The following is a 144,179-nucleotide window of genomic DNA, read 5'->3' as shown; positions in this document are numbered from 1 at the left end:
CAGACCAGAAGCCCGAGCGTGAGCCTCCACCTCTGCTGGACTCCTCCTACACCAAACTCCTGTATCAGCAGCAGCTCTTCCTCCAGCTGCAGATCATCAACCAACAGCAGCAGAACTACAACTACCACACCATCCTGCCTGCTCCACCCAAGTAAGATAAGCCAGAGATCTGATGTATTGTTTACGTGTGTGTGTGTGTGTGTAAACAATACAATAGCATATAGAATGCATTACAAAAAAACTTATCTGACAAATTACTATGCATTTTGTTTATATAATGAATTATACAATTATGTTGCATTTTAAGTATTTTAGTATATTTTTATTAAAAATGTTATTCCTTTTGAACAAATAATGAATGAAATCTGTTTTGCTGCGTTTGATCAAAAATATTGTTAAAGCAGTCATATTGTGAAATATTATTACAGTTTTAAATAAATGTTTTCTGTTAATACATTTGAAAATGTACATTTTGAGCAGCCAGTCTTCAGTGTCACATGATCCTTCAGAAATCAGTCTAATATGCTGATTTGCTGCTCAAGACAAATTTCTGATTATTACCAATGTTGAAAACAGCTGTGCTGCTTCACATTTTTATAGAAACCATTTCATATTCACAAGTGACTTTACTGACACTTTTGATCAGTTGAATGCATCCTTACTGAATAAAGTAAAATATATTTAAAATATAAATTTATATTTATAATTTATAATATCATGTTGTTGAATGTTTACCTGTGTCTTTCATGTAATATCCAGTGAAGGTGACATGCAAAAAATGTAATGCAGTTAACATTATAATAAAATGTGTATACACTTTATTTAGGCCTCCTGCTGATCAGCAGCCTGCCTCAGCTAATTGCCCGTCACCATCCAAAAATGACACGCCCCCCCAATCAACATCCACTAATCTTACTGGTCAGAATCAGCAGACCCCTGCAATCGGAGGTGGAGTTAAATCAGGACCCCTGCCTTCCAACCTGGATGAGCTGAAGGTTGAATCCCCTGCTATGATAATATCTCTTAATATCAACACTGATCACTGACTGGGAGTCTTAATGAACTCCTGTCACATCCTGTCTTTCTCTTCACTTCCTGCAGGTGGCAGAGCTGAAGCAGGAGTTAAAAGTGCGGGGCTTAACCGTCTCAGGCACCAAAAATGACCTTATTGAGCGGCTGAAAAATTTTCACGAGCAGAATGGTGGCATCTACACACCAGCAACACCTAAAACCAACACACCAGCAGCCCCCGTAGTGGGAGGAGTCTCGTCCTCCATCCAGTCAGCAGACAGGAGTGTGGGGGTTGCTTCCTTCTCATTCATTGCTTCTGCAGAAAGGGGTGGAGCTCAGATGACAGCGCCTCAGATAATGCAGTTTGGAAGCACAAGCTCCTCCCCTCCAGTTTCCCCCGCCCACTCAGAGCTCTCATCGACTGGAATGAGCCCAGATGAAACCAGCTGTAATGGGGATGCTTTTGGGGAAATGGTAAATGTCTCCTATGCTTTTGTTCTGCTAGTCTAACGAATAAAAATGGGTAAAGTGTGCAAGTGTGTAAAAAGTGGCATTTACAGATAAGCTTAGCCTGTGTGTGCTGTGGAAGTGTTGCACCACAACAGCTAGAGGCTGGTGCATGTGTCAGAGCTACATGTCACCTCTGAGTGTTCACTCACCACAAACCACTCAATGTGAGCTTGAGGCAACACTTCAGCACAGTAAAAAGTTGCCTACTTCATTTTTTATACGATCTCTTGGTCTGATAATTGATGATTAAACAATTAGTTTAGACTTTAGGCAACAGTAAAATGGCATTAAAATCCTGCTGTAGTTTTGTTTAAAAATCTGTTGGTCTAATCATTTTTATTAAATATTTAAAACACAAAAAGTCAGCAGGTTGCATAATTATAATGAAATTGAAAAAATATTTAAATCGTGATTAATGAAATCAGTTATATCAAAATAATAGTTAAATTAGAATTCATTAGTTGAAATATGGTGGTTATAAAATTGATAACAATATTTATTAATTTATATTAGAATTTAAATACATGTAGTTTAAAAATAATATTTAATCTTGACTTCATCTATTTTTGTTTTTAAAGAAAATCTGTTAGTCTAAATATTGATAATGATATAATAAGTATTTTATCAATAAAAATAAAAGGAGTTTACTTTAAATTGATAAATAGGCTGAACTTCAGCAAAATAAAAGTAAAATTCCACTTCATTTTAAATGAAGATCTAATAATTCATAATTTAATTTATTAACAATGTTTAAAGAAAAACATCAAAATAATAATAATACAATTATATTATTTAGTAGTTCTTTACATCTGTGTATGATATGAATTTAAAATGGATTTTTATTTGTATTTGGTAGAATTTTTAAAAACCATTCCAGCTTTGCAGTAATTTTCAGTACATATTTAAAAAATACAATTTATAGCAATTAGGGATGTAATGATTCGTTAACTCGCGATTCAATTCACGTTTTTTATTATATATATAATATATGAGATTTAAGACAAATTATAAATTAAATGTGTCCTTTTATTATTGCTTGGACAAAATACTGCACATTTCTGGAGAAAACGAGCCCCATATCAAATAAATAAGTAGCACAAATAAAATAAATCCCCTCATATAAACAAAATAAGGCTTTGTCTGTGCTCTTTACATTTAAAATTAGAGGCAACCACTGGATTTTAATCAGGATCCAATCAAAGATGCTGCATACATGCAACATAAGCAGTTTTTAATCTAAATTAGATTGTCTAATTTCAACATTTTAAGCAAAACCAGTATGGTCTGACTTCAGTTTTGTGAGCTGAATGAGACGCAGATTTACTCTCTGCCAGCAGGTGGCGCTTAAAGCGTTTCCTTGGTTTCTGCTGTAAACAAAGCAGCGCTGCAGTTATGAACTTTAATATGCATTATACAGAAACAAGATGAAAAGAAAAAATACCATCTAAACTTTTCTAAAGACCATAAGTTCCCTTCAGACATGCATTCATATAAATCACATATTTGCCATTCCTGTCCCTTTCAGGTGACCTCTCCTCTTACCCAACTCTCCTTGCAACCTTCTCCTCCTCTCCCTTCCACGGTCTGCATTAAAGAGGAGCCCGGCAGCCGGACGTCTCCTTCCTCCTGCTGTCTGGTGTCCCAGTCTGCAGCGCCCCCTGTAGATAAGGACCAGATGCTGCAGGAGAAGGACCAGCGCATTCAGGAGCTCACACGCATGCTGCTGCAGAAACAGCAGCTGGTCGAATCTCTGCGCTCGCAGCTGAAGGGCAAACGTGTCGGCACTGCAGTCCGAGCGAATGAGGAACTTCCTGGTGTCACTATGGAGCTGATCAGAGCGGCCATTAAAGAGGAGGTCATAGAGGTGATCGAAGACAGTGAGATGGAGACAGAGCCGCAGGTGTTCCCGCAGACAGGAGCGATGCAGCAGCAAAGGACGGCGGCTGCAGTAGAGCTGGAGCAGGACCAGCAGCAGCAGCAGCAGCTCATAATGCAACAGAATCAGCGCAACCTGCAGCAGCAAGTACATCAGAGGAAGAGGAAAACCCAAAAACAGCAGCACAACCAACAAAAACAAGTCAGTACAATTTCCTTTTTGAGATTAATCATATGAACCATTATCACTGTCATCTAATTAGAGTAATTAAAAAAAAATGTTCCAAAACTAAATCCTGACCGGTTCCTGCTTTGAGTCATGATCCCTTCACGAAGGACCCAGTTTCTCAAAGTATAAACCAGGATAACTACTACTAACAATATTTCTTTTAATTAAATAAAGAATATTAGATGAAAAACTTGTTCAAAAATTGTGCCTTGGCAACTACATTTTTACACATTTAAATTACTGGAAATAAAATAAAACAAAATCATAAAAGTTGGTGCCAGTAGCCTTGTGGGCAGTTCAAATTCCTACTCAAGAAACTTTCCCGATCCCGCCACCCTCTCTGTCCCACTTCGCTTACTTTCTTCTCTGCACTGGCCTGTCATAATAAAGACTAAAATGCAAAAATAAATCTTAAAAAAAAGAAAAAAACCAACAAAAAACAAATGCGTAACAAAATTACAAAAACAATTAAATGTAAATATTTTAGAAAATTAAAAACACCAATGAGTTTACTTTTTCTGGTGGAATTGGACCACTCTTATACTGATGCCGCAGGTTTTTTATTTTATTTTAGGAGGTTTTGACTACCCGGAACATGATTTTTGAGTGAATTTGTTGCAATTTTTATGCCATTATCCCCAGGAATGCGAGTCGCCTAGTTTGGGGTGTGATTTAGTCAGTTTGGGCTGGTTTTGTTCTGGAGACCTGGCAACCCTGGTTGTCACTGTATTTTCAGAGTACTTTTAGGAGAAAAATGATCAGATCAGAACATCTCCCTTGACACCCTAGCACTACATCGCAGCCTCCTGAGGTTATATTTGTGGCACAGCAGTAGTCAGACGTTAAACTTTTATTGTAATGGAAAATCGCTAACCTTTCTTCTTTTCCATTTTTCCAGCAGTTGCCTCAAGCACTTACCAACCAGCAGTCAAGTCCTGTTTCTTCATTCCCAGTGGATGTACTGAACTCAAACTCCACCCCCAACATAGTGACCGACAGCAATGGCAACCAGTTCCTGCTAACTCTGTCGAATCAAAACACAGAGGCACCTGCCAGAGGCCGCCGCTCCCAGGGCAAAGTGAGCAACCAGATTAAACTTGTGCTCAGAGATGTCAAAATCTATACAATTATCATGTAATCATTGATGTTTATGTCATTTTCAGAGACTGCAGTCTACGCCCACCATGTTTACCAACCAATCTGTGACTGAATTCCTAAACAAAAACAACCAATCAGAACAGCCCATACAAACTGTCATTTTGAAACAGCCAATCAAAAAGGTTAGTACAAAAACACTTTATTACTGTGTTTTACACTTTTTTTGTGTGTGAAACAGATTACAATTTGAATGTGGAATACATACATGACCGTATTATTTTACGTAAAAATGTCTTAAATTCTGTCAGTCTGATCAAATAATGAAAGGAGAAAAAGATGTCTCAGCTGGTATTACTTCTGGTTCAATCGCCACATTCATTCTTCAAGCTGTTAATGTTAATTGAGACTCTATGATAGATAATAGTGAAGGACTTTTGCAGAAAACTGCCTTCATTCCTCCATATAAGTTAATGATATGTATAAAGCAACATCACTTATTTCTGACAAGACATTGAACACGTTTATGAGACTTTTAAACGCACTTATTAAAATGTTAATGACTAATCACTGTCACTGGTGTTCAAATGAGGGCTGCAGGCATGAGCTGTTAGCCCATTAACATTGGGACTAATTGAGATGCATGTTTTTACTTTGACAGGCACTAAAGCCAGACCTAAACGTGACGACCAATTACAAAGCATCAAGCTGCACATCCATCTCATCACCAGCCAATATCCATCCATTCCTCTCTCCAATGGATTCCATGAACAACACCGAAGCCGTCCCCTCATCTCCCAACAACAACACCGTAAGTGTTTGGTTTGAGTACACGCTAAAATTCTGTTCCAAACATCATTTACATTATTGTGCCTTGCAATGTACATTGTTGTAAAGACGTTTCAATGTGGAAAGAGTATGTGAAACTGAATTTTTGCATTAAACCAGCTGTTCGGCTTAATCACATAATTAACAAAATGCTACAAAGGTTTGGGGACCAGAAATAAGCGGCACAAGTGTTTTAAATATTGATAGTAATATGGACTGTTTCAGATTAAAATACTACAATGATTTCTGAAGGACCATGTGTCACTGAAAACTGGAGTGACTCGAAATTCAGCTTTGCATCACTGGAATACATTAGATTTTAAATTGTTCTTTTATATGGTCATTTTACTGTCTTTACTGTATTTATGATCAAATAAATGTAGCCTTGGTGAGCATAAGAGACTTAATAAAAAAAAATCTTACCAACCCCAAACTTTTAAACGGTAGTGTGATTTACGCGCAAACCTTGTAAACATTCACAGTGCAGACTAGAAAAAAAATGGATTCCCTTGTCTAACGTCTTCCCAAGAGGCTAACCAGAGTCATGAATAACCTGGAGTCCATTCAAAAACACTTACAAATGTGGAGTTTGCTCTCCGCAGGAAACACTGCCTGATGTGAAGCATGCCTCGAGCCAAAGAGATCTCCGAAACACCTAAGATTAAGAACTGTGGACTGTGTAAAGCTGAAAAGAGTTACAAAAAAGGGTTTTGGAGCAGAGCTTGTGTCTGTGTCTGTACTCTATGTAAAGACTGTCTTGGGGCCTGCAAGAATCTTTTCTATGTCATACGAGGCAGGAATTCTAATAAGAGGGGTGTCTAGACTGCTATATGGCACAGATTTCTGTTAGTGGAGTACGGATTTATAGGTCTGTGATATAAATAGAGCGCAGCTTGTGCTAACTCTTAAGACTTTTATTGAGACATGCATGTTAACCGTTTTGATAGTTTGGCACGGTAGCATGATCTTTACCAGTCCTGCTTAATCTGACTCTAAAACCTCTCCTCTTTTTTATTAACCACATTACATATCTTTTTATCCCCTTTTTTTTACACCTGTTTCTTCCCATCACGTTCTGTCATTTTATGCTGGCAGTTTCCATGTTGAGCACAAAAAAAGTACTTTCATGCAGTTTTTTTTCATATGGTTCAATGGTGACCATGTCTGTCCATCTCCAAAGACATCAAAAACATCAAATAATCACCACTAAAACAGCTCAAACGACTTCTTCTATTCAGGAGACTGTGAATATAGTCTATTAATAATATGGGATAATTTTATGGTGCATATGTTACGTTTTGATTTGTATGTAAACTCATGTAAATTCATTAGAAATCATCTGGTAGTGTTCCATGAAAATAATGACAGAACGAAACCTTTAATATGCACCCATATCTGTCTGTCAGGAGGAGATGTCTGTGAGTTTGGACCAGCATGCTTTGCTCTCTCCTTCCACCTTGTGTTCACCCATAGCTCTTTGTCATCAGGTACCGTCTCGTCCTCCATCTCTCTTCCGTCTTCTGTTGAACTTCTATTGTTGCCCTGCAAGATTAACTGGTTTTCTTTTCATATTAATGCTTCTGACCATTAAGTAGAGTTGAAATCCATGATTTGTCACCACTTGGGACTGATTTTGGATTTGTTTTCCCATTTCAATTGAGTCATTTCATGGATTTCGGTGAGCAGATCCCAGATCTGATTATTGAACGCGATCCCATTGTCTAATGATGTTGATGTTCTTGCAGGAGAATGGCTGCCATCAGCAGGTAGACGACCTGTTTGACATCCTAATTCAGCGTGGAGGTGATTTCTATTTTTTTATGATTTTTATTTGTATTAGATGAGAGAAGTGTATAGCTACTCACACTCTTTGTTTCCTGCATCCTACAGAAATCTCAGAGAATTTCAAAGCTGCACCTGATCCTGTTCTCGAAAGGCTTCGGCCGAACACGCCTCTTTCCTCAAGCTCCTCCTCTCTCAGTCTTTCCCGTCCTCCTGATATGCCCCTCAAAACTTTAATTTTAGAACCTCAGCCTTCTTCAGTTAAGACGCACAGCAGCTGTAACCCAGGAAGTGGGCGTCTTGAAGACTTCCTGGAAAGCACTACTGGCAAACCTTTGCTGGGAGTGGAGCCAGGAGGACCGACGACGCTAATTGTTGACCTTCACAACCAAATGCTCAGCACACCGAGTATCCTAGACCACCCACGTTCCCCAATGGATACATGTGACATGAGCTTTTCCACTCACTCGCCTTTAGATTTGATAGACTCCGCCCCCGATTCTATGGATTGGCTGGAGCTCGGAATGGGCGGGACTGGAGGGGAGGGGCCTGGGATGGTACATATGAATGGACACAGCTCCTCTAGCTTATTTTCCACAGACTTTTTGGACACTTCTGATATGAATTGGTCCAGTTTATAGCTCATGGGATATCGCAGACTGCAGTATTTTGGGAAGGGCCTATTGTGGATTAGCTTCCTTCACATAGTACAGTTTATATTTGTTTCCACTAGTGACTTTTCCCGTTTGGACGCAAGTATGGATTTTCAAAATACTAACTTAAATTAGATTATGTTACATATCGACAGACTTTATCCTTCCGCTTAGCTTGCATAAATGCTCACAGCCCTGACAGCACACATATGTCAAAGAGCCGTTTACACATCGTTTTTATCTGGGAGTCATTTGTTCATCTGAAACACTTCGATCTTCACATTTGGATATTAGAACAAGATATTTCTGTGTTTTTATCATTTCAAATACATGAACTGCTCTTTTATTAATGACCTTTTAAACGAGATCCGTTCCAGATGATGGAGTCCTTCAAATGTATCTGTGATGTTTGTGTGCTTATGGACATATCCATACTTTCAATCAATATACCCTGATTTTGCATCCGTTTGAGCAAATTAATTCACTAAGTGCAGCTTTTTGAGTTTCATTCACCTTGACATTTGATTATGCTGCAGGAATAGTTTTTCAGATTTTACCTGCTTTACCAAAGATATCTGGTAGACTTATACATAACTCAACAGCTTTGAAACATACACCTGGATTTTACCATTTATATTATTGAGCCAATGTTGCTAAAAAGTTCATAGCGTAAGCCAACAGATTTCGTAACTCTTTTCTTAGCATTGATATTCATATGTTACCATAAGTGTATCAATGTTAATATAGATAATAATTTGTTATTGTTATTATTATTGATCATTAGTACTTAACACTGTTTAAATTCAGTTAGATCTTTGTTAAACAAGAGACTCTCAACAGGTACATGTATCCACAGCTACTAATGTTCAACATTGTGCCAAAATATTATTTTATGGCTATATAGATAGCCTGTAAGCTATTCAATATTTAATTGAAATATAATACAATAACTGGACTATGCTACTTTTTTCCCATTATGGAAAGACAAGCCATTCACACCTTATTTTGTTGCATTTCCTAGCATTGCAACCTGATGAGAGCTCCTTGAGGAAGTTTTAATTGCTATGTTAATAGGACAATATTAAACAATTCCCAGAGTGCTTGATAGTTAAGTGAATGAATCCGAACTAATAGCAGTGTGTTACTACTCGTCCTTGCTAGGTTTACATTGCCAATCTTGACCTCAGTATGAGACATTTTTATCACATTTTGGCAAGCTTAAAAGAGGTATTACTGCTTCATATTTGTTAGACCCAGTAAATATTTTGACTAGTGCATGATATATACATGGAGAGTTCTGAGAAATTACTTTATTACAGTGTTTTAATTTAATGTTCTTAAAAATCAAACATGCCCTGTACCTTTCAAAAATGTTTATAAATCTGCATTTTGCATTGTATATACTTTTATGCATTTTGCGTTTTATATACAATTTTGCATTTGTATATGAACTGATGTTGTATATGCCAATCACAGTACACAGCGTACTGTATGGACTGCACTGTATTTTATCAATACTTCTGTCTGTGAGCTGTAAGCTAAGTTTTGATAAAGGAATATGCACCTATAAGAGATCATGTATGTGTCTAAGATGATGTGAATGTATAGTTTTAGTGTGTAAAAGATTAGATGATGTACACAAGACACAGTCACATTTAATCAATAAGGAACATTCAAATTTCAAAGACCCTCAAACACATTTGTATATTATTTCAGTTATTTTCTTTATGCATTGCTTTACTGTGCAGTTTTCGGTACTTCTGCATATTGTACATGAGCTCAGGAATGAATTGTGTTTTGTGTGTGTGTGTGTGTGTGTGTGTGTGTGGTAATTTGGGGGAACAGCATTACTGTCCGCAGTATTCACACTCTCCATCTGTTTGAATTTGGCTGGTGCTTCTTGTGGCCCAAATTGAACTTCATATCCACATGATCTCCATTCCACCTGCTGTACTCTGGAGAAGCAAACTCCTCAATGTTTCGTTGGCTGAATGTATTCATTTTTGGGGCTTCAGGGCCTCTCAGGGGTTAATGTCTTTAAGACTTTAATTTTTATTTTTGGAAAATAAATGAAATGCTACAAATAAAAAAAATAAATGGTCTGTGTGCTTTCCAGAAGGGAGATGCCAGTTTTGTTTAAAAAAAATATATATAAAGTGTGGGTTAGAATGTTTGACTAGTACATAACCCTAAACTAATGTATTTATAGTGGGCTTCATTAAAGGGACAGTTCATCCAAAAATGAGCAAGCAAATGATTACATTTCAGCACAAAGATATTTTATAGTTTCTGAAGATTTCAAATATATGGCATGTATTTTGGAGCTTGACAGCCTGACTTTCAGTAATATTTGTATAGCCTTAACTTTTTCTTTTAAGGTCACTTGGAAGAAAGAAAGTCATCAGGTTGGAAACATCATATGGGTGAACCATTCCTATAAGATTGATTTGAGGGGTTTTCGCAATAAAGGATCATTTTAATAGTTAATAATAACCACCTTTTGGTGTGTTTGCACCACAGAAACTACTGTAGGAACATAGCCTATTTAATTCTAACTCAGTTTGAGGGAACTAAATTAGCTCTTATAGGGGCTCAAACAGTTGTAACAGTGACATAAGTGTATGCTGACTGACCAAAAGCACACGAAACACTGGCTACCTGGCATTTAAAAAAAGCTGTGTAAAATTACTTACTCCATGAACATAGAAAACAGCGATAACGGCATTTACCTGTTGTCTTCAGCATTTTGTTCTTTTCTCACCACTGCAAGTTGTGATAGGATATTTAGTGCGATTTTCATTTTCAATTGCATAAATTGTGCGTTTACATCCCATCTCCGTTATCAAGAAACCCATGACGCAACAAAAACCGCTCCAATCATGGCGTACTACATTCAAATACAAAGACCATTCACTCATATTGGCAAAATAGTCTCCCCTTCTAAATAAAAGAGCCAATAACTGATCGGTAAATCATTGCATTACTGCAGCAGCCGTTAGAAGCTCCGGCTCCCATAGAAACCTGAGGCTAGACCAGCTAATGCACATGCACAGTTATAAGCACAATATAATTGTGCATGCACATTGGCTGGTCTAGCCTGAAAAATAAGCTGTTTTTAATGCTATTTGAGCATAAGATACAACATTCATGGGGACGTTCATTTCAGATTTTATTGATTTATATGAAATATGCAATTTAATTGCAACTAGTTTTTGATATTTCAGAAATCCCCCATTTCCTATCCTATTTCCTATCATTCCAATAGGACTTTGGTCTTTTTTGTGAGCTGCCCAGAGGCATTGCAAATACAGTATGTGAGCCAAGTGAACAGACTTTCCTTGAAAGGGACTTTGCCGGTTGTTGACATTAGTAAATGCCACAAATAATGATGTCGCGGTCTGAGTTTCTGTTGCCAGTGTGAATGCATGGAAAACGGCCCGAAGGGGAATTTGGTTCTCTATTTGGTTCTCAATTACTTGCCCCAAATTTGGCAATCTCTTCTACGAATTGAAATTGTCAATAATTGTTCTAGTGGTGTTAATGTTGAAAGCTGTTCTGTGAAAGCGTTGGTAGGTTGGTTATCTTGCTTGGGACTTGTGGCACAGAATGGTTTATGACTTCCTGTTGCCTTTCTGAGGAATTTGGCTCGTTTTTCAACCACTGTCCTGATCGACTCTTTAATTTGTCTGATTTGGGTCAGATCCACTACAAGCTTGAATCAGTCAGCCCATTCTCCTCTGACCTCTAGCATCAACAAGGCATTTTCTCCCACAGGACTGCCACATACTGGATGTTTTTCTCTTTTCACACCATTCTTTGTAAACCCTAGAAATGGTTGTGCGTTAAAATCGCATTAACTGAACAGATTGTAAAATACTCAGACCGGCCCGTCTGGCACCAACAACCATGCCACGCTTAAATCACCTTTCTTTCCCATTCTGACATTCAGTTTGGAGTTCAGGAGATTGTCTTGACCAGGACCACACCTCTAAATGCATTGAAGCAACTACCTTGTGATTGGTTGATTAGATAATTGCATTAAGGAGAAATTAAACAGGCGTTCCTAAGAATCCTTTAAGTGAGTGTGTGTGTGTGTGTGTGTGTGTGTGTGTATGTATGTATATATATATATATATATATGGCTCCATGAAGATCTTTTAACATCCATTGAACATTTTCATTGAAAAAAAAAAATGGTTCTTTACAGTGGAAAAGGTTCTTTTAACTGTGCCCTGAAAGATTCTTTGGGGAACCAAAAATGGTTCTCCTGTGGCATTGCTGTTAAAACTCTTTTGAAACCTTTAGAAGTCTAAATTCTGATTATTCAGCAGGAGGCTTCACAATGCAGTGTATTTGTTTTTAAACCAGACATGGTGCAATCAACTTTTTTTTCCTAATTTTATAATATATAAAATAAAACTATTATATATTTAGAGGTCAAGCACTGAAGATGCGATGGCACCTATTGTATCCATTGGCGTTCTTCTTCCGCTCTTGAGTCTATGGCAGCCCGTAGAATCGCTTGCGGGAAAGTTGTGAAATTTGGCACACTGATAGAGGACAGTCTCGTCATAAACCACATTAAGTTATTATTATTATTATTGACATATTTTATTATTTCATCATTTTTATGAGGGTTAAGTGTGAAAACATTCTCAACTGCAACAATTACTTGATTTTACCCATGTTCAATGTACTTTGCTCTCAGGCTGCCGGTTAGATTAGACGGCTTGTGCATGATAATAAATTCATAACTTTCCTCTGGCAAGATTGGTGTAATGCACCTCCTCTATCCGCCAAATACTAATTCACACCCCAGCGTCAAATGCAAACCCTACCTCACCCCTTGATGAACCCATTAGAGAGTATCTTGACCTAAGGATGAGCGATTGTAGAGAATAATTCACTGTGCGTCTGTTGCACCGTTTGACTGCAGCCTTCCAGGACTCTCCGATTCTAACAGAACAGTCTGTTCCCATGTTCCCCACCCTCCCTGATGACATCATTGCTCCTGTCCCATGTGTTTTCCTCCTGGCTGAGTGTTTCAGTGTCCATTCATCACATGGTTTAATCAATTTACCGAGATGCAGAAATCTATCAGCTGTAATGGACTGCTGACCCAACCTCTTTCCCAGACGGCCCCTCTCTTAACGATAGGAATTAATTAAATAATGGCTCTTTCAGACGGAAGGGCTTGTCATTGTATTGCTCAATTGATAGAGCATCATATGTTATTTATTCAGTGCAATAAGGTGATTCAGCTGAGCAGCTCAAAACCTGATGGACAAAAGGAAACATAGGGTTCTTGCTTCTCTTCATTATCAGCAATGCGGGTTTCTCCTCAGCAGTTATGGGCCATCTGGTGACCCATTTCATTGGCACTTCCTCATGATGTTTAAGCCTAAGGTCATTTATTAAGAGTGCTTGCAGACTAAAGAAAGCTTTTGATGCATATGAATGTTTTGAGGGTATAGAAATTCTTATTGGTGAATAGATTTCTGTGTGCACTGAATCAAATGATTTGAGTGGATGAATCATTTTCACTTTCTTACTTTAGTTTTATTTACATTCTTACAGCCCACCGTGCCAACTGATCTCTTTCTCCAAAGGCTGGTTGCACCAGCTGTGCATACAGTCAAACCAAAAATTGTTCAGACACCAGATATCATTTTTTTATATTTTTAAGTGAGTACAGGACATTATAGTTCATTTCTAGCAAAATAAAGTAAACTGTTAAACATATGGCACTTACTTACAATTTGCACATCAGTATTTGAATCATTTGAACCAACTTAATTTAGACAAAACTCTACACTGAAAAAAATTATTTGGTGTAGTCACATTTCAAATATTGTTAGTCAATTTAAAAAAAATAATGCTAAACATGACAAACAACACACTGAATTAAACACGATTTTCTTTTTTTAAGCAGATAAACTGAAATGGTTTTTATGTGAATGCATACTTAAAAAAATATAGATCTAAATACAATAATTTTAACATTATTTGCATAAATGTGCTAATTATTCATGAATTTTTATGTATTATATTTTTAATGGAAATATAATTTATCACCGTTGACATTTGTGAAGCAAAATAAGCGAGAACAGAATAAAGTCATGAAATGTATTCCAGTTCCTTACAATCAGTAACTGATTTATAGAAACAAGACTCCATCCTACATTTTCTTCCTTGCTAAATAATCGTATTTACTTGGATGTATGTCACAATACAGAAGAGAGGATCTGTCACTAATTCAGTTTCACCACCACTTGAACAAACGGTGCAATCAAATTAAGAGGAAAGTTAGTTAAAAATGAACTATTAGTCATTATGCTCCTAGTGTAAACTTTACATCACAATTTAGTAAAGCGCCTATGTAACCATACAGTCTTCCTTGTGGTGTCCCATGTAGTGATCGACAGGTCAAAGTTCTAGAACACATGCTGAAATACTGTCTGGAGCACATGTGTTTGCCCTGACCGTTGTAACGGTGTAGAGTCCAACATTCATCTTCAGTGTCATGTGTCCACCCTCTTTACGCTCTCACACAAATGATTGATGGAGCTGGAGCTGGCTCTGTATTATAATTGTGTGTAACAAAAAGGGTAGGGGGTTTGCAGGAATAAAGCGGCCTGCTTTCTGCAAAGACATGGCTATGATATAAAAGTGTGTGTGCTCTTTTTACAGGGTATCTTCAGCACCGTTTTTCTCCTTTTCTTTTGGCAATGCTTCCTGATTATTTCATCATCTCTGTTTCTCTCAGCGTGCTTAGGTCCCATCTGGCTGCAGTGTGAGAGAGTCAGGCCCTGTTTCAAACGTTCATTTATCACATAAACACACATCTAACACCTAAAGTCCCTTTTCCATTCAACAATTTTGGATTGGTAGGAATTGTTTTGTTTGTTTGTTTGTTTTGTTTACTGAGCAACTCTCTTATCCTCATCAAAGCTGCATTTCATCAAAAATGCAGTAACAGTAATGTTTTGAAATATACATTTTAAATAACTGTTTTCTGTTTCAATATTTTATCAAGCCTCTTTCAGAAGAAAGTTCAAACGACCATTTGGAATAGAAAATGTGGATAATTTATTGTGTCCTTGCTGAATTAAAGTATTGATTTCTTCAACAACAAAAAAACTGACTGATCCCCATATTTTGAAGAGTAGTGTATATATAGTGTATACAAACCATACATAAAATACAGATCTGTTCCAAAATTTGGTGAGCTACCTTGTTGTCTAATGTGTACATACTGTATGCAGCGAACTTCCAAGGGATCATCCTTACTGTATCAGAAAACACAAGCAATAACTGCATGCTGCACAAATAATCCTTTTTACCCCAGGTTCATAATAGACTTGAGTTTGATGATAATGTCTTGCAAAGCTACAGTAATGTGACATTCTAAAAATACTTAAGCTGCGTCCCAATTCAAAGGCTGAATGCATCACAGCGGAGCAACAAAGACTGTCCCAATTCAAAGACTCCTTTAAATGTGGCCTTGAAATGCGTCCATTGTTTCCCAGGCTATGAAGGATGCATTAAATTGATCATTTGCAGCACAGACTATCATTCAATAGATGCCAATAAAAACAGGATTTTTTTTTTGAGAGAGAGAGATACAAAATGTTGGATTACATTGTTAAATGTAGTGGATAACAAACAAATGTCATACATGCAGACCTGGAAGATTTTAAAACTAGCAGTTCATTCATAAATCCGTAAGATCATCATGTTGTGAAAATAAAAACCACAAGACAGAAGACAATGAACGGAGTGCTGCAAATGTTATAGATTTTTTTAAAGCCCAGTAGAAATGTTACTGCCGCACATCAATTTCAGCTGTCACAGTTGATAGATGACAAGAACAATCCTCCATACACTAGACCATCCCGTTTAACAATGATGGTCTCAACCTTTATGCACTTTGAATTGGGACAAAATGAGTGTACTGCATGCAAATGTTAGGAACTTTAGAATATTTTATTTAGAATTAACTATGTATACTTCTTGTTACTAAAATAACAAATAGGTTTTTTTATATATATTTTTTTTTATCAGCATGTGTGTTCCTGTGGCTCAGTGGCAGAGCATTGTGTTAGCAGCGCAAAAGGGTGTGGGTATAATTCCCACAGAACACACATGCTGGGAAAAACAAAAAAACTTATTGTCTAAATGCACTATAAAGCGCTTTGAATAAAAGTGTTTGCTAAATGTAAATAGGCTACAAATAAACAGGACCCTATCAGCCACCTTGTATGATTTTTTTGCAATGGATTCTGGGATTCCCTTCTTTGCAAAAAATACATGCAATGATGCCTCAGTATTTGGCTGAAAGAAGTAGCTTTTGGAAAAGCTTTTGCATGTCTGGATTGTTGTCTAGATGTGTAGCTCACTAGGTTTTATTACTGGTGTTGGTTTTGTTCTGCAGGTATTTTGTTGCAGATATTTCATGTGTATTTCTCCATCTACAGGCTCAGAGTGAGAGACAGATGTTCAGAAGTACGCCTACATCAAGCAAAGATGAGAGACATCTGACGCCACTAGAAAAACTTATCTTTTGGGATCTGCAGGTAGAGCTCTGTCAGTGGAAACACAGTGAGGTTTGATGCCATGTTTTGATGTGCTGATGCTGGTGTGAAATCATTCATGACAGGTTAAATCATTCATTTAGGCTGAAAATTCCTCAGCGCTAATGATGTTTTTGGAGTCTCTCAGCACGTAATTAAGTTGCTTAACTTCAGGAAAGACTGAACAAAACCACACCATCTCAGAGATGTCAACTGGCAGAAACATTACATTTTATTGGCAGCATTGAGGGGAAGTTTTAAGTACCCATAATGGATGGCACTGTTAGCTTATGAATATTAAATCATTGCTAAAAGAGAGTGTTGCAAGGATGATGTATATTTGTAGGCAAAAATCCATAATCGTGTTAGCATTTTAGGTTCCATTGTCCTGAAGTCAGTGGGTTCCCTTTTGAAAAAGCAGCATATTCTGGTTAGGTATGTTTTGAAGCATGGCAGCTGGTTTAAGCTATTTGGATGGGTTCTTGGTTAAATACCTGAAATAAGGTCTGTGGTTAACACAAACTCAAGATATTTACATTTTTCATGCAACTGCATTAACATCAGTAATAGCTCTTTGTGATTTTATAAGCTTTTACTTGTCTGGAATAAAGTGCTGGCTAACAAGTGGCTTATGGGACTACAGAGGTTGTCAGGAACATTATACATTAAAATCGTCCCAAGGTTACGAATGTAACCCTAGTTCCTTGAAGGAACGAGATGCTTTTGGGGAATGCCTTTGGCGAGTGCAACTTTGGTGTGCAATCTGTCCAATGGAAAGGCGTGACATCATGGTCGGGGTGGCGTAATGACCAGGAAGCTATAAAAGCACATGCCACACAGCTGGCTTCAGGTTTGAGTAGGGAAGCAAGTGCCGGCAGGGGTGCCGGGAATATGGTGATACAATGCACGTCTTGTTTCTTGGAGGAACTAGGGTTACATTCGTAACCTTGGGATGTTCCTCTTCAGGAACTCGAGCTGCATTGAATGCTTTGGAGAAATACTTCCAAATCCCTGCCTAGTGTGTATCTGAAGAGCACAGCTAAGGCGAGAGAAAGAAGAGCCAGGAGTGGCTCGCATATCTATATTGTAAAATCTGATGAAAGTGGAGGCTTGAACCATCCCGCAGCATTGCAGATGTCCAATAGGGACACACCTGCTAAGAAGGCCTTAAAGGCTGCCATACCCCATGTAAAGTGAGCCTTGGGTCCCAACGGCGGGGGAAGACTAGAGGACTCATGGGTAACTTTGATAGCCTCAACTATCCAACGACTAAGGTTCTGCTTAGTTGCAGAAAAAAAAATCCCACTTTGGGGGGACCATGGCACACAGGCCTGTCGGCCCATCTTTGTCCACAGGGCAGCTCTGTGGACGTATATGTCTAGCGCTCGAGCTGGACACATACAATTAGCTTCTTCTGGTCGAAATTCCAGAAGGGAGGAGGAGAGCTGAAGGCCTGCAGTACTATTGATTGTGGTGTGACAGAGGGAATTTTTTGTAACATAACCCACTCGAGGAAATAAGAATGCTTTGGCCATGCTGGGCACAAAGTCTAGGTAGGTAGGGTCCACCGAAGGGGCCTACAGTTTAAAGGGTCAGATGTATATCTGAAATATCTTGAATTTGCTCAAATAGAGCTTACACAGAGCCTCTAAAACCACAACCAAGTCCCAGGGGGGAAATGGGACTGTACTGGAAGCCTCAGCCTCAGTGCACCATGGAGGAAACTTGTCACTATGGGGTATCTACCCACTGATTGATCAACGGAAGGGACATGGTAAGCTGCATCAGCCGCCCCATAAGCTTTTAAGGTGGAGTGGGTTAACCCCGCAGGGGGCCTGGTTTGTAGAAACTCCAGAACTGTACCAACTGGGCAGTTTACAGGGTCAAGTACAGGTTCCCTGTTGAGGGAGCTCTGGATTGGAGGAGGGTCTCAACAACCTCGGTTGAGAGACTGGATGCTATGAGTTGTGCCCCCTCAGGGGCCACACCCGCAGTTTCCAAAACTCCGGGCGAAGGTGAATTATCATGCCCTGCACCTGAGAAAGTAGATCTGTGCTGGTCGGAAAATCCCAATCCCACGAAGCCTCAGCCAGGTCTGTACAATAGCATCAAGTCCCAGAGGAGAACCAGAGGGCACATTGCGATATCTCTTGGGTTGCAAAGAGGTCAAAAAACTCATATCTGCTTCACCACCTCGGGGTGAAAACCCCCCTCATCCCCCCCGCCCCCCAGGCCTCTGCCCCTGTCTCTACAGTATGTCTGCTTGCTCCCACAGTCAATTTCCCAGGAATATGTACTGCTCCGAACGAGAGGAGTTTGTCCTGGGACCACAGAAGGATCTGGTGTACCAGCTTGTACAGGGGGCGCGAACACAGATCTCCCTGGTGACTGATATAAGAGACCACTGATGTGTTGTTGATGCACACCAACACATGGTGAGCTTTCAGGTATGGGAGGAAATATTTCAATGTTTGATACATAGCTATCATTTCTAGACAATTGGTATGCCATGTCAGATGGCGACTGTCAGGGTGGCCACTCATGACCGCAACCCCAACCGGTGAGTGACGTGTCTGTTGCTAGTGTTACACAGTGACAAAGAGCTCCCAGCACCGGGCCCTGATTCAAGAACTAAGGTTTCTTCCACATGTCTAATGCACAAAGGCATCACCGCGTGACCTTGATAGTTCGAGGTGGGTTCCCCCTCAGGGAAAATACCTTGGTCTTAGCCACCATTGTAGGGGTCTCATGTGCAGCAGGCCAAAAAGGTATCATGTTGGACGCAGCTGCCATCAGACCTAGTAGTCTCTGAAACTGTTTGAGTGTGACTGGCCTTCTTTGACTCTCTTGACTGTTATGAGGATTCGACTTGATCCGAGCAGGAGACAGACGTGCCTGCATCGTGGTCGAATCCCACACAACGCCTAAATAGGTGGTTCTCTGAATTGGAGAAAGTACACACTTCTTGGCATTTAGTCTCAAACCCAGCTCCCCCATTTGAGCGAGAATGACATCTTGCTCTCGAACCGCCATGTGCTCTGATTGACCAATCATCCAATCGTCTATATAATTCAAAGGGAACCAGAACCACATCTACACATTTCGTGAACGTGCAGGGTGAGCGTGCAAGGCTGAAGGGAAGTACTCGATATTGGTAAGCTTTGCCCCCGAAAGCGAACCTCAGAAACTTCCTGTATTGTGGAAGGATGGAGATGTGGAGGTATGCATCTTTGAGATCTATTGTGACAAACCAGTCCTCGGATCTGATTTGAGCTACAACCTGCTTGATGGTGAGCATTTTGAACTTCAGTGACATAACTGAGCGGTTCAGCTGACGCAAGTCTAAGATTGGATGCACCCCCCATCCTTCTTTGGAACTATTAAATACCGGCTGTAAAACGCAGATTCCCTGTCTTGTGGAGGGACTACCTCAATGGCTTCCTTCCTTAATAGGGTATTCACTTCTTGTTCCATAAGACCCAGAGCCTGCTGGGGGCTGACTAGCGTCAGTGTAACCCCGTTGAATATCGGCGGTGGATAACCGAACTGAATGCAGTAGCCTTTGTCTAGTGTACGCAGGACCCCCAGATACATTTGGCAGTAGTTTCCATGCTGCTAAATAATCTACTAAAGGAATCAGTCTCTCGAGACTGACCTCTGGTGTAAGAGGTACGCTCATGGGCAGAAATAACTAAGAGCAGTGCTCGCTGGAAGGCGCTGCACCCTGAGACTCTGGCAGGGTTGGCAGACCGATCTCCCAAGGGCACTGAGGTGAGACGGCCACCATATAATAAGGTGGACCCCGGTCTACCCCAGTATGGGACGCCCTCTTCAGTCATGCATCGTTCAGCCCCCAGAGCCAGCTTAGGCTGGGAAGTCTCTGGCCCAGAGCGTTGCTTCAGTCTCCGGTCCCAATACGGGGAGCATGGGTGGTAACGCTCTGTTTGCACATGGAGGGGGCTGCTCCCTCCCAGCAGTCCCTCCAGCACATCTAACTTCTCAAAGTTAGATAAATGTAATTATATTCCTTAGAATGTAATGCAATCAAACAATCAGACAAGTTAACATGGTCTTGCTTGTGATACAATTTACATTGAAGTGATATATCTAACTCCTCACAGTCAGATAAATGCTGAACTTAATTCATCATTATTAAATGGAGCTTAAACAACCAGACCAATGGTCGAGTGTGGAAAGATTGACATCAAAACTGAAAATGATGTAATACATGCGTTGCTTTGGCAGCGCGCGAGCAGCTTAGTCACACAAACAATATTAATCTCCTCGGAGATTAAATAGCTACCGCAGCGAGTTCACAGTCAGAGGAGGAAGAACCACAGCACGGGCTTCCGAGCCTCGAGAGTGAGCTCTAGATGTAGGGAACACTGGTGGAGATTGGAAGAACCGTCTCCATCCCGTCCGCTATAAATGCGCACAAGCACACTGCTCATTAATGCTGCCCGTAAAATGTTAGGCATAATATTGTTTGTTGTATACTGGTGCTTATGCAACTTTATGTTTGTGCAATGCAACTTGTCAATCTCTTCAGAGAAAGAAAGGCAGAGCATCGATCGAGCACGATCCTCGGGGGGAAGAACCGCAGCTCGGGTTTCCGAACCCAGTGATCGGGCAGATCTGATGGGTGAGGTAGGAGATAGGGACCTGCCCGTCTCCATTCCCTCCAGCAGATCTATCTGCGAACCCAACGAATGCAGGCACCGCTCCGTCTCGGTGAAAGCGGGACCGGTATCGCGAGGAACGCTGGCGAAGGCTCACTTCTCAAAGAGAGCCCTTCAGGATCTAAGCGTCCGCATGTGATATCATACAAAGCGCGCTATGATCCTGGGCAGACCACATAAAGACTGTGTGGGTCCCTGTCTCTGATGTTTAGGTTTGAGAGCAGGGAAGAACACACCATTTGAATTCACCCTTCAGATGCCTAGTCTTAGCTTTGCTCTTTGACAAACTATAGCTACTTAAAGGAGCTAATAGTGACAAACGACAATAAATAAGACTGACAAGACAGAATGACATGCACACACGCCAGCTGCGTGGCATGTGCTTTTATAACTTCCTGGTTGTTACGTCACCCCGCCCATGACGTCACGCCCTTCCATTGGACAGATTGCACACGATATTCAGAGTCTGTCTCGCCAAATGTGTTCCCCAAAGCATTCAACGCAGCTCGAGTTCCTGAAGAGGAACACACTCTTGCAAACTATTTGAACTTTCAGATAATTTTTTTCTTAAATAAAGTCTGAAAGAGTTGTTGAAGGTTAATGGTGAAGCCATGCAACAGTGGTGCAGTTCATTTAAAGCCTACACTAGGATTTTTACTGCTGATTGTCATAGGCTTCAAAATTCATATTCATTTGTGAAAATTATCATGAATGTGAAATGTGTAAGAATCCTAAACTTTTGTGGTTCACAGATATTATTTTTGGATGGATTCATTTTAAAATCATTCGTCTAAACGTGGGCAAAAAGGGCAGTAGGTCACACTTCCCTATATTTACTAGCACCACTAATGTGAATATATGAGTGAAGCTGTCTTTGTACCTTGAGTTTCTCTCCAATTAAACTGTGATAGACAGCTTTGCGGTTACATCTTTGCTACCAAATCATTTCTCAGGATATTAAAAACAACAGGCCTGCCATTGGTGTAATGCTTATAGCAAACACATTGTAACTGGTGAGAGCTGGCTACAATCACCAGTTCCTGATTTTACACCATTTCCATAAGTCAGATTATTATCAAATGAATGAAAGCTGCATTCTACTTTATCTTTGAAGTGATATATTTAGTTACAACAGGATGTAAAACAATATTTTGATAGAAGTCTCTTATGTTCCCCAAGGTGCTGCATATATTTGATAATAAAACACAGTAAAATCAATAATGCTGTCAAATATTATTATATTTAAAATAATAAAAATGTTTAATTAGTTTATCAACTAGTACATTTTTAACATTCGATATCAGTGTATTATGATTACACATGATTTCAGTTATTAATAGCATGTTTACCAAATTAACATTAACTTTTAGTTTAATTATTAAAGATTAATAAATGATACTGAAATTGTTCATTGTAAGTTTATGATACTGAATATATAAACTAATGCTACAGAATTGATTAATTTCTAATTTAACATTTCTTTAAACCTTATGTAAAAACTTGTACATGACAGACAGACACCATTTTCCCTTAGTGAATGGTTTTTGAACCAAAAAGCTGTAAATTGGACAAGATTTTGTTCCCATAACTAAAAGTCAGGTTACATGAGACGAAACTGCTACAGGTTCCATTGCAGCATGTGAATAACATCACACCTTTACATAATATCTTAATGTTTTCTATATAGTTCAGTAACACCACTTTCTTTTATGCAGTATGTTGAATGTTGTTTTTTTTTTTAGTAGATTTCCTCAGAAATAGAGACAGCAGAGATCAGACTGACAGATCCCCATCTGACATCATTAATCAGACTCAGTCCAGTGGAGTGTTTCACTCTGCCTTTTATTTTTTAAACAAGATATACAAAGAACACTTATCAATGTTTCTGTTATAAACATATGCTTAAAAAGCCATTAAATCAGTTGGACAGTGTCCGTATTTTTCTTAGAAATTGCAACTAGTGTCGTAGAAACCATTGGCATTTTCTTTGCTGTTGTGTCAGCATGGTCATCATCAGCAGCATCATTTGTCTTGCCATCATGAACATCAAATTTGCTCTACCATATGTTAATTCATATCATTCCTTACAGTAAAAATTTGTTCCCTTCGGGAACTTCAAACTGCATCCTCTAAAGGTCGCTTTGAGGAATGCCTTCAGCGTGACTGGTGTCTGCAGCATACAAGTAAACATGGCTATAACATTGACATTACCTGGCACAATCACAGTATAAAAGGGTTCCTGGAGAACACGTCATCCTCTATGTCCCTGTCCCAAATCACACCCTAAACACTCGTGGACTCTCTATGTGAGTCCACACTTTCATGACGTAATGCCACTTTGACTGTTGGGTAGAAGTCTGCTGTGGAGCTCACCTCAGTGCGGGCTCGGCATAAATGTGCATCAAGTGTGCATAGCGACTGCAAAGGGGACATTGAGTTTGATCCATTTTATCTAGTCTATTGCTAATTTTAAGTGAATTCACTAAATAGCTTTATCCACAGTGCTACTAGGACCTGTCTCTGTTTTTCTGACTTTGTTTAAGGGTTAGGACCTCTGCAAGCACCTCCCCTGCTTAAGTCAGAACCTCTTGTTTTTGACCGATTGATAATTGTATTGCGTTTTTAGTCCCTTCCCTATCGGCTCCTTGGTCAGTTGTCCCTATGCTGGGACCCCCGTTGTTTTCCTATTTCCCATTTGCAGTCAATCTGCTCCCCGGACATCCGTGCTCCTCTCACTCTGGGGGATATTTTATGAGCTTGTCCGGTCCTGGGCAGATAATGTGAGTCCTCTTCTCTATTTGAGAGTTAGGTACTTCGCCCCTGGGCTATTGATCACTTCGGTTTAGCTGGGTTCCTCTCCCTTTGCCAAGGGTAGAGCCATCTGCTCTATGAGCTCTGTGACTGCGACATCAGGTTTTTGGCTGCTTGTTGCCTCCCTGATAAATTGCCTCCATTTGGTTGAGCTTAGCAGTGCTTTCATCACCCTAGAGGGTCACCTATGACCACGTCTCTCCTATTTTGAGAGTTGGGCCTTTGCTCCATGGAACTCCTTCGCTCCATTATGCTGCTTTTTGGTTGAGCCAAAATCTAGCACCTCCTTCTGGTTGAGCTGAGAAGTGCTCCCTTCACTGTGAGGGTTAGCTCCCAGTGTGTGCTCTAAGGGCCTGCCTCAGCTTGAGAGCCGAGATTCTGCTCCCGAAAACTTGAGATCTATCTGGAGGGTCCTGTGGGAACTTGACAGTCCTGAGCAAGGCTCTGTGTGTCCTTCTCTCTGCTTGAGAGCTAGGTACTATGACACAGAGCTATTGATTGCTTTGATAAAGCTGGGTTCTTCTGTCTCCTTGCTAGGATTTGAACCTGCACTGACATCAGGTAGTTGGGCTGCTTGCTGCCTCCCTGATAAGTTGCCTCTTTTTGGGTCCAGCCTAGCAGTGCTGAGCTGAGCAGTGCTCTCTTCACCCTAGACAGTCACCTATGAGCATCACTCCCAGATTGAGCATCTGAGACCCCCTCCTATTTTTGGAGTTGGGACTTCGCACCCTTTGAGCTCCGGTTAACAGTCATGCCAGGTTGCTTGGCCATCTTTTGCCTCCCTGGCGGGTTGCTTGTTGAGTTCCCTGTTCTCACCTTGGGCTCCACTCTAATTATGTATCTCAATTGAAACATTTCTGAGGAGGGTTACCAAAGATCAGTCAAATTAGTTATTTGAGCAGGTTCATTCAGAACTGGCGGTAGCCCCCGGGGTGGCAGGCTAGGTTTTTTTTAGACACCTGGCTGTATCCCCTTAAAGGAATCTCTGTCTTCTGATTCCAAGCCTAGGGCAGAGCTCAACCAGACTTTCCAGACCAGCCATTAAAAGGTAAGTTATTTTAGGGTATGCAGCTCAGGCCCTTGGCTAAAGGGTGAAATGTCACTGACAGCCAACAAGGCGTCCTTGGGGCAACTCCCATGGCTATGGTAGAGTTGGTACTAAGTGCTTGCTGTGGTTTATGGTATGCACTCCCCTCAGCATGGCTGCATGGGTATACCATTCCCCAAAGTGACCTCTAGAGGACGCAGTTTGAAGTTTCCTCGGAAGGGAACGTCTCAGGTACGTAACCATGGTTCCCTGAAAAGGGAACGAGACACTGCATCCTCTAGTTTCCTTGCCATGCTTCAGACGCAAGACAAAGAAGCGGATGACGTGTTCTCCCAATGCCCTTTTAAACTGTGATTATGCCAGGTTATGATGTTTTAAGCTGTTGCCGGACAATGTTATTGTCATGCTTCAGAAACCGGTCACAGTGAAGGCGTTCTCCAAAGTGACCTCTAAAGGATGCAGTGTCTCCTTCCCTTCTCAGGGAACCATGGTTACATACATAACCTGAGACGTTTCAAAGTAATACTTATAATTTATTGAATAAGGTTGCTCTCTTGCTGACCTAGCAGAAAACATTACAGATCTACATGACAGTTACAACAATTTTTGCATGGAAGCATAGGAATTGTAATTTTTATTATTAGATGATATGAATAGTTAATGTTATGTTAGTATTAAAAGGAATATTCCAGCTCCAGTTATAGATAAGGTTAGTAAAAGGAATGTTATTCAATAAGTGTCATGTTATCACACATAATCTGTAGCTTTGTTGTACTTTATACTTTTACATTGGTGAGTAGTTGGTGTTGTAATGTTCTCTTTTATATCGCTGTAAGTGCATAAAATATATATATTTTTTTTTTAATTGAAATTATGGCATTTTCTATGATTATCAGCTTACAAACAGGTGAAAAAAAAAAAAAAAAAAAAAAAACTTTTATTTGTCATTTTGCTTTTCAAACTATCTATTGGCTATGCAGGGCTGGTTTATTTAAAACAATTGCCAAATTATTTTCTGGTATATCAAAAAAAAAAAAAAAAAGGATGAGATTTTATTGTGACCAACCTCAACTTCCTGTTTCTAAAGAGAATATGTCAACACGTTTTAAACTTAGGATGCTCCTTTAGAGTCAAACCAAACCTTCCTAGACACTGACCTTTGTAACAATACATAAATGTCTTTTAAAACTTACAACTTAGACTGATACAGGACTGCAAACTGTGGTTCTTCTCAAACAGGTGCATTTCAGCTTTGCTTTTGCATCTCTAGTCTTTCACGTGCTCTCTACAGCTCTGTTTCCCTCACTGTCTCCATCTTTTACCATCCTGTAAATTTTATTTCTCTGAATTATTCAGCATCTCCACAAAGTGCAACCAGACTTAAGGGAAAAAAGCATGGCAGATATGGAAATGGGGCATTAGACAAGCAAAAAAGATGAAGTACAATGATACGAGAGGATAGGATGTCAGATCTCCTCTCTCCACCCACAGTTCTTCATCATCATACTATATTGTCCTCCATTTCTCTCTCTCTCCACAGCCTCAGGAGACCCATATTAACTTAGATATCAATGACAGCTAAGACTTACACCTCCCACTGTCCCGACGAGATATGAAATGGAGGAACAAACACAAACGAGACAGTGACAGAGAGAGAGAAAAGCAAGGAGAGAAAGAGAGAGACTACAGTAATATCGGGTCCACACTGTGAGCAAGTGATGCAACAAAACTAGTTTATAATCAATGAACCTGTCAGCCATGGTGCAGTAGTTGAGGTTCAAAAATCATTTTCTGCAAGGGTTCTTGTAGCCGAGTGTATAAAGAGTATTGAAATACTTTGTATGTTTTGTCACTTCAGTAGTGTTCTGGAAAATGTACTTGTTACAATTTCACTAAGGTGTTCAAACTACTAAGTATAAAGTATGTTTTAATTAGTCATCATCTTTATTTAAATGTCCTTTTATTGAGAATGCATAATTTCTTCGGCTTAATTGAACTAATAAAGGCATATCACAGTCAGAGAATCTCAATAGACAATCAATAAAATCTGTTTCAATGTAAAATGTACAGTAATTGGTCGAATCATGGTCATTTATACTTGTAAAGAGACGTTTCTTCAGTCACACAGAAACATGTGTCTATATTATAACTACTGATGAAGATTAATTTGATTCATTTCAATCTGCTCAGTTCGCGTTTCAGCATATTGAATTTAGTTTGGCATCTGATTTATCCAAGAGTCTTGTGTATTTGGGATATTGAGGACAACTGCAGATAAATAGGTTGCTTTGCATTGCATTTCTAAGTCTAATTTTAAAAGTCTAATTTGATCAATTTCAAAAGCTAAGAAAAGATCTTTTAAGCACAATTACTTACAAAGGTAAGATTTTTGTTGTTGTTTTAGTTACTTTTGCTCTTCAAGCCAGCCTTTATTTGATAAAAAATGTGGTAAAAACAGTAGTATTGTAAAATATATTTACAATTTAAAATTTTCTTTATTAATTTGATCAATTCTTTATTTATTTTTTCCCTGTGATGGCAAAGCTAATTTTTAGCATCATTACTACAGGCTTCAGTGTCACAAGATCTTTCAGAAGTCATTCTTATTGGTCCTTTGGTGCTCAAGAAACTTTTCTGTTTGTATGTTTGTTTTTATTACCAAAGTAAAAAAAAAAAAAACTGCATTTATGTGAAGGAATCAATTGTAACATATGTCTTTATTGTCACTTTTAAACAACTGAATGTGTCCTTGCTGTACAAAAGTAATATTGTTTATGGATTTGTTTATTTTAAATAAATGTTTAGACTCTAATGCAGATGCAGATCTTTTTTTTCTTTATATTTTTCCTTTTTTCCGTATACTTTAAAGTATATTTTTAGCTAATGAAGTAAAATGCTGTCAAAGTACCCATACTAAAGTATAATTTTCCAGTACTTCTTACACCGCTCTACAGGCCCTGTTTGCAAATGTATGCCAGTTTCAAGATAGCGAAGATGAAAAGTGTCTGGTTGTACACACTGACAGTGCCTTTTCCTTTTTATCAAGAGTTGCCAGTTTATGAGTGGCACAAGTGACAACAACTATTGATGCAACAAAGATAAGGTAAAGGTGAATTTTATGCAAATAAACAATGTAATATGGCCACTAGCATTAGGAATGCAGAAAGGGTACTCTGTGACATCCAACAGTTTAATCACAGTCAGTGTGAACATCCATCGAGGCTTGAAGAGTCAGAGGAGGAGGCTAGGATGAGTGGAAAAGACAGACTGATAGAGAACTGTGTATAAAAGGACTAACAAGAGTGCAGTGTGCTGTTTATTTCTTAAAGTGAACAACTCTGTCCTAACCAGGCAGGACTTCTGTTATAGGACTGTTTTGGGTAGCCAACAGCTTCTTGCTTACTGGTCCAAAATCCTGCTAGAGTGCCAAAGCCCTGCTAATGATGTACTTAAAGTTTTATGTATGCTGTTTACTGATTGGTCATTTTATTACAAAATTTGCGATGATTGTTTTTTTTTTTTTGTTTTTTTTTTGCTTGGGATTAAATTTTGATAGAATGATCTCTGAGACATGTGTTTAGTTCGACACTTACTTTAAGAACTATTGGGAAATAATACTTCCATGGACCAAGCTGTCACTTCTATGTTTGTATGGCATTTTGGACAAATAAATTACTTGGAAATGAGTTGCATCGCACCTAGTTAGGACATGGGGTAACGTGAGCTGGCTCTACCTAGAAAAAGTTCCACTAAACACTGTTTACAATGTCAAATCCTCAGCTTTAATTTGTGTTTCTAGTTGTGAAACGCTGTGAACTAATGCTACTTTATATTCACATCATATACATATATTTTTGCACAATATTTATATATTTAACTTTTTGCTCTTTTAACCCTGACGTATGTATAAACAGGCGATTATAATCAGTAAACATGTAAAACACAAGAAACATGACAGGAGATATTTCTCAATGCTAGTGATGTTGCAAAAAAAAACTGGCCTTCTTTAAGTCAACAGACAAGCCTAATTAGTCTTCCTGTCATTCTCTTTATCAATGATGCAACCAGTGGCTTTTAATTAGGATCAATCTGCATTTGCTGTAGCTGGCTTTGGATTTCCTTAAATGCTGGTATGGTTCAAACTTAGAGCAATTGTCTTTTTTCTCATATGTCCTTAACATGTTTTTGCATGTCTATTCAGGGTTTAAACAAGAAAAGTCCCTTTTTCTGCAAGAGGGAACATAATTTTTGCTTTGTGGTGGAGAGTAATACACAAACACACAGGCAAAAATAAATTCCCTAAAATTTTGATAGCAGGACAGAGCATCACTTTCACAACCTCTTGTTATAGTTTACCCTACACTCCGACACAAGCAACTGTACTCCCTGTCATAGCATTGGAAAAAATGAACCTTTTCCATTTTGAACACAGGCAACTCCTATCAATATCACATACATCCTTTAAAGCCCTTAGTAGAATTCATCCTAATTATACATACACAAAAGGTACAGTTTAGAATAGTGCATAAGATTAGATCGGTCAAACATACCACCAAACAAATGGGAACAATGTGATTCTCCAATATACATATTACATGTCTCTGGATTGGCAACTAACATGTCATTCAAGCATTGGTTATAATACGTCTTTTAAAAATTATAGGCTTTATACATATAGCGCAGGCTTCAAATATGGCAAGACATCTTTTAAGTTAGTAAGGAAGGTGAGAAGGGTGTTAAAATTCGGAAGCACTTCATCTCCGTCAAATGGTTGTCAACTGCGGCAGGCTCGACTTTGATTCCAATTACGCTTACGGTACAAAAAAGACGACATTGCAAATAGTACATAAACAGTAAAAAGTACATCATGTATTGCTAAAGATAAAATACTACCTGGTAGCATCCACATCACAGGTAGAACGCTTTCGTTTTAAGAAGAAATCAGAAACAACAGTCATTCAGCTTATTTGGGTGGTTTAAAATAACCACTGGAAATGATTCTTCACACCGAAGGAATTCGAAAGTAGATATTTACACCTTGTGTTTCTTTGTAACAGATGTGAACGCACACAGCCTCTTTTGATTTCACTTTATAGTCCTCAAACTGTGGAATTAAGTAGTTAATTGACCAATCCAGCGCTTTATTGAGTTAATATCAAAGTTTATACCTGGATGATAGTCCTCATCTGATTCAGGGTTCAAGCTGATCCAGCCAGAAATCTGTCACTGTGGTTATGTCAAAATCTAATTCTGCTCTAGTATTTTCTGGCTTTCCTCAAAGACAGACTTCATGACCTCCTGGCCGATAAAGTGGCTCCATTTCAGGCAGAGGGCTGTGTAGCTGGCTCACCTTGGCATCGCTTGACATCTCTGTGCTAGGAGAGTCTGACAGCCGTGTCTGTCCTCCAGGGTTTGCCCCTGAAACCCAATGACACCCTGGAGCCATTGCCACCGAAACTGAATGAAGCATCTCTGTAGCTCAGGATAGTTTAACTTGATGCTGACCCAAGAGAGCATGTTGATACATCCTCGCATCAATTCAAGGGTTGAAAATAGCCGTCCAGGAACATGCTGTAACTGTAATTGTTGTTATTTTTGGAACTGCTGTCCCTGGAGTTGGTCCACAAGTAGAAATTATCTCCAAAATGAAGCCAGTGGGAATATAAAGAGAGAGAGCTACTTGTTTCTTTCTTGTTTCGTCCTTTCTTTACAGTTCATTACAGACCCAACTGCTGTAACATGTACTGCAATGACTTTAATGCGATCTAATGTATTGAAAGGAAGGCTTTGTACCATTACGAGTGTGTTGCCTCCTGCTTCTGAGTTCAATAATCCTTTTCTGTCTCTCACAATACTGCCGTTTTATTTGCAAGCCATTCCAATGAACATTTCAAACTCTTTTTATATTCCCTATGTGGCTTGAGCATCAGATGTCATTGGCCTGTAAAATCTCACAAGGCTGTTCAAACAAAGTGTGCTACTTTTTAGACACAACCGTTTGCTTGGTAAACAGATGCGTTAATGTTACGTTATGTTATGTTATGTTATGTTATGTTATGTTATGTTATGTTATGTTATGTTATGTAAAGCAAGAGGTTACCATCAGATATCCGAGGGTCAATAACCATAACTCTCCATTCAGATCCATTGTCAATGAAAAAAAGATAAGACAGACAAGAAAGACGTGTCTACAGGCAGTATGGGAGAACATATTTAAGATCTGCTGTATTAGAAGCAAGCTGTCATCAATTACAGCGCCCCCTGCTGTTCTGTGGCAGTGTGGCAGCCAAACGCCTGCCAGGGAACAGCTTGGAACAGCAGAGAGAGAGTGAGTTTGACAGCTGTGTCCATCAGTCATGTGGCCCCAGGCAGGAGAGGACGGATAGGCCTAGTATTGCTACCATTTTCCTTGGTCTCTCGAGCAACTCTTAAGACACCTAAACTCTTCCCTTTAAAACTGATGCCCATCACCAGATTTTCCATGCCCATTAGGATGCTACAATAGGGTGTAGGTATTGCTGCTACATGCTTGATTTTGCCACGGTCTAAAAGGTTCTTGCTTTCACCAAAAGGATAATTATTTACATTCAGAATTATTCAAAGGAAGCATGCTGTTTGACATATATTGCCAAGAATACACATGGGTCAATTTAGCAAAGTTGTTCTGGCAGTGTTACTTATGACATTGCCGGATTTGTTCACCTCCTCCGTCACTATGGCACCTCATCTCTTCGGGCGACTGTTGTCCCCTGAAATGTCTCTCTTGAGTTCTGTCTGTAACAGAGACTGGCGTATCGACCTTGTCTTTACCTGTGCTGTGCCTCAAACAAGAGTTTGAAATAGAAACAGCCAGAATAGCTATGACTTGATGTTGGCAGTTCGCTCCCTGGACAAGTGCTTGAATGCGTCCTTTGATGATGGTGTTGAGAAAAAGAGACCGAGAGACATTGGACTTTGCCAAATTCACCTAGACCCTTATCCGTTGGCTGAAATAACAAACCCTTAGACATCACAACACCTGAAACTCTCTTTCCCTCTCACAGGGCACCTTGGTTTCTTCGCTGTCCCCTTCCGTATGCTTCCCCGCTGTTTCTTTGTCCTCAGTGGTTTAGAATTGTCAGAATAATATCTCACTGTGTGGCAGCTTTTGACTGATGGAAGCTGACAGCACAATGGCCTTGTCCAGAAGGGTGTGAAGGCTCCTGAGGTGCAAGGTTCCTGCCCTTTGCTATCGGACACATTGGTCTGGACCACAAGAGACATCTGAAGGCCAGAAGTACAAGAACAACAGGCCATAATTTTAGAGGGGAGCTAGGATCACTAGGGATTCAAGGCCCACCAAGAATCGGAATCAAGACCATGCAACGTTTTCCCATTCATTTCTTTGTATTATAGTACAATGAGTATAAATCTAGTCCAAAACAAACACTAGGAGGAAATATACTGTAAATATAACTGAAGCACATGTGTAGAAGCTTTCACATCCGGTTGTCTAATCGAAGTCATGCTTTCTTGTGTTTGTATCCTTCCCAGGCTTTCCCCTCAGACCGTCACCTCTGTTTTGCTGTTCGTGGGCAGTCCCTTGTGTTTTGGGTGGAGGTGTGGAGACTGTCCATACCCCAGAGGTTGAGTGAACAACTCTGGAAGAGTCTCAATGCTAAACTGACGCTTGTTGGAGAAGGCCTGGCGACGACTGTTTGGTTGGGACAGTGGTGGCTGTGGCTGCATCATGAGAGGGACCTGATGTTGGACATGGCTCTTGTTGGGGTCCCAAACCTTGAAGGCTGAGCTCGAGGTGAGTGGGTGGGTGTTAGTCTTGGAGATCTTGGGCTTGGGGACTTGAGCTGACGTAATGGTGATGGCCAATGGAGTATGGATGTCCGGAGGGGGAAGAAAGTGTTTGTCTTTTGGGTGGAAAGCAATAGGCTGGAAGGTTGCAGGCGAGGATTGGCGGTGTACGTAATCCATCATGGGGTAGCTCTTGGGGTAATAATCCCTTGCTGTAATATCTGCAGAGAGAAAGGGCAGGAAAAAACAAACAGTTAGAAATAAAGATGCGTTCATTAAATAGTGTTGCTTTTACACTCACATACCCTATGGTGTATTTTACTAAACCTAATGTATTTTACTATTTTTAGTGCTAAGAGGATCTTATGATTAAAACACCTGGAGCAGAGGGTCATCAAGCATGACATGAGGATGCCCTCAGCTCTTTTTTTACATCACGCCACACACATGCATGCATGAACGTACATACAATGAATTTAGGGAGCTATGGCTGTTCACATCACTGTCATGATGAAATATTAATTATATGTGTCCAGAAACAGGACTCTGTTTGAAAGGATCGGTGCAAGGAATGTCCAGTGAAGAGCAGATGCACATAGTTGAAAGGAGACAGTAGAGTGGTTTGCCGTTTGATCTGGGTTAGTTTGTGTAGTTAAAATGTGTTATAATGACACTTTGAGGTACAAGGACAACCTACAAACATTTTTAAAATGTTCCACTGCAACATTACTCAACTGAAACCAAAAGGCACTTGAAATGTTTTATACTTTACTATGGTAATCTCACTACAGAAGCTGCAGTTATAAACGTAGAACTATAATTATTATGCACTGTTTTGTGTAATATTTTGATTAGTGATATTTACAGTGGCTTGGTAAAGTTAGGTATATATGTATATATGCACCAGTACGGGTTATGAATGTTATGGAGTTATGATTGATGTTCAGCTGATTTTCTCAGACCACATTGCTAAAACTGTCCGATCCTGCAGATTTGCTTTATGCAATATCAAGAAGATCAAGCCCTTTTTTTCAGAACATGCTCCACATCTTCTTGTTCAAGCTCTTGTTCTGTCCAGGCTGGACTACTGCAATGCTCTCTTGGCAGGTCTTCCAGCCAATTCTATCAAACCTTTACAATTTATCCAGAACGCGGCAGCAAGATACATTTTTAATGAGCCAAAAATAATACACGTCACACCTTTATCAATTTGCACTGGCTACCAATAGCTGCTCGCATAAAATTCAAGGCATTGATGTTTGCCTACAAAACTACCACTGGCTCTTCACCCATTTACCTTAATTTGTTACTTCAGACTTGTGTGCCCTCTAGAAGCTTACATTCTGCAAGTGAACGTCGCTTGATTGTGCCATCCCAAAGAAGCACAAAGTCACTTTTACAGACTTTTAAATTAAATGTTCCCTTCTGGTGGAATGAACTCCCCAACTCAATCCGAGCAGCTGAGTCCTTGGCCATCTTCAAGAATCGGCTTAAAACCCATCTCTTCCATCTTTTTTTGACTCTCTAACTTTAGCACTCACTATTCTAATTATATTCTTAAAAGAAATCAAACTACCTTTCTAATCTTTTTGTATTTTCTTTTAATTTATTATGCAATTATGTGAGTGTGTGTGTGTATATGTATATGTATGTTCTCTAACACTGGCTTGCTCTATTCTTTTTCTATTCTATGTTTTCTTTTAATTTATTATATTATTTAAAAGCCCATGCTACGTGAACTGTGTTAACCTAACTGAGACTTGTTATAGCACTTATATATCGTTGCTCTTTTTGTTGTTTTTGATTGCTTCCACTGTCCTTATTTGTAAGTCGCTTTGGATAAAAGCGTCTGCTAAATGAATAAATGTAAATGTAAATGTATAATACATGGTGGTTATTTTATTCTTGCAGGTTAAAGTGGGTTAGCATGTTAGCATCGTTGACAGAGCGGAGTTAGCCTTTTAGCCTGTCCTGTCAAACTAGCCAATCTCCACTGAGTGCTGCAAGCTATAGACAGGCCACACGCTTCAATGCCCTCTGACATAAACCTTGTTTCACTGTTTTGTCATTTTTGTCTCCTTTTTTATGTTTTCCATCCTGACTTCCTATACTGTCCTTTCTCGCTATTGATTGAGTCACGGCTAATGCATGAGGTGAGTACCTGCTATCAAGGCACACAAGCATGTAGCATAATTTCATTTTATGTGTACGTGTGATTTCAAACTATATCCTAATGCGGGGGCAATCATTGTTTCTGCCAAAATACTGTAGTCACTAAAGTAAGATTGGGGAAACTTGGCAATAGCGGCTACTGTTATGATTCTTTTTGAGCGCATCAGTATGGACAAGCTCACTGTTTGGTTGCACATGAGTGAATGTCGGTTAGCATTACAATCAGCTTAGAAGGTCAGAATGAAACCTGAAGGGGTTTTAGGGATGTTGCAACATGCTGAGGGCCATAGCCATGTCTCAGCACAACACGTTGTTCGTGTCTGAAGAAGTGACAAAATCTGTATGTAGAAATATGACAAAATTTACCCAAATGAGGATGTTAATTTGTTTCTGTAGATATTGAATCAAGCGGTAATTTGCTAATGCGATTAGACGGGCAGATTAGCTCATATTATGTTTTTAAGTGTGCACATCCATTAGCACATTCATGTGCTTTTTAATTCAGGAGTGTTTTGATTTGAATTTGAAGGAGAAGAGAGGATCTAAAGAACCACAGTTCAGTCGACTTCCAGTGAAGGTCCAGTGAATATGTTATGTGGGCAGAGTGCGTTGAGTGGGCATGAATAATTTAAGGAGTGTGTTTAAAGAGAAGGACACCAAGATGTATTACCCTGATAATGAGCAAGAGAGGAACAGATTTAACACACACACACACACACACACGCACACACACACTTATGCCATATACACACAACCAGCCTAAAAAATATTGTATCTAGACAGAGATGTACAGTATTATCATTATTAAATATTTTTACTTTATCAATGTAAAAAAGTTTTATTTTAGTGCAAAGGTTAAGATTATGGTCTTTATTAATTATTTTATCATATGTGCATATGTGTCTGAGTCATTTTGCTTTCATTTTTGGGACTTTACAAGGAAAATGCATCTGTAGACATTAAAAATGTTTTGTTATAAAATTAAAAAATTGCAAAAAGGTTTAAGGGAGTATTAGGATTAGAATATTGATCACATTGTTACCTCCTTATTAATACAGTAGAAGTCAATGAAATGATAGAAAAACAATGTGTGTGTGTGTGTGTGTGCTCTTGTTTTTGACACACATCAGGACACAACTCTGTATAATGACACGGGTATGACACAGGTATTACAAGGAGAGGTTGACTTTGAGGACATAACCCATGTCCCCATTTTTCAAAACGTTTATAAATCATACAGAATGATTTTTATTTTTTATTTTTTATTTTATTTTATTTTTTGAGAAAGTAAAAATGCACAAAGTTTCCTGTGAGGGTAAGGGTGAGATGTAGGGTTGGTGAAGGGCCATAGAATATACATTTTGTACAGTATAAAAACCATCACGCCTATGGGATGTCCCCACTTTTCACAAAAACAAACGTGTGTGTGTGTGTATGTGTGTGTTTGGTCCTCAGGGGCATTCAGGCGCTGCAACAGGAGAGAATGTGACATAAAGGCCTGATGATGTCAGACACAGGAAGTGCTCAGAGAGTGAACATATGTATCTATGAACAGACGGTAAATGCACCAAGAGCCTCTCTGTCCATTTCTTCTCTTTCTTTCTTACCATCTCTTCCCCTCTTTACCACATACACTATTTCTCTCATCTTCCTTATGTCTCCTTCTTGGCTTTTCTCCCTTGCTTCTTTCTTCACAACTTTCTCTGTTTAATTTAGTTTGCCTCTCTCTGTATCGGTCTGTCTGTTTCTGATCGTTATTCTTTAATTAAGACTTTGATGGGACGCTGTCTTAGGCACCTGCCACAAGTTGGCTCCAACCCTATTCATTACACCCCCTCCCCATGTGCATGTTTCTCCTCCTTTTCTCCCGTCATCCTCTCATCTTTCTCTCCACTTGCTCTGCTGAACTCTCCCCATCCGCTCTCTTTGCCAGCGCAGTCAGGGCTGATCCACCTCAAGCTTTCCAAATGCACTAATCCAACAGAAGACACCATGCCAGAGACTGCATGCACCATAACTACACATTGTTTGAAGGGGCAAAAATAAATCCCTCTCCATCTTTGTGTGTTTTATCCACTCATTTCTCTTTGATGTGGGTTAAATATGTGCAACAGAAACAATATGTTTTACATTAGTAAGATCCCATAATAGAAATCTATTTTTTATTGATTTGTGAAATTGTATTTATGTATTATTTGAATAGTATTGAATTGTAAATGTATCCTTATCAACACTGTCCAGATTAGAAACAGCTTTCTCATCATGCATTATGTATTGACTAGAAGCTTTCTCTTAATACCATTTTTGAGCTAAAAAGATCAGAATTTGTCACAATTAAGCTTCCTGAGATGTTCAGCAGACTTCTAGGGTATATATTAATTCTTATATCAAGATTATATAGCAAGTTTTGAGGTAGAACATGATCTATACAGTATAAATCATGATGTATATCTAACTTTTAAACTTAATAGAGTAGGGAGTTAGTAAATACAGTTAGTCCCCTAATGAACTACTGTGAAGCTTTCAAGATGCAAAGTTGTTCTTTTAAGGCTACAGTCTCAGTGACAATCTTAATTTTGAGAGTGTATGCAAACAATCATATATAGTTTGGATAGTTAAGCAGAAATACACTTTAATGGTTTTTAAAATTATTTTTTTTTTTTTCACAAAAGACAAAAAGATGAGGAGGGTAAGTAAAAGATAATAGAATTGACATTGTAGGTTAACTATTCATTTATTTATTTGTACGCTGAAGCATAGCAAACTAGTTTCAAATTAGCTTCCTAACTGAACGTTATTAATTTTATTTTATGATTTTATAGTTATTTTTTTTTCTTTTTTTTCTTGGTACAACCAGGTAAATAAAATATAATATTTTAAAATATTCTATGAAAATAGAAGCTTTAGTGTCTTTGAATCTGTATGTATTCTGTTGTTCCAGGAGTGTATGATGTATATTTTCCCTTAATTTCATATAAAGAACACATTAGTACATTTCAACCGATTTCCCATCAGCCACTAGTTCTGAGCGAGTGTGTATTTATATGTGTCTCGGGGGTAATGCGTGTGACTGTTTAGTAAACAAGTCCCTCTGTGTTTGGAGTCATGCTGTGATCGATAAGGCCACACTACTTGGCGTGCGTTTGTGTCCATTATTATCATATCCGCATGTGTACAGTACACGCTCCCGAGAACGCCCTCCTGTGATTCTAATGACATGTCAGGGTTTTTTCCCTCTCGATATGAGAGGTGATATTTGCATAAGTGATTACATTGTGTATTCCCCCTGCAGTCAATGACACTGCGAATGATTTGCAATGGTAATCAGTGGTTGTGGGTAAAGTGACCTTGATGAACATGTGTGGCGTTTATGCTGTGCATTATAAGATGTGACAGCTGTTTGTGCGTGCGTCTTACCCATGGTCTTGAGAGAGGAGTATTTGTTGAAGCCCAGGTTGTTGTGAGGCTGGGACAGAGTCATTGCGGGACTCAAATGAGGAAGCGTGACGTTATTCAGGTGGTTATGCTCTGAAGGAAGAGAGAAAGCACAGGAGGAGAAGGAGGACAGAGAGGAACGAGGGAGCACATAAGAGAGAGAGGGACACAATGAGGAAGGGTGCGTTAGTAAAAGGGAAGTCAGCATATTTAGAGAGAGCTGAGTGCATGTGATTATACAGTAAAGGAGAAAGTCTGCCGTTAATTTCAGCGAGTTAAGAGGGATGAAGGACATGCATGAGTCTTACAGCTCAGGTTCTGTAGAGCGTCAAGGTCATGGCTTCAGTTCTCAGTCGACACATGAACTAATGCTATGCATAGCTTGGAATGACTTTGTGACTTTAAATGAAGTGTGTGTTGTATAAATGTGTGTAGGCCACAATCTTAATGGAGTTCTCAGTTGTGTTTTATTCAAGTACACTGGAAAAAGTTTTTTAATTAGTCTTTTTTGACTTTCTTCTCAGGAAAAATAGCCGTAACAATCCTTAAAGCAACATTCATTTACTTGAGAAGTGGTAATGCGTAAGATATTCAGTTTTTAGAGAAATAACAGTATCTTTAACCCTATAAAGCTTACTGTATCAAATTTGATATTCAGATTCGAAAAGGCCACTAAATGATCAACTTGATCAAAAAACCTGTTGAAACCTGTCGTACACAATTTGCTGTGTCTTCGGTCTAGTTTATACTTTTTTATTAGACAATGTCATTCTAAAACCACATCATGTGTATTTTTGTTGTGAAATCTTTAATGATTTTTGTAAAGAATAACTTTTATATTCTTAGTAACTTTTCAAGATGAACACTTACTGGACTGAAGCAACTTGATACGGTCCACATATCATTTTTAGAAAAATCATGTTTAAGTATGAATATCAAATATATGATGCATCTCATTTTTGAGGAACATTTATTTGTTCGTCTCTCAATCATTGTTTTATTGCATTGCATTATGTGTTTTGTCTCCACAGTAAAAAGTACTAAGTAACAAGTAAAAAAAAAGTAGTAACTTTGTAAATAAGTAACTTTGATCATAAAACTAAGCATTTCATTTTCATCTTACTAAGACATCTGACTAAGTAGTCTGATGTCTGATTGGTTTACATTAAACTGCATCTCATTTTCACAATAAAGCAACCAAAATTTCATTTTATTTCCTTTTTTGGTCATATACTGTAAATATCAGTAACTGCACCAAATGGCGTATTTTTGCTCAGTTTGAGCCTCTGTATAAAATTGAATATGAGCTTTATATTCTACTATATCGGATATAATGCAAAAACACATATGCATCCAGATTTTATATTTTGTCTAAAGATAAATAATAAAAAAAAAAACTCTTCAATTTCGAATAGTTTGATAAATCAGGTTTTTCAGGGTTGGTACATGTCTATTTTTTTGTTATTAATGCCCTTATTCCTTGTTTCAAGTGTAAACAAGTTAGAAAATGGGAAAACAAAATCTACAAAAATATATGACAAAATATACACACAATGATATCCATCTCTCTGAAATGCCACTGCTTGTTTAAAAGATTTTTCTAGATATTTTAAACAGGAAAACACTAATCCCTTTTGAGAAATAAAACAATTGGGACAGTTGTTGAAACGTAATACAAGCTGCAAAATTAATGTGACAGCAAAGCCTCAGATCAGTTGGTCTTGGAAGAATTCGGTGAGAAATGAGTTCATATAAAGGACAGTGAACACCCACCAACTTCCAGATGTTTTTTTTTTTGTTTGTTTTTCCAATTCATTTGCTTAACAGGTAATGCAGTTTAAAAACAAGTCTCAACCAAATCCAACCATCTTCAACATGAATCACCAGCAAAAATGTGTTTAAAGCTCAAAAATACATAGGTACGTGACTAAGTTCTAAGCATCATTGAATGTGAACTATTCGAATGGGCATCACTCTAGATTAATTAAACCAGAAATTCCATTATTTCCACTTCTAGTAAAATTGATTTCTTTGGTTTGTTAATCTTTCTTCAGACTGTGGGCCATGTAGATCTTTGAGACATTATTGAGATCTCATTTGAAACTCATTGGCATCATCTTTTCTCAGGAGAAAATGTAAGGCGACTGCTGTCTAGTAGAAACCCGAGATAAAGAGATCTCATTTTTTGTTTCATACGGGAATGCTTGTGCATGTGTGCCATTAATTACCATTTCTTAGGTGGATGCACGATATAGTGCTGTCTGTGCGCTGTGCAGAGGTCACTGAAGGTTATTTAGGACACACATCCTGTGTCCTCCCCTTTGGGCTGGGGTGTGTGGTCACTGACCTGATTCTGTCAGATCACTTTGTGCTGGTGTGTGTATGTGCACTTAACGTATATATGGTAGTGTTAGTGTTAGTGCATATGTGTGCTTTAGGGTGGCAGGACGGATCATTACGCCACACACCTGCAATTAAATGCTCAGGTTATATCACAGCAAATGGATGCAGATCATGAATTATGTCAGGTCCATATTGTGTCGACACACATATTGTGTTTACTGACACTGTCTGACACGTTTGAAAAGGGTTAATCAGGCGCACACAATCACACATAGCCTTAGAAAAAGAACGTTTCCACTTTGTTAGTTAGTTAAATAAATACTTTGTTAGATAAATAAATACTTTTTAAATGATGTGTATGGCAAATGTTGGTGGCTTTCTTTTGAGATTTATGGATAGTATTGCTCAACCCCTATAATTTGTCTTAAAAAGCAAAAACACACAAACAGAAGTTTGCTTCTTTTTTTTAAGTTGTAATTACACTCACTGATGACCTTAAGAGAAACATTTCCAGAACCTGACTGATGCTGTTGATTGTGAATAGATTAACGGCTAAAGAGCTGTTTCTCCATCGTATATGCAGCGGAGCTATGTGCATTAAAATATGTAAAATATTTGGTATATTTTATGTATGCCATGTTTTATTTAACTTAAAGACGTATTTCTTCATGTGCCTTGCACAGTGTGTGTCTTTGTAGTAAAGCCTGGCTGATTTAGACCCTGTCCTCCTGTCAAACTCTACACAACTCAATCTCACTCACAACGGGAGATCTCTCTGTTCCTCCAAATTAATTCTCTTTTATATATATATATATATATATATATATATATATATATATATACATATACACACACACACACACACACACACACACACTGTCTGTTTAATTCTTGCATCCACTCACAAGAAAAAGTTTGAAACTAAAATCAGACATTTTTTAAGTGACTTTTTTAATAAACAACATGCTCTTTTGACATAAAAGTCTTGGATTTACTTTGTACAGTAGAAATAGTCTCCATAACACCAAATATATAGCATTATAGCAAAGAGCATGTAAAACCTATGTTATACATTTTTTTTTTGGAGAAGGAAATTATATTTTCACCTCACATTTGAAGCTTTCTTCTTAATTTTTTCATTACAGTTATTTACATTTTGGGTATTGGGTTACAGTACATATGTTGTTAAATTAATGTTTATTGCATTTTTTTAGAGACGTGTGTTTTGTATTTGTGTATGAGAACGTTCTCCTTCTATATTGTAGCATTATATTAATATTCATCTCAGCTTGTGGCTGTGATGCTGTGATTAACTTTGAATCATTATGTGGATTTCTTTTCACCACTTGTGTTTTTAAGGGGATGACAATATACTATATTGTAAGGGTAAAAAACAAAAAAAGCCTATTTAGATATATTAACACTATTTCAGTTAATGAAATGTCCTTTTTAGGTAAATTTGAGTCAAACCTATACAACTTAAATTGCCATACTGTTGCAACCAGAGGTGTCATTTTTTAACTATGCACAGATTTTGTTTTACAGTGTTTATTTAAATCTATATATTTAGTATAGAACTGGTTTTTGTCATTCTGGGTCATGTCATCAGCTCTAACAGGATCATTCTTCCCCGGACAGACTGTTTTTAAGGACATATAGAGTAAGCGATCTGTAACACTCTATTTCAATCTACTGTAGGGTTTTCCTCTAGAGACTTGCTCTGGAATAGAAGCGTCAGACTTCCAATAAATAAAGATGTGACATCTTTTCTCAGTTTCTTCTGAGTTTTCTCTGTCTGTTATGTTGTGAAAGACTGTGGGTAAAATAGAGTTTGGTCGTGTTTGGAAATACGGGTAAGGCGTCAATCAAGCAGATTAATTAAAATCACAGATTTTCCACTCTTCCATTCAGTGGCTTAGTAACCAATGTCAGTTTGTAATTAAGATTGGGCAAAGGCTCTTGCATGTGAAGTGATTCTCCAATGCAAAGGGTGTCCATCCTTGTGGCGGCGGAGGCGTGGTTTAGCGAAGTCTGCAACGGGAGAGCGAATGAAGAGACGAGCGGTGGTAAGTGGTTCAGGTGAGAAACTGTTAACAGCTGGGTCTCACCTGAACCACTTACCACCGATCGTCTCTTCATTCGCTCTCCCGTTGCAGACTTCGCTAAACCACGCCTCCGCCGCCACAGTCCTGCTCTTGGGCACTCACTGGGCTCCAAAACGTCCATCTGGAAAGTCTTGAAAGTGATCCTTAAGAGCTTGATTCTGGTTCAGATGTTTACATTATTTTGTAAACTGCTTACACACAGTTTTATTCAAAACTTTTTTCCCAACTTTACACACAAATACAAGAATTGCACGCACAAAATGCAAAATGCAAAATAAAACAAAGGTGTTTAAGGTGAAAGTTGATACATGCATTTAATGCGGTTTGGGAAAAACGGCCTTTAAATAGGACAAAAATTACCTGAAAAAACATTTTTTAAAAAATGTATGCAGTATTAAGTCATATAATACAGAATTTCCCGACAATCTGAGCCTTTCACTTGTTTCATCTCAAACGCTAACTTTTGTAGACATGATGTTGAAGCTCTCAGAAAGCACATAAGAAAATATGCATTGCCCTGAAAGCCTTTACTGAACTTTGACCTTTATACAATGTATGTTTTACTTTATTGTCCTGGAGTTTGTTGATAACAGACTGGTCTGAAATCAGCTGAGAGGCTTATTTTCTGCCTGATCTGCAGTGCGCAATGCCTAGAAGTCCACACTGTTCCAAGTTCTGGCGCTGGTGGATTGACATTACGAGCACGAGGCTCTGAGCCATTTCCTGCGCTCACCCTGCAGTTGTAATCGAATCATCTAAAACTCTGATATCTATCAGACATGACCGTGTCTCACACTATATCGGCCCCTTACCCTCTCAGTCCTGTTCTGTTTGCTCACATCATTATTTCATTATATTCACTGATTCCTGTGAAATCAAATAATCAGCATCAGAAAGAATTAAAGGTCAGAGGTCAACTCAGCCCATCTGATACTACAAAGGTTTTTTAGCATGCCACTTTTTTTTATGATCGACATCATGTGGCATGTTGAAGGTTCAAAATATATCACTTGCCCCAATTCTCTCTGCTCTCCATTACTTTATTTTTTTCCATCGCTAGTTCATCATTGTAGAACAGAGAGTGATGGGTGGGTGGCCTGTGCTCCTCTCAGATTGGAGTTACATAACTTAATGAACTGCTAAATGGCTATTGAAATGTAGCTCCCCATGGGAGTCTGACGTTTGGGTCATAATTAATAATAACTGCATGACTGTAACTGTGCAGGGATCTGGTAACCTGGTGAGGTTGTGTCTTTGTGTGCTGTAGATTAATAATCTGATTTTGCTGTTTTATGGGGGTTTTGGTTTTTATGTTTTGTGGAGAGAGATATAGATCAATATCAGTCAGGGTGATGAAACCTATTTTATATTCTAGTGATCTTCTGATATTGCTTTTTGTAATTAATTCATTTTATATTTACTGTAAGTGACAAAGGATATGCAGAATCAACACGTTTTGAATTTTAACTTTAATAAAATATATATTTTTAAATATTATTATACGTAATATTCAGAATTATTTGTATTATTAGCATTAGCATTATTATTTGCAACAATGGAGCCCTTTGACCTTTTTTTTTATATGAGTAATCAGACTGAATGCCAGACTGAAACCATAGAAAACACAGATGAGCTTGTGGAGGCTAAAATCAGTTGTTTTCTCAGAAATAAAGGTCAGGTATCAATAGAGGATCACACTGAAGGGAATTTTTAAACCTTGCAGACTAAATCATTTCTGTTTTCTGTATATAGAGGGGATTTTCCTGCTGTTTTGACCATCCACAGGAGGTTCAGTTTAACTTTTGAAAACTTTTTGTAGAGCGATTCCTCACTGGAACAATGTGTAGGGCAGAAAAGGCGTTTGTTGTCCATCCGTGGATCTGCTCCACTGGAGCTGGAGATTTCTGTTCTCTGAGGGTAAAGGAGGTCCCTCAGGGGAAAATTCAATCAAACACACACGGCTCGCCACAGAAAACGCACTACTTCTCATTAATAATGCATCATCCCTCTCAGGAAGAAAGAGCAATCAACATGCATATTCATTTAGCTTTTTAAATATTACTGGCCAGCCCTGTAAGGCTTTGAAGAGCATTTCACGGCAAGGATGAGAGAGAAACAGAGGCTCAAACAGAAAAAGAGAGATAAAGAAACAGTAAAATAACCTAATATGCAAAAGAAATATTGACTGCCATGAGGGAAAGAGAAAGTAAGACAAGGCTATATTGCCTTGCTTTATCGCTTTAGAAGTGGAATTGAGTTTGTGCATCTGTGTGTGTGAGAGATCACCTACTTTGTCGCACTTCTCCAAGTACACACTTACGATTGACTTGAATTGGCTCTGATATACTTTGACGGATAATCAGTAGTGACAGTGATGGGTTGTAAGACTGTTTCTCTCCCACACACATACACACACCTTTTCCTGTCAAACAACTACAATAGGCCCTAGATATGTGCCACAACACACAATCTGACAGTTTACTGCTGTCAACATGAATTTAGTTACCTTACACACACACACACACACACACACACACACACACACACACACAGCTACCCATTGTGGTGTATCTAACTCTGGTGCCTCCCCAACCCACACAGTCACAATGCCATTAAATTCATAAAAATTCACAGGCTGTTCACATGGCCTTTGAAAGCATTTAAACTGTAAAAATAATATCAATAAAATGTGGAATTTCTTCAGGAAATGTAAAAGCCCAGGTTGGTTTAATTTCCCTTTTTTTATCATTAGTAGGTAATCATTAAGTGTTTGTATTGTTGGTGTGGGACAGTATTATGAGGAAAATGCTCAGTAGGGCAAGCCAGCTTAGAGAGCTTGAACAATATGGAACAGAATCAAGCAGGACAGATCGATTGGGATAAAGATGTACGCAGATGTTTGCATTAATTAGCATATTTCTAGCTGCTATTTCCCATATTCTTGAGCATCAGGCTTTCAGTGAGATGCTGTAATGCACATCTGGGTTTGTGTGTACCTGGTATTCCCCACGGTAAGAGAACCAAATGTCCCCCACAAGGATAGTAATACAAGTAAATATGGTCCCTTGTGGGGACATTTTTTGGTCCCCGTGTAGAAAACAGCTCAGAAATCATACAGATTTTTTATGTTTGTTTGTTTGTTTGTTTGAAAATCAAAAAATGCTGAATGTTTTGTGTGATGGGTAGGTTTAGGGGTAGGGTTAGAATATGGAAAATACAGTTTGTGCAGTATAAAAACCATTATGCCTATGGAATGTTCCAATAAAAAATGAAAACACAAAAGTACAACATTAATTCAGTAATATTACAAAACAGCGGTCCCCAGAGTTTGACCATTTAAAATACCTTTTTACTATGTTATTATATTTATTTGAAAATATCTCATTTATTTCTGTGCTGCAAAGCCGAATCATTACTCCAGTCTTCAGTGTCACAGGAGCTTTCAGAAGTCATTCTGACATGATGATGTGATGCTCAAGAGACATTTCGTATTTCTTACAAATGTTGAAAAGAGTTGAGTTATTCTTTGATAAATATAACGTTCAAAAGGACAGCATTTATTTGAAATGGAAATCTTTAACTTCTGATCAATTAATTGCATCCTTGCTGAATAAAAATATTAATTTCTTAAATAAATAAATAACGCTTACTACCCCCAAACTTTTGATTGGTAATTGCATGAATTTATATAATTTGTATTAAATCAATTTCTTGGTACATGTCTCAAAACCATGTTACTATAATCCCTTTACCATGGTACTTCTTTAAGAATACCCTGGTACCATGTTTTTTAAAAACAGTATGCAATACTTTAAAAACACAGTATTTCCAACCTGTCTAAAAGCCATGGTAGTACAATTAGTAGCCTATGTTTTTTTTTTTTATTAGTGTTAGTGTTGATGGATAGATAGATGGACACTTTATTGATCCCCAAGGGTAAATTTAGTAGACTGTCAAACACACACACAGCCACATGCAAGCTCACTGCCAGAGCCAGTACGGTTTTATTTTTCCGCTTCTCAATGGACTGTAACTAATTTAATGACACATATTCCACTACATCCATAAGCCGCATGCAGAAAACTAACATACACCAACACGTGCGCACAAGTACACACTTAAACCTTATTATCAGCGCAGGAAATTAGCGAGTCCTCCCAGACTTCATGCATATGTGTCATCAGATCCCAGCAATCGGCAGTAAGTACATCCCAGCCATCTATACCAATGATGGACCAACACAATTCATACTTACAGTGTGTGTGTGTGTGTGTGTGTGTAAGAGATTGGTGTGGATACAGTACAATGCAATTCATTCACTCAGCAGCACAGCCTGACCCAATCTCTACAAAGTGCTTGCGAAGCAATCGTGTGTGTGAACCTGCTCAGTTAAACCTGATTGATGCTCTCACACACACCAGCGGCTTTCTGACCTTCAAACCACCTCCAGTCGCCGTCCCCCCCTCTCTCTGCTCTTCAGATGGTACGACCCTTTTCAATCCCTATCTGAGCACAGTCAGACTGGGACAGTGCACCTCCAGAAGAGGGGTGTTCAGCAAAGCTCATGCAGCTCTCTAATAGGAGAACCAGAATGAAGGAGAATAAAAAAAGATAAAGAGCGGCAAATGTTGTGGAGTATGATTGTAAGACAAAGGGAAGATGAGAGGTTTTCAGAGGCACAGTTCAGTTATTCATGCAGTTACTTGTTTTTTGGGAGAAAGGCGATGAATGAAAGGGGAAAAAAGGATGAGAAAAGACAGGACGGAGAGTAAGATGAAGGCATGTATGATGTCTAACACAGAGACCAGCTGCTGTACTGTCACACTTAATAACCTTCACTCTTATTTCCGCTCTTCCTATGCCTCTCTGGCTCTCATGATGCTGTCAGTGTGAAAGCATGTTTCAAAAGAAGTGTGTGCACAGTATGTCATAGAGTTGCTTGTCGTGGTTATTTTGAGATAACCTGGTGTGTGTGTTTTGTATGAGAGATTGTGCATTAAAGGGATTGTTCAGCCAAAAAATGACAGTTGTGTCATTGTTTGCTCACCCTCATGTCATCCCAAACTGTAGGACTGACTTTCTTCTGTGGAACACTTCAGGAGAATTTTTCGAATATGTATTGCCTTGTCTTTTTCCATGTAATTACAATGAAAAAGTCTGTAGCTTTCAAGCATCAAAAAAAGACACAAATACCTCATGAAAGTAGACCACGTGGTTCATGAAAAAAAGATAGAGATGGGAGGAACCATTATATTTCAGTACCAGCATTCTCACTGCCCGATGAAACTCGGCATTCACTTGCAAAACTTTTGTGGTGAAAAAATAATTGTTTTATGATAAAGAGCGCAAAGGTTTCAAGGGCAAACGTGGAGTATCTCAGGGGAACGCAATACTTTTGCGAGGGAACGCAACAGTTTTGCGAGAGAATGCTGATATTTTGCAAGTAAATGTAAAGTTCTAAGGGAAACAGTAGTTTTGCAAGAGAATGTAAATATTTCACAAGCGGACGTACATAAAAAATAACTTCATTTGAAATTACTTTAAGCTCTGTAATTTATAGTGTTTTTCCCCTTAATCTGGTGTTGCTCTTCTTGATGCAGATGGAGCTTTTGCAGGACCTGACCCTCCGATTTCCACAGAGCAATGAGAAACAGCTGGATTTGAGGACATCTGAAAACATCTGTCACATGCACGAAGGGCAAACCAGATGAGTCTTACCCACACACATCCCGCCTACAGCTTGTCTACCTCAGTAGACATCATTTTTGGAAAGTCACATATAGCCGATTAGATTTAGATTTCAAACACACTCATTGCTTTGACCTCCAAAGGAAACACATGTACTGCAGAAACTAGGGGTATCCATACAAACCTTCCTAAATTTAGTAAACCTTAAAGGGATACTGTAGTTCACCCAAAAATGAGATTTGTCATCGTTAACTCAACCTCATGTTATATGCCATCAAGCTTCAAAAAGGATACAACATCACCATAAAATTAATCTTACACACTAAAGGATATTGTATAACTTCAAGAAGAAACTTTTTTATGGCATTTGTGTATCTTTTTTGAGACTTTAAAGGTCTCAGGATTCAGTTTCCCGTTCATTGCGCATGCACGGAAAACAGTGTCAAGCTTTTGTTCAGTAGATGAAACCAAACGCTATATGAAAGGACATGAGAGTGAATAAATCCTGATTTCTGAGCGACCTATATCCCTTATATTGTCTAATACTTGGAACATTTAAAGTGAAAAACAGAGCAAAAGACAAAATACTCGCCATGTATGCATTCTAGGGTTAAAGACATGTATTTACAGAAACACACATACATACGTCATCCTGCTATGCTTGACATTTCAGTGTCTCTGCTCAGACCACATGTACTATCTGCCTTGTGACATTTAAACCTCTTTCAGATGGAAGGAGAGAGGTTGAAAGGGCAGTATTTTCCACTGTTCTGAGTTTTTCGTATTTTCCGTCTTTCCACTCCATTTCCTAAAAAGCATATCTCAACCTGAGCTGTCTTTCTCTCTCACACTCATATAACTGCCATTCACCATTGCACTTTTCTCTTTCTACTTTAATCATACTCCTTTCACACAGGCATCAATGCATGTTTGATTGACATATTCTACTGCAGCTTTATGATTGGTGCATTTACAGGAAGGAAGCTTCCTGTTGCTAAATTGCCATGGCAGCATGCCGACTTCAGTCCCTCCAAAGTGCCTTGAAGTAACTTTAACTGAAATGCCTTTGCTAGATTGGACAAGGCTTGGAAAGAATTCACAAATCCCTTTTTTTTTTTATTATTGTTTATGCAAATAATTTCGTTTTTTTAAATATTAATATTACCATTATTTTATTATAACTGACTCATATTTGGACATTAAATTAAATGTTTATTTTTTATTACAATTGTATTAATTTTCAGTTTTTTTTAACTTATATTAATTCATATGAATATTTATTTTTATATCTACTATAAAAACAAGTGTTTTAATCAGTAAAAAAATCACTTTAAATAATGTAGGTTTTTGTGTGGTGGTGGTGTGAATGTATCAAGAGATGGGAACTTTCATGTTCCATGTCTGGTCTGGTGTGCAATGGCCTTTATCTAGAGCATCGATTTCAAATATTATCCTGTTACAACACGCAAACAGCTAATTCTGAATATTTCCCTTCCTTTCTGACCTTCAAGAGATCTTCAAACATTTTATTTCATCTTTTTCTTTCTGGAGTATCTGCTCCTCTTGAGATTCTACCTTTTCTAAGATGACCTTTCAGTGGTAACATGTTATATTCAGAAGGTCACGCTGTAATAATCCTATTAATTAGGAGAAATACAAAGGGCTTTAATAGCCTTGAGATCCTGCCAGGACAAAACATCACAGTGGAGAATTATTAACATCTTAACATCATAATTAGATTTTTCCTGTCACTGCGACATTGTAAGAGTCATGCATTTTATTGGGTGTTTTTGTAGCAGGATCCAATGGTGCTTTGTGTAATTCTTTATATTGTTTCTTTGCTCTGAAAATTCGTCTTAAAATCCTATGCAATATTGGTTCTCAAATGCAGTTATCTTGTTTTGATTTTTTTTTTATATTTTGAATAAGAAGACAAAAATAATTGTTAGAAATAGTAGTTTTGCAGAAATTTTCCACAACAGACCATGCCTCCCACTAACAGATCCTGATTACTGGTTCTGTAGCTTCAGGCTCAGTGCAGAAATCACCTCTGATCTGTGGCAACATCAAAAGAGCTCAGATCAGTGAGCATTACAACAGGCCTCAGATCAGTTTAACACTGTTACGAAGACGTGTCAGTGATGAAATGAATGCTCTGTCCTGCTGCGACTTCAGAATATTGAGGTAATGTCCTGCTGCTTGTCTGCTGTGTTTATACCAATCTGAGTCTGAAGAGTGCATACATGTGTGTGAGTGTGTGTGTGTGTGTGTGTGTGTGTGTGTGTGTGTGTGTGTGTGTGTGTGTGTGTGTGTGTGTGTGTGTGTGTGTGTGTGTGTGTGTGTGTGTGTGGTGCCCACAGCTGCTAGGGTCAGCCGAAGGGCGCTGGAAGCGGTTGGTAAGATGGGTGTGATCAAACTTCCACTTCATTACACTTTACACACTCGATGCAGCCACTGTAAATGTCTGGTCAGTCACACTGGTGCAGATTCTCAAGGGCAGAAGTGAAAAATATTAAATCTATATCTGCAATTATATATATATATATATATATATATATATATATATATATATATATATATATATATATATATGCACACAGACAGTTTTGTCCAAAAGATTGGAATACTTTTTTTTTTTTTACATATTTATTGAAAATAAGTTTTTTATGATCGTAAGGCTGCTCATAAGGCTGCAAAAATACAGTAAAAGCAGTTATATTGTAACATATTGCAATTTAAAATAATGTTTTTTTGTAAAATATTTATTCCTATAATGGCAACTTTCCATCAAATGCTACAGTAGAGACATTTATAATAATACAAATAAAAGCTGATTAATTGTTTGATTGTGTGTATACAGCTGCAGTCAAAATTATTCAAACACCTTGACCTGCAAGATATTGTGCTGCCATGAAATATTTTTATGAAAACAATTCAACCAAGGCACCAGTTAACTATTATTAGTTTTTTATTATTGTTAATTATTTTGAAATGTGCATGTGTGTGTTTGCTATAACACTATACGACTTTCATGGATGTACAGTATTATAACAAATATATAATAACACAATTTAAATTTTTAAATGTTAAAATAATTTAAATGATTTTGTTTATTTATATTTATTTTTCTTTCTTTCTTTGTATATTTATTTATCTATTTTAAATTATTTTATTTTTATTCTATTATTGTATTTTGGCAACAGAAATCATAATTTAGTGTTTTCATTTTTCATTTTTTCTTTTTCATTAAATAGCCTTTTATCCTGCGATTACAGTAACAACACTGATAAAAAATATATTCACAGACATATGGACAGTCACGTCATCCTCAACACACACACATTTTGATGTGATGGATGTGTTATTCATGGAGGGGTCTGTCATACTACAACCCGCCTTGACCACACACACACACACACACACACACACACACACACACACACACACACACACACACACACTGACAGACACTGTCTGCCAAGAACATGATTGGCACATATGGCACAGAGACTTTTTCTCTTACACGCACACAAACAACGCAATGTCTCATCATCAAATGCAAACAGTGTGACATCTCATGCTGTTGCACTCATTAGCTGCACATATGAAGCATTTTGCACTCAGCCAGACCCGTAAGATCTGCATCTTTAGAAATGCAGCGAAAACATCCTGATATCAGCAGTAAAATCGCCTGCGTAAGAAATGTGTCTCTCCAGAGCAGGTGAAAGAAACGGAAGAGTTTTTGCCTGAAGGCGATTCCAGAGGCGTTTGACTGCTTGGCCAGACAGTAAAGATGAACTGTAATATTTACTGTAAGAAGAACACCAACATCTCTCCCCCTGTCACAAGCAAGCTGTCAAACACACACGCTTGAAGTGTGTAGTTGAAAATGAACTCAATTCGCTGTGTTGTGTATTCGTCTGGATCTGACTAAAAAGAGAAATGGTGGCAACTGTTTAGAGATGTATGCATTTATTTCATTTCCCATGGTGTTAAAAATAAAGATTTGAATTAAACTGCAAAATCATTACTTTAGGAAGCTGACTTTTATCTGATTCGCTCACCTTTACTTGATAAAATTATTTTGCAAGCGTAAACATATTTCCAGTCTGATTAAAAATCAATAAAACGGATTAATGATGTTTTTAAGACTTATTTTTACCTTTATTATGATATGACAGATCAGAGCTGTAAGAGAGAGTGGGGGTGGGATCAGGAAAGGACCTCGAGTCAGGATTCGAACTCGGGACGCCTGTAGCTCACAAGGCTATTGCGCTGACATGAAGTACATTTGTAATGTAGCTTCTAGAGTGGACCAAAATGTGTCATTAACAGTGTTGGGGAATTTACTTTAAAAAAAGTAATGCATTACAATACTACATTACTCCCTAAAAAGTAATTACTTTTGAGTTACTTTTTAAATCTAGGCAGGGCTTGTTTGTTTGTTTTTATTATAAAAAAAAAATGCTTCTTTTACAAATGCAAAAGCCCTTTCACACTAGAAGTGAATCGAATAAACCTCAGGCTGAAGGAAGTGAATTCATGTCTGTACAGTAGAGGGCGCAGCTCAAACAAATTGCATGAAGAATATGACGCAGGAGAAGAAAGTTCAACACCATTCACCAATAACAAAAAAATTAAACACAAATGTGTCATTTTTGCTTAGCTGAATTGGATCATCGAAAGTTCAGTATCAAAGACATTGGCTAATAAAATCGGATTAAATACATAAAAAATATGTGTGTTATTTAACATTGAATTATTGCAGGTTTGTATAATATTTTGAGTTTGCACTTGGCTGTTTTTATTAATATTTGATGAATACTGAGTTTGTTTTTGTTCAGGTGAAGTAAGTAAATACATGTTTATATTTAGTCTAGAACATCAGTAACATCATGTTCACACAGCGCAGACACAACCTCTGCACTTATGACAACATGACAGCTGTCAATCAATACATGGGAAAACAAAGTAACTAGCATAACTTATTTGAAAAAGTAACTCAGATATCTCCTTCTAAATTACAAAGTAATTCGTTACTTTATCAGTTACGAAAAACGTAATCTTGCGTAACTTACGTTACTTGTAATGCATTACCCCTAACGCTGTTCATTAATAACTTGTTATTCTTTAGAAAACCTTTATTTTTAAGAGGGTAAAGTTGTTGTTTTGTTTTTGTTTTTTGCCTGTAAAACTTGCCACCATAATGCCAGGGTGTTTGTGGGTGATAATGACAATAAGCTGCATGATATTATTAATGTCCACGGCACAAACAGTGTGGAAGGATGGAAGGATGATGGTAGAAGGAGAGACAGTTCTCTCATTCAGTTCTCATTCTCCTCTCTAAACAACGCTCTAATTCTCCTTTCATTCGACAGCCTATCACACCCACACCATTCCTCTCCCACACTCATTCATCTTTCCTCTTGTCTCATTTGCTCTTTCTTTATTCCTCCCCTTAGGTCTTTTTCCTCCCCTTCCATCTCCCTCTTACTATTTATTCATTCAATCTCTGTCTCACTTTCCTTCTATTTTTCTCTGCCAGGTTCCCTCACCTGGCTTTCTTGATTCCTGAAATCTCATTTCTTTCCTCTGGAAAGTGCTCCTCAAACTTTTTCAGGTGCTGGACTCCTTCAACAAAGACTGCAGAACATTTTGCACTCCAGAAAAGAGGGGAAATCACCAACTACATCACAAATTAACAACGGTTTACCAACAAAAATCCCCTTAACTTTTATTTAGCCCTCTGGAGTCACACTGGTGGTCTTCACAGTCAAACTTGACTGGACTCCTGAAATGTAACCCAAATAGAGTCCCATATACCTCTAAATAAAATCCCTATAAATTCACTGTTTTTAGACATAAATATATATATATATATATATGTAAAGGTTATGTTTTTATGTTGATTTGAAGCATCAGTTTTTTTATTTTTTTATTATTATAAATACTATAGTCAACCCTGAACACAGAGAAAGCTATACAATTCTATAAAAATATAACAAAAATTAAATGTTTTAATCATTTTATCATAGTTTAATCCTTTTGGGTCTGATCTGATTTCAAACTCTTATTTCAGTTTACTGACTCGTTATGGCTATTTGGTTATAGCCATACCAATTCATCTGAATGTGTATTGTGTGCGCACGTGTGTTTGTGTGTGTGTGTGTTTGTGTGTGTGTATGCGTGCATGTGAGTAGATGTGTCTGTTTTGCACTATTGATGTTTTACTGCTTTGTAGTTGAACAGTCACACCTGTTCATAGGTTGTGTGTATAAAAAAAAGTGAAAGTCGTAACATTTGCCAAGTATGGTAACCCATACTCAGAATTGGTGCTCTGCATTTAACCCATCCAAGTGCACACACACAGCAGTGAGAAGTGAACACACACCCGGAGCAGTGGGCAGCTGTACTGTGGATCCAGCGCCGGGGGGGTTCAGTGCCTTGCTCAAGGGCACTTCAGTCATGGCTATTGAGGGTGGAAGAGAGTTGTTCATTCACTCCCTCCACCTACATTTCCTGCCAGCACCGAGACTCAAACCTGCGCCCTTCAGGTTACAGGTCCAACTCTCTAACCATTAGGCCACAGCTGTGTGTACACATGCGTGTGAATGGATGTGTTGGTTTTGCGCTATTGATGGTTTAAAATTTCACCCTATCATTGCTGTGTACTTTTTTCAAGCATTGTGACATATTTGCAGATTGCACACAATCTTGTTGATTGAAAAATCAATGTTTTTTGTCAATTTCCCATTCATTTAGTATGGTCAGCCATTTCTGACCGAAGACCACAGGTGTGACAATTTTTTTACGACCACTTAGCCTGCTCGAATCAAGCCCTCAATTTTTGTGTGTGTTCACATTCCAAATACCATAAACCTCAGCAAATTCATGCCATTACAATGAAGCTGTGATTTTTTTTAAACCGTAGAGCCGAAGAGCACCAGAGGGTTCAATTATTTTGAAAATCTGAAACCAGCATAATGTCGATCCTTTCAATACATTTTAGATTTTTTTTTTTTTCATTGTTATTTTGTATTCTTATATTTATAATTTTATATAGTTTATTTTATGAATACATAATTGTATAGATTTTATACACATTTTTTCATAAGTTAAGCTAATGAACTAAAATAATAATTTATCATGCATTAATGTCAACAAACTTATTTCATAGTAATCAATGAATCTAATAAATGTTTGTGCTTTCGGTAAATTATTATTTTATTTATTTACATCAATTTTTTTTCTACACACCCCTATTTAAAATTCCTATTCTCATCAAGTTCATCATCATACTTGACCTTTTTCTCCTCATTTCTATTTTCCTCCTTTCTAATCCATTCTTCCTGACCACCCGTGTCACCGTGGGTCTTTCTGTCACAACTTTTCAGCTGTGTTTGTGTGTGTATGTGCAGATGGATCATTCTAAGACCCTTGTGACCCTTAGTGTATTCAAGCTGGATTAATGAGCACTTAATTAGTTTCCTATTGAAGAGCTGGATTTAGAAGAGGAAGAAGATAAAAGAAGTACGAGCAGAAACACTGGCACAGTGGAAATTCTCACACTCCCAAGGAAAACTCACACCTGTGATGAAGTGCATGTGTGAGATGGAGAGATAAATGGGTCCCTAATTCTCAGACAGAAGGACAGTGTGTTCTTGATCAGCAGGTCTTGGCTGAAATGTCTTAATTATGCCTTAATTAGCACAGTTGCCTTGTTAAGCTACTTCCTCTTCCTAGGCTGAGAGGAGCAGCAGTAGGACCGCTCATATCCGTAAATGTAATTACTCCCTCATTCCAGTTCATTAGCCTCCCAGGGTCAAAAGGTGATGGCCTTTAAGCCTTATTGTGTTCAATAATGGTGCCGGCCGATGTGTATCTATGGAACATGGCTCGCTATCGCACAAGAACTTTATTTTTGACTGAAAAGTGAATGTTGATGAACTGAATGATGACATAGCTAAATAAATAATAATACAAATAAAATAAAATTAAATTAAAAAACATTAATTTAGCAGTTTACTCAAGCAAACCAAAGTCATCCCAAAGCTTCCACATGTAATGTAGTTGCTGCAACTCTAATGGCACCCAACAGGATTATAAAAATAAAAGTCATTGTCATGATTAAATGGTGTTGTTGTTTGATTATCAAGGTGCTCCGGGGAGACAAGCACTTAGGTTCTATTACAGGCAGTTCTCGCAGTCTTTTCTTCACCCTTTTTCTCCAAGGTGAATGTCTGATCGCATAAAAGTAAAAGTACACCTATTCTCATCAAGACTAAATTTGAGGTACAATCCGTGCCACATTTCAGACTAAGTCTTTATGCTTAAATACAATGAGGGAAATTAATGGGGGAAAAAAAATAAAAAAATAAAAAAAAAAATATATAAAAGTAGGGTTTACCCTGTCAGCAGACATTAAAAATATATATAATAATAATAATTATGTCACTGTGCCTCTCAAGTAAGTACAATAATTTGTACTGTAAAAAAAGAAAGAAATTCTAAGGATTTTATTTTCCTTCATTTTTATTTTTTTATTTAGTATACACTATTACAATATTTATTGAATCAGCTAATATTTTAGTTTTTTTATGTAATTTTGTAATTTATATATCTCTGTTAGGTTTAATTGTAATATTCATTTAATTAGGGTCCTTCAACGTGAATGCCAAGACATCTGACAACTAATGTTTATATAAAATTTTTATTTTCTTTCAGCCTTATTTCAATTACAGAAAATAATTTTAGCTTTAGTAAACAACAACATCAATGGCCAGGGGTTTTAATTTGTCAGTCAACTGGATAGACCCTCGCTGAAAATGACACCATTAGTTGAGCCAGTGATAGCATGCAAACAAACAACAATGTTTTGAAAGTGCCACAGTATCAAAATCAACTACAGTTGGGCTATAGAAAGTATTTGTAACATGCATATTTAAACAGTTATAATATCAATACTTCACATTTGTGTGCCAAAATCTCTAGGCCTCTCATATCGGCAATTGAAATACAAATGCAAGCAACCAGTCAAGGCTCCTTTTTACCTGAACGCTGAATGTTTTACATTCATTATATTTGATTTGAAATTCATTATATCCGTGAGCACCTGAGATTCAGCTCAGCAATGACTCTTGAGCTCTGACTCACCGTTGTTGGTGCGCATTGACCTGCCAGAGATGCCGTTGGATCCGATAGGGTGGTGGCCTCCTCCTCTGTCCACACCCCCGGGCTCGCCTGGCTGTTTTAGCAGTTCCGTCAGGGCCCTAAAAGGAGACAGGTTTGTACACCATCAGTTTCTCAGTAGGGCACTTGGCATATAACGCTGAGAAATACAAACCAGACATGAACCCAGTGTTTTGCATTCGGTCCAAGTCACGTCTCACTAATTCAAGTCATTTGTGTTCAAGTCTTAGATACCTGGGATAACATGTCTTTAGGAAATGAATGAACTTGAGATTTCAGCGAATAGTGCGATTTTTAGTCAAACATGCTCCTAAAGTGCAGAAGATCAATTTCTGGAAAGAATTAGGACATTGGGACATTAGGACATTAGGACACGTCCTCCTAAAACGCCCCCACATGTCTACATTACGATTTAAGGAAAATTTGCATAACACCACCCAAATGTTCATACAAAGAAAGAAGGCATAACTTTTATTCTTGCTGTTGTCGCCGTCGTCATGTTGTGGAGACGCTGTTTCATTGGGTTAAGCAAAATACTTTGTTTGGGTATATATATATATATATATATATATATATATATATATATATATATATATATATATATATATATATATATATATACCCAAATATTCAGATGTGTGCAGCACATTTTATGGAGGACTGTTTCCTGATCCTGGGAGAAAAAACTACAATGCCGGCTGTTCTGACTTACAGTCTGTAAGTACATACATATTTAAAGAATTTGCCACTGCCGATTCAAACGTGAGTTTTGAGCAGTGTAGAGTAGCTCTTGTTGTTTGTCATTGCTCCGATCAGAAATGCAAAAGTGGTTTTATGTTTATGTTTTATGTAGTGTGATGCAACGCAACGCACAAAAACACAGTATGAGTCACTCTAATATGTAATTTTGTTCCCACTTGGATGCAACAAAAGGCTCATTTGAAATGGGTTTCATTGGTTTTGTCTCGTCATGTCGGTGTTCTGACAGGACACACATCACAGTATGACAAGGGACATTACATTTCTGTCATACGCTTGAGGCATTTGGCCAATCACAATGCACTGGATAGCTGGCCAATCAGAGCACACCTCGTTTTTCAGACTGATGAGCTTTGTAAAAAACTAGGCATTTCAGAAGATGGGGCATAGAGGAGCAATAATAATGTAAATTTTTGTGGAAAATAATGTGTTTTTTTAACTTTAAACCGCATAAACACATTTCATTACACCAAATACACAAAATAATGTTCTTTATTAGAAATATGTTAAATATACCCCTTTAAACTTCCTTTGTTCACTAATCCCGGCTCTCACCTTCAGAATCTAACCAAAGCTCACACTGGGAGCTTCAGTGACCATAACCTTCACCAATTGTCCAGTAGTGAGCCATATCTGAACTCTCAAGGCAGCTATAATATCTAACTAACAACCAGCCCTCTCCATTCATCCATGCCCTACTGGCAAATGCTTTGATGGTTGCATGCATTAAAATTGTTTAGGTGCACAGGAAGTGCAAGTGTGAACTAATTCCAGTGCAAATCAAAATAATTCTGCTCTTCAAGGTTCCGTTATTTCCCTTGTGACATCATTGTCTCAACATTCTCTATTCCACAGGCTGAGATTCAGGGCAGGATGGAATCGTGGGACAGTTCTAAAGCAACAGTTGCCAGGATCGCTGGGCTAAGGCATAAGTGAAGGGTCTGTCTCTTTCATGATAACGACCAGGAGAACGAGGCACTCGGCTCCGGCCAGCTCTCTGCTGTATGCTCGACTGATGTCCTGCCCTGTGAAGCCAGTATGGGCCACACAGGACGATGGCTGTCTACAAACTTCCTGTCCCTCTAGTGAGTCGTATCATATCCTGGTAGCTTATATCATCAGATAGCTTATACACTCTTGCAATTATGAAGGTAAAGTATGTTAAAACAATCAGGTAATTTGTGCTAACAAAATCATATCTATATCGTAAATATATATATACAGAGAGAGAGAGAGAGAGAGAGTTATAAAGTCAGAATTGTGAGATATAAACTCGCAATTCTCACTTTTTAATCAGAGTTGTGCGATATAAACTCACAATTGCAACAAAAAACACAGAATTGTGAGATGAAAACTTGCAATAAACCTCCAATTCTGAAAAAAATATTTCCCCCCTCAGAACTGGACCATGTAACTTGCAACTGAAGGTTTATATCTTGCAATTCTGAGGAAAAAATTAAGTCAGAATTGTGAGATAAAAAGTTGTAATTACCTCAAAATAACACTCCAATTTATTTCCGAACTCAAATATGCAGCCATTTAAGTACACTGTTAAAATCGCTGTAAAAAAATCTGCCAAATGTTGACAGTAACATGCTGTTTTTCATTCATGAATCAGCAGCGATCAAAGTCGACATTCAGAGACTATGTCTCAAATCACACCCTACACCCTCATTCACTATTCCCTACATGAGTTTACTAATATAGTCTACCTGACAGGGAGAATGAAAACTAATGAGTGAATTCAGACACTGATGAACAGCTGCTATTAACAAGCAGAATCACTGAAGAAAAGAGAAACAAGACACACACAAGAACTACATCTGACTTCAACTGAAGATTTAAACAATCAACAAACAGCTTTACCAGCTTCACCTATTACTAACCAGACCGACTTTATTTCTGTCAGATGTCTACAGAAGATCTTATTGAGTTACAGCGATTTAGATGATGATGTTTAATTGTTTCGTTTGATGTTACCATTGCAGAGATCAGTGTTTGCTTTAGTTTGCTTTTGACTTTTGAACATTAGCTTCTGTTTTTTTTTTTTCAAGATGTATCTGTTAGAGCAAAATTATTGTGGATGGTAAAGCAATGGTGGTTGTGGTGTAGGTCATTTGTACAAATTCATACAAATTGTGCATCTCGTGAAATATGTATGATTTTGCAAAAATTATATGAATTTGTATGAGTGTGGTCATACGAATTTTGTATGAATAAGCCACCTCGTAAAATATGTACGAATTGCCATGAGATTGGGTTGGGTTAGATTGGGTTAAATTATGCTGCTGAATTGTCCACTTATTTTCTTGAATTCTTACTATGCTTGTATTTTTGCATTTGTCTTGAGTTTTAGTAGCATGTTTTGTGATGTTCAGAACTGATCTGTTTATTTATTTTGTGGATTGTCACCATTGTTCCGTGATCCGTACAATGATTTTTGATGTGTCAGTCTAAATTGCAATAAGTCCTATTTTTTTTTTTTTTTTTTTTTCTTTCTTTTGAAAGTCTTTCATAACTGATGGCTCAGCAGTGCTTGTTGTTTTGCTCTAGTATTGATATTCAGTGAGAGAAGAGACTAGATAAAATCAGTGAATCAGAAATAAGAGGATGATTGATATTATCTATTCATAAACAACAACACCATTTTTTTTCTTTGGCTCTTTTTTGCTATAACAAACAAGTTTCGAAAACACATTGTTACAGCAGATAAATAAATAAAACATTAATGTCACGCTTCAAGACCCCAACTAAAGTAAACACTGTAGACATATATATCTAAACCTCTGTAACTCTCAATAAGATCTTCTGTAGACGTCTGACAGAAATAAAGTCGGTCTGGTTAGTAATGCGTGAAGCTGTTTTAGGAATTGTTTAATCAGATCTTGAGAGATGTATTGTTTTTATCAATTTATCAGTTGGTTTCATCTAAGGCTTTTGCTGAAGTCAGTTGTAGTTCTTGTGTGTCTCTTTCCTTCATTGATTCTGCTTGTTAATAGCAGGTGTTTATTATTAATGCTCAATCATCAATTAATTACTCACAGAATTATCTCATGAACTTCACTAACTATTTACTTGCCAGCAAAAATATCTGTTTTTCTACAGATTGTTGCTGTTAAGTCAAGGAAAAAACAGCAATATACTGTAAAATATAAGAGTAAGATTCACCAAATGAAAAAAAATAATAATAATTTGACTGAAATATTTGTGAACATCCATAGAGAAAAAGTTATGCAAAGTCATACACTGATAATGAGCGTAAATACTGAACTCAACTGTATTAATGTGTGTTTGCACGAGAGATCTGCTAGTTTAAAGTACTGTGGTTTTTTGGTTCACCATTGCGCTGGAGAGTAGAGCCTGTGCTTCAGTCAATGATGAACCACAAATGCTGACCTTCTGCTGCTTTATTTAAAGACAGTAAATGTGGAGTTGCTGACATGGTGATGATCTCTGTACTTCAGCACATACATGTGTGCTATAGCTGACAATGAACTGCAGTGATTTGAGTAACAGTCATGATTTTAATTACTTTACTGTTACACGTGTTTGCAGTTTTATACTAAGAAATATTTCTTCTCAGTTGGATCAAATGAAATAAGTTGACAGTAACATCGTATGGATGCTAGTTTTTAAACTCGAACTGTTTGAAGCAATGGGAGCGGAGTTCATTTCCATGATACAATTACGGTAAAACACTGTAAAAAAGCTGTAAATTAACAGTACCTTACTGGCAACCGTGCTGCCAGTACTGTTATTTAATGGCACAATTTTTTACAGTGTTTGACTACAGGGAACAGTGTTTTTTTTTTATCGATTCCACATATTTAAGAAAAATTCCTCAAACTGCAAAGTAATTAAACATTAATATCAGTTTAGAAAGATTCTCTTTCAGCTACAGTTGTTCACAGGAGAATGTTTATTATGTCGTGAACACATGTAAGGATGCACAAAGCCCATGTACAGTAGATGCAATCTGAGAAACATCTACACATATGCTCCATTCATCTGCTCCCAGCTGTGTTCACCAAGAATATCTCCGTTCCCTTGCTGTTCTGTTTCGCAATTAAATATTTTAAATGACTCAATCTGTTTCACCTAAGGCCAGATTTTATACTTCAGAACAGAGCAGCAAATCAACATCATTCAGCTGTTTATTGTCAGAAAATGATCGTTAATCGTGCTGTGATGGTCTTAACTTCCGGGGGAAGTATGATTGGCCATACATATGCTGGATTGGATTGTATAAGAGTGTATTAGAAGAAATTATGTTAGAGATTTCCAATCTTGCTGATGTTCTCTCAGCATGTTCCCTTTTCATTACAGAAACATGTGGTCTTTAATTAAACTGTTACTTTTCAGCAAAAATCCCATTGAGGCACTCCAGTGGTAATCACAGGTGGAAAGACTAACTGCAGGCGTCCCAAATCAGTCTTAAGTGCCCCCAACTGGCTCCTAAACTCACTTTAAGACTCGGCTGCGAGCACTTTGACAAGAACTCATGGGCCTATACGCTAGACTCCTTCCTAATCAATGTAGTCACTGCCTTGATATATCAAAAACTCTCAGAGCAGTTTAGACCAGCTTATGTTTCAGTGACACATTTTATAGTTACAGTTTGACAAAAGTTTTGCTGTCAAATTTTTGTTTCACTTTTGTTTCACTGTCAAATTCATTATTTTTTAATTATATTATTGATAAATATAAATTATCATTATCATTTAGTCCAATTAACTATAGGAATGGGATATTATATGAAAAGCTGAAAATGTCAAACAGTAGCACACCAACATTTTCCCCTTTTTTCATATTTTTTTTTTTATAGATGTATTCTTTTATTGATTAAAATGTATTTTAAACATACTGTAAAAGCATACAATACAAAGTCAAAACTAAGCCTGTGATACTAATAGCCTATAATGGGTCTCAGTTACAGTGTTGTGAATTAATCTTTAGTTTTTTTTTTCTCGGTTTCAATATTTTATAGACTTTTTAGTTTTTGCATCATGTTGTTACTGCAGTGTGAGTGTGTGAACATTGTGAGCTATGCATTTAGACTCGCATGCAACTGTTCAAGTTTGAAGCAGATTGCTTCAGGGTGTAAGATTGATTATGTTGTATTATTAATCTCATAAAGGATGTGTAAGAGCATTCATTTTGTTATTTAATATTGGTTATTCATGGTTACATGGGCACAGGTGATCACTTCCGTTTTCTTTATTACTTCCTTATTATTGCCAGATTGTTTGTTAGGTTGGAAGGGGTGAGGAGCGGGAGCCAACTTTCTGTTGACCTTATTATATAGGTCTAATGTTTCATATGATTAAATAACATTCAAAAGCAAGTTAAGATCGTCTTCCTTTGATGAGATAATGACCGCGTGCGAATGAGTCACGAGCCCACTGCCTAGCTTCTGTGTGGCGATGGGATGCCGCTAATAGAATGCATTTCAGCTAATTAACCTGCTAGCAAAGCAGATCAGTGATCTTTATTTCTTTCAGCTCATGATAATTAAGATAATTTAGCTATGGTTATGATGCATCTTTTTATGGAACCCTCTTTCCACCACAGAATAAAAAAATAAGTAAAATAAAAAAGCTAATTGTAAAATTTGTCATATCTCAAACTTCGTTTCTCACAGCTCAGAGTTTACATCACACAATTCTGTTGTTTCTCAGAATTCTACATTCACACCTCGCAATTGTGTTTTTGTTTTTGTGTTTCTGCCATGGAATAAAAAATTACAATTGATAATGCTGTCTAACAATATATCGCATCCAAAATAAAAACCTCTGTTCACATAATATATGTTTTTATATATATAAAACATAAAATACATAAAAATATGCTATGTTTATATATTAAATATATTTATATATAATAATCGAAATATATATACATGTAAATATTTTCTAAATATATACTGTGTGTGTATTTATATGTACATAATAAATAAACACAGTACACACACATATATTATGTAAACAAAAACTTTTATTTTGAATGCGATTAATCGCGATTAATTGTTTGACATCACTATAATTACTTTTTTCTGGTTGCTGGTTGCATTTAAGTTAATAACCGCCACTCATTTTATTTATTTTCAGTAAAGTTTAAAGCATCCGTAACATTGAAATACATTTCAGCACAGAGATTAGTTTTTAATTTCATCATGCATTGGGGATCAGTTAGTTGAAACTTTGAGCTGGTGAGGCAGATGGTTCAGAGTGGCCCGGTTAGCCACAGGGCTAATGCTGCTCCAGTGAGAGACGCTGTATGTGTCTGTTTGTGTGTGTGGAAACATGTGTGCTTGTGTGTGTTTCTGGTGCATTAGCCATTAGCGATATCACAGTAGGGGAAATATTTGGCCCTGATGTGCCTGACACACTACAAAGAGCCTCAGATATAGTTAGCAGCAAAGCAGAGATTGTGTGTGTCTTTGCACACTAATCTGAGTAAAAGAGACCTCTTAGTCAACCCCCCCACCCCCTAGCCATTTCAGGAGAAATCATGTGGTCGTGTTCAAGGTTGTCTGCTCGGATATAAAATCATTCAGATGTCAGTGCATGTATCTGTTTTAGTAATCTATTGGCGGGAAGAGAAGATTTGCTGGGTAACGGAAAAGCAATGCAGTTTGACTTGACTTCCCTGACTTACTTTCTATAGAAACTCAATAACGCCTGACAGCAGCAGATTCTCTCTGCTGACTCCTGGAAATGTATAGACCTTATGCTTATTAACTAAACTTGAGACAAGAGCATTGTGGGGAAATTAAAAAAAATGTACAACCCTCACCATTTCAACCCTCAGATTCAAGAATTTAGCAAAGGGGAGATATGTAGAGTGGGTACTGTAGTAAGTAGCAGAGCTTGGTATTACAAGGATAACTTCAAACCTCTAGGTAATGAAATTTACACACACACAGTTCTGTCCCTTGGGATGTTTGTGTGTGTGTAGACATTTTGGTGGATGAACTTATATGGATCACGTATTGAAATTGGCACAGGCATCTCAAACACACATTCACACACTCACAGTTCAGCAAACAGCACAAGTCGCCCAAATGTCATGATCATAGGTCTGTTTTCCAGCAGCAGCCTGTACTCGTCTCTCTGTGTCTGTCTTTCTGCTGTTTTCTGCACATGAATGCAGTCATTTGTAGTCTCTTGTCATTCTTCTAAAAAATGGATCCCTTTCTATCTATGATCCCTCTCTCGAATTATAATGAATCTGACAGCTGCCAAGAACAGTCCCGAAACGCAGAAGGGGGTGTATTTATATGTGTGTGTGCATGCATGTGTGTCTGTCTGTCTGTCTGTGTGCGTCAGCAACCAGGGTTTATAAGCACTGCAAACACTATTCATCTTATTATAACAAAACACTATTCCTGTTTACCTGTTTATACAGGTTGAAGCTCTATTGCATTTATATTCCTATTTGCATAAAACACGATAAACCTGGAAAAGCAATGTGCTGAAAAAATTATTTTATATTTAATATTGAACAATTGTATGATTTTTTTTTAAATTAAATTATTCAGAAACACTTTATAGTAAGGTCCCATTATTTAACATTATTGGCTTTACTTTAAGAAACAATAAGCAATACATTTGTTACAGTATAATTTATTAAAATACAAGCAGACACAAATGTATGAAAGCTTAAAAATTAAATGGTAATTTGGGTTTTTTTCTTGCAAGTTTGAGAATTGCAAGATAATTTAGAACTGCGAGATATAAACTGACTATAAACAGTTGATAAAAATTCTGATGGAGATATGCTTGAATTGTGCGCCCTCAATTGAGAAAAAAATGTGAGAAACAAGTTATAATAAAAAAAAAATGTTTTAGTGAGGAAAAGAAAAGGCAAAATGTAAATTCAGATTTACAAGCAAGAAAAAGAGAGAGAAAAAAGAGAGAATGCAACAGTGTGTGATATCGAGAAGTTTGTGTTCACATGTAGTACTTATTCCAGGCCTTTGTCATCATAAACAGAGTGAGGTGTAAAAAAAAAAAAAGTGAATGTGATTAATTCAGTAATGCTTCTTCCATATATGACTTTTTCTATTCTATTCTATTTCTATGATAATGCTGCTTGCAGATTACTGCCTTACTGTGGTCAGATCTTCAGCCCATGTAAATCTATCCCTTGTATCAGATTCCTTTATCTCATCTCACATCATTATCTGAATGAAAACATCACAATAGGCTTCCCCCATTCTGCCACACACTCATGCAAATGTCACTGGGAATGCAAACACACACACACACACACACAGAGCACTTTCCAGAACAGATGAGGCTTCAGGGCAAAGCCAAATGACTGACGTCACTGTGATGCATCAAACACACACACACACACACACACACACACACGCACACACACACACACACACACACACACACACCCTTCTTGTGAACATATGCTACAAAGTAGAGTATGTGTGTAGAAATACAATTAAACATGGATGCTAAGTTATCACACACAGAAACACACAACTAAAGTAGGATGATTCAATAATGCTTTAGATTACAATCCGCAACGTACTGCATAAGTAAACAGAATTTACAGCATCAATTTTTTGGTAATAATAGTGTACCTATTCAGAAGCCTATCTCCGTGTGGGTATGAGGGAATAATATGCAACATTTGGGGAATAAAGGGGTAACAACCTGTGAAACTACACAATTATTTCTACTGTAAGCGTTTTGAAACTAAGGGACACCTACAATCTAACAACAATCTCATATTGGCAAACGATTTAGCAAAAACATACACTGTGCACTTTTTTATAGCCCACATATAAAACACGCCGGTAATTGTTTCAATCCAAATGCTCAGTTGAGACTGTTGGGTTAGGAAGCTGACTTGATTGAACCCCATTTGGGTTGAATAAGACCCAAACAAATAAGTAACCCGATGGTCAAACGCAAGCAGTTCTGTGTGCTTAACACCAAACACAAAAACATGAACAAATTGAACTTAATTTTTACATTTTTTCTTAAACAAGATTTGCTAAATAATTCGAATGATATGTACGACCTACTGCATAAACAATCGTTTCAGAGCAATTTGTTGTATGAGTGTACAGTGTTCCTGTGGCTCAGTGGTAGAGCATTGCCTTTGCAGCCCATGAGATCATGGGTTCAAGTCCCAGGAAACACACATACTGATCAAAAAAATATAGCCTGAATGCACTGTAAGTCGCTTTAGATAAAAGCATCTGATATATGTAATGAAAGTTATAAATCATAGCAGAAAATCATTAAATGATTTCACTGCATGTCTAGTTTTGTTGTTAAGTAATGTCCATCATGAATCATTTAATAATAGAATATATAGCCTACCCCATGCTTAAAAAATACCTATAATAAAATACCATTATAATTATAAAAAGTAGGCCTACCTATATTGCCTTTCTAAATCACTCCAGACATAAGATTGTTGTTAGATCATAAATACTGCCTAATATTAGAAAAGGTACCCCTTAGTTTCAAAATACTTATAAATAGTAATACATTATAAATAAAATACAGTATAAATAGTTAGTCATTTTACAGTTTGTTACCCCTTTATTCCCCAAACAGGCCATAATTCATTTATACCTAAACAGAGATACTGAATAGGTACACTATAATTTCAAAACACTTACTTTGTAAATTCTGTTTACTTACACTATAAATTGCGGGCTGTACTCTAAATTATAAAAGGCTTATGTAACCTATACAGGCTACACCAAACGTATGATTTTTCCTCGGCATAGTAATAGAATAGGTACCGGTTAAGTTTTAATGGAAATAATTCCATTATAAATAATTTGTAAATCTGTTTGCTACCCTCGTAACACATTGTTTCTTTTATACCCATGGGAACACTATAATTACTGAAACACAGACTTACAAAGTAACTTCAGGTTACTTACGCAGTTCTTTGCATGTTGCATATCCGGTTGTTACCTCCTTATTACCCAAACGTAACACATTGTTCCCTTACCTACACGTACATACTTTATAGGTACAAAATAATTATAGAAACATGCACTGTAAAAATCAAATCATACTTACGTTGTTCTTTGAGGGTTGTAAACTAATAGAGCATGGAGTGTAATATCAAAGACCCCCAGACCGCAGGGAACAAATGGAGTGCGTTTGTATTTGATGTGATTACACTCAAGACTCCCCGTCACACACTGCTGGAAGTCAAGCACATGTGGTCAGAACGGGCTTTTGGCAAAATACAGTCGGGTTTTCAGCAGATGTGGCTCACTATAAATAAAACGGTATTTGATATATGCGCGAGGCATGTTGTCATTCGAATGTTTTCTGGTTGAGTATGATAGAGCTAGACAAACTTTGATGTTGGTGTGATAAAGTTTGCCTTAAAGATGCTTTCAAGGCATGAAAAATTAAAGCATACAGTAGATGAAGATTTTCTTTGAATTAAAAAAGAAATGCTAAAAAGAATTTAGCTAAATCCTTTGTAACATGTATTTCATATATGTGTGTGTGTGTGTGTGTGTGTGTGCGTGCGTGCGTGCGTGCGTGCGTGTGTGTGTGTGCATGTGTGTGATATACTGTATGGTGTAGAAACAATTCATAAATAAAAAAAAAATAATAATTATGCATTTAGCAGATGCTTTTATCAAAAGCGACTTACAGTGCATTCAGGCTATCAATTTTTACATATCATGTGTTCCCGGGGAAATCGAACCCCCAACTTTGATAACGTTTGATAACGCAGTGCTCTACCAATTGAGCTACAGGAATATCTCTTTATTATTTATAGTTTTTAAATAATTATTTCATTTATTAATTGAAAAAAAGCTGTAAATACCTGCCTGGCACTACGTGGAAAGTCACTCTTGGAGTAATTTTGTTAGGCCGGACACTGCTGGGAAGATTCAGCAGTGGTTTGCTGGAGTCTCAAAGTCTTATAAATGGCTTTATTACCCTTTCCAGACTGACACATGTCAACTATTTTGTTTCTCAGCTCTGCACGACAAAGGCCAAAGACCTTAACTCGCTAGACTGTGAAACTGAGAAAAATTAGTTTAAAGTTTTTTACTTGTCCAGCCAAATTAATTATAGATAGGACACTGTAAATTTAACAATTAGATGTTTTACTAATGAAAATGATCTACATTCAAACACTGTAAGCTCAAACTTGATTTTTACCCCTATTTTGAAGTTAATCTAAGTACTCTGCCTTTGCATTGTCTGCAAAACGTGAGAAGTCATACCAAGGCAAAGGGCAGTAACTTCCACATTATCAATATTTGGTTGCTGATCACCATTTACAAAATCGTTATAGTAACTCCCGTATAAAATCTAGTGATCGTGGGCTGTCTAATATAAGCTATTGCACATAGTAATGTGACTGTATTGATTTATTATTATTATTATTATTATCATTATTATTATTTATTTTTTGACTGTAACAAGCAGACTAAAAGCTAAACATGTGAGTTGATACCAATTTACATGCTATGCTCAGTAATGTAAAACAATGCTAGACAAAGCATATTACTTTTGTATGAAATAGCTTAACCTAAAAAACTACTTGTGGATTGACATGAACGCCAGCAAACAGGAATAATCCTCAGAAATCTTGTGGATTAAACATCTCCAGTGATGCTCATCGCCGTGGATTGATTTTATCGGGTTACAAGAAAAGGAAGGATATGGATTTCATTGTGAACTGTTAGGCTACTGATTTTATGAATGATCATGCTAGCTACGGCATTCGAGTCCACATGCGTCCAACTAGAAGTGACAGCCTGTTTAATAATTTGCATTTACTTATTAAAGCAAAAAATATAATCTTTAAAAGTTATTCAATATTGCTGACAAGGTATCTAGTCTTTACAGTGCTTCTGTATGTGGAGCGGTTTGGTAGATCACAATCTATCGAATTCATTTGTCTACACCGTAATTAAAATGTGGCAGACTTTAATGGACGGTAAAACAAAGGCAGATTTAAGGGATTTATTGATTCAGCAGATGTGGTAGTAATCAGACCTGTGGCTATAAATTAAGATAAAAGCTCACACATTTATGTATCTAGGACTGATGGTCTATTTGGGGCTCACTTGACAATGGTAATGTAAGAAGATATTCTCAAAACTCACAATTTTTAATTCATGTAAACAATACACAGAATAAGCAAACATGCAAATGTTGTTCCTTGTTTGGGTGAGTAGATAAAACAAAAGCATAGTCCAAACAGCCTGAAGGACTGTGCCAAGTTTGGTGGATTGAAAGACCCAGGAGGAATAAAACACTAGATGCGTGTACAAATATATAATAAAGACATAAATGTATGGGATGGGGGGGGGGGGTCAATGTAATTTCTTATTTGTTTGTTTTTGGAAGTCAAGTATGACCAGGGCATCTGTATGAGATACTGTAGATGCACCTTCTCTGTACTCTGTAGTGAATGCTGATGGAGGGAGGCTGACGACCTACTAACAGTTCATTGCTATTGATTGGATCTCTGCTGTGAAATCCAGAATGTCTGAATCTACATCCCAGCATCACAACGACCTCCTGTGATCACATGACCACATGTCGCTAACATTTTATCACTGCTACTGAATAATGACTCGCGCACATACACTCCATATATCAAAAGATAATGCACACTGCATAGAATTAGCATTTATGCCTTTCTAGTTCTTGTTCCTTGTGCTTAGCTACACCTGTCAGCTCATATCAGGTCTGTAAAACTGTAATACACTAAAATGCCCTGTGATTCACACATATACAGATAAACATTCATAGATGCTCTTTGGCTGTGAATTTACATTCTTTGACTGGCACTTCTAGTCCTCAAAGTCTTACTCTTTCACGCACAGACAAATGAATGCCAGAAAAATACTACGTCAACAAGCAAACGCAGACAAAAAAATGCTTGGCCAAAGCATCACGAGTGCAGCCTCAAAGTACATAGCTAAAAATGTAAAATCTCCACAACCAATTCACTTACTCTGAGTGAAACAATAAAACAAATTTTTTTGTTAAAAGTCACATTCAAAGTGAGGTATATTATTAGGATATTTTTGATTCCATATTGATTTTAACACGTTACTCAGTGATACTAACAAACCTCAAAATTCAAGCAAGCAATAGAGATTCCTTCATTCATATTGTATATTTGAATATGCATGTTTTTTTGTTTGTTTGTTTTTAGTTTTTTACATTTAGATTAGCTTTGCCATCATCTACCACACACTTAAAGTTAATCTTTACAAACACTGATAATTTGATAACAATGTTAAATGAAATCTTAAATGAATAGTTCACCCCAAAATGAACATTTGCTCACCCTAAAACCATCCAATATGTAAACTTTTTTTATTTTTTTATTTTTTCATGGGAACAGACTTGGAGAAGTTTAGCAATACATCATTTGCTTACTGAATGGGTGCCATCAGAAAGAGAGTCCATCAGCTGATAAAACATCACAATTATCCACAAGTAATCCAAACAATTCTAGACCATCAATTTAAATCTTGCAATGTAATTTTTATTTATTTATTATTATTATTATTATTAATATTATCAGCTGTTTGGATTCTCATTCTCATGACGGCACCCATTCACTGCAGAGGAACCATTGATGATCATGTGATGTAATGCTACATTTTGCCAAATATATTCTGAAAAGAAAGATGTCATCTACATCTTGGAGTAAATATTCAACAGATTTTTATTTTGGGGTGAATTTTTCCTTTAAGGATTCTCAAAATGTATGTTAATTTTCAATACTGTATATAATAATTCAAATTTAAATTCATAACACCATGGCAGCATTTAATATTATTTAATTTAGCATGTTCTAATCTTAAATGACAAACATAATTGTATTGAATTTTACCATCTGACATTTTTTGGTCATTGGTCATAATACTAAAGTAATTATCTGCCAAAATGCTTATATAATAAGCAAAATGCTTATACAGTACTACTGCATAAGTTAAATATAAAGTAAAATTCAAATACTTGCATTAAGTTTGTTTTGGAGGGAAGAAGTTTGTATATCACATGAATAAAACCACTTGTTTAAAAGCTGGAATTATGGTATTGGTTGGCCGATACAAAAAAAAACAAAAAAAACAGGAGACACATTTCACCCTAAACGCCTCACATTGTACATGTACACGCACAAGCAAATTCATGTAGCAATCAGAGAAAAGAACAGGCTGAAGCTGTACTAGCAAGACATCATTCCCTAAGGCAATTCTCTCTCGCTGGCTTTCTCTCTCTCTCTCTCTCTCTCTCTCTCTCTCTCTCTTTCTCTCAACAGTCTGCCGTCAGATTAATGCAGATTAATGAAGTCTAAAGGCAACTCAAGACGTATTGGCACCCTTCATGAAACTGAGCAAATGGGGTGGTTTAAATTAAACAAATACACCATGAGACATGTTTTGGATTCAGTCATATGAGTCATGTGCTTTTAACACACACAGGTTTCCTGATTATTGCCATCCTTACGAATAATATTTGCTAAAGCCTCTCCTGAGCAATGTAAGGGCTGAGTCTACTTAAAGGTGACTGAGTTTCTTTTAAAGAACAAAGAGTGCGTTCACACTGTCCTTGGCCTTGAAAGTGGGGACAGTCATGAATTCTTGGTCCCTTTTACAGTAAATGAGATAGGGTCTCAGTAAAGAGTATTTTATCCACACTGTTGTTGTTTGGAACTGGAATATCAAATGTTAATAATAAAAAATAATAATATCAAATGTATTAGTATATAACTTATTATAACTACCGTTCAAAAACCTGGTTAGGAAACACTTTTATTCCAAAAAAAAAAAAAAAAAATATATATATATATATATATATATATATATATATATATATATATATATATATATATATATATATATATATATATATATATATATATATATATATATATATATATATATATATATATATATGTGTGTGTGTGTGTGTGTGTGTGTGTGTGTGTGTGTGTGTGTGTGTAATTATATGTAAAGAAACCAAAATGTTACATGAGTTGTCAATTTTAAATAAAAGCTGTTATTTTGAAATCTGCAAAATGGCAAAAATGGTTTGAACACATACAATCAAACAACATTATACAACAACTGTAAGTAAAAACTATATCAATTATTGTGTCATCTGCATAAAACTTGAATAAGTGTCTCACTGTCATGAAAATGTGAACTTTTCTCCTTTTGCATTCATTATACACAGTATAATTATATGTAATGTATGTAATTCTTGAAATACCGTAAATATGGACTACATTTATGATACTTTTATGGTGCCTTTTCTCATTTTGAAGCTTTAAAGCTGTCCTCATTTATTGTAATAGAATGGAAAAGTGCAAGTAGCAGGACTTTGCAAAAAGAAACTCAAACAGGTATGGAAAGATAAGAAGAACGTTCATTTTTTGGATGAGCTATGGTGGAGAGATGCAAAACCCTCCACATTAAAGAGCTTCATTTCTCCTTCTCATCTCTGCCTCTCTCCGTGCTTTGCTGAGGTTGTGTTCTGATCTTTCTCATATAGACGTCCTGTGATCTCGTCCCCTGTGGAACTCCATCAAAGAACTCATTTTCTCTCCTCCAGACCAACTTGTTTTGTTTTATAACGACACGTTTCATTATAGTGGAGAGGAGAGACAGATCCACACACTCAGAGGGCGAAATGCTGGGTCATACCTCCTCGCTTTCTTCTGAACAGGTCAGTTTTCATTGATTGCCTGTTTTTAAACTGGACCAGCGGGAATATTGGGTTTATATACTGCACTTCACTCAAGGGCACATGCTTTTTATGAATGTGTGTGGCTCTGTGTCCTTCTATGGTTGCGTCACGGTGATCCTGGCGGCTGCATTGCTATAACTCTGTAAATTGTGTTAATAACTATAGAGCTGACTGGGCTAAACCGAGAACTGCATTACAGCACACACACACACACACACACACACACACTCCTAACGGATATCAGAGAGAGGTGAGAAATAAAATGTTGGATTCAGATAAAATCCGTGAGCGATTTGAGAGTATTTACTGAGGGCAGACAGAGCTTTCAGTCTGAACGCTCAAGAGCTTTGAGAATGTGTGTGCGTGTGATGAAATAAAAGTGTTCGGTAAAGGGGTAGAGAGGGAATTCTGGGATATTTTTAAAAGAGTGAGACAGAAGAGGCATACATTTTTAAATAAAGTGAGAATCGATAGGCTGTAAGCAGATTCAGGAACGACTTCAATTCAGTTTAGCGCTGTGAAAGTCAGAAAAGGTTTGTCCTTTTTCAACATGTGGTTTCATTGATACTGGAACTTAGTGTGGACTGTATTTGTGGGTGAAGGTTATATTATTCATCCAAAAACAATACTTTTTAAATAGTTTGGGAATGACTTTAAATCTCTTTCCAAACTCATAAGTCTCAACAAAGCACCCTCTTAAGTGATCTTTTGAAGCATTTTAAAGCTGGCGACCAAACCAGACTAGTTTATTCAGGCTTATATAATATGTGACCTTTCTTCTAATTTGCACTTGATTTTAATTTTAGTCACCAGGTGTAGTGATAAATGTTAATGTGGATCCATCCCAAACAACAAATTAGCATTTCTATTTAACCTGTATAAATCATTACAAAAACTACATTCCAGTTGTCATTTGATAAACTACATTGGCCAGTATCTGTATGTTTTAAAGCATTAATCCAGCCCAAAATTTAAATTGTGTCTTCATTTACTCACCCTAAAGTTGTTCCAATGAGTTCATGAGTTTCTTTCTTCTGTTGAACACAAAAGAAGATATTTTGAAGAATGTTGGTAAATAAACAGTTGACCAATATCGGATAAAACTCTATGGAATTCAATGGCTTCAGTCAACTCTTTGTTAACTTGAGGGTGAGTAAATGATGACGGAATTGTAATTTCCAGTATCACTTCAAAAATCATTCTGTCTGCTGAGTTTATTGCTGCTTTTTATTAATATCAGTGTTGACCTTGAACCTCAGAAAACACAGTGGACCAACACCAGCAGATGACATGGCACACCAAACCATCACTGACTGTGGAAACTTTACACTGGACCTGGTGCCTCTCTACTCTTCCTCCAGACTCTGGGACCCTGATTTCCAAAGGAAATGCTAAATTTACTTTCATCAGAGTACATAACTTTGGACCACTCAGCAGCAGTCCAGTTGTTCAAGAGTGGTTTGACACAAGGAGTGTGACAGCTGAAACCCATGTCTTGCATACGTCTGTGTGTAGTGGTTCTTGAAGCACTGACTCCAGCTGCAGTCCACTCTTTGTGAATCTCCACCACATTTTTGAATGGGTTTTGTTTCACAATTCTCTCCAGGGTGCGGTTATCCCTATTGCTTGTACACTTGTTTCTACCACATCTTTTCTGTCCCTTCACCTCTTTTTTATTTAATTTATCGCCTCAAAAATTTAGTTTTTGTTTACATAATATCTGTGTGTGTGCTGTGTATATTTATTATGCATATAAAAATATATATTGAAGAAAAACATATCGGTTATACTTTATATATAGAGAGATATTATAAAATATAAGAATATAAATATATAAATGTATATGCATGTAAATATTTCCAAAATATATGCTGTACATGAGAGTTTATATACATTATAAATATACACAATACACACATATATTATGTAAACAAAAACTTTTATTTTGGATGTGATTAACCATGATTAATAGTTTTACAGTACTATATATATATATATATATATATATATATATATATATATATATATATATATATATATATATATATTTATATGTATATATATATATATATATATGTATATATATATATATATATATATATATATATGTATATATATATATATATATATATATATATATATATATATATATATATATATATATGTATATATATATATATATATATATATATATATATATATATATATATATATATATATATATATGGAAAGACACTGCACATTAAGCAGAACATTGTTTCTGTATGCATCTTTGCTTGTGATGTGGGCCGTTCAGCCAGAGGTAAGCAGTAAATGAAATTTTGTGCAAGCAATTTAATCCTAAATTAAGTTAATCTGCTCTACTGTCTGAAAACCAACAGCCATTTGTGGCGCGGCTGCGCAGAGAATTCCAAACACATCCACAATGGACATGTGGTTTGAGCCGAGCACTTCAATTTGGGTCAGCTTTACTTGAGCTAATGTGCTCGTGGAAGAAACACAGAAGGGTTTTTGCTCTGGGTACTGGAAGACCAGAATGTTGTTAGAACAGCTTCAGTGGACTGAATGGCTGAATGTGATGTGGGGTTAAAGAGAGAAAATAAATCCAGCGTACGTACACATTTATCACTCCCTTATGAGGATGAATGCATCACGTAGGTATTTAATCCACTTGGAAAAAAACACTCTCTCACACATGCCGGCTGACTTAACTGGTGCACACACCGCAGTCCAAGACGGTGCAATTAGGGGGAAATGATGAACCACTGGCGCCTTTGCTGAGTGAAGGTTTATAAAAACATCAGTCCTGCACCACTGCACCAACTGGCACAGCAACCGTACTCCACCTCCGAGATGAATGACCAAAACGTCCAGGTGGACCTGCACCTCTTCCTGAAAAGGTCAGACTGCGTTATAGAGGAGATATGAAGAATTCTGCAGGGGCTAATGTGGTTGTTCAAAACAAAACAAAAAATCTTGCAATTAATATTTTTTAATACACTTTTATTTTCAGTTTTCATTTTGCTGCTTTATTTTATTTTCATATACATTGCATTATTGTGTTAATTCATATTAATTTTTAAAATATCCTTATTTAGCTTTTATTTTTTTAACTTCAGTTCTATTTGTAGCATTTTCTAAGCAAACTTCCAGTCATTTTAATAGTTTCAGTTCAGATTTCAATTCTATTTTTTGTTTAAATTTAAATTTTTACACATTATTCATATTTTAATTTATTTCAGCTACAAGAAAGTGAATTTTCGTAAACTAATTTAGGGAGGAGCATGCACGGATAATTAACACAGCCAGTCCATCATTAGTGATTACACCGTTTACCAATCAGCTCAAGAGAAAAACACCTATAAACTATCACTACGTCCTACCTCCGTCATCTCTCGACTTTCAGAATCCCTCCGCCACCCCAATCACGCACCTTAAGACAAGTTTCTACCCTAGCTTGGGGAGAAGAACTTGGGGTAGCACTTTGGGCTGGGCCGGACACCGAGCTCAGACCTCTCTCCCCGGCCAGGGGGGGGTGCCCCGGGCTCGGGAGTCTTGTCGGGCTCGGAGCTCTCTCCCCGGACACCACGCCAAATATGCATAACTTTATTTAATTCTAAGTAAATGTGAACTCGTGAAGCTACAGATAACTCAGCCAAGTAGTCAGAGTTGAAAACCACAGGCATTTTTTGTGGTTGTTGATATTTTTTTAAATGACTGCGATTACTGTATATGCATCAGATGGATGTTTCTTTTCAGCTTCTCACGCGATGAGCAAGTTAAAATAGAACGCATTTCAATACCCCATTTTGTATGAAAGTATGATCCTTCATTCCTTAATTTTACTAGATTCATCAGTCAAATAAACCATATACATTTCCCTCTCTCTGGCACTTCTCACGCCGAGTCCTTCCTCCACTCTCTCGTCCATCTCCCTCATCTTCCCATCGACTGTAGATGTCTCCAGCGTGTGCAGCTTGATTGACAGGACAGAGATCAAGATAAATATCTGTCCAATCCCTACCCCACACACCCCCTGGTCTCAATCAGGTCCTCTCTTGTGCTCGGCCTTGACAATCCCCCACACCCAATCCCACCATCCCCCCTGGAACAAGTCCGTTCAGGATGACTGAGCAGCGCTGAGCCTTTGAAATGAGGGATGAGACATGGAAAAGAAAATAAGCGTTCCTCCTGCAGGGCTTCAGCTCTGAGCAGCTCATCGGTGATACTTATCACTGCACTGTTTTGTGTTTTCGCTGTCTCTTTTTTTATGTGGGATTAACAGGAAATGTGCAGCAGTGATTCAGGATCAAGGTGAGAGAGAGAGAGGGAGAGAGAGCGAGAAGGTAAAGTACTCAATTGCTGGAACAAATTGCAAATTAGCCATCGACTTTCCATCAATGTGATTAAGACACAAAGCACATTCACAAACACACAACTCACTGTGAAGGCCAAAACACACTTGTGCCATTTTACATTCGAAATACGACCTCTGTTTAGATTATATTCGACAGCAAATTCAGAATTTCTTGTGAGAGGAGCAAATGGGGTAATTTTGCTGCAACAAGTTGTTTTACGTCACATTGGAAGAATAATTACTGCACAACACCAGATAAGGATTTCATACAGTTATACAAAAATACAATTATGTTGAGCAGAAATCCAATGAGATTTCACTGGAAGCGGGACCAATGCTTGAAAAAGTGACGACATGCATTTCTTATCCTAATTAACCATTTTTACTGGATCTGACCATATTTTTGTGCAAATCTAGACAGGTTGATTCAGGCATTTCAAATATTTTTGACATAAAACAAGTTTGCATGCTAAGCCGATATTGCAGTTGAGGAAAATGGTTTCATAGTTCGAGAAATAAATTAGAGCTAAGCCAAATCTAGACATTTTACTTTTTAGGGTGCTAAATATCTGTGCATGCAAATGAGAATAAGATGAAGGCAGTCTCAGAATGCTCCATTGGTTGTCTGTGTTTTTTTTTTTTTTTTTTTTTTTTTTTTGAGTATAGCAGCATTAACTAAGCAACGTTAATATCAAACTCCTTTGGATTTAAGTGTATGTTGGGACTTCCAGCACTCTGATTTGTGTTGTGTGTATGATAGCACCATTGTGAGCTTCAATTTCAGTCAAAATGCTCACTATGTAGACAGCAAAGCAGTTCATTAGACTTTAGAACAGAGTTTGTATGATTACTGTGTGTGTGTGTGTGTGTGTGTGTGTGTGTGTGTGTGGTAAGTTTGCTGTTCATTAGCTATATTACAATGGTGGGAAATGAGATGCGTTTAAGTGATGTCACAAACTGTGCCCGGGGTGTATTCAATATCACCCCACGTTATGCAATGCTGTAAAATGACTGTATGTGTTGTGTGTGTGTTACCATTAAACAGTTGGGGACCACAAATACGCTCTGTGTGTGGTGGAAGCCAAAAACAAAACGCACACGCACACACACCACAGGCGTCTACAGCTTTTTAAACTGAAGTCAGCATGGTTCAGTGTGTCCATTTCACGTGTACTGTATGCATGAAAAGGAGATTTACAGTTTGAGGCTAAATTATTTTACAATGTGCAGGTGCAAAAAGCCTCCTGAATCAGAATACTTTTGTTTGTTTTTGTCCAGATATATATATATATATATATATTTTTTACTGAATAGAAATGCTGAAAACATGCAAAAACAACACAGTTATTATGTTATCATCTGGCATGTTTTTCCAAATGAGCCTGGGTTGCATTTACATTCATTATATAGAAAAGAGTAGCAGGATGTTCTTGCAGTAGTTTTTCTCTATAGAAAAACTCTCTATAGAATAACAAAATAAATTCTCTATAGAAAAACAACATGAGGGTAAGTACACAATGACACCATTTTTATTTTTGGCTGAACTGTCCCTTTAAGTAATGTCTTTCTGCCGTTAGACTAGTTTGTCTCCTGACATCATTTTTTTGATGTTGCCCCTGCAAAACACATCATTTTTTGCTTTTAGCCTTTTACTCCTCGTGGTATTTAAGTCAAAATGAAATCTCGGGCAGAGCAGTATCCTGCGGTGAGGTTCTGTAATCGGTGTCTAATCCATCCGTAGTGGCAGCATCCATCACTGACATCTTTGCTCCTGAGCTATGGGAGGCAGTTTCCTCGAGGAATTGCAACAATCATGGGTGCAATGGTCCATTTAGTAGCTTTACAAGACGGTCACCTTTATAGCCGAAGTGATGTCCGTCCGTGTGTAACGTGCTGTTCAGCTTCTTCACCGAGGCATTGATAGACAGGTACATGCAGTCAAACTGCTAATCTCAAAAGGCTCTGATAGCTGAGCCTCGAGCTGCCAAAAGCCCTCTGAGCCCACTCAATCTTCAATGAAGCAGAACAGGACGGCCGTGGGATGGGCGATTGGTTTGTCAAAGGGGCTAAAGTGAGGTTAGGGTGCAGTTTTTAATGATAGATACACTCAATAAAACTGACAGGAAATTATGAGTAGATGAGACTTTCCCATTTTCTGTCACCCGCATGAGCACCGCGACTCAATGTGTCCATGCATGCAGAGAAACTGACAGGTCACGTCTTCAACAAGGAGACTGGGGCTAGTTGCCCCACTTTCTGCTGTACTGAACGTTTCTTAGTATAGGTTTATATTTCACAGTCAATTTCTCTATAAACAAAAGTTTTGTCTCCAAATAAAGAAAAATTAATAATAATTATAATAATAAAGGAATATCTCCACCATTATTGACCAGGAAAAAAAGTAAAAAAGACCATACCAACCTATAGTGGGGGAAAATATCACAAAGGGAACATTTTTAAAGAGGCAATGCTAATAGGCTATATAATATGTTCTAAGCTAAATTATTAAGCACAAAAATAGCAATGTTTTAGCAAGCAGATATTGTAAAATTACAACAATAAAAAAAAACTGCCATACCTGACATAGTACAGAATATGAAAAATAACCTTTAGAGTTATTTATTAAGGTAAACTCTGCATAATATTATTTATTTTATAGTTTCTAGTGTTATCTGTATGCTTCCAGGGTCTGAGAGTAACACAATTTCAGTCCTCTGTATGTATGTGCTCTACAAGCGGAAGAATTGACACTTTGACTTTGATTTACTATTATCATTTTTAATAATATTTTGAATTAGCTTTCAATTTTATATTTTCATTTAAAGTTTTAATTTTAAGTTGAATTAATTATTTATTGTTTATTTGTAATTTTGTGGGCTTGTTTTCTTTTTTAAAATATTACTATTAATGTTTAATCTATTTTTATTTCAGTTTTAGTAATTATTTATTCATTAACTTATTTCAGTTAGTTGCCAGGGCAAGAAATCTTTGCTATTTTTATTTAATTTATTCATGAAATTTTTAAGTTCAAGGTTTTCATCTAATATTATATGTGATTATAATAGAATTATTGGTAGCACTTTATTTTACAGTCCTGTTCCTCGTGTACACACTATGTACTTCTTATAGTAATGACAATAACTATGTAATAACTAGGTACTAACCCTGAACCTACCCCTAAGCCTAACCCTACCCCATGTAGTTACCTTGTATTACCAGAACTTTCTTAGATAAATACACTGTGAGTACATGTGCGTACACGTACTGTAATAGAATTATTTAAAAAAATCTTATGATAATGGAATAGATTTTAAGATGACTTTACAACAGATATTTCAAACCAACACACAAAGTCACTGGTTAAATAGAAAACACAACTGGACCTGTGTAATTTGTCCTTTGACTCAAAATCTTGAGATATAGTGCTTCTGACAACTTCCTTGCGTCACAACAAGCCCCCCGGTCTCCTCCATATATAGACCTAAATATATATATATATATATATATATATATATATATATATATATATATATATATATATATATATATATAACATTTTATTTTCTTTTTTTCTTTAGAAATGCTTTCCAAGACAGACAATGACTAATCAAACTATGTTCTCACGCAGGAAACAGTATCACAATGACACTGATGAGGCTGTGCTACAGTTAAATGGGAAGCTAATTACTGGTAAAGACAACATTGTTCACCATTAAATGTATGCAGTGAGTGGGATTTCAAAACCAAACATGTCATTGCAATAACCCACTTGTTAGTGTTAACATGCTAACAATAAGTGTAACTAGGGGGAAAATTACAAAACATAGCATTTTATGCTAACAATTAGCCTGCCCCGAGGAGATACTAAGTTTTACACCAACAATTAATGTAAGCTAATGGGATACTAGTTAGCAACATAAATTAGCACGTTATGGAGGACAAGAAGGTTTAGAACTATTAGGAATAAAACAACACAAATGTGTTTACTAGAAAGTTTCTAAAAAAGGTAAACAGATGTATTAGCATATGCATGATTTGTTGATGATGGAAATTTATGAATGGGCAGAGTAATTAGCAAAATCCTCAGGAGGTGGAAATATGTTGAGCATTACAAATAATAGAGGAATCAAGGCTTCAGAATTGTTTTTATTTACAAATTCCATACATTTTACCATTAATGACAGCTTTTGTGAGGACGCAAATACGTAATAATTTTTTTTTGCACTTAAAGATTTTTTTTTTTATTCTCATTAAACTGCCGAATGTGTCAAGAGTCATTCTGCATCAGTTCTCATAATTTCTGCATTTTCTTTCCTTTTGAGAAGCTGTGAAAAACACCCGGGAGTCTTTGACCTGTGGCTAAGTGAAGTGCAGCAGGTTTCAGTGTAGGCTATTCATGAGGTTTGTACAGTAGGACCTGTGAGACGTCTCCCGCTGGTTTCTGCTCGCCTTGGTGGACTCACTGTTGGGCTCAGTTTGTTTGTCTGGCACATTAATAGTTCCAGGGCCAGCTTTGGGAATCAGCTCTATCAGAAGTCGTAATGCATTTTTAATGGGGCACCACTGTATTCTGTGGGCCCTGTCTGCTGGCTAGTAAAGCTGAATATAGACCAGCAAACACACTCTATGAAATCAGAGATAGAGGAATCTGTGGTGAGGTTTATCCGTAAGATGAACCACAAGCTCCTCAAATGTACATATACTGTACATGAGAGATCCATGTGTTAATTTTGGAGGACTCTTAACCCTATAAACCCTATACATAATTTTGAGATGGAACAGTTTATTTGGCATGTGTGTTTTTTGTTAAGTATCAAAGATCAGACTTTTATGGCTCATATGGGAAAATAAGAAGGTCATGCTCAAGAATGAAAAAGCTTGGAGGCCTGAACTAGGCAAAAATATGCAATTTGGTGCAGCTGATCATATTAATATGGCCAAAAAATAAGATTAAATTCTTTAAAGCTTGTAATCAATGAGATTCAAAGAAGACTACTTACACATAAAATGCATTTTAACAAGTTGTTGCTCAATATCTCCCAACAATATGTCTTACCAAGATGACATTTAAAGTGACTTTAGTTCATAGTTCGCGCAAAAATTAAAAATTTGTCATTAATTACTCACCCTCATGTCGTTCCAAACTTGTATGAGTTTCTTTTGTATACTGAACATAAAAGAAGATATTTTGAAGAATGCTGCTAATCAATACCCATTGACTTCCAATGTATTTTTGTATTTTATTTTGGATTTCAGTGGGGACCAACAAATGTTTGGTTCTTCAAAATTCTTCAAAAACAATTTATTTTGTGTTCGGCATTCCTCAAAGGTCTAATGTATCAAATTTGAAATTCATAGTTTAATCATTTGATTAAAAATTTACATTTGATGTATGGATAATCATGTAAACCTAAGTTGCTTCAGTCCAGTAAATGTTTTTATTTTTCTGTTTACTTTACATTATTAAAAAAGGTTTTTCAGCATTTTTATAACATAGCCTTAGACATTTTTGTATCAAATGATACAGTAGGCTTTATGAGTCCTCCAAAAATTGGCCGATGTAAAAACATATAATTATGATAATATAATGAATTATCTGTGATTTATGTGTCACTCACAATTTTTTTTTTTTTCTTTTGAATGCACAGTTCCTTTGGAATTGAAGGAGACGCACACTTCAGAACCAGGTGGTGTAATTATGAGATCAACCACCAGGGGTTAACTGGACCATGCTAACCATGCAGACAAACCTTCAACCCTTTTCTTTGACCTGGCTGAAACAGAGATTTGACCAGGGCGTGGAGGCTGAAAGTGAAGTTCATCTTCAAAAGAAAGCAGTGCAACATAGCCCACTGGTAGCAAAAATTTGCTATTAAATATTTGCTACCTCCTGGCAACATGGTGCATGTATTAGAAAGCAGGCATCTTGGTGTTTACTGAGGACACACTCATTAAAAACTTTACAAGTTACTGCCCTTACTTGTGTCCTTGTTGTTCTTTTTCTTTTCTCCCAGCCTCTCGATGTGAAGCTTTATTTGCATGTTCACATATTTTAGACATTAAAAAAACATTAGAGAGCCACTTCCATTATTGCCTGGATGATCATGTAATAGAGGCACTCAGCACAGATGTACGATGTTTACTTCGTAAGCACACAAATGCTCTCCAAAAGACTCTCTGGCTCTCCGTTTACTAACTTTGTCTTAGTAAAACTTGGTATGTCTGACCAAGAGACGTGTCAAGCATGCACATAAAAATAATGTAAGTAGAAAGCAGAGCACTCGCACAGTCCAGCCATCACTCGAGTAGTGGCAAAAAAGCATTTCATTTTATGCTGAACTGAATTGATTTTACACATGAAAAACAAACCCACACCAGCGAGCACAGTTTGCAAGCGCACTCAAACGCAATACACCCTTCAAATACACCAAAGGTAATTATGAAAGGTCAGATTATGCATAAAAACATAAAACCTGAACGTCTCAAGCCAGCACGGTCAGTTTGCTCAGTGCGCACAACATGCATCCGCACACTCAAATGAAGCATGCCATTTCGGTTTCCAGACATTTCACCAGTCATTAGTCACTGTTCTGACCCTGTGATTTTATAAGGTCACTGGCATAGGATGGGTTTTGTGTATGTGTGTGCGAGCACGTTGGTCTCTATACTGGCCCATTTTTGTGTTGGATGAATCCAGTCATGTTGGCCTCATTGGATTTCTCAGAGTTGGTCAATACAATCACGCTCTTTCTCTCCTCAGTGTGCCTCTGTGTTTCATCCCAACAGACACTGGATATGTTTAGTTGCGCCATTATAACACAAACTATTCACTGCTTTTGGCACCCATTTATCGAGCCTCATTAAGCTTCCCTATGATAAATCGGGTTAAATTAAAAAGCTGGCTATACACTTCACTAGCTTGCCCTTCTAACACTGCCTTTGTCATTGTGTGCATCTCAAACCTATTTTTACCAACAGAAACTCTTATCAATTTGAATACATTTAGAAATGCATCTCTGCCATGTGATTTTTATTATTATTGCTTCACAAAGCATAAAAGATTTGTTTTTATCCACCCGCTAAAATCAGCATCAGACGGATAATCTATCATTCGTTCTCTCTCGCGCACGCTTTCTATCTCGGGCATGGCATGCTTCCAGCTCTTATCAATAGCCCTCATTAAATCATGGTGGTGTCTGTCTGCCACGCCACATTACGGATGAGAGACAGATAGCTGGACTGACGTCCCACTCTTCCCGCCCCGGAGGACAGCGCTACGCTTCCCCGTGCTGAAGAGAGACCAAAGTGTCAACTTTATTTACATTATGATGGTGTTGAGTGCATTAAAATAGTTTCCTTTTCTTTCTTTTTTTCCACAAACGTCATATAGTCAGAACACATGGTAGAGGAGTACCAAAAATATAAATGTTTCATTGTGCTTCTTCTTTTAAACTGATAGCAGCCCGTACTGTACAGTTCCACTCAAACAAAAGCCAAGCTTTGAGAAATCAACATGAATGTATGAGCTTAGAAATACAGTAGGAAGCAGAAGCCTGAACCTGCACTGAAAACGGAGTTTAAAATCTAGAAAAGTGTTGGATTTTGAAATGTGTGATACAATTAAAGTTTCTATTTAAAAAAATCTGAATTATATCAGATTTAGCACTATTTCTAGGTTACTAATCAAATAAGCAAATGTGTGACACTTATGTGACTCTTTGTACAGATGGTCAGATGCTCTTTCTTCCACTGGAGCACAAATATACTCTTAGGGTTGTCTTAAATGATGCTGGGGGACATATCGAGAACTCCTATCAATAAAGAATATACAAAGTACTAAGATATTGTTTCTACTTGTTATTCTAACAATATAATCTGTAATCATATAGTAGCTTTTACACTAGTGGTCTCAGTTGTTTGGTCCCCACTTTAAGTCTTCGTTGGTTCTTTGCAACACCTTAATATTCATCTTTTGTCTCATCAGTAATAATATAATGTTCTATATAAGTTCTTAAAAAACAAGCTGGAGCTTGAGCAAGATTTAGCCTATGATTTTTTTTAGGTAAAAATTAAATTATGTTACATTATAAATTCTTTAGATTGGATTCTGAGTTCTTCAAAACATATAGTTTTCTAAAGAATAAACGTTCCACATTGGGGTTTCACAGCAATGCCATAGAAGAACCGTTCCCCAAAGAACATTTCAGCAAATAGTTCCTAAAAGAACCATTTCTTACTGTCAAGAACTGTTCAGTAATCTGCAGAACCTCCTACAAGCCAACAAGAAACAGCTCTTATGGTTCTTCATGGAACCAAATGAATGTAAAAAATAAAATAAAAAACGTAACTTAAAAAAAATCTTATTTTTAAGAATGTAGATGACAAAAATGTCTTTGTGGAACTCAAAATGTTTCTCCTATGGTTGTACAGAGCTAGTCTGCAAATACAGACAAACAAATAGAGACTTTGGTCTAACTCTAAGTCTCCTACTTGGCAGATTTTTCTGCTGAGAAAAAGCCTCTCACATGTGTTTCTTCTACAATTTCTGAAGAAAACTCAAACATTGCTCAGATCTGCCAAGATGCAAAAAACTACAATAAAAACACAGACCAAAAGGCTTTATCTTAACAGTTCCATACATTTACTGAATGTCAAATGTCTCTTCAGGAATTATGAGAAGCAAAATCTAATGCAAAGTTGATACTTAAATGAGACGTCTCTGAGAATCGAATGAACTCCCACTCACCTGGAGTTTGTCATGTCCGTCTGTCCTCCTTGACTTTTTTCCAGGCCCAGTTTGGTGAAGATCCCAACCAGCACCATGATGGCCACCACTCCGCATATTATGTAGACGATCATGTGAGTGCGGTCTCGATCCGGTTCCTCCTGGACATCGGTCACTGGAGCCGCCGGCTTGCCTGTGTTGGCCCACACCGGCGTGTCGTAATTGGAACAAGACGTCTGGTCCAGACTGTGAACCTTGAACTGGCAGCAAAATCGGTAGTAGCAGGAGCCACAGCAGAACAGGTAGATTCCTGCATTACAATTAAACGGAGGATCCCACTGGCCCATTACATCATAGTAACCCCAACAGCGGCTGCCAGCCAACGGGGTTTCCTCTGCGTCTGACCCGGGGGTCGCGAGTGTGACCTCCGGCGCACCAGACGGAGCAGCCGTCCGATTTGTGGCTTGTTCACCTGTGCTGGCGGTGTTGGATTTTTGACCGTAAGAAATGTAGCTCAACAGTAAAACGGCAGTCAACACATTCAGAAACAGGTGTGAGGCAGCCATGATCCTGTTTGAGTAATCCCACAATGCGTATCCAAGAGTGCAACAGCGTCACTGGGTACAATTAAACCAACAGAGTTTAGTTAATGAGAACCAAGAGCAAAGAGTTCAAGTTTAGAGCAGGTTTGATGCTGACTTGGCGTCCGGCTCCTAAACGACAAGCTGATACAGGGAATGCAGCCCTCATCAGGGAATGAGACGGAGAGCTTTCCACGCCACTTCAGCACACAACGTGCTCTTCTTTGTCATCACTACAGGGAGAGAGAGCGAGAGCGAGCGAGATTCCTCCCCTTTGGAGAGACTCCAGATTCAAAGATCTAACCTTGAGACAAACTGTTTCGAGGCCCGAGAAAAAAACATAAAAAAACAGCACTTAGTAGAATTCCGGTTCAGAAGCCTGAAGAGATGAAACTGTTGGAATCAAGCCATATACGTGATCTTTGTCCAACTGAACACTGCGTGATGCCAGAGAGGAAGAGATGCCTCACGCTACAGTTCGGAGGTATTCCACAAGTCATTCTCAGTGTTTTACACTGTACTGTTCTCTCAAATGAATATCTGTTGTTCTTTAGTCCTCCTGACGCTTTTGTTTTCACAGTCAATGTGTCTTCCTTCAGCTCCGTTCTGTCCCCTGTGACAAAACACCAAACATACTGTCATAAACTCCCCTTTTCAGTCCAAAAAAGATTATGCTAAGATGTTCATGTAACAGTTATTGATAAATAATAAACATATAATATACTATATATATATATATATATATATATATAAATATATAAATATATAATAATATATAAATGTAAACTATAACTATATGCTTTTGGGTCAAAATATATTCCATGCATTGCCACCCAAATATTTTTGCTGACAGTTCTGAATAAATAAATGTTAATTGCAATATATACTGTCGATAGATAGATAGATAGATAGATAGATAGATAGATAGATAGATAGATAGATAGATAGATAGATAGATAGATAGATAGATAGATAGATAGATAGATAAAATATTACTTATATATAATGATTAATGATTGTAATCATAGCACAGTAAAAAAATATATGCTTATGAAATATATTGATAATTTCATTATTTTGACATAATTGAAATATACGTAACATGGACACTTTAAAGATCAAATATTTTGGTATAAATACAACGTGTTGGACCTTTTAAAGATGTGTGTGCTAATCTTAGATCAGAATGAGCAACATTGCAGATTGTATTTTTCCACTCGATTGCTCTTTATCGGAAGCCAAAACATAACCAGAACACAACTCTTCTTAGCCCACTTCTTCTCAAACTAACAGGTCTGATCTGATCTGATCTGCTGAACTCTGTTCTGTGTGTAATCATGCAGCTGTTTTGATCAGATATTCTCTCTCGTTCACACACGCTCTCTGCTTCTCTCTCGCTGACAAGCGTACTCGCAGACCCCACAGGAAAGAGAAATCACAAACAAGATCTCTCTAACATCTCCATTCTTTCTTCTAGACCACAGTCTCCAGTTAGAATGGGTGCTTCTCTTGAGGAGAGGTTCAACACAGATCTAAACGTTGTCTCAAACTATCCTCTGTTTTGACCAAGACACCAAAGTCTGCTATTTTAGTATGAACTCAAACTCAATTTGATCGAAATCTAAATGAGCTGCGCTATTCACAGTATAAGTTTAGCTTCTGTTCCTTTCTCCAAAGAAATTTCAGGAGAAACATCTGACACAAAGTTGCTACTCCAAGAAACCAACGTGAGATGTCTCCTGAGCAATAAAAGAACAACCTCTGAACAACATCAACACATTTTTCTCTGGTTCTGGCTTCTTTGGGGCCTCTTCTTCTCAGCTCTATCATGACTTCTCAGTTCGGCTATCTGTCATCTACCACACACTCTCTCTCACACACACACACACACAGAAAGAATGAAAGAGGTCTCATCATTACAGCCCCTTTAGTTTTTCACATACAGAAAACACAAAACGAACACACACACACACACACACATTCATGAAAAGACAGAACAGCACATTTAATCCAGCTCCCAAAGCACCTATCTAAGCTCCCTCTCTGTGTCTGTCTCTCTCCATGTGGACGCGTGGTGCAGATGCACACGTCTCAGAATGCAACAGATCAGCTTCCTACAGTGGAGGAAATGCTTCTGAAGCGTAGAATCTGAATCCGTCTGCTTACCCATACGCTGTTTATGAAAACAGGCATACTGTATATTGATATATGTATAGGATTGTTATAGATATATCTCTATATGTATGTGTTTTCACTGGAGGCTCTGAAGAAGTTCTCCTCAGAAAAAGACAAAAAGAAAGTGACAGTGGATGACAGATGAGTGAGGAAGACCAACAGATGGCAGGTAATATTTATTCTCCTCAGTTTTTTTCGTCCCAGTGCATTCCCGTTTCTCCGCTCCCAGCCAGATTCCGTGTTCCAGGGATGGTGTGTTCCCGTGTGGAGTCAGGAACGAATGATAGTGGCTCACGCTCCCTCTCTTTCTCTCTCTCTCCCTCTCTCTCTCTCACTCAGTTTGTCTCGTGAGCGAATGAGCGCATTTCGTTTGCTGACTCGCCCCCCTCTCCCTTTCTCTCTCTGTCACTGACACCTTCTCCCTCCTTTGTTTTGTCCCATGTTTTGTTCTCACTGTTCAAAAATAGTCCTGTCGTTTCCCTCTGTTTCTGCCTCCACTTTGCCTTATGTTTACCTGCTGTCTCCACAACCTGCTATCATTTTTTGTGTGTCAATTATCTATTGCGTTTTTCTCTTTCTATCTGCGAAAACCAAATCCTGTGGTTCAACAGATGACTGCAGCAGTGTTTACTGAGACAGCAGGTCGCAAATCTGTGTGTGTGAGTGTGTGTGGCACATGTACAGCGCTCTTTTGGGGTTTGGCTGAGATGATGGGCAGGAAGCAGCAGGGGATTAACAGAACGGAGGGATCATGGAGAGGAAGGAACGACTGAAGAGTGAATCCAGAAATATGGACTGAGGAGAGAGTGAATTCTAGGGTTTAGGGAAATGATAGATCTTATCTTGGAAAAGCGAAAATATTTGGATAAATCTCAGGAAAAATATAGAATATTTGATGAATGTAGAATATTGTTGAAAAATTCATACCACAAAAGAAAAAAAATCAAATTGCATATGTTTTTAATTAGCCATTTAGAATATATATGTGTTGCATGTTTGAACTCGAACTTACTCGAGTTGCTGTAGTTTGTGAAAAAATGCCAGAATGTATTAGCTTTTTTATTTATATAAGATATACAAGTTTTAAGTACCGTAGATATATCAATATATTTTTGCATTGTGACAGTTTTCATGACAACTAAATGCATTCCTCCCAATATTCATTATAATGTAAAATAAAATACTTACTATTAGTACTATTTGTATTAGTACATCCATACTAATACAAAATGCAATACATAATTGTTTTTAAATGTCTATACCTGTTTTCTACACAGAATAAAGCACAGATAACAGATCCATTTGCCACAAATTCAGCAATTAAAATTCTGCAATATTATCACTGGAATTTCCATAAAATAAAATACCAAGCAGAATAATACATAAATTACAACTACAATTTTTGTTTATAAATGAATAATAAAATACATTAAAAAGGAGGAGTGTCTATAAAGTCAGCCTACACAATTTCATATTGTGATTACAGGGGCAAAGTATTGATAAAGACTTATTTTTGCCAGATTCCTTGCGCAATGAATATTTGTAATACATTTTGACATTTGCATCACTTTACCAGCTCTAAATGTATGGCTTTTCTGATGAAGTAAACTTGCTCAGCACCTCACCTGGTACAACGTTGCACTTGTGTGAAAAACATGCTACAATCACAACATTGTTTTGCAGAATGCAAATTTTTTCATTACCATGGGCTATTTAAAAAGCCCAGAAAATTGCAATATAGAAAACAAAGATATTGCTTATAGAACCTCTTGTGGATGTGTCACCTGAAAAGTGCCGTGAAATGTACCGAGAGCAACATATTTCCGGTTTCTGCTGACGGTCTGGGCTGCTGCTGACAGCTGGGGAGGCGGGGTTTAAATGTGCTTAACTGTCATGAAAATATTGTCACAATGCAACAAACTGTTGCACGCTTTCCCAACAGCTTTCGTAAGATTCACCCACTGAGAGTCAGATAAAAAGCAGCAGAGAAAGAAAATAAACGAGGTCAAGTAAAGAACAACAAGAACAGAGCAAGAAAGAAAGAATCATTTGCATATATGATAATGTTTTCACTGAGTGTTTTGGGTTGCCGGTGGCTCTGTGAGCTCTGATTGCTTTTAAATATTTCTGACTCATTTAAACGGGCTGCTCTACAGCACTGATGTTTCAGAAAACAGGCCGCAGCCAACGGCAGAAAGGGATTTTGAAGCTGGGGCAATCCTCTCAGAATCATCTCACGCAATCCAGTGTTTACTGGTTTTGATCACTTATTTTTCCATATTTACGTTGTCATTTTTACAGTGTTTTCAAGGTGTTCTATCTGAACTGAACCCATGGCCTTCAATTCACCATAGGTCATTTCACCATTGATTCTCATGCATTTTTCTATTTCCTTCTCTTCCCATAGCATCTTTGTGCTCAAAATCAATCTCCTTTCTGGTTCTGTGTTTATGAATTATTGCTCTGGCACAGCAGCGGTTCTCAGCACCACAGGGAAGGAGCGGATGAGTCCAGAGGTCTCGTGGGAGAAATAAGGGGCAATGAGCGTTCAGGTCTGGGGAAACTTACCCTTAATCATTTCAGATACTCTCTCTCTCTCCGGCTTGATCGTGCCATTTCTCTTCTAAATGGAGACAAGGCCTTCACTTTCAGAAATAAAGGTACATATTAGTACTTAAAGTGGACATATTAGAACCCAGTAGATACAAAAGTGTACCTTCTGCAAAGGCATAGCCCCAGTGAAAGCTTTTGTACCTTTATTTCTGAGAGTGTTGGATAATCCCATGTACTCATTTGCTTTGTGTTTATCTGTCTGTTCGGTTCATCTCAGCAAGGATCTGAATTCTCAAGGTCCAAGAAAGAGGTTTTACTGGCATTTAATGTTAAAGAAAAATGACATTTTTTTATTCCAAGTAGATTATATAAACATCTTTCAAACTGTGTTTTGCCTTAATTTGTGATACGCCTATAATTATAACATTTATTTACATTGACTAGTTTCATAAAACAATGTTTATGTTGGTAACAATGCTAGCCTATAAACCAGTTACTACTTTTTGGATACAGATGCATCAACAATTATTATATGTTATGGTTAATATTTTATATATATATATATATATATATATATATATATATATATATATATATATATATATATATATATATATCCTTGCCAAATAAAACACACTGCTAAAGGGAATCCCTAGGCTAGTATTAAATATAATAATTATGGCATAATTTCATTGACATATTCATCTGTCCCTTTTAATTAGTACTAGATGATGGCAAGAAATACTAAATCTTTTTTAATAGGCAGAAACAATATCAGGCAATATAACAAATTTATTTTAAAAAAGTTTAACAGATTTAAAAATAATAATGACAAATATGTGAGCTAATAACATGTTTTGTGCATCCTAATGCAGACACAGATATTCACTTATTTATGTCTGAGAAAAGGATGACCCACATTCAGTCTATGTTTTATGATGTGTATATGTTATGTATTTGCATCAGCCATGTGTTGTTGCAGGCAGTTGAAAGCCCAGTTCATTCAGATTAGTTCAACATGAAATCAAAGTTAACCCTATTTACATTCATAAATGCATATTTTAAACTTTCAACTTTTGCTCTTCCAATGAAATGGTTTTCCTATTCAGAAGACCTCTCATTTTTAGCCCCTCCCCTCATTCATTTCGCTACAGAACACTCACGTTTACAATCTAATCAATGTCTGATGCATAAAATCAAGCCCTGTCCTGTTTTTTTTCCCATTGATCCTTGGAAAATATATTTTTGCAAAGCTTAAAAAAGACTTTCTAACTCTTTAACTGAATCAGGGAAGCTGTATGTGTCTGTTCACTTGTTGTCCTTGGCAGCTTTGCATATTTCAGATCTTCCCCGTTATGCATAATTTCTGCATCCATTTCCTTCTTCTTCTCCGTCAGGAAAACTCTTTTCGGTGTGTTTGTTTTGATTTGTGTTCATGCGTGTGTGTTTCCGTGACATATAATCCCTCATGTTTGTTTTTCCCAGATCTTCCTCTGGCAGAGAGTAAGTGCATGAGATGGATGGATAGATGGAGAGACTGAGAGAAAGAGGGTGGAAAATGTCTCTGCAATCAAACTCCTCCCTCTTTCTCTCTCTCTCTCTCTCTCTCTCTTCTTCAGACGAGCTCATCTCTCTCTCCCGATCCCTCCATTTCCATCAGCTCAACTCCCCAATCACTTTATACCTCTATTCCCCATCACTCTTTCTTTCTAGCCTGAAGTACTCATCCTATTTTTCTCTGACTCACTTCTATTCTTTTCTCACCTTCATCATCTGATAAACAGAGATGGATGAACTTTCATAGAAACTTTCTGCTCCGTGGGTCTCTGATCAGCCTTTTAATTTATTAAGATCATTCAAATATTTATGTAAGACAGTCTTACTCATTATTAAAATAGCAAGTGTAGCTTTTTAAAAGCCAGTAAGGAAGGACAGAAATATGTGTAATTCTTATATTAGACTCCTGAATAACTTGTATTTGGGGTTAAAGAGAGACATAAAGCTGTTTCTAATTTTGCGATTTTGTATAAATTTGAATGAAGTGAATCACAAAATCATACAAATCCATCCATCACTGGGTCATACAAATTTGCTAACAATTCCCCAAAATGGAAAATAGTAGCAAAATTGGCATGAGATATTGTAAGCCCAAGCATTGCTTTGTAATTAACTTGTATTTTACAGAGTAATTACTAAGATTTTGAAACAAAAGCACACATTTGTCAGGAGGTTTAGGTGCTTTGCTGCTGCAGCTGATTGCTTTTGTATGCATTAATATGCAAGTTACATTGTGCAGTTTGAGAGTAGTTTGAGGTTAGAAAACAAAAAGAGCTCAAAACATCTATTCCACTATGTTTTGTCTCCTTTTTTCCCCCTGTTCTTTCCCAGGCCCACAGGATTGATTTTTTTGCCTTTGAAGGAAAAGGGAAGTCACGTTGTGTTCGGGGCATTTCACTCTTGAACGAATGGGGCTGAAGCCCTGTCCTTAAAGTCAGCTTTGAATCAAAACTGACCTTTTTACTAATTTACTTTTATAATTAATAACATACTTTATTTACCTACCTAATCTACTTTTTTAATCAGCACACAACTAAGCTCTATTAGTCATTACACATGTAAGGAAGGTGTTTACACAGACATCTTATAGGCCCAGCTTCAACAGACCGTTTAATTGTAAAGGTCAGAAAGAGAGAGAAATATAACTGCATTTGACACTTAAAACCTTGCCACCTATGCTCATCATACCTGCATTTATTTAATGGTAAAACAGTAGTATTGCGAAATATTAGAATTTCAAACAACTTTTCTATTTTAATGTATTTAAAATACAATAATAAAAATTCATTTTCACCATCATTACTCCAGTCTTTTTTTTATTACTTGTTCTTTCTAAGAAAATTGCTGTATTTCTATTATTATCAGTGTTGAAAACAGTTGTGCTGCTTCACATTTTCTTGGAAAACATGATTTTGGGATGAATAAAAAGAAGAACCTGATATGAAATAGGAATATTTTGTAACATTATCAATGTCTTCACTGTCACTTTTGTTCAATTTAGTGCACCCTTGCCGAATAAAATATTCATCTCTTTTAAAAAAAACGTACTGACCCAGATCTTTGAACACCTTTAACTCACAGCAAAACTGAAAAATTCACAGGAGGTGAATCCTCATCCTTGAGATCCGCTCACACTCACGAATGAAATTACAGCTCACATTTCAGATGTCACAGAGGTAGAGGAGCTAGAGAGGAAGGGGAAAAGGAGCTCTTAACTCATAGTGAGAGACATTTCCGTGTCAGCGGGAAGTATCAAATCCTTTATGATATTCCTACTTCCTAATAGCTGGAATAGCAACAACCAATGAAACCGTGACCTAGAAACATGAAGACAAGAAGAAAAACATCTTACGGCGCTGTAGCGTGGCCATTAAAGATGATATTGCTCTTGTTTTATGAGAGATAATGCTGCATACACATAAAAACACCAAAAAAGCCATTTATTTGATCACATTTACGCATGAAGACAGCACACTTCTGTAGCATACTAATATTTGTGGATATATTTGTAAATAACACTTTTTTTATTTTGGGCAGAGACTTGTTAAACTAGGTTGAATCTCCGGATTGTTTGTCAGGCTCTGAGAGGGACCTATTTCCTGTCTTTGGTTTCAAAAACAAGGTTTATTTCTTGCTGCGGTTGTCACTGGTTCATGAAGAGAGATCGACCCGTTCCTATTTCATACAGGGGAGTAAATGGCAGTAAATGTCAGATAGAAGCCATTTACTTGTGAAGCAAAGCATCTTGGGAGAAGAGGCTGGAAATGGCTGTCAGAGGCTGTTTAAGTCTGTCTTATTTTGAAATTATGAGCTCTATTTTAGTACCTAGATTACCTGGAGATCAGGGACACGGCAGAAGAGAGAGAGAGAACATGTGGAGGGCGACTGATTAAGTCATATTTACACACTTAAAAAAGGAGTACATTTGTAGCACCTTCCTTCTGCCGTGATTTAGGTGTCAACAGCTGTTGCAGACATAATGACCTGCAGCTGGAAAGCAGCTGCGCAGAGTTAATGCCCTCCAATGATGAAAATAAAGGAAGGAAGCTGAATTATATGCATTATTTGACAGAAGAAGAGAAAAGAGAAACATTGGCACGGTCAGTGTTGACTAAATTAAACATGAAAATCCAAGGGTTAAAATAGGGAAGAAAAGTGAAAGAAAAAAGAAATCATTTTGAATTGATTGACGTGTGTGTGGGGGGGGGGCATGTTTTTGTGACATATCAGGACACAACTCTGTATAATGACATGGGTATGACACAGGTATTACAAGGAGAGAGTGACTTATGAGGACATAAGCCATGTCCCCATTTTTCAAAACGCTTACAAATCATACAGAATGAGGTTTTTTTGAGAAAGTAAAAATGCACAAAGTTTCCTGTGAGGGTAAGGGTGAGGTGTAGGGTTGGTGAATGGCGATAGAATATACAGTTTCTACAGTATAAAAACCATCACGCCTATGGGATGTCCCCACTTTTCATAAAAACAAGCATGTGTGTGTGTGTGTGTGTGTGTGTGTGAGATCAGTTTCATGCTGAAGAGCTACTATAATGTCCAATTTATGGCAAAGTGTTACATAGATAAACTTAATGATATATGTTCAGTTAAATTTAAGATCATATTAATGTTATACTTAAATTGTACTTCTGAGCCCATTATCATCACAACCAAGCTGTTTAATATTGTTGGCTTATCTGATATAAATGTATGTTTTTTTTGTTTGTTTTTTACATTGTCAGATTGTTTCTTATCCATTTTAAACTTCTTTGGTAACACTTTACAATAAGATTATATTTGTTAACAGCAGTCAGTCGATATTAAAATTACAATAATCCATATTTAATCCATAATTAAGGCATTTTAAGTTTGAACAATCACTTCTGGCCCAAACACAATCCATAATCAATGATAACACTTCTTGATTTCCTCTCACATCAAACATTTTGTTTAGAGGGGTTTTGTTTTTACTTGTAAACAGTGCTTGATCTGTGCATATTTCTCTCCTGAATCAGACTTTTTTTTTCACTGTAGGAGATATTCAAGATTACAGATAGATAAAGATGGGTTTATTTCTTATAAACACACAGCTTTTTGTTTCACAGTGCGTTCATTAATTGACAGGAGATGTGTGGATTATTGTAATGTTTTTATCAGATGTTCAGACTGTCTTCTGACGGCACCCATTCACTGCAGGGATTCCTTTGGTTAGCAAGTGATTTAATGCCATTTTTTGCCAAATCTGATCTGATGAAGAAACAAGCTAACCTACATCTTGGATAGTCTGAAGATGAATAAATATTTTATTTTATTATTTGGTTGGAGGGAGGGGGGCTATTCCTTTGAGATTAATAAACGCTGTAGTTTGGTTTTTTGTTCATTGTTACACTGTAAATTTATGTAGTTGACTAATGTTGACAAGTTAGCTAATATTCACAAAGACGTTACTGTAAAGTGTTACAGCATAATTATAAAAAATGTCATTTTTGAACTGACAAAGAAGCAACTAAATAAGCGTATTCATTACGGCTGACCAGCAAAGCAGTCATTTTGAAAACAGAACCTGAAATGCAATCAGCAACGTGTCTTTAAAATGAATTGCAAGGTTAACACAAGTTGACAGGTTGACATAACAAGAGTGCTATGAAGCAGGCCTACATCACTTTACATTCATGAAGGTGCTCATCCCATATGATTCCTCGGCCGTCGCTCTGTTGTAGTGAGAGCTCAACAGCATCGAGCGTCTGTCTTTGCTCTTGCTCTCCATTAATCAAGGCAATCAATTCATCAATTAAGCACATCACCATAGTTACCAGAGGCCCCTGGGGGCCAGAACAACCTTGCTTGATCCGCTTAGTGCTGTTTAACAATATAGAGTAACCAAATCTCCAAACAAACTATAGAAATCATTGAACCCGCTTTGTTGCTATATCAATCACAGAGCTCTCAAACATCTGCCAATATAAACAGTTAGAAAACAATATAACAGTGATGTTTGTTGCTGTCATCATTTCTGGGTCAGTGCGCCTTCTGTTCTGATTCACACAGTGTTCAAGAATGAGAAACAAAATTAAACTAAGTGCAGATTATTTAAAACAGAGGGATTAAACATTTAAGAGACAAATGAGAGAACTGCTAGACAAAGATGGTTGTTCAAAAATGGTTTAATTAACATTACATGCTGCAAATTGTGTCCTATATATTTTTTTCACTCTGTTTTGTAAGAATACAGTATTTCTGCATGTTTATATATATATTTTTTTTTTTTTTACTTATTTTTATATAAGTTTAAATATGGTATATAACAACACAGCAGTGTTTTAGCATTTATTAAAAAAGACAGTGTGAGTCTTCATTAACTCATTGACTCATTAAAAAGAATCAGCTGAGTCATTTGTTCCCGAATCGATCCTGGTGATTTTGCACTGTTTGTTGTTGCTCGAAGAAAGAAGCTCTGGCACGCACTGTGAAGACCTCACAAGATTATATCTTAAGATTTGCTCACACAAACTGACTGTCATCAATATCGACAATGTTGTTAAATTACTGTTACATTTTGTGACCATTGTGATAATTAGTGTAATACTCTATATAAGACAGAATTGGTTTCCTTCTCTCTCCAGCCTTGCAAAGGTCCCTCAGAGACTCAACAGATGTTCACCACCATCACAGCACTTAAGGTGAACAGGTGAGCAGATACTTAGCATTAGTGTGGCTTCATTTTATGCCTTAATCTCTAAAAGGTGGCAGGTGGCCCATGCAGGCCATAAGGTCTTTTTCTTCACTATGGGCATGATGTGACCTTGCCAGTATCGCAGCATGAGATAAAGAGTAGACCTGAACTATGCTTTGGAATTTACAAGTTGTGAAACTATTAGACCTCACTGAGTCTCTGATATGTTTTTCTAGTAGTAGAGGGTTTAGCAGTACCAGAAAGCTGGACCAGTCACACAGGAACCCAATTCTTTAACAATCCCATTTTCCTCCAGCTATTGCATCTGACATCCCTATGCATTTAGACAATGGACATTAACCCCTAATAAAAGCACCCATTTGGAGCGGTGAATTCTGGGCCGGGGCTTGATGGACTGTATGCACTATGCATCCCAAAGTCCAGTCCTTGCCAAGGATATTTTAGTTAATCAAAACTAAAACATAAATAAATACATACATGCATACAGAAACTAAACCTCCTCCCCCACACACACACATTTTTGCTACTTGAAATAAATTAACTGAAATGAAATAAAAGTTGTATTATTATTAATATTAATGTTTTATTTCAGCTAGTTCCTGAATCCTTTCTCTTGAATTACCAAAAATACGTAAAACTAAATAAACTAATACAAATGTTACGTTAATGAACTTTCTGTTTCCTTATTTGGTCTTCTTCCTGTTCTTGTTTTGTTAATTGATTATTCCTCACCTGTCTCCAGTTCCCTCATTACCTCCTGTGTGTTTAAATACCTGGTCTGTTCAGTTCTTCCTCGTCTGTGATTGTATTTGTTAATGCTGTTATTTGTATGTTAACCTGATATTGTATTGTAAGTGTATATTGTCTGTATCAGTAAACTCCTCATTTGATCCCGATCCTCCTCAAGCTCTTTGTCTTACGTTTAGCATACACACCCTACTTGTAACAACAATTAAAAATAAAAATCTATAACTATATTATATAAGCACTATATAATTTTTGTACACTGTATATAAAAACACATAAAAATGGAAAAACAAAATTATTATAATATTAAAGTGAAAACAGAAAATATAAGGATTAAATCTAAATAAAAAATATAAACGAAACTAAGATAACTGCTTTTTGAACAGTACAAAAAGGTTTATATGCATTTATAAACTAATAAAGAATCAAAAAAGTTTTTCGATAGATTGCTTTATAATCCCTTTTTGTGGATAAATGCAAGCATTTTCTATTTTTTAGTTGAAGTGCATAATAAGATGGGATAGGAGAATATGTTTGTGCATATTTACTAGATTTCATGCTAATCCTTGCTTTTCATCCATCCAGAAGGAGATGACCTCCACATAATCTTACTGTCTTTTTCTATACTTGGCATGCTGCTGCCAAAGAGTGTTATGATGATGCATGCAAGACATCTTTCTACACAAACTGTAGCAAGAAAAATAACAGGTAAAGTAGAGGAATGCTTCACCTAGAGGCTTTTCCCTTAGTGTGCATTCTCTCTCTATGGGTGATCTGGTGCTTGTCTAGACGGCTCTTCAGAGCAGAAAAGTGCTTCTTTCTCTTCAAAAAGCAGAAGGATGTAGGATGATGCTGTTCACCTGCTTCTTGTTATAAACTGGAGAGTCATGTGAGAGTCATTGCTCAGCTTATTGAGATGCCAACCTCTTTTTTATCATCCACTGATAATTAAAGTTGAGGTCTAGGTGTTTTCATTTATACTGCACCACTCTCGACATCAGTTTTGTTGCGGTAAACCAAGATGATCCTGAAATATACATAGATGGTGTCTTCATTATGTCTAAATATTTAGTATAACCATTTCTATAATGTACTGTTAGATGAAATATTAAATTTTTCTTCATCAGAAGTACTTTACTTAGAGCTTAGATAACATATAAAGGCAAACATGCATAATACAGGAAATGATATAACATCAGTATGATGAAGAGGGCAAATTTTTAAGGCTTTTTTGGTAGAATTGTCCCGCTGACAGAAAATCCCAGGGAAAAAAGCCGAGCAATGGCAGAGGACAGAGGAGAAAGGGAAGGAGGGAAGGAAAGATAGGAACCCAAGGTGCCTCTTTTGTTTAATTAGCTCAGCCAAATTAATTAGTAACAGAAGCCTGAATTAATTATGGTTGAAAAGCGGCAAAGAGACTGACAGTCATGGTAACGTCCCCAAAGATTTACTGTTTCGGCTTCTGTTAATGTGCAATTAGATAGTCTCTCTCTCTCTCTCTCTTTCTCTCTCTCTCTCTCTTTCTCTGTGACTCTCGCTTATTATAGCATAAATAACATTGCTCCCAAAATACAGCTTTTATTTCCTTTCTGCTGCTGTTGTCGTGCTGTGTGTGTTTCCTCTGGATCTGTTCTTTCTGATCGGGCTCTGTAATTTGCAGCCTTTTATTTGTTTTAGTGCCTGCTGTTATTTGTTTTAGTGCCAATTTGTATTGGACATGTTTGGCTTAAGTTACTTCACTTTACTGGTGGAGTATAAGGATTTGTATGAGTTATTCAGCAATGTATGGTTTTGTCTTCTTTTTAACTAGCTTGACCAGCAAGGTCAGCCATATTGTTAGGTCAACCTTTCCATGTATAACGTTTAAAAAATTACTTGAGAATGCAAGTTCAATTCAGTTCATTAATGTGGGATAGCGAACAGGACGCAGAACTCCAATTTGAATATTTTTATCATATGAAATATTATTACAATTATTTCAATTTAATACAAAATATTTCGTAAATATTAAAAATATATGAACATTTCTAGTCCTTTTTTTTTTTATTAGAGGATAGAATTTTGTGAAGACACACTTAATGTTGGCTTGACAAATTCATGTTTAAACGTTTTGAGAAAATATTTTGTAAAAATTTGACTTTTTTAGTTAGGGAGATGAATGGACGGATATTTAAAAAGCAACCTAAAGAAATTAGTTTGGCTTATATATTTAATTGTATTTAAAAATTCTCTTTTCATCTTAAGAACACTTCATTTCCCAGAATGCATTACCTGTGTTCTTCGGAGCATATCCAGTGTAATTCAGTTTTAACTTAACTTAATATTTAAAAATGGACCAATTCATCAATCTGAACTTTGCCCACCCTGGTGTGTTAGTTTTATCTAAATCACAGATATTCTGTTCTAAATCCAGTGCAATGCAATAATAAATAGAGACAGTGTATATATAAATAAAATGGACAGAAAAATCCATGTATTGTGGTCGATGAACCAATTCAAGAGCAGCTTGATGGAAACTTACATTTTCCCAGATGACAACAAATCTTGGCAGCTGTGGGTCATGCATCTGATCCGCTGGCAGGAGAAGGTCATGTAGTGCGTATATTGCAGATAACATATAAGCAGTGTTGTTGGGCATCATCTTGGCTCGTAGTCAGTGTGTCATTTGGGAGGTGTGCACCTCCATATATTGTTACATCAATCCTGTTGTCTTAGTTTTATATGGGTAAATTTAACCTCACCTATAACGTATATACTATATATATATTTACAGTGCACTTCTAGTAAGAAGATTAGCTGAAATGGATAAAAATACAGCACGAACAGGAAAACACCTAAAGCAGTCAATCACACTAGACAGTAATGCATCTGTGTAGTGCTGATAGGACACATTCATAGTAGCATAGCATGCTTGCACTGCACATCTGAGATTTAAAGATTGGCTTTAAGTGTGCTTGTGCTGTATGACACAGACTATACTTGCTAACATTTGAGGTTTGGAAATATTACTTTCAATTAATAATAATAATAATAAATACATGATAAGACCTGTTTTTCTGGAAATATCAGCCCTCAAAATAAACATAATTCAGTACCATAACATCATTGTGTCTTATGAGTGAATCTTTGGGGAGATATTACAAAATGTAGCTTTTGAAGTCAATATAATGTTTGCTTTATTAATTGCTTTATTTTTAATCATGTTTTTGTATCATTAATTGCACATGTTAAATTGGCAGCTCAAGTAAATATGCTATGCTGAATGATTTTGGATTTGATTCAGATGAACCCTGCATCAACGCGATTACGTGCACAATGGCTGTTTCCTGTTCAGTGTGAAACGCTTGTGTTTTCAACCATAAAACAGCATCAAGCAGCTCTGCAGAAGATCTGTTTTTGGAAGAGGAGCTATTAGGCTTCACTGAGGTTGCTCTAAGTTTCAGCTCATCTCAGTAGGAATTGCAGAGACCTTATCATAGCCTGAGGAATGGCAACACGTCTTTAATGTTGTATTAGGATTTAAATGTTTTATCGAACAAGAAAGACGTGCTTCAAGATACTTTCACAGGCATATTTAAGAAAAAAAACGTCAGTCATGGCGAAGGGTTTTTTTTACAAGACTAAATATTTAGATCAGATCATTTAAATCAAAGACTAAGATGTGTTAGATTCAGATATAGTGGATGAGAGGAAAGAAGATCGAAGAGAAAGATCGAAAGAAACAAAAAAGATACTTGAGGTCTGATATTAAGCATATGACTGTTAGTCCAGGAATTACAGACTTGAGTAAAAGAAACCAAAACATTTCCTTTATAAAACAACATCATTGACAAAACAGTAAGTAAAATATGAAAACATTGATATAATTATTTTTCTTTTTTTTAAGCTGTAACATTCAGTCTTTTGTAGCTGATGGAGTAAATATCATGAAAACATTCCAAGACAAATTATCGTTACTGTAATCAATGCATACTGCTTTTATGTAATTCCCACAAGTATATGCATGTGTGTGTGTGTGTGTGTGTGTGTATGTGTGTTAAAACTATTGTCACAATGCAAATTGTGTCAATGGTCTTTAAAGAGAACACAAATTAAGATATTTTGGATGAAATTCAAGAGCTTTCTGTCCCTGACTAGATAGCAACACACATTCAAGGCACAGAAAGGTGGTGTAAAATCGGTCAAATGGTCTATGTGACATCAGTGGTTCAACCTTAATTTTTATAAAGAGAATACTTTTTGTGCACAAAGAAAATGAAAATAATTGCTTTCAATGATAATTCTTTATTCCTGTGACAAACTGTATCCATTGCAGCAGTGGTTAGCAACAGTTTCACAGCCTGATAAATTCTATTACACAGTATGTCATAAGTGATACACAGTCAGCTCCTACAGATGCAGTTTTTATCTGCAGGCAGGCGTGTTAGCCAGTGTTAATGTGCTCAAAGCTCACTTTTCTTACAGCATAATTTCCCGCCAGCGATTCTGAAAACACAGGTCATACACAACTGAGAACAAGGACAACTGAGATGCAGCTGCATTCAAATGGATTTATTCCGGTCAGCTGTGTTAGACTGTAACCTATACTAAAGATTTTTTGTCAATCCCTTAATAGTTTTCTCTTACTGCAGCTTGACACTAGTGGCTCCGCCCACAGTGAAAACTTGGTTGGTCTAAAATTACAATCCGCATATGTTCTGACTGGCTGCCGAACAAACAAATTATTTCTAGCTAGAAAAGAGTGTCTGATTTTTGTGTGCTTTTTGAGCTCCACTCGTCTGTCTGGATCAGGCTGAATCTGTCTGCAGGAAACTCGCCAAAAGCAAGCAGAGGAGCGAACACCCCACATTTGAGATTCAGTTTCTCCGTGATCTCTTTAGTGTCCATTCAGATCCTGTTATTTTCTCTTCTAGCTCCTTGAGTCCTGCCTACACACACACAAGCGCACACCTCAGCCTGCTCACAGTCTATCTATCTCTTTCTCTCTTTTGGCCTGCTGAATGTGTTGTTTGAGATTAAGTTTGACGTTTGAAGAAAGAATCCAAGTCTAAACCAGAAAACCCGCTACACTGCCAGTATTTGAAGGCTTCAGAAAGAGCTCAGACTCAAAGACCACACAAAGCCTATCTATCTATCTATCTATCTATCTATCTATCTATCTTTTTTCAACTTTAAAAAGTAAGTGTTTATGCTACCTTAAAAATTTAAGTTTAGTCAGCTTCACATTTCAAGTTGATTAAACTTAACACTTTAAGGCCGCACCGAGACAATTTTTTCTTAAATGCATTTGCTCAGTCCTCGAATAAGGGTTATTTTTTTCTCTAAACAATAAGTTCAGATGTTTAAACAATTAGTTTCATGACAACATAAGATCTAAGCTAATTGCGTGTGTTTCGGCATGTGTGCAAATGAGTAAGTGCAGTCGGTCATCTAAGATTTGCACAATAACTAATTGCACATGGCTTGTTGATCAAAACTGATAAGTTAATTCTCACTGAAACTGTCAACCTCTCTACAACTTCTAAACATTATTTCATCACGTGAGCCATCACTTGCAAAAAGATACACTCAATTATCAAAATCTGTCTGTATATATCTGTATAATGTTATATTCCATAAATATCTGATATGGACTGGTATTAATGTCTTGGCAAATATTTTGCCATTACAGTTGCAAAGGGGTGGAAAATTTATGGTAAATTGTACATTTTCAGAAACATTTAAAGTTTCCAGAATTTTTTTAGCCCTTTGTAATAAAACAGGAATCACAATTTTGTGAGTTTGCACAATTACTACCGGAGGAACATCACAGCAGCAACTACAGCAATACTGTATAAATATTTTTGAACGGTGCATTTACTGTACCTGTAGAAATGTGTTACATGTAACCTGAAAATTCACAGTTGCTTGTTGTGGTGAGCAATAAGTATGTGTGGTGGTGTTGGTGTAAGAGGAAGACAATAGAGTGTGTAAAAATTAATAAGCAATGGTGAATTTTCAGTTTACATGTAACATATTTCAACAAAAATAAGTGTACTGTATAAATATAACTGTTCATTTTATTCTTGTGTGCTACAGTACTGGCTTTTACCAATGCATTTTTTGAAACCTGTATCTAAAATGCTCAGTGTGATACACACAAAACTGACATTATTGAACAGTACAGAAAGCAGTCTGTGAACAAAAAATTAGAAAAAACTAATTGCATATAACAAATCAGATATTAAATTGCATAAAACAAATATGAAATTAAAAAAATTAAAAGGTGCATGAAATGAAATGTGCATATCTAAGCATTTTGACCAGTGAAGCTCAAATGATGACAAAAGCACTTTTATATTTATTTGCATTGGCCAAGTCATTGACACAATAACTAAAGCATGAACAAAATCTTTCGGGTATTTTGCAGACATGCAAGTTTTGATGTTCCAGCAAACAGTTATGACAGTTGAACAAACTGTTAAGAGATTGTTAAGACGTTTCGAGTCAAAGCGATTGAGAAAAACAATAAGTTGAATCAACATTTTTTTACAGTAGTGTAGCAATCACATAGCAATCTGTTAGCAAACACCCAGCACACTGTAATATCAGTGTACAAGGTTTGCAGAGGAGAAAACCTCTCACATTAGAACATGTAAACATCCGTTTCTCTCTGTGAGTCATTTTTGAGTGTCTTCGATTCCTTATTATTTCCTCCACATTTGTTCTTCGGTGTTTTATGAGGCTTGACCAGATGACGACGACCGATAAATAAAACCATGCAAAAGGCATTTCCTCTTTTGGAACCCACATCGCCAAACTAAACAGCAGTCAAACTCATTTTATTTCTTTGTTTAAGGGTCACTGTCTCCACCACTGGGCTGACCCAGATAAATTCGGTGTGTATTAGCCATTATTTGACAGTGGACTCTCAGGCATTTATCACAAAAGTGCCACCACTTCCAAAGCTACTGACCCACATTACAAACACTGCGACTGCTCGCAACACGCTGGATTTCAATGAAAGCTTGACTGCAGCATCTTCTGAAAATTCACAAACTCTCCTGCTTATCAATCCCCAGAACTCAAAAAGCCTGGTTTTCATCAGCCACACTTACACACAGAACACACATTCCTGACACATTGACAGCCTGTCTTGAAAGACAAATTCAGTCTTAGCTTCATTATTTTAGCAACCTGATAATTTAACATTTCTCAGCCCTTCTTCTCCAAGCCACACTCTCCATCCAGCATGTATCACTTAAGTCAACATTGTTAATTTATTTTACTTCACTGGTGATTAGAGAACAGGGAAATTTCACTTCTTAAAAATTGCACATGCACACATACTCATCTGCGAGAGAGGCAGGTATTGTTAACACTAACAGGAGCACAGCTATTTTCAGCTCATTCAGTTTCTGTCTGGCTGCTGTGCTAGCACACACACAACACAGAAAGTAGGTGCTGGCACAGTCAGGTCCTGATATAATACTTTTTTTTTTTTGTTAGACTGATAAACTAGGTGGAATTGCATCACTGTGTGTCTATGTTTACTGCTGGCATGTCTGCTGTCAGTGATGTTACCCAAAAGAATATACAGTATTGTTCAAAATAATAGCAGTACAATGTGACTAACCAGAATAATCAAGGTTTTTCGTATATTTTTTTATTGCTACGTGGCAAACAAGTTACCAGTAGGTTCAGTAGATTCTCAGAAAACAAATGAGACCCAGCATTCATGATATGCACGCTCTTAAGGCTGTGCAATTGGGCAATTAGTTGAATTAGTTGAAAGGGGTGTGTTCAAAAAAATAGCAGTGTGGCATTCAATCACTGAGGTCATCAATTTTGTGAAGAAACAGGTGTGAATCAGGTGGCCCCTATTTAAGGATGAAGCCAACACTTGTTGAACATGCATTTGAAAGCTGAGGAAAATGGGTCGTTCAAGACATTTGTAACCCAGGTTAGAAATATAAAAACACAACCTCAAAAGAAAAAGAGAGAATCTTAAAATTACATTCTGTTACTTAACTAACCAATTTAAATGTTTAAAACGCTGTTTAATGTGAGGAGGAAAAAAAGAACACGGCCCCTTTAAGAAAAACGCATGTGCTGAATAGGGAAGAGAGAGAACGTGCTAATTGAGATTGAGATGAAGAGACGAGAGGTGACGCTGACAGTGATCGGTCGAGTAAAGAAAAATAACTTTGACTTTAAGATTGTAAAAGTAAATGTAAATTGTTCTGAGGTGCTACATTGGCGAAATCTTTTCCATTTACATCTCTGAGATTGACTTGGATTATATTTGCGTTTGTGAGTTTGAGACCAAACGGATTTGGTGAGTTCTCTAAATTGTTTAAAATGTGTATGGTTCCAAAAATGTATTTTTATTTGTAACTTATTAATGAGGAGTAAATGTTTTGGTTAATATATGTGGGAATGAGAAGTGGATTATATGGAAATGTATATCCACATGTGCTTCGTTACAAACGTGAGCCACCATTTTGAGAACATCTCATGGTTGTTTGAGACTGGGAAAATTTATAGTTTCAAGCAAATATTTAATCTTTAGAGATTGTGTTGTATTGTTAATGGTGTTTTGTTCTGTTTGTTCGTGTATGGTACTGTTTATAAAACAGGACAGGTTTTTTTCCCTTTGAAGACATCTGAAATTTGATTTCAACAAGATGGCGAGCCACCCAACAAACCACTGAGGAGAACAGAGACTGTTGCTATATATCAGCGACCTGTAAAGGAAAGCAAATTCACCTGGGTATTCTCCATCCTGGTAGGACTGTAAAGACTGCTATATTTTCCTTTCTGCAGACAGCAGTTGGACTGAGTGACTGACTGTAACCAGAATTGTGCGTACAGAATTGTGAAACCAACTTTGAGAATTTTGTAACTTTTGTGCATTTTCTTATTTATTTATTTTTTTCCCTTCTTGAATGTTGAGTTTGGTTATCTATCATTTGTGTTAGAACAAAGAAAAAGGTTACTTTGAAGCAGTCTAAATAATACTGCATAACAGAAACCACTGAATAAGAAAAGAACCAAACTTAAATTGATTAGGCCTAAAAGCAAACATAAAAACTTTATTAGATCTGAACTAAATAGGATAAAACAACTAGGTGAACAAAACTAGTTAAATTAGCGCTAATAGAAGGAAACCTATAGAAAAAAAAGGTAAACATTCATTTGATATATTGTTTTATTTTTATATTGTTTTTCCTTTTATACTGTGGATGGTCATTTATTTATTTTCTTTGTATTGTGAGTGAAGTGAGGTTTACAAGTGCACTGTTTGTCAATATAAGCCGGCAGTTATTCAAACACATTTAGTGGTCTGTGTGAGTTTATTTACTGCTCCTCTGAATCTAGATACTGGTCCAGCATACCTCAACCTGAGGGTGACATAAGTGTTACATAAAGTGGCGAGCCAGCTCAGGAGCAGTTTAAAAAAATAATAATAATAAAGAAATAAAATAAAGCACACAGACCTAAAGTAAAATAGTCTTGATTGGGTTAATCTTGATCCTAAAAAAATAAAAATAAGAAAAAGATATGGAGATAGTTGAGAGAGAAAATGTAAAAATCACAAGCTCCATAATTGTTAGTGGACTTACTAACACAGAGTTAGATGAAGATCTGTCAGACTTTATAAATAGTCATGGTCGTGTAGCCAGAATTCTTCGAATAGATGACCCACAATCTCCACACCATAAAGATGCAATTGTGGAGTATGAAAGTTGCTATGCCCTCACAACCCTACAACCTTTGATGCCTCATGACTTCAAAAGCTCACACAATATCACCTACCAAATAAGGCCCTTGTCAAGTGTTTACCTGCCTATAGTCACTGAACATGCCACATTGAGTTATTTCAGTGAACTGCAGAAGATTGCCAAGCTTAGTGGTAAATCATTTGATGACATCTTGAAGGAGCAGCTAACTAAATGCTCAGAGTCAGCCACTGGTCACCTGAAAGATACAAGTCAACCTTTTACTAGTGAGCCTCATGTACCTTACCCCCTCTCCCCTGTTAGGAGCCCTGACCCGACCCAACAGTTTCAGAGCCCAGTTACAGCCAGAACAGTGACAACAGAGAATGAATCACCTGCCATCAGGGTAACTGATATGAACCCACCAGAAGTTCAACGTATGGTGGTGGAGCATATTGTAAAGAGTGACGCAGCATCTTCACAGGTACACACATCTTTCAGGCTCAGAGTATTCTCTGGAAAAATACCCCGGCCAAGTACTGAAGTTGATTATGAAACTTGGAGAAACAATGTGGAGCTCATTTTGCAAGATCCTTCCTTTTCTGACCTACATCGATCGAGAAAGATTCTAGATAGCCTTCTGTCACCAGCAGCAGATGTAGTTAAACACCTAGGTTCACAAGCCCTTCCCTCAGCTTACCTTGACTCACTGGACTCTGCATTTGACACTGTAGAAGATGGGGATGAACTTTTTGCCAAATTCTTAAACACGCTACAAGATTCTGGTGAGAAGCCATCATTATACTTACAGCGGTTGCAGACAGTCCTTACCAAGGCAATAAAGCGAGGTGGTGTTTCTTCTAAAGAAGCTGAAAAGCAGCTGCTTAAACAGTTTTGTCGAGGGTGCTGGGACAATGCGTTGATAGCAGGCCTCCAACTTGAACACAAGCGAGACAATCCACCTCTGTTTCCTGAATTGCTTCTACAGTTACGTAGTGAGGAAAGCAAGAGCATGGCCAAAGAAAGTAGAATGCGAAAACATCTTGGAGCACATAAGCCAAAAATTGCCTCTCAAGCTGCATCTCTCTGCCCTACTGACAATGATCCCGACCTGAGCACAGATGATGAAGTATCTGAGTTGAAAAAGCAAGTTGCCAAACTTCAAAGCCAGCTTACCAAACAAAAGACTAAGCCTGTTGAAAAGAGTGTACCACCCCAAAACAGTGCTGTTCTAGAGCTGAAAAAACAGATCACAGAACTGCAGAGCCAATTCACAAAATTAAATGTGAAACAGAATCGTCAAGGAAGTGCTGATGGGATGAGGAAAGAATCTTCCCACAAACCCTTTCCAAAGGGTCCACCTCACACGGCAACTAAGAAGGCACTGGACAGACCGAGGCCTGGCTATTGTTTCCATTGTGGTGAGGACGGTCACGTTGCTTTGACATGTAATGACGAGGCGAACCCTTCACTCGTAGCAAGCAAGAGGAGGCAGTTAAGGGAAAGACAACAATTATGGGACAGCCAGTACAGTTCTGATTCTTTAAACGAGAAGTAGCTCTTGTGGAGGGACGCACAAGGGCAGGTGCATTTAAGCTTAGTCCCATTGATCCTGGCGAGGTACAGAACCACCCAAAGATTTGTCATACAAATTCCTGCTCTGTTCACATACCGAAAGGGCTGATTGGTGCCAAGTGCACAGCACAAGTGTGTGTTGAAGGCAAAGATTGCCACTGTCTTCTTGATACTGGGTCTCAAGTGACCACAATTTCTCAGTCTTTCCATAAACAGAATTTTCCTGACTTGAGCATAAATTCCCTTGACAATCTTCTGGAAGTGGAGGCTGCAAATGGCCAAACCGTTCCGTACTTGGGATATGTGGAGGTGAACATATCTTTTCCTAAAGACTTTCTGGGATCAGAAGTTGAGGTGACAACTCTTGCATTAGTCATTCCAGACACAGGCACCACTACTCAGCCTAATGTATTAATAGGCACAAATACTCTGGATTTGGCCTATGAGAAATACTTTGACTCCAACCTTTCAAATTCTGGACCACTGCTGTATGGGTATAGAGCAGTTTTAAAGACAATTGAACACCGACATAAGCAGAAAGGGAATAGCAACATTGGATGTGTGAGACTGCTCGGGGACATACCAGCTGTCGTTCCTGCTGGACAGAGTATTGTCCTTGATGGAGCTGTAAATGTCAAAAGCCATGTTACTGAGAAGTGGGTTGTGATGGAACCTCCTGCATCTTCTATCCCTGGAGGGCTGTTGGTCACCAGTTGTGTGCTTGCCTTACCTCAAATACCATCGCGAAAAGTGCCAGTGGTCATGAGAAATGAGACAGAGCATGACATCATAATACCAAGGAAGAGCATCATTGCGGAAATCCATGCTCTCAAGCAAGTTGTGTCAAATGATCATACACCAGCAAAAACGGTACCACCAGATCAGATTTCAAACAAAGAAGATTTGCATTTTGATTTTGGGAATTCTCCGGTCCCTGAAGAATGGAAGAAGAGAATTGTTGAGAAGCTGTCTGCAATGCCTGAAGTTTTCGCATTACATGACCTTGATTTTGGCCACACAAACAAAGTAAAGCATTGCATAAAACTCCACAATGAGACTCCTTTCAAGCAAAAAGCAAGGCCTATACACCCAAATGACTTGGAGGCTGTCCGAAGACATTTGGAGGAGTTACTTGAAACTGGGGTAATCCGTGAATCTGAATCTTCGTTTTCCTCACCCATTGTGGTAGTTAGGAAAAAGAATGGGGACGTCAGGCTCTGTATTGACTACAGAAAGCTGAATCTCCAGACAATAAAAGATGCTTATGCCTTACCAAACCTAGAAGAAAGCTTCTCAGCGCTCAGAGGATCCAAATGGTTTTCTGTTTTAGATCTCAAGTCTGGCTATTATCAAATAGAGATGGATGAATCAGACAAACATAAGACAGCCTTTGTGTGCCCACTAGGATTTTGGGAGTTCAATCGGATGCCACAGGGGATCACTAACGCTCCGAGTACATTCCAGAGGGTGATGGAAAAATGTATGGGCGGGATAAACCTCAAGGAGGTCCTCGTTTTCCTGGATGATCTGATTGTATTCTCAAAATCCCTGGAAGAGCATGAGGAACGTCTTCTCCATGTGCTAAATCGCTTAAAGGATTATGGGTTGAAACTCTCTCCTCAGAAGTGCAAGTTCTTTCAGACATCAGTGAAGTACTTGGGTCATGTTGTTTCCCAGCAAGGTGTTGAAACAGATCCTCAGAAAATTGAAGCCATAAAAACCTGGCCAAATCCAAAGACTCTGAAAGAATTGCGCTCATTTCTTGGATTTTCCGGTTATTACCGTAGGTTTATCCAGGATTATGCCAGGATTGTAAAGCCCCTAAATGCACTTACAGCTGGGTACCCACCATTAAGGAAGAGTTTCAAAAGCAAGAATCATGGCAATCACTACTTTAATCCCAAAGCTCCTTTTTGTGGTAGATGGACTGCAGACTGTCAAAAAGCCTTTGAGACACTGATCAACAAGCTGACAACTGCCCCAGTGTTGGGTTTTGCTGACCCAGGCCTACCGTATGTAATGCATACAGATGCAAGCACCACTGGATTGGGAGCAGCACTCTACCAAAAGCAGGATGGTAACATGCGTGTAATTGCCTTTGCAAGTCGTGGCTTAACAAAGAGTGAAACTCGTTATCCTGCCCACAAGCTTGAATTTTTAGCCCTCAAGTGGGCTGTCACAGAAAAATTTTGTGACTATCTCTATGGCAATACTTTCACTGTGGTCACGGATAGCAATCCTTTAACATACCTGTTAACATCCGCCAAACTTGATGCAACAGGCTATCGATGGTTATCTGCCCTTGCAACTTTTTCTTTTAAGCTCCAGTATCGACCAGGAAAGTGTAACCTGGATGCTGATGGTCTTTCAAGGCGTCCCCATGATGGCCTGACAAATGACTATGTATCTTTGAAGGAGCAGGAACGTATTCGCCAGTTTGCTTTGCACCACCTGCCTGAAGTTGAGAACTCTGATTTTGTTTCCCAAGAAGTAATTCTAGCCATTTGTGACAAACATCTGGTACGCCAAACTTTGGATGGTGACAGTGTTCCTCTGGTTGAGTCCTTGTCAATGTTTCCAGAAGCTGTACCAGAGAGTTTTGAATATTGTGTTGGGTTTCCTGTTGTTCCCAGTGTGTCTGAAGATGAGCTAAAGGAAAAACAGAGAGCAGACCCTGCAATACGAGAAGTTATACATCAGTTAGAATCTGGAGACACTTCGCCACCAACAGTGAGAAAAGAGTTACCAGAGTTTCCATTTCTGTTGCGTGAGTGGAAGAAGTTAGAGCTGAAAAATGGGATTCTTTATAGAAAGAGAACCATTGGTGAAGAAATTCAGTATCAGTTGGTCCTTCCAGATGAGTTCAGAAATGTGGTTCTGAAGAGTCTACATGATGATATGGGACATCTAGGATTAGATCGAACCCTGGATCTTGCCAGAACTCGGTTCTATTGGCCCAAAATGGCAAACGATATTGAACACAAGATAAAGACTTGCAGTCGATGTGTGTGTCGCAAAGCTTTACCAGAAAGAGCTGCTCCATTAGTTAACATCCAAGTCTCCAGACCACTCGAATTAGTCTGTATGGACTTCCTTTCGTTGGAGCCTGATTCCAGCAACACAAAGGACATCCTGGTAATTACTGATTTCTTCACAAAATATGCGGTAGCCATTCCTACTCAAAACCAGAAAGCCAGGACTGTAGCAAAGTGTCTCTGGGAGAATTTCATTGTTCACTATGGTATTCCTGAAAGATTACACAGTGATCAAGGCCCAGATTTTGAATCTAAAACTATTAAAGAGCTGTGTGAAATTTCTGGGATTCATAAGGTTCGAACTACACCATATCACCCAAGAGGAAATCCTGTTGAACGGTTTAACCGTACACTCTTAAGCATGCTTGGTACCCTTAAGGACCATGAAAAGAGACATTGGCGTGATTTTGTCAAGCCAGTTGTACACGCCTACAATTGTACAAAGCATGAAACAACTGGATTTACACCATATGAATTGATGTTTGGGCGTCAGCCTAGATTGCCAGTAGACCTTGCCTTCAATGTACCTATGAGACAGAGTCATCAAAAATCTCATTCTGAGTATGTCCAAACTCTCAAAACACATCTTCAGGAGAGTTACCAGCTAGCTAGAAGAAATGCTGCCAAAACAGCTTACAGAAACAAGCAGAGATATGACAAAAGAGTATCAGAATCTGTTTTGGAGATTGGTGATCGTGTCCTGGTCAGAAATGTGAAGTTGAGAGGTAAACACAAACTGGCCGATAAGTGGGAGTCTGTGGTGTATATCGTTGTAAGTCGTGCCGGGGAACTCCCTGTCTACTCTGTCAAACCTGAAAACAAAGACGGTCCCTTACGAACTTTACACAGAGACCTCCTGTTGCCATGTGGTTTTTTGTCACCTGTCGAAGAGAGTCACCCTGAGTCTAAACTGCGTAAACGGCCAGCAACGCGACAAAACCCAGAGGTAAACAACCAAGGAGATCAAGAGAGTTATCTGAGCGATGATGATGAGGAATGGTTGACACATATTGCTGGACAACCTCAAATGACAGACACTATAAAATTCCTACAGGAGTATGATGTGGTGAGATATCCAAAGGACCCACCTCTTGCACCTACTGACTCTGCAGAATCAATTCCTATCCACCTAGGAGATAATCTTAATGACACATCTTGTAACACACAATCTGAAAACTTGCCTGAGGTAGCAAACGTGCAACAAAGAGAATACTTACCTTCTGGACAACCTGAAAAGGAAAATGTCAGAAAAGTCAGTCATTTACCTGAACTGAGTCCAGAACAACAACAGCTTTCATCTGAAATCTGTATGGAGACACAATTTGAAACCGATACAACTAGTGTCATTGCAAACGTAACTGATCCTCTGGTGGACACCAGTGCAGTTCAACCCAATGAGTCAAATGAACCTGAGGAAGAAATAACTCTGCGTGAGTGTGGACAAGATGAAAATCAGATAAATGTTCCAAGAAGATCTCAAAGAGTTAAAGAGAAAGCAAAAAGGTTCACTTACCCTGAGTTGGGAAATCCTTTAGTTACAATCATTCATTCCCTTTTCCAAGGTTTGAATTTGGCCTTCACAAACTCACTCACAGAGCAGATTAGTGACCCTGAGTTCCCTCAATCTATAACAGTACAGCCAGTCAGTGTCATGCAAAGGGACTTGCATGGGTTTAACGGGGGAGGGTGTAACCCAGGTTAGAAATATAAAAACACAACCTCAAAAGAAAAAGAGAGAATCTTAAAATTACATTCTGTTACTTAACTAACCAATTTAAATGTTTAAAACGCTGTTTAATGTGAGGAGGAAAAAAAGAACACGGCCCCTTTAAGAAAAACGCATGTGCTGAATAGGGAAGAGAGAGAACGTGCTAATTGAGATTGAGATGAAGAGACGAGAGGTGACGCTGACAGTGATCGGTCGAGTAAAGAAAAATAACTTTGACTTTAAGATTGTAAAAGTAAATGTAAATTGTTCTGAGGTGCTACATTGGCGAAATCTTTTCCATTTACATCTCTGAGATTGACTTGGATTATATTTGCGTTTGTGAGTTTGAGACCAAACGGATTTGGTGAGTTCTCTAAATTGTTTAAAATGTGTATGGTTCCAAAAATGTATTTTTATTTGTAACTTATTAATGAGGAGTAAATGTTTTGGTTAATATATGTGGGAATGAGAAGTGGATTATATGGAAATGTATATCCACATGTGCTTCGTTACAAACGTGAGCCACCATTTTGAGAACATCTCATGGTTGTTTGAGACTGGGAAAATTTATAGTTTCAAGCAAATATTTAATCTTTAGAGATTGTGTTGTATTGTTAATGGTGTTTTGTTCTGTTTGTTCGTGTATGGTACTGTTTATAAAACAGGACAGGTTTTTTTCCCTTTGAAGACATCTGAAATTTGATTTCAACAAGATGGCGAGCCACCCAACAAACCACTGAGGAGAACAGAGACTGTTGCTATATATCAGCGACCTGTAAAGGAAAGCAAATTCACCTGGGTATTCTCCATCCTGGTAGGACTGTAAAGACTGCTATATTTTCCTTTCTGCAGACAGCAGTTGGACTGAGTGACTGACTGTAACCAGAATTGTGCGTACAGAATTGTGAAACCAACTTTGAGAATTTTGTAACTTTTGTGCATTTTCTTATTTATTTATTTTTTTCCCTTCTTGAATGTTGAGTTTGGTTATCTATCATTTGTGTTAGAACAAAGAAAAAGGTTACTTTGAAGCAGTCTAAATAATACTGCATAACAGAAACCACTGAATAAGAAAAGAACCAAACTTAAATTGATTAGGCCTAAAAGCAAACATAAAAACTTTATTAGATCTGAACTAAATAGGATAAAACAACTAGGTGAACAAAACTAGTTAAATTAGCGCTAATAGAAGGAAACCTATAGAAAAAAAAGGTAAACATTCATTTGATATATTGTTTTATTTTTATATTGTTTTTCCTTTTATACTGTGGATGGTCATTTATTTATTTTCTTTGTATTGTGAGTGAAGTGAGGTTTACAAGTGCACTGTTTGTCAATATAAGCCGGCAGTTATTCAAACACATTTAGTGGTCTGTGTGAGTTTATTTACTGCTCCTCTGAATCTAGATACTGGTCCAGCATACCTCAACCTGAGGGTGACATAAGTGTTACACATTGTTCAGAAGAACAGCGTACTTTGATTAAAAAGTTGATTAGAGAGGGGAAAACCTATGAAGAGGTGCAAAAATGATAGGCTGTTCAGCTAAAATGATCTCCAATGCCTTAAAATGGAGAGCAAAACCAGAGAGACGTGGAAGAAAACGGAAGACAACCATCAAAATGGATAGAAGAATAACCAGAATGGCAAAGGCTCAGCCAATGATCACCTCCAGGATGATCAAAGACAGTCTGGAGTTACCTGTAAGTACTGTGACAGTTAGAAGACGTCTGTGTGAAGGTAATCTATTTTCAAGAATCCCCCGCAAAGTCCCTCTGTTAAAAAAAAGGCATGTGCAGAAGAGGTTACAATTTGCCAAAGAACACATCAACTGGCCTAAAGAGAAATGGAGGAACATTTTGTGGACTGATGAGAGTAAAATTGTTCTTTTTGGGTCCAAGGGCCACAGGCAGTTTGTGAGATGACCCCCAAACTCTGAATTCAAGCCACAGTACACAGTGAAGACAGTGAAGCATGGAGGTGCAAGCATCATGATATGGGCATGTTTCTCCTACTATGGTGTTGGGCCTATTTATCGCATACCAGGGATCATGGATCAGTTTGCATATGTTAAAATACTTGAAGAGGTCATGTTGCCCTATGCTGAAGAGGACATGCCCTTGAAATGGTTGTTTCAACAAGACAATGACCCAAAACACACCAGTAAACGGGCAAAGTCTTGGTTCCAAACCAACAAAATTAATGTTATGGAGTGGCCAGCCCAATCTCCAGACCTTAATCCAATTGAGAACTTGTGGGGTGATATCAAAAATGCTGTTTCTGAAGCAAAACCAATAAATGTGAATGAATTGTGGAATGTTGTTAAAGAATCATGGAGTGGAATAACAGCTGAGAGGTGCCACAAGTTGGTTGACTCCATGCCACACAGATGTCAAGCAGTTTTAAAAAACTGTGGTCATACAACTAAATATTAGTTTAGTGATTCACAGGATTGCTAAATCCCAGAAAAAAAAAATGTTTGTACAAAATAGTTTTGAGTTTGTACAGTCAAAGGTAGACACTGCTATTTTTTTGAACACACCCCTTTCAACTAATTGCCCAATTGCACAGCCTTAAGAGCGTGCATATCATGAATGCTGGGTCTTGTTTGTTTTCTGACAATCTACTGAACCTACTGGTAACTTGTTTGCCACGTAGCAATAAAAAATATACTAAAAACCTTGATTATTCTGGTTAGTCACATTGTACTGCTATTATTTTGAACAATACTGTATTCAACAAACCCAGTTAACAAGAATGGTTCATTTGTTTTTACTAACAACCAATCCTGATGCTGCTGATTTAAAATAGTTAAGTAAAATAATTTATTGTTAAATGAATATCGAGTTATATATATAGTTTTGTCGTGACAACTCTTTAAGTGATTAGCATAGTAATGTACTGTACATGACAATGTTAATGTGTTTGGTCTTGGTGGAATAGATCTGCTACACACCCCCAGAGAACACATGAATCACCCTGTAGCAGATCTATACAGGTGGAGCTGGGGAAGGTGGAGGGTTTCTGAAGCGTGCTGCAACTGCAACAGCAACCACTAGCCAAGTATTGGAATGTTGAGCAGCAGCTCATTGGCTGCTGATACGAAAAGAACCATCAGCTGTGATGTCATTATGTCAGATTGAGTTTGAGTTTCATGACAGAACTTTGGAATTATTTCATTTATAGATAGATAGACACAAACCCGATTCCAGAAAAGTTAGGACATTGTACAAGTTGTGAGTAATAAAGGAATGGAATAATTTACAAATCTCATAAACTTATATTTTATTCACAACAGAATGTACATAATATATAAAATGTTGAAAGAGAGACGTTTTGAAATGTCATGCCATATATCGGCTCATTTTGGATTTCATGAGAGCTACACATTCCAAAAAAGTTGGGACAGGTAGCAATAAGAGGTCGGAAAAGTTAAATGTACATATAGGGAACCACTGGAGGACCAATTTGCAGTTCATTAGGTCAATTGGCAACATGATTGGGTATAAAAAGAGCCTCTCAGAGTGGAAGTGCCTCTCAGAAGTCAAGATGGGCAGAGGATCACCAATTCCCCCAATACTGAGGTGAAAAATAGTGGAGCAATATCAGAAGTTTCTCAGAGAAAAATTGCAAAGAGTTTGGAGTTATCATCATCTACAGTGCATAATATCATCCAAAGATTCGGAGAATCTGGAACAATCTCTGTGCCTAAGGGTCAAGGGGGAATTGGCCGGAAAACCGTACTGGATGCCCGTGATCTTCGGGCTCTTGGATGACACTGTATCACATACAGGAACGCTACTGTAATGGAAATCACAACATGGGCTCAGGAATACTTCCCGAAAACGTTGTTGGTGAACACAATACACCGTGCCATTTGCCGTTGCCGGCTAAAACTCTGTAGGTCAAAAAAGAAGCCATATCTAAACATGATCCAGAAGTGCAGGCGTTTCCTCTGGGCCAAGGCTCATTTAAAATGGACTGTGGAAAGTGGAAAGCTGTTCTGTGGTCAGACGAATCAAAATTTGAAGTTCTTTTTGTAAAACTGGGACGCCATGTCATCCGAACTAAAGATGACAAGGACAACCCAAGTTATCAGCGCTCAGTTCAGAAGCCTGCATCTCTGATGGTATGGGGTTGCATGAGTGTGTGTTGCATGGGCAGCTTACACATCTGGAAAGGCACCTTCAATGCTGAAAGGTGTATCCAAGTTATAGAACAACATATGCTCCCATCCAGATGTCTCTTTCAGGGAAGACCTTGCATTTTCCAACATGACAATGCCAGACCACATACTGCATCAATTACAACATCATGGCTGCATATAAGAAAGGATCCTGGTTCTGAAATGGCCAGCCTGTGTGGTATTCTGAATAAAATACTGAAATTTTAAACTTCCACATCATTGCATTCTGTTTTTATTCACAATTTGTATAGAGTCCCAACTTTTTTGAATCGGGTTTGTAGATAGATAGATAGATAGATAGATAGATAGATAGATAGATAGATAGATAGATAGATAGATAGATAGATAGATAGATAGATAGATAGATAGATAGATAGATAGATAGATTATTTTCTTTGGTAATTAGCAGGTTGGCGCACAAGCTGAATCTTAACTTGTATTAATTCTTTTAACATTGCTTCATTGCACTGATGTTTCCATCAGAGGCCTGCGTGACTGGAGTGTTATAATCCTGCAGCGCTGCACTGCAGTGAGCCCTGTTTATGTTTGGCTTTTGAGTTTACATGCTGTGACGTCACCACCTCGCCTTACAAAGCCTGAGCCGGCTCCCCCGCCGTGACGGCCTATAACATCAAAGGATTCACTGAGGCAACTCGGCATCTGGCGTGAAGCGAGAGAATTTCTGGGGGATACAGATGCAGATTGTGTGTGTGTGAGAAGGGACTAGAGATGAAGTGATTGGGGAAATGTGCATATCAGCAAAGAAACGTCAGTTTATCAGAGATCCGGAGGGAACAGCAAAGGAGAAAACAGCAGAAACGGGCAGGGAGAATGATGCTGATTATGGATATGTCCCGAGGTTCAAAAGCTAAGTCTTCATGCACACTGGCTCTGTGTCTCTTCACTATGGACACTTTTGGCCTGTGGACACACTGTAGAAACTCTTATTAGTGTATTTCATGTTTAAACTAACAGTGTTCAATTTACACAAATCTACAGTATACACATGACTTCTGAAAATAATTTCACATCTGAAAATAATTTCACATCTGAAGGGATACAGGTATACTGTGATCAATGTAGCATTCTTTTGGAAATAGCATTTTAGGAATAAAATGTCTGATTTGCTATGGCTAATTTTACAGTTAACAAATTATGTATCCTAAATACTCACATTAAATAATATTTTCACTAGATACGTTATTTTCCACCTGTCATTGTCGCATTTGTCTATAAGTCACATTATATTATTATATTATGAAATAATATAAAATGTCAGTAAATAAAAAGAAACGTTCACATTTAAGTTCCCCTCATTCCACAATAAATCTGTCCAATTTAATGAAATTCAGAAAAGTACTGAAAATTTAATTAATTATAAAGAACATTCATTATAAATGCAAAGCCAAAAGAAATAAAATAAAATAAAAATATTTAAAGCAAAACTGAAAGAGCTGGCTTGTCTCTTAAAGGGATAGTTCACTTTGAAATTACATTTTGGTATGTTTTAGCTTACCTCAAGGGCATCCAAGATGTAGGTGTCTTTGTTTCCGCAGTACTTTTAATTTTGATATATTTAGGTCAAACCATTCTTGTCTGTGACTCATATAATGAGGTCTATTGTCACCACCTCATAGAGCATGCACAGAGGAGTCCAAATTAAACAATTAAAATTAAACGCCCTGGCTTAGTCTTTGCAAGCGCGGAAAGCGATTTCGGAAGTGTTACCTTTCACTGTGAAGATCTAAACATATTTAGACGTACAGGAAATCGCAATTGAAGACGATTTCAATATATCCACAGACAATGTTTAATTTTTTTCACAACCATATTTTTTTGAACCAGAATACACAAATCAAGAAGAGCGATGGAGGAAGCATCGGCTGCAGGCAGCACGTCTTCTAGCCTCATAGAGAGAGAGATCTCTTTAAAATTGGTGGTGTTTTAGGAACAAGTGTTGTGAGATGCCAATAGAAGTGGAGAGCATATGTTGTCACGAATGGAACATAGCAATTCCACAACTACAAGACGACGACGAGGACATCACACACCTGCCTGACTGAAGTTACTGAGTTTTCTCTGCTGTTGAGTCGCAGCGTTTTGCATGTTGTGTTTAGTTTGCCACGCAGAAACTGGAGGCGACGTCCAATGCCAGAGGGACCCAATGGCATGCCGTCAATAGAGTAAGTAATGTGTTGTGTTTATTATAATTCGCAATGATTATAGGGTGCATTATAAACAAATGAATGAATTACAATTACTGTATTATATTTCAGACTGTGCAGATTGTTGGCATATCGTGTGGTAAACAGTAAACAATGAGTGAAGTACACGCGCAAGAGATAACTTCCAGCGCTTTCCGCGCTTGCTCAGACTAAGCCAGAGCGCGCGCGCACGTCACATCAGGAAGCACTCGCGCCCTAATATCACTTGGACGTGGTTGTGTACAAGAGGTAAAAACTATATACTGTTCGTTTTCTTACACAAACCGCTCGTTTCATGTCTTAGGTCATCAGTGTGTACTTACGATGGGGAATTGTTTAATTTGGACTCCTCTGTTCATGCTCTTTGAGGTGGTGACCATAGACCTCCATTATATGAGTCACAGACAAGAATGGTTTGACCTAAAAATATCAAAATTTAAAGTACTGCGGAAACAAAGACACCTACATCTTGGATGTCCTTGAGGTAAGCTAAAACATAACAACATTTATTTTCAAAGTGATCTATACCTTTAAGTACACTAACGTTAGAAATAACCTTCTCAGGAGCAAAATTATTATTTGCTTTTGAAATGAAACCACAATTGTTGTGGGACATATATATGTATGTATATAAAATTAAATAATTATTACATGCTTATACAATTGTAAAATAGAAAAAGCAGCAATAAAGACACTGAAGTATGTTATTTTTAAAACAATTCCTGGGACGTTAAAGTGCCTAAAGCTGAGGAAACATCTTTAAGCATTAATGTATCTAATTTAGTTTGATGTAAACAAAGTACTTATAATTCAAACTTGAGTGCAAGTTTCACCTGAAGGCCAGATAACTGTGCAGCTTGAGAATGCATCCATGCATGTGTGTGCATGCTAAGTAAGGTGCAATCATGAAGATGCACAAATGTCATAGATAAAGACAAGAGAGTGTGAGAGAGAAAGGGAGAAAATGTCAGTTGCTGTGTCGTTTCAGTGCCACTAGTGGCAGTAAATAGAACTACAAAAAAATGAATACATTTCAGCATTTTCCAGAACCAGTAATGGTGCTCATGCAAAACTGCTGAAGTGTTCTGGATGGTGGCCAGAATGCTGCTATCTTGTTGCATTTGTGGGTTGTTTGTGAGTTACTTTGAAATCACTACTGGAGTCAAGAATTGGCCCTGAGTCAAAAATAGATTTTTTTATTATGTTTTTCTTTTTTTATCATCATTGTCAGGATAAAATCATAACACCCTAATCTAAACTCTAAATGACAGTTTTATTTGTAAAACAAATAGTGCACAATGTACTGTATTAATTTGAATGATTTTTCCATATGTTTTTACTAGTGTTTTATCTGTATTTTGAAATTTACACTTAATTGCATTTTGTTTAAGAATTAAAAATAATATCTGTAAAAAAATAATGTAAAATGTCTCGATAATGAGCTGCCAGTACTTTTATTGTACAGATTTATTTCTATCAGTGTAGCTCCTATAAAAATCTTTTAAAAATCTTTTAGATGCAGAAATTTGGAGTTTTGACATTTTGTTGTGAAAGTAAAGCCATTACAAAAACAATTATGAGGAGAAGAATGAGGAACAGGACCAGGACACACACACAAAAATAAAGCATTGCAACATTGAAGTAAATAAATGTTTCATGCAGGCTTTTGCAGCTTATTGATTATAAATCATAACTTCTCTGAATGGCGAGTTGATGGCTGTGACCTGCAGGTGACAAAAAAAAATCAATATTAAAGGGAAAGGGAGGGGTCCGGTTTTAAGAATTAGTCATTGAAAAACCCATATTGACCAACAATGTGAATATCTGAGAGAGATGTATTCTCTTTTACATCAAAAAAATGTAATTCATAAGGTTTGGGCATCAAACATTCACTTCAAAACAAAGATAATTTATTTTTGTTTGAATGTTTTTCAGTAGAATATTATTTAACTCAGTCTACATACAAATGGATGGAAGGGGGAATGATCTTCAGAGATAGCCTTTGGCTAACCATATGTCACAATGGTCTTTGAATCACACTTTCTGCAACATAGTCCATATTTCAAAGCATTTACTGTGCAGGCTATATTGGATAAACGCACAAACATGTATACAATGCTCTGACCTGCTTTCATGCTGTTTTTTTCTGTATTGTTGTCCAGATGCTGTGTGCTGGTAAAATGTACAAGCCCAGCATTTCTCAGTCCAGCTACATCGTGGGCATCCATGTGTCTGTCCTGCCCTCTGGCAAAAACTGCTTAGATGAGTCAATATTCACTGTCAATGTATGTCACTGTGATATCAGCCCTGATATTCTGAATCACTGTTTAAAGTCACATGGAATCAGTGACATCTGTACTGAAGTAACTTATGAGCAGCTCTTAAAATCTTCTGCACCTTCGGTCACTTAGCAGTACAATAATACAATTTCCTTTGCCTTTGCAACCACAATAGGAATATGTCACAGATAATGAACTCACTTCATATCCCCCTTGAACAAGCACTCACACACACTGGACATTGTGAGTGTGTATCTAAACTACTCTGACACTGATATTTCTGGTAACTGAGTAGTTGATGTTTTATCAGTAAAGTCGATTTGCCGTTGAATGCCATCTAAAACCATTTGACTATAACGGCTGCGTCTGTATAGTGAAAAGCATTTATATATTGATATGCTCTTAGATATAGGAAAAACACTTTTCACGATGTATAAAATCGAAACACACAGATAACAGAATTGTATGTGTCCACTGTGATATTGGGTGACCAAAATAAAGTATGTATGTTGTTTAGTGTCATTTGTGATTGCACAAACCCATTAAAAATGTATCAAATATATTATTTCTATTTTTATTTATACTTTTTATATTTCTCACAAAGTACACCATGTTACTAGAATTAACTACTAGAAAGTTTAAGTATTCAACTCTCAAAATGTTTTTGTACTGTTTGTACAATTTCATTAAAAAATTCTTGAATTTCAGTGGAATTCATCTATTTAAATTTGTAAAATGTTAGCATAATTCATTGGCATTGGGACTACTTGATTATTATTATTATTTATTTATTTTTTTGGTTGCTTTCACTGAAACTGGGAAGTGGTTTTGTAGTTTCCAGCATGCTCTGCATGGGACTGGGTAAGTGTTCATCAACTATTATGTGTTTTTATTTAAGTTTAGAGACTTGGTAGGCTTAAGTGTTGTAGTATTAGTGTATGAAGAAGACGATTTTGTTTTGGTGGTTTCTATTCTGCTGAAGAGTGAACTAACAGTTAATATGCAAAGGCTGGTATACTGGCCGTTCTTCTGTGTCTTGCTCATTATCTAAAGGTAAAAGCATGAATGCATTTTTTTAATATGAAAGAAACTACTATCAAGCTACTTTGATACTAAACTAAATTTATTGGGAGTTGTCAGTTTAGTTTCCTCTACACAAGGTAGGCAATTTAACTCTTCATGATCATTTTATGTTAAGAAATCTTATTTTCTATATGTGGAACCAATGTTTAAATCAAATTAAACCAAAGTGTCAATATGAGCATGTTATTAAAGGAGTAGTAAATCTTAGGGAGACATGTTTGTACTGTAAGCACAGCATGGGTTTATTTAGCACATACCTGTATACAGTGTGTGAGAACAAGCGCATGTGTATTTGTATGCGTTGTGTGATCTCTATGCGATGTTGATCATGTGCATACATTTGGTATACATGAGGACATTAACGTAACATGGTCGCAGTGTTCCTGCTGTTTCGGGCAAATGTACACGCAGTGCTTTCTACTAAAGTCACACATGCGTAAGCAACCTCTGTCCTCCATGTGCATATGTGTGTTTATATAGTTGGCCTTGACTGAGGTGGGTCGTGCCAATCTCAGGAGAAATCCATATGGCTCCTGCCCTGCAGTGATGCCCCCTCGGGTCAATGTCACAAAAGTTTGTAAAAGACAAAACAGTGAACAGAAGGACAAATCCAACTCAACTTCCCGGGAAAATAAAAGCATGCTTATATTTCATCTAGAGCCTAATTTATTGCAGCACTTACATTTTTTTTCTGCTTAAAATGTTTTTTATATGTCTTTTTTGTGTTGGATCTAAGTGAAAAATTATTTTTGGGCAATGGTACAGTAGGTTCATACGCAGCTAACAAAAATACATTTCCATTTAGTGATAGAAGTTACGAAAACGTATAATTCAACATTTTTTTTTTTATGCAAACATTAAAGGGGTCATGAACTGCCTTTTTGTTATTATATCAAAAACATAATTTTAAAAGTAATTGGCTATTTACTATCCGGTTTTTAACCCTCTCATCAGAACGCTATGTTTGAATAGAACATGGCAGATTGTAGACTTGGAAGTAAATGCCCACTGCTATGACTGGCTAACACTTGTGAAAGTTTGACAGCTTAAATTCTTTATAAATAAACGCCTTTGTGATTTAGGTTAAAAACACATAAACAATCAGTGCACAGCTGTAAGAACAGACAAAGCAATAGCGGCCACTAGTATTCAGCTACAGTAAGTAACTGAATCTTCTGCAGAGGCGGTGCTTATCCACACTATTACATCATAGAGTAGAACGTTCTACAAGCTGTTGTTTTGGCAGACTGGTTTCAATTTAATTGTTTTTTTTTTTTTTTGACTAAGTTTTGAGTCATAAAACTTACACAATATTATTATAATATACAATTACCTCTTATATGTCAAAAGAACAAGGGAATTTTATTTCTCAGTTCATGACCCCTTTAAAAAACATTCAACTTGCAAAATGTAAACAATATAATATATTTTGAAACAGGTAAAAACGTTTAAATAAAAAAATGTTAGTAGAGCATCCATCTAAAACATCCATCTTTTGTGCTAACATTTTGAGAAAATTTGTAAAGACCAGACAACTCTGAACAAATGTTCTATCAACATTCCTGGAAGACTGTTTGTTCCTAACTTTGAAATAACCTTGCCTTAATGTTCAACAGTTCTGAGAGAGATGAATGGTTCCCAGCATGCTTTGAATCAAATTGAATTGGGTGAGTAAATGTCTTATAAATATGTTTTATTTCATGTGTTTCATTTTCAGTTATGGTGGAGATTTTCTAGTTATCATCAAGGAGAAGAATGGAGCTTGAACTTAGATTGTGGGTGGCTGCATGAAACTTATGGAGGTGTGTGGAGATATTCAAGCAAACGTACTATTCAGGTGATTAGCAAATCTCTTTTCATCTGCTTGTACCACACATTGTATTAAGCAGAAGATAAGTTAAGTTTTGCATGCCCGTATGCTAGAGCTAGGCCAAAGCACCGTAAACCGAAGTAGACCCTTTGCCACCAATGGTCTCTACGATCAACTTAGCTTACAATTATTTATTCATAAATTTTTTTGTTTTAAATGAAGAAAGTGACATTAATTTTAAGTTGTAGTTTCAAGTCAAGTCAAGACAGTCATGGTCATTCTCAGTGAAGACTGAAAACTAATGTGCTCATAGAATATCTCAGCTTTGTTCAGATTAGTGGCGAATTTGTATCTGGTGTATCTGATTTAAATCTCTTTAGTTTTTTTCAGTTGTAATAGAAAAAAAAAAATGCCGTGTTACCTACGAACTGGAAGGAAAATGAAAAACGAAATAGAGAGGCTGGAAGGGAAAATGAAACAATGTATTGGAGAAGATGCTTGTTATGGTGTGTGAAAGTGTGTGTCAGTGAGCTCTGACGAGTCATGAGAGATTGGTGTGAGGGATGAGAGATGAGAGAAATGGATGGAGAGATATTAGAAGCTAAAGTAGAAGAGACAAGAGTACATGCACTCAAGCATGAGACTCTCGCTCTCGTTTCAGTTCATTCAGTTCATTTATGACAGTGGCAGAGATACCATACTCAGAAGTTCTCAGAAATACCATAAGCGACAGTCAGACATTAGATCTCCAGATAAAGCTGGAATTAAACTCTTGGAGAAGAACAGGAAGCTTAGTTCTGCTTCTGACTGCGAGCCGACCCACTTAAGATGGGACCACACATACAAAGACAGTCAAGAGCGAGCGTGAGACATCATGATGAAACACGAAATGAGTCTCTGGGAACGGCTGAGCGGTAGCTAAAACTGGGTCTGTGACATCATAATCGTCTCAGATTAAAGGAACAGTTCTATTTCGAAAAGACATGCATTTGTTCACCCTCATGTCATTACAAACTATGTACGATTAGGATCTTTCTGCTGTCGCACACGAAATGAGATGCTTTAAACAATGTGAATGCAGCTCATTCCCATACACATTGCCAAACTGAAAAAAAGATTCATAAAAAATACAACCTTAAAAATCCTTAAAAAACCTTTAAAAAAGTCTTTTGAATCATGTAATGGTTTTGTAAGGAAAAGATGGAAATTCATAACTAGGAATAGCTAGTAAATGTCACAAAGAATTGCAAAAAAAAAAAAAGCAACACATTGAACTAAACATTATATTTTAAAGTAGAAAGACAGAAAGAGGATTTTTCCTTGTAGAACTTACAACAATCTAATAAAACATTCATAAAGCATTTTTACGGTGTAGCTCAAATCTCATTTGCAGGTTTCAAAGTTAGTCACAGGTTTAAAATAGCACTCAGAAATTGCTAGTAAATGTCACAAATAATTAAAAAGAATTTTTTTTAGAAAATTATAGCCTATACATTTTTACAGTGTAAATTTTTTTGCATGTGTCAAAAAGTAAACGATGACAGAATTCTCATGTTTGGGTTAACTGTCCCTCAATTTAAAAAAGGATTTTCAAAGTTGTTAATAAAACAACCATTATTGGAGTATGTTTTAACAGAAAATACTATAACAGAATTTCTACTTCAAAATTTTACATATGATTCCGTCTTACTTCTGGTTCCTTTGTAATTGCTTGTGAAATTTAATAGCACTTCCTAATAATATCTATACCATTTTTCAGTGCTTTAAGATGTGATGTTCATGATATGGGTGTTGTTTAGGCACACTGATGCTTGCTGGAAGTGTTCCTCTTTTCTAATACTCCACCATCTGAATTACACCTAAATGACAAAGCATTAAACAGTACAGGACAGAGTACCAAGTGAATCCATCTTAGGTCTCTCTTTGGGGATTAAGTTTGGGTTTAACTGCTTATTTCTGTTCTGAGATGTTCACTCAGAACCTTTCTGGGTCATATTTTTGTGTGCACCAAGACTTTGGGTTGTCAGATTGAGGGTCCGTCACAGTCATAACAAAAAAAACACGCACACACAGTCTTGTGAGCGCAAGTGTGCGAGAGGATCGGCGACGTCTCCACAGAGGTCACACCTCCCGCAGTGACAGTGTTAGCTGGAGAGAGCCAACGAGAGAATGAGTCAGTGAATGAGTGTAACGGGGTGTGACTTCGGGGGAGAACACAGGCACCCCTTCTGTAGTGATGCATCCAATCAAAAAAGAAACAAATGGACATTGTCCTTAAGACTAGAATGATAAAGATGTCATTTGAGGAAGCTTGTTTTGTGATCATTTCAAGGGTTTTCACATTTGAAAAGGGAACTTTTTGAGGAAACCCAATATTGTCCATTATACAGACCCATTTATTCTCTAAAGAAAGTGTCAAAATATGAAATATGTTGTTTGCACAATTAAATATTTATCTTTTAATATTTCCACTCCAATGAAATCTAAATCAAATCTTAAAATGTTGTCTGGAAAATAAATTTACATTTATTCATTTGGCAGATGCTTTTATCCAAAGTGACTTACATTTGAGTAATAGACAAGCGATTCATCATAAGATGGCAATAAACACAAGAAGTGCCAGTTATACAAGGTTTCAGTCATCGTTCAAAATAGTAGAAGCTAGGACAGGAATGGATTAAGGGATAATGAAAACATATGGAAAAGTAAAAGCATACAGATTTTTATTATTATTATTATTATTAGGAGGAGGATGCAGTTAGATGGTCACAGAGTTTTCAGTTGTTTTTGGAAACACTGAGGTATCAGGCTGTTTGGATAGAGTTAGGCAGTTCATTCCACCAGCAAGGAATTGTGAAAGGAAACATCCTTGAAAACGTCCCACTTACCAACCTGAGGATTTTGGACGGGATGGAGACACATAGTAGAGAGTGGAGGTAGGAGTGTGCCATGCACATGTCTGTTCTGTAGGCAAGCACTAAAGCCTTGAACTTAATGTGAGCCATGACTGGAAGCCAGTGCAGAGAGATGAGAAGTGGTGTGACATGGGCTCTCTTGGGCTCATTGAAGACCAATTGTGCTGCTGCATTCTGAATAATTTGCAGAGGTTTCATTGCACATGTTGGAAGTCCAGTCAGAAGAGTATTGTGATAGTCCGACCTAGAAATGACAAGGGGCCGGATGAAAGGCTGTGTTGCATGTTCTTTCTAATGTTGTGTAGTGCAAACCTGCATGATTGTGTTGTTTTTGCAATATGATCTATAAAGGTCATCGGATGTCCATTTTCCACAAGTTAATATGATTCTTTAGTGTCTAAATTAAAAGTCTGTAACATAGTTTGGTTAAAATTTCTCAATGGTAGTGTAAAACAACACTGTTTGTACCCTGTCAAAAACAGCTCTGTCTTTAGCATGCTGTTTTACTGCATGTCATTTTAAATGCCTTACACACTTCTTCTGGAGGTAAAGCTGGATCACAAATGATTCTTCTTTAGGCTTACTCTGCAGCGTTTATATAAGCCTTTTGCAACATTGTGTCACGGAGCTGTAAAAACAATTACACTCACTAAGTAAATGAACCGCGTTTGTGTCAAATTCTTATTGCAAAGAAAAAACAAACATTCTCCTTCAATCCATTAAAGTTCCTCAAGTAATTTTACATGGTTTCACAGTCTGAAATGCTCTCATAGAAAATCAGCACATGCAGTTGTGAATAATGAAGAACCTGCAGTCTCATGAAAAATGTTATACACACAACGTGTTGTCCTTTGCCACGTCACAAATTGTCACATCAACACGAAGTAGATTTTTAAACACGGAAGAGGAAAATAGTGCAAAAAAGCTTAAAATTAACCAGTTTTCTTCAACAATTAAAATTAACAGATGCTAACATGATCTTTTATGATGTTCAACACAAAGACCTCTGCTTAATTCTCTGAAAAAGTAGTCTGGGGTTTCATGACCCTTTACAGTGTCGAGAGCAGCAGATAGATCTAGCCAAAGATTACAGAATACACAAGACATATTACTGATATACAGGTGCATCTCAATAAATTAGAATCGTGGAAAAGTTCATTTATTTCAGTAATTCAACTAAAATTGTGAAACTCATGTATTAAATAAATTCAATGCACACAGTCTGAACTAGTTTAAGTCTTTGGTTCTTTTAAGTGAAATTATTTTGGCTCACAATTAACAAAAACTCACCAATTAACTATCTCAACAAATTAGAATACTTCATAAAACCAATAAAAAACTAATTTTAAAATTTTTTTTTGTGAATTGTTGGCCTTCTGGAAAGTATGCTCATTTACAAAGCTCCTTTTGCTTTAATTTCTGCCTCAATTCAGTGTGGCATGGAGGTGATCAGTTTGTGGCACTGCTGAGGTGGTATGGATGCCCAAGTTTCTTTAAAAGGTGTCCTTCAGCTAATTTTGACCATATCCCATGTATTCTCACTGGGGTTCAGGTCTGTTGAGTTGGCTTGCCAGTCAAGCACACCAACATCATGGTCATTTAACCAACTTTTGGTGCTTTTGGCAGCGTGGTATGACGATTGGGTTTTGGGGAAAACACAAGGAGAGGGTAGATCCAATTGCAAGTATGGTTTATTGAACAAAAAGGAAAATGCACAATAAACAGTCTTGGGAGACCAACAAAACAAAACAGGGAACCGGATGAAACGGGAACTCGGAAGAACAAGAAGGTAAGGGGAAGTCTTGGGAGACGAGAAACATCGATACACAAAGGGTAAGGACTCCATACAGACAACAGAGAAGGACAGCTCTATATAGGGAGACTAATGACAAAGAATTGTCAGCACCTGTGCGATTTAATTGGAGTGTGTAACAATAAAACCTTTGTAATCATTGGGAAGAAGGAGGCGGGAACCGGCGCACAATCAAAACATAATTTTAATAATTCAAAAGATAAACAAAACAGCACGTCAGCCCCTCACGGCGACTGACGCGCACAAATAAAAAGCAAACACATAAAATAATGTCCCAGGCCTGGTCCTCTCTCGTCCTTCACGGTCGTCACTCCAGTTTTATATCCTTCCATCTCCTACTTGGGACTCGATACTGGCGGTGGGGCGCAGGTGTAGCTCATCTTCAATCACTACACCTGGCCTCACTCCTCGTTCCCACGCCTCTCGGCCCCGCCCCACTCGCCACATACCCCCATCGCCCCTCGCAGGCCGGGGGGTACCCTCGAGACTGCGCTCTACCCCCCCCTTCCCTCCGGGGGGGACCGCTCACGGGGACCTGCAGGAACCTGGGGGTAGGACAGACGAGGCGAGAGAAAAGGAGATGGAAGGAGGAGCGACAAGGACGAGAGAGGGGAGAGAGGAGAAAAAAAAAAAACAAATAAATTCCGGTTCCCAGACGCACTGCTGCTCGGCCCTCCACCGGCTGGGTGATCTCCTCCGCGGTGCCCGGCGGTGGCACTGGACGGCCCTCGGCGGACGGCACGACACTCCTCCGCCGCCCGGTGGACGGCGACGGCTCCTCCGATTTTGGGCAGCGGCAGGAGTCCCCCGTTCCCTGCCCCTCCGGATTCCATCACAGAGGCGGCAGGCTCCGGCACCCTGGCGAACGGCGCCGACTCCTCCGCTCCCTCACGGACGGCAGCCGCCCTTCCATTTCGTGGGCGGTCGGCAGCGAGCTCGCCCGTCCCCGGCAACTCGCTCCAGCCCACCGCCTCGAGCGTCCATGGCGGCACATACCTCACCTGCTCGAGGGCACCGCGGATTCACCACAGCGGCGAGGGATCTTCAGCAGCGCGTCCCTCCCTCTCCCGGGTTTCGGCACCACTGTAACAACAAAACCTTTGCAATCATCGGGAAGAAGGAGGCGGGAACCGGCGCACAATCAAAACATAATTTTAATAATTCAAAAGATAAACAAAACAGCGCGTCAGCCCCTCACGGCGACTGACGCACACAAATAAAAAGCAAACACATAAAATAATGTCCCAGGCCTGGTCCTCTCTCGTCCTTCACGGTCGTCACTCCAGTTTTATATCCTTCCATCTCCTACGTGGGACTCGATACTGGCGGTGGGGCGCAGGTGTAGCTCATCTTCAATCACTACACCTGGCCTCACTCCTCGTTCCCACGCCTCTCGGCCCCGCCCCACTCGCCACAGAGTGCAATTACTGTGAAGACAGGACCAGACTAGAGGAATTAAAGTGCCTATGGTGAAGTGCCTAAGGAGAAGTGAGCTCACTAGGGAACACCCAGGAAAACAGAGACTGACAGCGTGACACGTGGGCAGGTGCCAAATCCTACTGGAAAATAAAATCAGCATCTTCAAAAAGCTGGTGAGCAGAAGGAAACATGAAGTGCTCCAAAATTTCTTGGTAAACGGTTTAGTTTTCAAAAAACACAATGGACCAACACCAGCAGATGACATCGCACCCCAAATCATCACAGAGTGTGGAAACTTCAAGCAGCTTGGGCTATGAGCTTCTCCACCCTTCCTCCAGACTCTAGGACTTTGGTTTCCAAATGAAATATAAAACTTGCTCTCATCTGAAAAGAGGACTTTGGACCACTGGGCAACAGTCCAGTTTTCTTCTTCCTATACCAGGTAAGATGCCTCTGTCGTTGTCTGTGGTTCAGCAAATTCCTTCCACTCCAATGTCCGTGAGTCTGTGTGTGGTGTCTCTGTATGCCTTGACCCCAGCCTCAGTCCATTCCTTGTGAAGTTCACTCAAATTCTTGAATCGATTTTGCTTGACAATCCTCACAAGGCTGTGGTTCTCTCAGTTGGCTGTGCTTCTTTTTCTTCCACACTTTTTCCACACTGTGGAACCAAACTTTCTGTTAACATGCTTGGATACAGCACTCTGTGAACAACCAGCTTCTTTGGTAATGAATGTTTGTGACTTACCCTCCTTGTGAAGGGTGTCAGTGATTGTCTTCTGGACAACTGTCAGATCAGAAGTCTTCCCCATGATTGTGTAGCCCAGTGAACCAAACTGGGAGACCATTTTGAAGGCTCAGGAAACCTTTGCAGATGTTTTGAGTTGATTAGCTGATCTGCATGTCACTATATTCTGATTTGTTCAGATAGTGAATCGGTGGGTTTTTGTTAAATGTGAGCCAAAATCATCACAATTAAAAGAACCAAAGACTTTAACTACTTCAGTCTGTGTGCATTGAATTTATTTAATAGATGAGTTTAACAATTTGAATTGAATTACTGAAATAAATGAACTTTTTCACAACATTCTAATTTAATAAGATCCAACTGTAGTTTTGAATGTTGAAAAATGCAACGCTTAATATTGCCGCTCAATTGCAGGAAGCCCCTCCTTCTGAATGAAAGAGCCAATCGCTAACCGATAAAGTCAGCACGTCACTGTAGCTGCTGTTAGAAGTCCCGGTTGCTATAGAAACAGTCATCACTCTGAGACGTGATATTAGGATTGTGCCTGCTCACTGGCTGGTCTAGCCTGAGAAATAAGCTTTTTATAACGTCTATTTGTTGAAAAGAAACAACATTTATGACACAGTTGCTGTCAGATTTCTTTGATGCTTTCAAATATGAAATTTAATCGTTTTGGAGAACTTGATGTTTCCGCATTCAAAGAGATAGGAGCTGCACTTGGAAGCCCGAGAGGCATTTCAAAGATGGCCACCGAGTGACATGACTTGAATGAGAACTGAAGATTTGGACTCAGCTCTTGCCCTCCGTATCGAATGACAGCAAGCCGGTGTATATATATATATATATATATATATATATATATATATTAGGGCTCTCAAATGATTAAAATTTTTAATCAAATTAATCAGAATTTTCAGTGGATTAATCAGGATTAATCACTATTTGCAATTACACCTGAATCCTAACCATTTTTTTCTGAAATGCGTACCAAAAGATAAATAACAGGACACAGATACATAATTTTCATGTATTGATTCATCAATATGTGGTTTTTTTTTTCTGAATTTCAAAAGTTTAACATTTACTTAGATCAAATTTACCTGAGCACTATATCAAACCATGCCATTTAACTACAGATAGTGTAAGAATTTTAGGTGTACCAGTGGTTAAATATAGCCACATATCTATGAAATTATGCATATGCAAATTATGAGAAACTCGAAAGAATGAACTCAGAAACACAAACATGCGCCCTCTGCACTCTGGGCACTCTTGTTTTTTGGGAGGTGTTCATTTGCTCTGCCACAATACGGATCGATATTTTCACGATCTGAGGCTTCAAGTGCCAGTAAAACCAAGTAAAAATGCAAATGGTGAGCTTAGTGAGCGCCTATGCTCCTTTGATTTTGTGGTGCATTGTGGGATATTTCAGGAAGCAAATGTTCCACTGCACTGGAAGTATTTTGCGATTTAGACAGTCCTTAAAATGGTTGACTCCCTGATCAGTGCCCTGACTACTGAACAAGGAAGCTGACTGAGATGCACCCTAAATGTTTATAGCACACTTAATTTTTCAAGTCAAAGGGCCAAATAAAATGTTGATTTTATTAAATGACCACTTTTGAAAGAACTAATCATTTTTCTCTCATTGAATTTGTTGTCAGCAAAAGTTTCTAAATAGATACAGTTTAATCATTTATTTTACAGAATTGGCCTATTTTATAACTAATAAATGGTTTCTCGACTTGGGGGATAGTGAGTGAGTGGAGTTGAAGGAATATCACAATAGGATGAAAAATACTATGGAAGACAGTGGGTCCAGGAAGTGTTTACCTGAAAAAAACAAATACATACAGAATTGAGGGTGATTAATGACATGCTACTCATTTTTCGTAAAAAAAAAATAAAAAAAACACATTCCCTGAAATTGGACTTATGAAAGCAAATAAGAAAAAAGTGTTACCAAGCAATCCTGCCTCCCTCCGCTTTATTTACATAAAAAAGTACAGGAGTTGAAGGACAACAGCAGTGCTTTGTGTAATATCTCCATCTGGTGTTTTTCTAGGGTAGCACACTTTTTCAAGTGTTGTCAGATTTGTACTTCACACATGATCAGTTTTTCTATGAGATTGTTTTTGTGGCAAGACTAAATATACGTAATTGATATGTTGTATTATAGGTTTCATGCACTGATCTAGATAAGTGGTTTCATGCAATTATTTTTAGATTTGACACACAGACAGCACACACACACACACACACACACACATTTATAATATTTTTTTTAACAGTGAACCTACAGTTGTTCTTAGTTGTTTTATTTAAGATTAGTAAACTGTCCATTTCAAAGTAAGACTGGATTTATACATGTTTACATGTAGTGTCATTAACTTAGTCCATGTTTAGATTGCAGAAAAGTGAGGATAAGAACACACACACACACATCTTTATGTAGACTCCGTGCTGGTTCTTTAATGAGATGACTTCCATTAAAACATGAGTATAAAGCTCAAAACAATCAGTGCAGTTTAGGGTCTGCAGCAACTATTTGACAATAACAACAGCATGAAAACTAAATAAGAGGTGCAATAGTCTTCATCAAACATCTCTGAATATTCCATTATCACTTGTGCTCAATAAATAAACCAATTTAAAATAGGAATATGTTAATATATACCAATAACAAAGACACGTTCAACCATATAACACTGACAACAGCAGCAAACTTCCTTTCATTAAAATTAAAATCAGCATGAAGCATAAATAAAAAGAATTCAGCTGGTTAAATAAATAGAAGAGACAACATCTACCTTAAGCATAAGGTGTATAAATAATTTGTACTCTACAGGTTTAATTCTGATTAAAATGTTACTTGTGCCAAAGCTGCCATGACAAAGGCACAGATACATATATTTCTCTCTGAATCTGAGCCACGTGTATCACTGTCCAGTCTGATAAATGTAAATGTAAATATATTACAGAACATGTGCTTCTTTGTCACAAAGTCACTCATGGAAATAAATAAATATATGTTAGGAATAAAATTAAAGATAGTCTTTCAACATTATGGCTTGCCAATATTAATGCATATCAACAGACATATTACTGAGGAACATACAGCATGAAATTATGTGAAAGGAATAAAAACTACTGTAACAACAGGAAAAAAAACCCTGCATTGTCATCAACAAGCAACAAATGACCTTTGCATGTTGTGGGCTGTAGAGATACAAAGTAAAGAGGCATATGAAAATGAAAACCATAGAAACCAAGAACTCAACACTGAAAAATATGAACCATCAGTGATCTGGAAAGAATGACCTGGGACCTTGTGCACGAAACACTTTAAGTAAAACTATCTGGGTAACTGTGAACACAGACCAGAATTGATGAAAATTTGTTCAGTGCTCTTGAACGAGGTTTATGAGCCAACTTCATTTTCAACAGGGCAAATGTGTGTGTATAAACAGCGTATGTGTGAATTATTGCGTGTGTAGGTGTGTGTGTGTGCGAGAGAGATTACAAAGATGATCTAGCTATGATTATTTTGGCTGTTGATCACGTTTCCGCCTGGAGGGGCAATATGTATCGAGTCCAGGATTGGTCGCAACACCTGACCAAATGGCCTGAGAGAGAAAGAGAGAGCGTAAAGTACTGTGAAAATCACACAGCTCTTCTTACATAAATTTTCAGCATTGGAAGTGTGACAGTTGAAAACGAGAGAACATCACAGTTATACAATCACAAGTGGGTGAATCTCACAAAAACACGATCAAGGTCAAATCTCACTATAAAAACAATAGATAAAAAAGTAAGCCTATTTTTAGGACCATTAAATGGATAGTTCATCCAAATATGAAGATTTTGTCATTCACGTTAAATGTTTAAAAAGGTCTCAGTGGCTGTTGTCTATACAATGAGAGTCAGTGGAATGCAATGTTGTTTTGGACCCTTTGACTTTGAATGAACAGTTCAACAAAACAAATTACTATTGCCTGAAAATGTACTTACTTTTCAGCCGTCCAGGATGTAGATGAGTTTGGATGTTTCTTCATCGGAACAGATTTGTAGTAATTTACATCACCCATGGATCATTTGCAGTGAATGGGTGCCGCCAGAATGAGAGTCCAAACAGCTGATAAAAACATCACCATTATCCACAAGTAATCCACGCCACTCCAGTCCATCAATTAATGTCTTGTGAAACGAAACATTGCATGTTTGTAAGAAGCCAGTTCATCAAGATTTGATGTTTTTAACAGTGCTTCCGGGCTAAAATAGTCCTCTATCAATAATCTTGCTTTCTCCATTAAAAAGTAAATAATAAAAAAAGTCATTTTGTCTGAATCAGGAAAGACATACGCAAAGATCAAGCATTGTTTACAAGCCAAAACCATTCTAAACAAGTATGTTGGTGGATTTTGATGTGAGCGAGCAACAGGGGATGGACTTTTCCACTTTTTTTTTTTTTTTTAATAGATTATGGACTAGTATTTTGACCAGAAGTTATAGTTAAAATAACAGTTTGTTTCTTACAAACACACAGCTTTTCACTTTACAAGACATTCATTGATGGACAGGAGTGGTGTGGGTTACTTGTGGATAATAGTGATTTTTTTATCAACTGTTTGGACTCTCATTCTGACGGCACCCATTCACTGCAGAGGATCCATTGGTGGGCAACTGATGTAAAACTACATTTCTCCAAATCTGTTCTGATGAAGAAACAAGCTCATGAATTAGTCCTTTAATTGTATGGATAAAATCATTATATAAAATATTTATCGTTTCACAAAATACAAGTCCCCCATGTTTAGAACGACATGAGGGTGTCTCTAAGATTTCCCACATTTTTTATGTACATTTAAGCACTTTCTCCACAAAGTTATATTACCATAATGCATCAATTTTGTTTTGAGTTTATACTTTTGCCAAACAGTACCTTTTGACAATAAAGATTAATTTAACACATTGGATTTTCTTGTGAAACATACTCGAATAACCTTGTTTTATACATACAAAAACCAAAAACCTACAGTGCGGATCTCAAGCTATTTATTTATTTTCTGAATGCACTTACTAATTATTTACCTATCAAGTGGGAGTAAAAATAACACTGGAAATCTTCTTGAAACACGTAAGCATGTATGTGAGCAGGTTTATGTTTAGCATACTCACGTGGACAGCACTTCAGAGGGCAGATCTGTGATATAGGAGGGAATTTTATTGCCAGTGAGAAACTGGGCCACCTCATTAGTGAACGTGTTACAGTTGTGTTCAAACAATCTGTACTTGTCCCCACTGCAGAGAGAGATCGAGACAAGAGATTTCAGAGGCCTACAAAATGCAAGCAAGGCATATCAAGCACATGCTTGTACAGTACAAAAAACTTAGGCCTTAAACCTGAAGAAAGGAACACCTATTTTTATTTTGAGTAATAAACAACCATCAAAGATGCACTCACCTATATGTTGTTTCTCCAAGTGAGGACAGATAATCCATAAAGATCTCCTCTGTCACCTCAGTGTTTCCCAGCTCCACCACTGTGTCTGGAGGTCCGAGCATCGTCCCGCCCTGTAAACACTCATACACAGTGTGTGCTACATACTGCCTTTGTGGCCGCTCTAAAATGAATGTACCTCTTAAGGATAATTATGCTGCAAGGCCAATGTGCTAAGATGTTCAAAGCTTCACATGAATGGAAATAAACATGTAAACTCAGGAACAGCACAACATGAAGTACACTGAGTATATTTTGGGGCTGTGCTTTGAAGTGCTTGTCCTATCTAGAGTACTAAGTGTCCTAATGGGTTGAGATTTTACCGGTGGGCAACTAGAGATCCCGGCACCACCATAGAAGAACTCCTCTCCGTAGACCACTACAGATGTGTGCCTGTGTTCACAGGAGCATACAAGAAAACCAGATAGTTATATAACTAGAGGTTTAAATATTTATGCATACAAGGTTTTACCCATCATCTATATTAGGTAGATATTAAATAACAGTAATTCACTTACCAAATCCCATCAAGCTGTTTTCCTGTAAGAAAGAATATGTTTTTAGAAATCACGCAATTATAGAATAAGACATTTTACATATGTTCCCATTACGTGATAATTTATCTTTATATTACTTTATTATTATTATTATTATTAATATATAATATTAGTACTGTTATGATTTGAACCACTCAAATAGTTACAATATGTTACATTTAATGAACCTTGATAAGCATAATGGTTACCTTCAGCACGTGACACGATATATAACAATAAAGAACATCATGTTCTTAAACTGTTTGTTATTTATAAATAATGCTAGATGACTGAAAATACAATATAAACTGGTCTCGATGAATATATGTGTCACTGTTATGTGAATAAAATATTTTGTTGGTAAAAGTGTTTTCGTCGATCAACTGTAATCAGATGCGAATTTACAAATCCTAGTACAGGGACGGCATCTTTTAAATATTCATAAGCAAGCTATTCGCTATTGGATAGTAACGACGCGACGTCAGTATTACGTTTTTAATAAACATGAACTAAGTCGTCGTCATTGAAAGGCTGCCAATCAAACGTTAAATCAGGTCATTAATATTGAGTAGCCAAGATTTCTCATTGGAAGATTGCCAGGGAGTGACGGTACAATAGAAGTAGGCTAATATGAGCTCAACCTTCTTCATGGTAGGATTGGAAATTTCGCGGCCCTCGCCAATATAACGGTAAAGATATACTGCATCACTCACCTAACATTATAGGGCTGAGCTGTCGGGCCATTCCCCTCGACAGATCATAAATGAAGAGCTGCACGCCAAACGTCGAGTCGTGTTGATCCATGTTTGTGATGCTGGAGGCTGACAATAGCCTGTCTGCAGCGATAGGGCAGTAACACGGCCTTAAATTCTTCAAATGAACGCAACAGTCTAAAATCTCAGTTTTTAAATTTCTAAAACAGTGTCTCTGTATCGGACTTTTGGAGAATCTATGGCATTAAGAGAGTCCTAGTAAAGAATACATCAAAGATGCTTTGAAGGCTCTGTCCTTCCAAGTCTCCAGTGAAGAAGCGCATTAATTCAGCGGCACAACAGCGCCATCTATCGTATGTGCAAGGGTTTACCTCACGACATTGTTACCCGCATTAAAATGCCCTCGACAACTACAACTGTAATTTCAGTGTGTGTGTGTCTTTAAATTGGTTTGAAGTTCACCCTGTCGTCATTTCTTACCGTTCTTCATCCATATGTTTTTTTGGTTTGCAGCTTGACAGATTTGTAGGCCTGCTGCTCTATTTTTAACTTATAGGCTAACTACTTTTTAAGATGAGCTTCGCCTTTAACTGTTGAAAAGATCTGAGAAGAGATGAATGCCAAAGTATTCACAAGAACTCGGAATAAAAGAGTTTAATAGTGCTTTTTTATTTTTTAATTAGGAGTGCAAAAACATTCAAAATAGGGTGAACACAAAACAACAACAATAAAACAGCAATGCTAGTAACAGTAATGAAAAAATAAGCAGAAAAGACAAATGGGTAATAGTAGAAGTATTTAAATAGTAATAGCATGTATAATAATAATGATAATAATATTTTGTGAATGCGCAACAGTAATAACAATAACAGTAGTGATACTAATGCTAAAAGATAGTGATAATATTTTGTGTGGACGGAAATAGTAATATCAATAATAATTATAATAATAATAACAATTATGTAAATAATAATAGCAACAATAATAACAGTAATAATAATAACAATAGTAATACTAAATATGGTGATGTTGATAATATTTTGTATTGACAGCAATAGTAATATCAATAATAATATAATAACATTAATAACAACAATAATATTCATAACAATATTAATAATAAATGCTAAAGATGGCGATGATAATATTTTGCAATGGTGTCAACAGTAATATCAATAATAATAACAGTAATAATAATAATAATAATAATAATAATAAAAGGACAATAAAAATAGTAGTAATGAAATAATGACACATAACTAACACATACAACACCTCTCCTAGGTTAAAAAAAGGTAAAAAAAAAAAAAAAAAAAACATTCCCAAAAAGCTATTAAAAAAACTATCTCCTTTTCTTCTTTAATAACTTTATTTTTAACAGAAAGTTAAAGAGATACCCCACCCAAAAAATGAAAATTTTGTCATTAATCACTTACCCCCATGTCGTTCCAAACACGTAAAAGCTTTGTTCGTCTTCGGAACACAATTTAAGATATTTTGGATGAAAACCGGGAGGCTTGTGACTTTCCCATAGACATCTGTCTCCTCTGTCTCTCCACACATCACTGTAGCACTATTTTGGCTGACGCAGAAGAGCGTAAGCTGCCTGCATACTGCTCATATTTTCCAAAATGCCACTACGGTGATATGGGGAGAAACAGAGCAGATGAATTGTTGAATGTAGTCATTATTTTTGTTTTCTTCTCATACATTCGCAGTGAAACAATATGGGGATAAGTGATTAATGACAAAATTTCCATTTTGGAGTGGAGTATCCCTTTAAGGGAACATTCCATTTTATCATTTTGCAAACATTACGGGAACACATTCTACACATTATTACATTTTAAACATTTAAAAAATGTTAAACGAACATCCAACTAAAATGTTTCAGAAAAAAGTTCCGTGAATGATGTAAGGCTATCTGTTTTTTTCTCTAAAATTTTGAGAAAATTATTAAAGAACAAATAAACGTTCTGTTAACATCACTGAAAGAAGGTTTATTCAGAAGTTTGAGAGGAACCAGAATCTCTTCCATCATTATTTGACCCTCTAACTTTAACACTCACTATTATAATTCTTAAAAAAATAAAATAAAAAACTAACTACCTTTCTAATATTTTTGTATTCTATTTTATTTTAATTTATTATACAATTATAAAAAAAAATACCTCTAACACTAGCTTGCTCTATTCTTTTTTTATTAATCTTTCTGTTTTTTGTTTCTTTAGCTATATTCTTTAAAAGCCCTTACTACGTGTAGCCTACTGTGTTAACCTAACTGAGACTTGTTATAGCACTTATATATCGTTGCTCTTTTGTTGTTTTTGACTGCTTCCATTGTCCTCATTTGTAAGTCGCTTTGTATAAAAGCGTCTGCTAAATGACTAAATGTAATATAATGTAATGTAATGAACCTTCCCAAAACGTTCCCTGTTAGTTGGGTTTCTGTATATAGGCGATAATATATTTGATTGAGATGCATCTTATTGAGTATTCAAAGGTTGAACAATACTACAGTAAAAATCATTTGTGGGGAAACAAACGGTAGCCTACTCTTTCATATAATAATTGATCTTCGTCGTTTTACGCGAACGCAAAAAAGAGGAACGTCACATAAAAGACGATATCTAAGGAAAATATTCGGTAGGACACACAACTTTTTTGATTTATAATTTACACTGTATACAGGCAAGAAGGTTAACCCGAATATGAACACAAAAAGACAACGCTAACGGTTTCCCATATTAAACAAAACCATAA

The 144,179-nt window shown here is 37.3% G+C and overlaps 3 protein-coding genes across 7 annotated transcripts in view; 1 reads left to right on the top strand and 2 right to left on the bottom strand.

Annotated features, from left to right (window-relative positions):
• The window catches only part of mrtfaa (myocardin related transcription factor Aa), a 38,200-nt gene extending 28,650 nt beyond the window's left edge, over positions 1 to 9,550 (top strand). For 2 of the 4 annotated variants that reach the window (XM_026207863.1, XM_026207866.1), the window contains 10 exons: positions 1 to 151; positions 827 to 995; positions 1,102 to 1,485; positions 3,047 to 3,598; positions 4,524 to 4,703; positions 4,789 to 4,905; positions 5,382 to 5,531; positions 6,955 to 7,035; positions 7,294 to 7,351; positions 7,439 to 9,550. The exon at positions 1 to 151 is cut by the window's left edge and continues 100 nt beyond it. In XM_026207863.1, coding sequence (XP_026063648.1) covers positions 1 to 151; positions 827 to 995; positions 1,102 to 1,485; positions 3,047 to 3,598; positions 4,524 to 4,703; positions 4,789 to 4,905; positions 5,382 to 5,531; positions 6,955 to 7,035; positions 7,294 to 7,351; positions 7,439 to 7,971 — 2,375 coding nt within the window. In that variant the 3' untranslated portion in view covers positions 7,972 to 9,550. The remainder of the gene's footprint in view (positions 152 to 826; positions 996 to 1,101; positions 1,486 to 3,046; positions 3,599 to 4,523; positions 4,704 to 4,788; positions 4,906 to 5,381; positions 5,532 to 6,954; positions 7,036 to 7,293; positions 7,352 to 7,438) is intronic. The other 2 variants (XM_026207864.1, XM_026207865.1) reach the window with 2 other exon arrangements.
• Positions 9,551 to 27,908: 18,358 nt separating this feature from the next.
• LOC113046825 (protein shisa-9-like) lies at positions 27,909 to 90,668 on the bottom strand. 2 transcript variants are annotated; one of them, XM_026207861.1, is made up of 5 exons: positions 90,137 to 90,666; positions 87,411 to 88,583; positions 57,779 to 57,894; positions 38,472 to 38,582; positions 27,909 to 33,103 (listed from the first exon to the last, which is right to left on the bottom strand). In XM_026207861.1, exons 2-5 carry the CDS (start codon positions 87,953 to 87,955, stop codon positions 32,637 to 32,639), a joined length of 1,239 nt encoding a protein of 412 aa, XP_026063646.1. In that variant the 5' UTR covers positions 87,956 to 88,583; positions 90,137 to 90,666; the 3' UTR covers positions 27,909 to 32,636. The 2 variants fall into 2 exon arrangements, with proteins under 2 accessions (XP_026063646.1, XP_026063647.1); XM_026207862.1 differs by lacking the exon at positions 38,472 to 38,582 and having other exon boundaries at positions 90,137 to 90,668.
• Positions 90,669 to 137,597: 46,929 nt separating this feature from the next.
• On the bottom strand, positions 137,598 to 141,757 carry LOC113046824 (desumoylating isopeptidase 1). Its single transcript, XM_026207859.1, has 6 exons — positions 141,417 to 141,757; positions 140,686 to 140,707; positions 140,491 to 140,560; positions 140,132 to 140,241; positions 139,846 to 139,968; positions 137,598 to 138,293 (listed from the first exon to the last, which is right to left on the bottom strand). Exons 1-6 carry the CDS (start codon positions 141,505 to 141,507, stop codon positions 138,200 to 138,202), a joined length of 510 nt encoding a protein of 169 aa, XP_026063644.1. The 5' UTR covers positions 141,508 to 141,757; the 3' UTR covers positions 137,598 to 138,199.
• Positions 141,758 to 144,179: the final 2,422 nt, after the last annotated feature.

The sequence above is a fragment of the Carassius auratus genome, chromosome 28 (assembly GCF_003368295.1).
Source record: "Carassius auratus strain Wakin chromosome 28, ASM336829v1, whole genome shotgun sequence".
Lineage (NCBI taxonomy): Eukaryota > Metazoa > Chordata > Actinopteri > Cypriniformes > Cyprinidae > Carassius > Carassius auratus.
Note: the sequence above shows the minus strand (reverse complement) of the source record. Positions and strands in the feature narration are given on the sequence as shown.

Bases quoted from the DNA above. Each gene is read 5' to 3' on its own strand.
- LOC113046825 (XM_026207861.1), bottom strand. From the start codon at position 87,955: ATGGCTGCCTCACACCTGTTTCTGAATGTGTTGACTGCCGTTTTACTG. The intron at 57,895-87,410 runs GTGAGTGGGAGT...GTCTCCTTTTAG, and splicing joins ACGGACATGACAAACTCCAG to GGCCCTGACGGAACTGCTAA. The intron at 38,583-57,778 runs GTGAGTCAGAGC...CTCTTCCTTCAG, and splicing joins GTCAATGCGCACCAACAACG to AGCATAACCACCTGAATAAC.
- LOC113046824 (XM_026207859.1), bottom strand. From the start codon at position 141,507: ATGGATCAACACGACTCGACGTTTGGCGTGCAGCTCTTCATTTATGAT. The intron at 140,708-141,416 runs GTGAGTGATGCA...TCTTTCTTACAG, and splicing joins GCTCAGCCCTATAATGTTAG to GAAAACAGCTTGATGGGATT. The intron at 139,969-140,131 runs GTGAGTGCATCT...CTCTCTCTGCAG, and splicing joins CTTGGAGAAACAACATATAG to TGGGGACAAGTACAGATTGT.